At 55.9% G+C, this 139,972-nt stretch overlaps 1 protein-coding gene across 1 annotated transcript; it reads left to right on the forward strand.

The window, feature by feature from the left end:
* Nucleotides 1-2,716: 2,716 nt before the first annotated feature.
* PLXNA1 (plexin A1) lies at nucleotides 2,717-52,963 on the forward strand. The gene is made up of 32 exons (XM_045812333.2): nucleotides 2,717-2,961; nucleotides 8,433-9,693; nucleotides 11,569-11,751; nucleotides 23,402-23,542; nucleotides 24,496-24,596; nucleotides 24,966-25,089; nucleotides 25,189-25,342; nucleotides 25,652-25,751; nucleotides 27,193-27,307; nucleotides 29,696-29,896; nucleotides 31,780-31,876; nucleotides 31,947-32,140; nucleotides 32,242-32,393; nucleotides 32,480-32,600; nucleotides 32,890-33,026; nucleotides 33,967-34,134; nucleotides 34,598-34,691; nucleotides 34,866-35,105; nucleotides 35,189-35,332; nucleotides 35,667-35,901; nucleotides 38,464-38,606; nucleotides 40,129-40,385; nucleotides 40,681-40,747; nucleotides 43,346-43,492; nucleotides 43,601-43,760; nucleotides 44,533-44,636; nucleotides 44,908-45,004; nucleotides 45,355-45,545; nucleotides 45,711-45,880; nucleotides 47,333-47,545; nucleotides 47,619-47,769; nucleotides 49,491-52,963. Exons 1-32 carry the CDS (start codon nucleotides 2,717-2,719, stop codon nucleotides 49,584-49,586), a joined length of 6,003 nt encoding a protein of 2,000 aa, XP_045668289.2. The 3' UTR covers nucleotides 49,587-52,963.
* Nucleotides 52,964-139,972: the final 87,009 nt, after the last annotated feature.

Below are 139,972 nucleotides of genomic sequence, written 5' to 3' on the forward strand. Positions count from 1 at the left end.
CCACTGCACTGGGCTCATCGCAGCAAGTTACTCACCCTTGTCTCTCCAACAAACTGCCCCTTGGGTTCGTCTCCCCGTGTTCCTGCCGGACTGTTGCCTTTTGCTTTATTGACTCTTGGGGGTTCCTTCTATATCCTGGGCCCACAGCTTTTGTCAAGTATATATCTTTTCCTAAGTCCTGGCTCGCCTTGCCGTTTACTCTTTTGTGACTTTTAATGAACAAAAATGACCAATTTTAAGACAGTCAAATTGATCCATATTTTCCTTTATTTCTTTCTTTTTGACATCTTGTTGAGGAAATCTTTCTTTGCCCTATCTGTTGTCTTCTGAAAATGTTGCAGTTTTCTTCATGGCTCTGGGGCCTAGGGTCCACCTGGAATTGACGGTCCAGCATGAATCATGAGCATTACATAATCCGATTTCCATCTTGAACAGATCTTGCTGCCACTGTTTGGGGAGTAGACAGAAAGGTGACATGAGCAGGAACGGGGTGGAGTGGGATGGAAGGAAGTGGTGTGATCTGGAATAACATTTTGGAGAGAATCCACAGGGCTGTGGGAAGCAGGGGACATGGGGGAGGGGATGGAGTGTCCAGGAGAATACTGGGGCTCCTGGTTGGGCAACTGTGGGATGTGGGGTGGGAGTGCCAGGTTAAGCATGAGCTTGGCTGCCACCCAGAGCCCAGTGGCCCTCTTGAGCTTCCCTGGAAGCAGTTGGAGATAGGAAGTGCTCCCCAAGGGAGAAGCCATGGATCTTGGGGACTATGAGGCAGAGTGAGAAGGGCCTTGAACAGGGCCTGCCCCAGTGGCCCTGGGGAGGACAGGTTGGCAAAAGAGCAGGCAGAGAGGTGGAAGCCAGCTGACAGAGACAACACAAAGCAGGGATAGACATTTTCTCAGGACCGGTATTGTGTGCACACTCATGCCTCACTGTAACTCTGCGGGGTGGAGTGGGGAGGTCTCCTACATCGAATTAATGCAGGAAGCAAGCGACGCTCTGAGAGCAGACAGGACTTGTTGTGTGTTAACTAGCCATGCCAGGATCCACACCCAGGGCTGCATGGCTCAGAAGTCCATAAGGAAGGAAGGCTCTTGGGTCTTGTTTGCCAGGCTGGGGAACCTGGGCAAGTCACTTCTCCTCTCTGGCCTCAGTTTAGCCATCTGTAAAATGTAGCAGAGCCCGGTGTTCAGTCAGCACTACATTAGTGCTTCCTAAATAAAACAGTGAATAGGACCTTTGAAGAAGATGCTCTCTCCCATTTGGGCACACGCCAATTAAAGCCACAATGGAAAACCAGTGCGTACCACCAGTTAAGCAAATCTCAACAGTGACAGTAGCTAGTGTGGGTGAGGATGGGGGGCTGCTGGTATCCACTCACACTACTGCTGGGTGTGCAAACTGGGACCATCACTTGGGAAAATTGTTTTGGTCGATCCCAAACTAAACATACACCTACCGGGTGACCCATCAACCCAGCCCTGGGTCTCAGTGTGCCGCCACGAGCCCGCACGAGATGTCCATCATAGCTTGATGTACAGTGACCCACCAATGAGGGCCCCCGTCCATCAGCAGTGGGGGGAAGGCACTACAAAGCAGAGTGAACAAACTGCCTATAGCAGCAGGGGCTGGCCTGGGCCCTCACAGCGGGAGGATAGCTTTTCTAAAATGTCCCAAGACAAGCACAGCAAAAGCAGCATGCCATCTGGGACACACGCATAAAGGGTCGAGCCCAAAGGAAAAGGAAGAAAAGATGAACTCAGAAACTAGGATAGGGGCTGTGTGAGGGGAGGGAGGGGAGGGACGAGATGGGAGGGCCCCTTGGCCGGGTTTGAGCTCCTTGCTGCGTTCTCTTTCTCAGCCGTGTGCGCTGGGGAGATGTCCTCTCCTGCAGGGATGACGCAGGGTTCACACACGGCAAACGCCCCTCGATGGCTCTCCCGCTTTCGGGCCAAATCCCCCGCCGCTCCCCCTGCCACCGCCAGGCTTTGCCGTCCTCTCGGCTCTGCGCTCCGCCGCCGTGCTTCCCCTCGGCCGGGGCCTTCTGCGGGGCGCCCTTTCCCGAGCCCCCACCTCCGGGGGCCCTCGGAGCGCGCCGCCGCCGAGCGCTGTGCGAGCACGGTCACGGGCGATTGCCCGCCGCCTCGCCAACTCTGGCCCGCGCCCTGCCTCCACGCTCGGCGGCGTTCGGGGGACAGCGGGTGGGCGCCCCGCCATGTCCCCACCATGGGACCTGGGGCGGCAGTTCCCCCTGCAGCGAACGCGCGGCAGGCGGCTTGTCGTGGGGCCCCGCCAGCAGGGAGCGCCGTTTTGCTCACCGCGAGGGTGCGCATCCCACCTAACAGATGCGGTGGCGGGAGGCCAGGGGCCAGACCCACAACCCTGCATGAGCCAGGGCAACGCGCTTTTCCCACTTAGGCCTCAGTTTACTCTTGTGTGAAGGGAAGCTCTACTCCTAGGCCGGGCATAAAGAAGGCGGGCCCATCCCTGGGGGCACGGGCTCAGGACAGCCCCGGAGTTTGGGGTTCCCCGGGGATGCTCCGCCGCGGCCCCCGCGCAGAGCCATTAAGGCAGACAAGTGAATCGCCCTTTGAAGGCGCGCGGTGGGCCCCGGCCGGCGCGGGGCGCGGAGCAGAGCGCCCTCTGGAGGCTGCTGGCAGCCCCGCCCCCTGCGCCCGCCCCGCCCCCGCAGGCCCCGCCCCCCGGCCTCGGGCAGCGCATGCGCGCGGCGCGGCGCTCCGCGGGCGGCGAGAGCGAGGCCGGTCCGCAGCCGCGCGGCGCTCGGCGCCCCATTCATGCTGGGCAGCGGCGGCGCGGCCACGCAGCGGAGCCCGGGCGCGGCGGCGGCCTCGGCCTGGGCGGCCTGCGCGGCTTCGGCGGCCCTGCGGCGGGGCGGGAGGCGGCGGCGGCGCGGACGACGGGGCGCGACGATGGCCGGCGGCGGGGCGCGCCCCGGGGCAGCCTGTGAGTAGGGGCGCAACTTTCCCCCGCGGCGCGGAGCGTGGCCGGGCGGGGGTCCCGGGCGGGGGGCGCGCCGGGGTGGGAGGTGCCCTCCGGGTGGAACGGGGCGGTCTCCGGCCGGGGCGCGGGGCGTGCGGCCGAGCGAGCAGGGGGTGTGCGCGGGGGACTGCGGCGCGCGTGTCCGCGGGTCCGCGTGTCCCTGCGGCTCCGGCCAGGCGCCCGCGTGTGTCCGGGCGCGGCCGTGGCGCCGGCGCTGAGCTCGTCGTGTCCCCGCCCGGCCGGGATCGGACCTCGGCCCCAGGCCCCGCGCCGCCGGCCTCTCCTCGCCCGCCCGGCCCGGCCCGGCCCGCCGAGGTCCGCGGGGTAGCGCTCGGGGCGGCTCGGCTGGGGGCGGGGGCCGGCGCTGCCCCCACCTCAAAAGCAGGAGAGAAAGTTTGCGGCGGCCCCAGAGGGAGGGCCCCGGGGGTGCCCAGGCCGAACCCGGGGCTGGACCGCGGACTCCGACCTCCGGCCGCCGGCAGGGCCGGGCTGGGCTGGGCAGGCCCGGGCCGGGCTGCGCGGCTGCCTGGGCAGGGCCGCGGGAGCCGAAGGAGGTCGTGCGGGGCTGCATCCTCCGCTGGACCTCAGGGCGCTGGGGTGGAAGTTGGAGCCGCTTCCTCGGGACCGACGCCCGCCCCCGCCCCCTCTGGCCCGGGGTGCCGGGAGATGGGCGCTGTGTCCGCCCCTGGCCCGCAGGGCCGCTCACCCGGGCTGGGAGGGGGCGGTGCGGGTGCCGCCCGGGAGGCCGCCCCGCTGGATCGGGCCTCTTCAGCCTCCCCCTCTCAGGGCCTCTCCAGGGTCAGTCCGCTTCCCTCGGAGGCTTCCGATTGCTTCCTGGACCGTCCCGGGCCTGGTGGGCGGCGTAGCCAGGGGTGGCGGGGCTGATTCGGGACTGCCTTGGGGAAGGGGAAGCGGGGCTCCAGGGAGGCCTCTGCCCTCTGTGAGAGCCCAGGTGGAGCCCGGGAAAGGGGGTGAAAGGGGCTCCAGTGGCTGCTTAGAGCTGAGAACTGTCCCTGGCTCATCTTTGGGGTGCTGGGGCCACGCCCCTTGAAAGAAAGGGGTGTGTGTATTGAGGGGGCTGTGGACCGGGCCTCTGCTCCCGGAGCCGCGGGGCTTCAGCAGCTTACTGCTGCTCCACCTCTTTCCATGCCTAGACTGGTTCTTTGGGGCTGTGGGGGGTGGGGGGGTGGGGCTCAGTCTTTGCTCTTCTGGCCCTTGGGGACAAGTCCCAGGTTTCCCCCGCTCCCTGCTGGTTTGGGGTGCACTGGAGAGACTGGGTGCTGCGCCAGGCACTGAAGACACTGCCTGGCCCTTGAGGAGCACCCAGTCCCACGCCAGAGGCAGATGAGAAAACCAGTGATTCCCTTTCCGAGCCAGGCTGCAAATAAGCCCGGGAGGGTGGCACAGGGATGCCCAAGAAGGGCTTTTCAGGCAGAGGGGACAGTAGAGGCGGAGGTCTGGCAAGTGTCTTTGCACCTGAGGTGTGTGTTTAGGGTGGGGGACAAATGAGGTGCTGTGGACAAAACAGGCAGCCCTTTGCTGGGCTTCTGCACCCCTGGATTGTTGCCTGTATGTTCTGATCCCTCAGGAAGGTCCCCATATCTAGAGCAGCTGGCCAGGAGGGGAGGGCACCTCAGGGAAGGCCTGAGTGGTGGGCACTTTTCCTGAGTAGGACTCCAGTGCTTCCAGATCCTGGTCTCATAGGACTTCTGTGGTGGGAGAGCAGGACGGCTTGGGACCTCTTCCTAGGGCCTGTGTTGGGGGAAGGTGGGTGACAGTGCAGCTCTCTGCCTGGTTGCTAATGGGGTACCTCTGAGCAGGATGATTGTATCTCCCCCTGTTCCCCCAAGCCCCAACCTGCCCAAGTCCCAGAATGATCCAGAGTGGGAAGGCATGGGGATTGGGCTGTCCCTCTGTGAAGAGGGCTCTGAGGGCCTTTGTTTCTCAGGATAAGGAGTGGTGGTGGCTGCCGGGCCCTGGAGAAGGAAAGGGGATGTTGCTCTCTCTACGCTCTGCTGGGCAGCCAAGCCCATCCCGTCCAGGAGTGGAGTCGGCTGTGCTGTGGCCCCATTTGCCTCTGTTCGGCCTCTGTCTCCCTGGCTAACCCCTAGTTGGCACACCCAGCACCAGTTCAGCTTCTCCCTTCCCAGTCCGGTTCAGATCAGGGCCCCCCGGCACAGCCCACTGCCCATGCCAGGAAGCTGCAGTCATTCCCACTGCCCCCTGTGCGTGGTCTAGCAGGTTCCAGTCCCTGGCTTGGACTCTCGCTGCCCTGCTCCCCGCCCCCCATCAGCCCCCAGTGTGCCTGGTTCTCTTAGAACAGGTGGAAAGGCCCCCTGAAGGAGCCTCCCCGGACCACAGTGGCCAGTTCTGCTCCTCTCCCAGATGCCCTCCCAGCATTTGTCAGTGCCCCTGTCCCCCAGCCCAGCGTGGTCCTCCCTAGCACCCAGGCCCGGCTTTGGCACAAATGCATTTTTTCCTGGACAGACCAGAGATCTGTGGGACATGAGCCACGGCCGGTCAGCTGGCCCTCCATGTTTCTGTAGGAGCATGGGATTTCATCTTGTCCTGCTGGGTGACCTTGGGTCTATCTGAGCCCTGGGCTCTGTAACTCTAAGATAGGGGAAGTGACCGAAACGTCTTCACTGGCCTTTGTGAGATGGTGGGCACGAGGCATCCAGCCCTGGACGTGGGATCCCCCTTCCCTGTCCGGCAGTTCCCCCTGCTGTGGCCAGTCCCTTCCCAGCAGCCCCTGTTGGGGGAGAGAGGGAGTGGGCCCAGGGCCAGCCTGGAGTTTGGATAGTGGCTTCTTCAGCCGGGTCTCTCCTGTTTAATATAAAAAGTAGGGCCCGTAATTGCATTAAGACGTGTATAATTATCCCGGAGGAGGGGAGAGCCCAGCCCCTGGTAATTGCAGGCCTGCTTTGGACTGATAAACGGTGAGTGATTCATGTTTTCTTTGGAGTTCACATGCACTCAGCTTTCAGCCCAGGCCCTGCTGACACTGTGAGGAGCCTGTTCTCTGGCTCCTGAGCTGGGGACAGGGATGGGGGGGAGGGGCTGGGGACTCCTCTCCTGGCTGCCAGCATAGGTGGCTGTAGTGCTTGGGGTGATGTCTGGGCGGAGATCCTCAAGGAGAGGCAGATGACAGCCAGCTGGGAGGGTCCTGCAAGGCAGCACAACTGGGTCCTCTTGCTGGGATCCTGCCTAAAGCTTCTTGCTTCCCTGAGCCTCAGTTTCCCCACCTGAGCAGTGGGTGTGGGCCTTCACTCGGCCAAGTGTGAGTGGAGAGTGAGGACAAGGTGAAGGAGCAGGCCTTGCTCTGCCCAGGATCTATTCATTTACTCATTTATTCACAAGTATTGGTCCCTGAAGTCATCTTTGGGAGAATGCCGAGAGGCAGGCCCTGCTCTCAGGGAACTGCCATTCTTGTGGGGAGAGCACATGTTTGGGGACAATAAGTAACAAAACCACTTGTAAGTTCTGTGCTGAAAATTAAAATGGAGTAACTAGCTGAGAGGAAGAAGCTGCCACCTTCAGCTGGCAGGTCAGGGCAGACAGCCGAGACCTGAGCAGGGGTGTGGGCAGGGGAGGGAAGAGCACCCCAGTAGAGGGAGCAGCAAGTCCAAAGGCCTGGCCGAGGGCAGAGGAGCCCTGTGCTACAGGGGCAGACATGGGAGCCCAGAGACCAGTGGGCCTTGTCTGGCAGCCTGTTGCCCTGTGGCCAGCTCCCAGCCTGGACTTGGCAGAAGGCGCCTATCTTCTGGGCCTCAGCTTCCCCCACTTGTAGAATGGGGCTGCCGGTCTATGTGAGGGACACTGTCTGGGAGCACAGAGCATGTGTAGCCCCGGCTGGCGCTGGCCTGCGTCAGGTCAAACATTGCTGTGATCGGGCTTCAGCCGGGGTGGCGTGAGGCCCCAGCATCTGGCAGCGCCAGGGCAGGGCCATTGCTGACACCAAGAGGGTACTCCTGCCGACGGCAGCTTGTGGACATGCCCTCACCTTGCCCCTTTTGTCCACGAGAGAGGAGCTCTTGTCATTCTTGTTTCACAGACACAGAAACCAGGGCTGGGAAAGAGTAGTGACTCCCGTCAGGGCCACCTGGCTACAGAGCCTCAATATAACGGAGCATCTGACTGCCAGCTGCTGGCTGGGAGGAGACAAAACTTTTCCAGAGGAAGGGGGGGGGTCCTCCGTGGCAGAATTTGGGGGCCGGTGACCTCACGTGCAGTGCAGGAAAGTGGCGCAGGCTACTGCATGGGGCCTGGGCCGTGGGTGGGCATGGTGGATGAGGCCAGGTGCCGTGGTTGTCCGGGTGGGAGAGGTGGAGGCGGTTTCGGGGAGACTTAGCGGGGGAAGCTGGTCTTAGTAGAGAGTGTAACCCAGGAAGTATAAGTGGGGATGCCTGGAGCCTGGTGTGGAGGTGAAAGATGCTGGAAACCTGATCTGATGGGAGGGGAGGAGCCACTGGCAGGTAGAGCACAGCCTCCGGGCTTTTCAGACTGGGAAGAGAGGACCACTGCTGAGGGGCGGGGTTCAGGAAGCCACCCCCCTTCTTCTTGGGAGGGCTTCCTGTTTCCTTGGAGTCGGGATGAGGAAGGGGAGCTGAGAGGCAGGCAGGAGGAGCCTGGGAGGGGGCGGTGCTGTGCTGACAGCATGGTGAGGGGTGTACTGGTTGGCTGGGGGTGGGGATAGTGGCTGGGAGGTGTACAAGGCTTGGCTTCTGGATCATTCTTTGGAATACAGGGCTCAAGGTCCAGAAAGGGGCTGGGCCAGGGTCAGCCAGCAAGTGGCCCCAGGGCCAAAGTGACCCAGACTGCCTCCGTCCTCTCTCAGCATTGCTGCCTGTGTGGTGATGGGTCTGGATATCTTCTTCTGCTGGTGTGTGTGTGGGGGGGTTGCCTATGAGTAGGGCTCTCCAGGGCCTGCAAGGGAGCAGTGTCCCCAGAGCTTCAGGCAGAGAGGTGGTCACTTACCCTAGGAGCTTGGAGCTGGAGCGGGGAGGGGGTGGCAGTTGTTCCCTAGGGCATGGGGAGGCTCTGAGTCAGGAGGTTATGGCCTCAAGGTTGGGATATCAGCCGGGCTCCCAGTCTGGACCCTGGATCTTCATCACCTGCCTCCCTGTTCTTGGGTCCATTTCTCTCCTCTGCCTAGGAATGGCAGGCTGAGTCATGGATGGTCGTCCGGTGCTACTCGTCATGTGCACGGGCTTGGTGACCCCTGTCGTACCTCTCCCTGCTTGCAGGGCCTTGGTCTGGGGAGGCGGCCCTCTGCCCACCTCTGGGCTTCTCCTGGCGGTTGTCATCTGCCTGGAGGTGGAGCAGGGGATGTCCCAGCACGGGCTGGGCGCACAGAGAGCTCATGGGATGGTGCCTGTGTACTTGGGTGCTGTACCCACACGCACGCACCCTCTCCTGCCCGTTCTCCTTCGCAGGGCTGAGGCTCCCGGCCCCGTGATGCACGCCTCTGCAGGACCTGAGCGCCTCGGCCCGAGGCCCCGGCCCACCATGCCACTGCCACGTCTGAGCCTGCCGGTGTTCCCGCTGCTGCTGCTGCTGCTGCTAGGGGGTGCGCGGGGGGCCGCAGGGGCACCCAGGGTGGGCGGGGGCCTGCAGCCCGCCTTCCGCACCTTCTCAGCCAGCGACTGGGGCCTGACGCACCTGGTGGTCCACGAGCAGACCGGCGAGGTGTACGTGGGCGCGGTGAACCGCATCTACAAGCTGTCAGGGAACCTGACGCTGCTGCGGGCCCACGTGACGGGGCCCGTGGAGGACAACGAGAAGTGCTACCCGCCCCCCAGCGTGCAGTCGTGCCCGCACGGCCTGGGCAGCACCGACAACGTCAACAAGCTGCTGCTCCTGGACTACGCCGCCAACCGCCTGCTGGCCTGCGGCAGCGCCTCCCAAGGCATCTGCCAGTTCCTGCGGCTGGACGACCTCTTCAAGCTGGGCGAGCCGCACCACCGCAAGGAGCACTACCTGTCCAGCGTGCGCGAGGCGGGCAGCATGGCCGGCGTGCTGATCGCCGGGCCGCCGGGCCAGGGCCAGGCCAAGCTCTTTGTGGGCACGCCCATCGACGGCAAGTCCGAGTACTTCCCCACGCTGTCCAGCCGCCGGCTCATGGCCAACGAGGAGGACGCCGACATGTTCGGCTTCGTGTACCAGGACGAGTTCGTGTCGTCGCAGCTCAAGATCCCCTCGGACACGCTGTCCAAGTTCCCGGCCTTCGACATCTACTATGTGTACAGCTTCCGCAGCGAGCAGTTTGTCTACTACCTCACCCTGCAGCTGGACACGCAGCTGACCTCGCCGGACGCCGCCGGTGAGCACTTCTTCACTTCCAAGATCGTGCGGCTGTGCGTGGATGACCCCAAGTTCTACTCCTACGTCGAGTTCCCCATCGGCTGCGAGCAGGCGGGCGTGGAGTACCGCCTGGTGCAGGACGCCTACCTGAGCCGGCCCGGCCGCGCCCTGGCCCGCCAGCTGGGCCTGGCCGAGGACGAGGACGTGCTGTTCACCGTGTTCGCACAGGGCCAGAAGAACCGCGTGAAGCCCCCCAAGGAGTCTGTGCTGTGCCTGTTCACGCTCAGGGCCATCAAGGAGAAGATCAAGGAGCGCATCCAGTCCTGCTACCGCGGCGAGGGCAAGCTCTCGCTACCCTGGCTGCTCAACAAGGAGCTGGGCTGCATCAACTCGGTGAGTAGGCGCCGTGGCGGGAGCTGCCCCGGCCCCTGGTCCTCGTCCACGGCGGCAGCGGCATCCCCAGTGCGCGCCCTGCGGCGCTCACCCTGTGCCTCCCAGAGGGTCAGGGCTGCTCCTGGAGTGTCAGCCCGTGAGCCTGTTCCCACGCCTGCAGCCGTCCCGCTGCTTTGAAGACAGGGTGGTCGGACCAGCGGTCCGTGAGCCCCTGTGGGCAGTGGGCAGAGGCTTGACCGCAGGCCTGGCACCGTACCGGGCGCTCGCTACCCTGTCTTGTCTCCACCTTACAGAGAGGTCATGGAGGCTCAGTGAGGTGAGGTGACTTGCTCAGGGTCACAAAGCCAGTAAGAGGCAGGGCTGAGCCGGACCGGGGTAGCATGGGTCCCAGACCCACCTCCCCACTTAGTCCCTTGTTGAAAAGCCCTGCTCACCCTGGCCCTGGGCGCCTGGCCTTGGCCTCACTTGCTCTCTGGGCCTCTGGCCTCACCTAGGACCAGATGATGCCACCAGCCCTGACACTGGGGCGGCCTGAGGGCATGAGTGCTGGGTGCTTGGTGACCGGCAGCCACAGCTCTCGTCTCTAGGCCCCAGAGGAGTCAGCCTGGGCTTAGCCGCTTTGGGGGAGCATCTTAGGTATGCCCCTAGGCAGTAGGATCCGCTGTTTTTCTGAGGAAGACTATACAGGCTCAGAGAGGGTAAGGGACTTGTTCAGGGGCACCTTGAGGTGACCTGCCCAGGTAGGAGCCAGGCTTCAGCCCCTCTGCTCTTGCTGCCCAGGACTCCGTGGGTGGCCCAGGGAAAGTTTGGCCTGTCCGGCCTCAGTTGTCCCATCTCTGTACTGGGAGTGACACTGGTTTGTTTTCAGGGCAGGGGGCCCTTCATCCCTTCCCTGTCACATCTACCAGTGGGTGGGGTGGGGCATCTGTGGGGATGGGGGCCGTCCTTCGCCGTGAGGCCCCGGGTGTGCCAGGCTGATGCATTGTCCATCCTCCCCTGGCCTTTCAGGAAAGGCATATGATCTCTGCTGTATAGCTGGAGAAACTGAGGCTGGGAAGGGCAGCTCCTCTGAGGTCACACTGTATGCTCTGCGTGCTCTGTGCCCAGTGGCTGCGTTCACCCCCTTCTCTGGCCGGTCTCAGTCCCTGGGGCCACTCAGGGGACTCTCAGCCCTACTCCAACTCAGCGTCCTTTCTTGCGTCTGCATTAGTGATCTCTGCCCTGCAAACCTCAGGCCATGAGCCTACTGCAGAGGGGCCAGCTGTCCCCTTTTCCCCCAGCCCCTTTCCCCCTTCTCTGGAGCCTCACGCATCGATCACTTCTTGTCCCTCCAGTTACCACTTCATAGCTGGCCTCAGCCTTTGCCTTTCAAGTGTGACCCCTGTTTCCTGTCTCGAATGAGCCCTCCCTGTACCCCACAGCCCTCCCATGGCTGGCCCTCTCCCCGTGTGGCCACATCAGAGCCATGGGCCTGGTCCCCAAGGTGGCTGCTCTCCTTCCTTGGTCTCCCCTAGGCTGCTTCCTTTCTGGCTCTCCCCCTCCCACCCACAGGTTGGGTGGGTGACCTGTGCCCAATGGCTGTGTGGGGGATGCCCCCCCCACCCCGGGCATGGGCACCAGGCCTCAGGGGCTTCGCAAGCCTTGGCTTCTCTGTCAGATGGGTCCAGGAGTCCGCCATCCCCCACATCTGTACAGGCTATGCTCGAGCCCTGGCCCTCTGAGGACCCTCGGTGAGCCCCTGCCCCCTCCATCTCCACCCCTGCAGTTAGCCCCGGGCCGCTGGCCAGTCCTGGCTGCAAGGCCTCCTGCCCGCAGGCAGAAGACACTCAGGGCCGGCTGCACGGGCCCAGAGTCTTACCCTCTCCCTTCCCACAGCCACTGCAGATCGACGACGATTTCTGTGGGCAAGACTTCAACCAGCCTCTGGGGGGCACGGTCACGATTGAGGGCACTCCCCTGTTCGTGGACAAGGACGATGGCCTGACTGCCGTGGCTGCCTACGACTACCGGGGCCGCACCGTGGTGTTCGCTGGCACGCGCAGCGGCCGCATTCGCAAGGTCAGGCCCGGGGGCTGGGCTGATGGGGCGGGTAGAACTCTGGGGAGCGCGGACAACATTGCCCGGAGACTGGGGGGCCCAGATCTATGCCTGGCCACCGCGAGGGGCTTCAGCAGGCCCCCACTTCCCTGTGCCTCCCTCTCCATGCCCCTCCTCTGGGGCTGCTTCAGTGTTTGGAAGGTGTAAAGGCCCAGGCAGGTGTTGGGGGCTCTGGGAGTGGGTCAGGTGTGTAAGGGGCCTGGCCACCCTACCATTCCCGGGGGGCCTGGAGATGCTGGCCCCGCTCTCTGAGGGCACACAGTGACCTCCTGGGAAGGCTGCGTGGGGGGTGGGGGCAGGGCACGGCTGCATGGCCCCCCGTCCCCTCCGGGGGATCCAGTGTCTGCTGAGGCAGCATTCTGCCCTGGCGAGAGGCCCCCGCCCTGCACAGAAACTGCAAGGCCAAGGGCAGGGCAAGGGTAGCGCCCCCCACCCCCACCTACCTCTGGCGGGTGCAAGGGGAGCACTGTGGCTCCAGAGGGACGAGGGCTCCTCAGGGTGAGGTGGGGTGCTGTGGGGGCAGGGCCTGTGTGGTGGCTTCGTTCCCTCCCTCACTGGCAGGGTTGAGCCGCACAGGGCTGCCAGGGAGCAGCGATGGGAGGGCTTTCTGGAGGGAGCCCTGAGGACAGCTGCCTGTGGGTCAGTCCCAACGTGGTGGGTAGGTGCGACCAGACCAGGGTAGGGCTGGCCTGCTGGGGAGGAGGTTCCTGGGATGACCATAGGGTGGAGGTGCCTGGGAGCCCCAGAGCCAGTCCAGGGGCGGGGCCTGGTAGATGAAATAACAGCTGTCCCCAGGCCCGGTGCTGACACAGCTCCCCGCCCAGCGTGTACCCGTGGGTGGGGGTTGGGCCTGGGGCCAAGAAGGGACTTGCCTGCTCTCAGCTTCTGTGCTGCGTTGTGCAGGAGGGGGTCTCCCTGTCTTTGCAGTGGTGGGTGCCGTGGCAATCACGTCCCACTGTTCCCTGGCTCTGTGACTTCTGGGAAGGGATACCCGCCTCCGCTGACCACCTTAGCTTTCCCATGTGAAATGAACCCAGATGTGTGGGCTATAGGCTGGGGTGGTCCTGGGGCAGTGGGGGCCCACATGCTGACTGAAGGCCATCCCAGGATGGGGTACCCGGGGGTGCTGTGGGGTTCTGTCCAACTCAGGCACTCTGCTGGCCAGTGGAGGTGGGTAAGCAGGTCAGCTCAGATCCCGCTGCCTTTTGGGGAAGCCCCAGTGCCCAGAGCTGGTCCTCTGGTGTGGCCCACCTTTCCTTACCCTAGTGGGAGGGGTACTGTCGGCAGCCTGGGCATAGGCTCTTTCCCTTCCCAGGGGTGGGTCCCCACCCCAGGGAGCGTACTTGGGGCTGGGGGAGCTGGGGAGAAGAACCAGCAGAACTCCCCCCGGGAGGGGGATGTGTCAGATGGGGTGGGCCTGCCAGGGACTGGTGCTGCTTTGGTGAGAGCCTCCCCTGCGACAGGGCTGCAGAGTGAGGTCTGCTCAGAGACACTCCCGCAGGGCAGGGCGCCCCAAGGCCTGTCACCCAGCAGGAGCCTGGGCTCCTGGGGCTGGGAGGGGCCCCTCTGACGGCTGGTGGGCTCGCAGGCAACTGCTAAGGCGTTGTCTGTGCCCACAGGCCACCCTGTGAGGTTGGGAGAACGGGTTAGTCCAGCCCTGCCTCCCTGCTGCCTCCCTGGCTCCAGCCTCACTCCCCTGCCCCAGGGCCACTGTCTGGGTGGGAGCTTTGTGAGTCTAGCTGGCCTGCTCTCCGCCCTCTCTGCCCTAGTCCCAGAGAGGGGAATCCGAGACCCATTGTGTGGAGCTGGGCTTAGGCCCATCCATAAGGAAACCTCTGCTTGTCCCTCCCCCACCCACCCCTGCACCTACCTCCCAGAACCCCGTCCTGGGCACTGGCTCCTTCCACCCCTGGACCCATCTGGGCTGGGCACTGTACTGCAAGTGGGTGGATTGTGCCTTTCTGGGGTATGTGAGTGTCAGCCATGCCCAGGAACTCCTGGCCTGGTGGTGGGAGAGCCCCCTTGTTGGGGAGTTAGATCCATATTAGTTTTGAGGTGTTTCCATAGAGGTGTGTCTCAGCCTCGTCCCCTGGACTGGTCACCTGCACCCACCTGCCCAGGTAGAGGGGGGGTTTCATGAAGGTGTCACGTGGCTGTTCATGTTCCATGGCCAATTGTTCGCCTAATCCCGTACAAATGGCTGAGATCAGGTGTGGTCTCAGCTGTCCCCGTTGCCGTCTCTGTGACCCCGGAGCTGGCTGTCTAGCTCCTCTGAGCCTATTTCCCCAAGCGCAGTATGAAGAAGGGTGAGAGGATGTGCCATCAGGGCCCAGAGTCTGACATGCACTTGGTCCCATTCAGGAGTGCAGTTAGCTCTCCCTTGTCGTGGTGCCTTTCCAAGTCCTCACAACAACTCTGCCATCCATTTGACAGATGGGGAAACTGAGGCACATAGTGGCAGCAGCATGTGCCCAGGGTTACTGGCCCCAGGGTTACTGGCCCCAGGGTCTTCACTTATAACTGCAGGCTCCCTCCTTGTCCTGTGGGTCCCTGGAGGGAAAGAAATGGGGACCTCTATTTCAGTGTCCTTTCACCAAAGAAGCCTGGAGTCCAGGACAGCCCCTGCTCCAGGAGCTTCTCACTGCCCATGCCTGCCCTGAGCTGCCAACTTTCAGGGGTCTTTCTTCCCACTGTCCAGCACATCAGCCAGGGGCTGCCTGCTCCTCAGACCAGGCCCAGCTCCTCCAGCTCCTATGGGCAGCACAGCTGTCCTGTTCTCTCTGCCTGTCCATTTTCTAAGACCCGTGGTGCCCTTGAACCCCATGTCAAACCTGGGACATGTCTGCAGTTGGAGGCCTGAGGCAGCATAGGGGCTGGGGAAGGGAGTTCCAGTCCCACCTCCATAACCTCCCCAGGCCTCCACGCTCGGCCTCCAGCCTTGACCCACTGTGCAGGACTCCTGCTCCCTGCTGTGCATGGGGCCCAGCCTTTGGCAGAATGTCCCCTCCTGCCTCCTCCTCACCCTCCCCACTGTGTCATCCTGACCCAGGCTGAGGGTGGGAGCAGCTCTGGTCTAGCCCAGTCCAGCGCTGTGCTCCCTCCCTGCCTCTCGTCCTCTATCCTGATCACATGCTGGGGCCTGGTCCCTGGGGACTCCTGCCCACTGCTGACCCGGGGGCAGGCCTGCTGTGCTGACATGCCCCCATCTTCCCCAGGCCTGGTGTTTCTTGAGCTTTAAGAAGTAACTGGTGAGCTCTAGGGACCCGGCTGGCCCTCTGCCAGGCCCCACCGAGAACGAGAACGTTGTTGTGTAAAATTGTAGCCGATTAATTTAAGACCTGCCAACTTCAGCTGTTCAGGGCTGGCTGGGGGTGCTCCCCGACTCCCCTGGCCTTCCCGAGAGGCCCTGCCTGCCAGCTGCTGCCCTTCCCGCCAACAGAGGCAGCCTGTCCTCCTGGGCTGACCCCCCCCCCCAGAGCCCCAGTCCTGCATGTACCACTTTCCCCCCCACCCCAAGTAGCCACCAGGGACCAGTTGACCCTGGCAGGAGTTCCCATGGGTGGCCTCTGGTTTGAGTTCTTTTGAGTCAGCTCAGGTACTCAGAGTGGGTGTGTAGAGGCCCTGCCCTTTACTTCTGCCAGTGGGTGCCCTCCCTGCCCCACCCCAGCCTGGAGGCCTTCTTGGACTCTCCGTTTCTGCAAAGCAGATGTGTGGGCTATAGGCTGGGATGGTCCTGGGTCACTCCCAGGCCAGCCTGGCTCTGGTACTGTGCTTGCTACAGGGCTCAGGGCTAGGCTGAGGGACACAGCCCTGTCTCTCTGGTGGCTGTGCCAGGGGGAAAGCAGGCCCCGTCTGCCTCAGCATCGGTTTTTCAAGAGAATCTGGAAATCCATATTTTGTGTGAGATCTCTTGTTGTTAAGCATTGGCAGCTAATGACATGTTTTTAGAAAGCATTATGGGCCAACCCAAGGTTGCTGTGGGCTGCCAGTTTATGACCATGGGGATCTGGGCTGTGGCATCACTGGCTTGCAGGGTGCTGGGCCTTGGGGTAGGACCCCAAGGGGCTGGGCTGTTTGGGAGTGTGGCTCGCAGGGAGGCCTGCCGTGGTGAAGCTCCTTCCTGAGGGGGCCTTGGTTTTCATCCCTAGACATTGGGGAGGCTGTGCCTCCTGGGGGCTGTTGGGAGGCCCAAGGGAGGTTGACATTCTTTCCTGCGTGGTGATCCTTGTATAGAAGAGAAACAGGGCTGTGGCCGCAGCATCTGTACCTGGCGCGGGGGCCTGGCCAGGCCACTGTCCCCGTGTACTCAGGCCTGGGCTGTGTCTGGCCCCTGGAGCTACCTGCTCTGACCTGACTCTTTGGCATCCCAGCTGTGCTGGCGGTTGCTGAGCACCTGCTGGGTGCTGCTCTGGGCCTAGGCTGCCAGTGATGGGGAGACCTCTTACCCTCCAGTGGCCCTCATGGCTCTAGAGGCTTCCCTTGGGACGCTTCTTCCATTCCCCCAGCACTCCCACTCCTCATAGGACGCCGAAATTCAGAGTCCGGTAGTGTTTTCAAGACCCGTTGAGAGTGGCTGGTGGCCTCTTCTCGGGGTCCCTGCACCAGGACCTCTCTGTCTTGGGTGAAAGCCTGAGCCATGCATCCACCAGGGGTCCCTGCTCCGTGAGCCCAAGTCTGTGTAGGAGGTGGACTGGGGAGCCCCTGTGGGACTGGGGCAGAAGGTTGGCCCTGAGAGAGATGCTGGGCAGGACCAGGCCCCTAGCTCCCCAACCCCCCAGCCGCAAGGAGTGTCACCACCTCCTGTTCTACTGCCTGTGGCCTCATGGATTGCATCTCTTGTGTGTGGGGGGTGGATGCCCTTGACTCCTAGTGACCTGCTGTCTACAGACCCACAGAGGCTCCAAGGGGTGGCCTGCACCATCGGTGGCTGTGCGCCTGCAGACATTCTTGTGCTGAACCGTGGGCCCTGAGCACATGCAGGCAGCTCCCTGTAGCACGGCGGGGGTGGGGAGCAGGGAGGTCCCCAGCGTCCTGCATGCGGCTAGTGTATGGCCGACGTCCACACTGAAATGGGATGTGCCCACAGGAAAGTACACAGCTGTGGCCACGCAGCCTGGAGCATGTCACGCAAACTGCAGCAGGCCCTCTGTCCCCTGGGAGGTCCCCCGTTCCCTAAGATCACTTCAGTGGGTGACGTCCACCCCGAGGGCTGTTTCGCCGGTATGAGGGCTTTTCGTGGGTCACGCAGCCTGCCATCTGCGTCTTTCTTTCTCATTGCTGTCTGTGCGGGGCAGCCCGGCCGCGGTGGGCAGCTGGCTGGTGTGCCAACGGTGTGTGTTGCAGACACGCACTCGCGGGGTCCTTCCTCTCTGGGCAGGTGCAGTGTTGTATCCCGTGGGTCCGTGGTGGGCGGGGCTGCCGCACACGTGCTGTGGTGCAGGGCTGTGTTCTGTCGGCTTTCTCCCTGGGCGCGGGTCTGCTGGGCCCCTCTGATCTCTGTGTCCCGGATCTCAAGGGCTGTCTGTGCTGCCGTCGCAGGGTCCAGTGTGGTCGCGCCGGCAGAGTGGTTGATCTGCATCCGGCCGTGTTTATTGCAGGCTGCTGCGTGCTGCTGGGGTTCCCACCCCCAGAGAGTTGGTGGTGGAGAGTGGAGGGGTCCCAGCCGCCTGCTTCCTGTGCGTCTTAGTTGCCGTGCCTGAGGGGCCACGTGGGTGCCCTACCCCTGCCTGCCAAGGACGTGGTCCCTGGAACCCGTGGGTGGCATTGCGTGGTGTCCTAGGGATGTCTGTGTGTCACAGAGGACTTGCTACTCTTTTTCTGGTTCCCCTGGGCATGGCTGGGCATGGCTGGCCGTGGTGGGCAGCGCCAGAAGGGCACAGGGACCTCTCATTCCCCCACGGGTCTGTCTGTTGACATCCCAGCCCTTTGTCCCAGAGCCATGCCACACAAGCATTGTTTCTTTGCATCCGATGGCCAGCGGTTCCCTGGAGGCAGGCATGGAGGGTCCCGCCTCCATGTGGGGTCTGGCTCATCAGGCCCTAGCTCTAGCAGGGGCACCCAGGCAACTGGAACAAGAATGATGCTCTTGGGGGCAGGCTGGCAGTGGCCGCCCTGTGCCCAGTTCTGTGTGTGTCTGGGTTTGGGGGTGGCCTCATGAGGGCCCCAGATTATTGTCTGTAATGCGTAGTTCCCCTCCCCATGGGCAGACAGGACCCCGACCCAGGACCCGCCCTCTCAGGCGTCAGGGTGTGAGAACTCCTGGCCTCACAGCAAGATGGGTACAGAGCCTGGAACAGCCCAGCTGGGGAGTTTGCCAGGAGGGGCGTTCTGGAGGGAGGGAACAGCAGGGCCAAAGCTCGGAGGTGCTCCTGTGCTTGCGGACGCAGGAGAAGCAGTCTGTACTGCACTGAGGCGGATGTGTCTGCGGTGGGCAGCTCACTGGTGACCCTGTGCTGCTCGGCGTCGTGGGGCAGGAGTCCGGGAGAAGCTTCCGAGGTCTGCCTGCGTAGGGGACAGGGAGCCAGAGGACTGGTGGCTTCAAGAAAGTCAAAGGGGCTTACGTCTGTCTGCTCATGTTGGGGACCCAGTGGCTGTGGGAGTAGCGTGGGTGACACGGGTCATGGATGGGAAGGGCAGTGGGTGGTTCTTGGGTTTGAGACAAGGGCATCAGCTGGACAGTCGCTGCTGCCTGCCACAGCAGCCCTGTCTGACTACAGTCCCAGTCAGAGGTGCGTGAGGGAAGGCTGTGTGTTCTGTGTCGCCTTGTGGCCCAGCTTTATGAGGCCTTCACGGCAGTGGGGCACATACCCCAGGGCGGCTGTGCACCTCGGGCACAGCTCCCCAGGGCAGCAGCTAGCCTTGGGGGCCCAGTTTCCAGGCAGTTTCCAAACAGCCTTCCCTCCCCTACTCTTGGCACTGTGAACCTCTGCACTCACACAGCCCCATGAGATGGATTTCTGTCCGCAGAGGAGGAGACCGAAGGTCAAGGAGGACCATTGTTTATGTTGGTTGGTGTCTGGTTTTCTCTGTGTTGAGGGCTAGGCTTGGAAAAGACAAGATTCCTCGGACCCTCCCCCCAGTCTCACCAGGTGTGTTTGGCCCAATTACAGCCATCGGGCCTCCTGCAAATCGTGTTTTAATTACCCAAGTATCGCCAAAAGGAAATTCTTAATTGCTTTTCCAGTATCAAATTTCTCCTGGCCTTTCTGAGAACGGTCCCAGGAAGGGGCCTGGAACCTGCCCCCAGCCAGAGGAGGGGGAAATCCTGTAGCAGCAGTGAGAGGGTGAGGAAGGGCCCGGGAGCTGGTTCACTGGGCCCTCAGCCTCAGGCCCCTGACCAGGAAGGAGGGGAGGGGATGGGCTCCTTCAAGGAGAGAGTGAAAGAGGCTCCTGCCCCTCACGCGGCCCCTCCCAGTACCGCTTTACTGCCTAGGCGGCTGGGAACCGGCTTGGCAGCTGTTTGTACTGGAGGAGGGAGACGCCCGTGGGGTCCCAGCCCCGTAGGTGGCTCACTGGTTGCTGTCCCCCATCTTCTCCCTGTTGTATCACTTGGGGTCCTGTCCTACTGCTGCCTGGTTCGGTCAGTGAACCCCCATTGCACAGAGAGGGACACGAGGGCTGTTATATTGGGGTACGCAGGGAAGGGAACTCTCTCCCCACCCTGGTTGGGCCAAGCCGGGCAGCCCCCTGCCTCCGGGCGGCTAGGGCGCGTGCCGGCCTTGGCAAGCAGCCTGCATGGCCCAGACATCCTCCCGGTGCCCCTGCCCGCCCTCAGCCCAGAGAATGGGCTCTTTGTTGGCTCTGGGCTGGACAGACAGCTGACCTGGCCGGGCCGCAGCAGTTGGCGAGAGCCACGCGGTGATGGGTGCGGGGGCAGCCAGCTGGGCCAGCCTGGGGCTTGGGCCTCCAGAGCCAGGGGCTGCCCACCTGCCACCGGCTGCCCCCCCTTCGCCCTGCACGGGCTCTCTTTGCAGGACTCCCCCCGCCCCCACCCCCATGTGTCCTGGGCCCCCGGGACCCGCTGGCCTCTCTGTAGGAAGGGGCAGGTGATGCCTCGTGGTGGTGGTAGGTGTGTGGCCCACAATGTTTGGGCCCTGGCACCAAGAGTCTGTTGGGGCGCTGACAGCTCAGAATGCAGGGGACTCTCTCATGTACAGAGGGGCAGGGGAAAACCCCGGGTTGGAGAAGTGGGTGGAGCCGGAGGGCTGGAGCAGAGACTGGTTGGGGGTGGCTGTTTCCCCCTGGGTCAGAGCCAGGGCTGGGTGGGTGCTTGGGCCTGATGCTGCCCAGCAGGCATGTCCTGGGAGACTGGACATCTCCCCTCCAGCCGTGGGCAGGGGGAGGAGGGGTCCTTTCTCGGCAGCTGTTGGGAAGGGCACCACAGCAGAGGGACAGAGCTGGGTTTGGGTCCTGAGGTTTTTCTGTGGTGGGATGTGGGAAGAAAGGTGGTCATGGCTAGTTGTGGAAGGTGCTAGTGGTCTTTGGGGCAAGGTTTGCTGAGCACAGAGGTGACACCTGGAGATGGGAGGGCAGATACCAGGGGATTCTGGAAGTCTCCTGTGTGCTCTGCAAGCCCAGCTGCCCCAGGGTGGGCCATCCCCAGGTGGGTGGCCCTCGACTGGACAGCTGTGCGCCAGGGAGTGGCATCGGTGCGTGCGCTGCCGGCGGCATGTGTCCTGCTGTCCTGCCAGCCGCCTGGCCCTGTGCCCGCCCTGCACGCCCCTTCTCCCTGGAATGTCTTCCTGGCGGCGTGCTGCATCCCTCCCACTTTTGGAGCAGACGCTGTGTCCCCAGGTGCAGGTGGTGGCCCAGGGCCCTGGGTTCCTCTGTCAGGCCCTCACAAGTGTCAGTTTACCTGCCTGCGCGACACAGGCCCTGCAGCCCAAAAACCAGCTGGGAACTAGCAGGCATATCCTGAGTGCTAGTCATTCATGGGTTGGACACCTTCCCCCGCATCCGACTGTCACATGTGTGCATGCAGGGGCCCTGCTGAGCCTGGCCTGTGGCTACTCAGTGCACAGGATGGGGCCTGTCACCCACATCATATCCACCCCCTGGCCTGCTGGCCCTGCCTCCCTGACACCCCCACTCACTCTGTGTCCTCCAGAAATGTCATGTCTCCTTGGGGCCTGCCTATGCATGTGTAAGGGCTGGGGCTGCCCAGTGCTGGGCAGGTGGGTGGACAGATGGATGCATGGTGGACGGACAGCTGGACGTGCCTGCTTCCCACCACAGCTGTTGGGGGCCACCTGTCGGAGTCGGCACGCTGCCGGCCCAGGGGCGGGGCATTTCAGAGTCTGCATCTGGCCTGCCTCCCCTCCTGCTTTCCCCAGGACTTTGGGGAGAAGGTGTGCTCTCTGTCTGCCCCCTTCCGTGCCTTAGAGCTGGTATGCCCCCTGGGTGCGCCCTTCCCTAGAATGTTTCCCTGGTGCCCTCCTGGGTTGTGGGTGCCCCTTGATGTGATATCCAGGCCCAGCCCATGCCCTCAGCCCTCAGCAGGGAGGGGGAAGGCAGGCCTGGCTGAGGGGGGTGGTCAGATTGAATACCATGTGGCCCCTGGTGGTCAGGGTGGGAGACACTGGGACCCCCCCAAGTGTCCCTGTTCAGCAGATACTTCTTGAGCACCTCCTGCATGCAAGGGGCTGAGCTCTGGTCAGGTGTGGCTGTCAAGGCCTCTGAGGCAGAAGTCCCAGGTATCTGGTTGTGAGGGGCCACACTGGGGCACTGGGGGAGGGGGCCTGGATGGAGGGTGCTGGGAGGCCTGGGCTTGGGCCTGGGCTTCTGGGCGGCTGCAAGAGGCGCCGCAGGGATGGGGCACAGGCTCTGGAGAAATTCAGAATCCTGATTTGAATCAGTTGAGTTGAGACTAGGTCTGGAGATTTGGGTCCTGCTGGTACCCTGGCCTGCACCCCAGCCCTTCCCTGCCCTCCTGACCTTCTTGTCCCCTGCTTCCTGGCCATTGTCCAGGCTGACCTTGCCAGGCCTGGGTGGGTGGCTGCTGGGGTTTGGGGATTGCCTTGGCGCCCAGCCACCCTGTGTCCCCTCTTGGCTCACTGGCTAGGTCCTTATTTCATTCTCAGAATAGCTCTGACGTGGGGAGTGGTGTCTGTCATCACTATTCCACAGGTAGGGAAACTGAGGCAGAGAGAGGGTCAGCACCCCACCTCAGTTGCACAGTTGGGGTTGTCTGAGCTGAAGCTTGGGCCCAGGCAGTATGGGTCCAGAGGCTGTACTCCTGGCCCCCCTGACCTCTCCCGTGGCTGATGTTGGCCTGGGCCTGCCACCTTGCGGAGCTGACTGTGGGCTCCCTGCGAGCAACAACTGCCCACTGGCTGCCCACCCCAGCAGGGCAGGAGTTCTGTGAGACCGGCTGGGTATAGGTTGGGGTCCTGTGCACGCTCACCCGCCAGGGCGCTGAGGCTGGGCTGCCGTGGCCCCTCACCTGGCACCCCTTCTTCTGTAGGCCCCAAGCCACTTGGGCAGCTCCAGGCCCAGCCCATGGCTGCCTCCCCCTGCCCAGCTCAGGGCTCAGCTCTTCCGGGTCTGGTTTGACTTAAGCCTGCCTGCCTGGCCGGGAGGCAGCTGAGCGGATGTGGGGGGTGGCCTCGGGCTCTCAGGAATGCGGCCCTCCCCCTCTCCTGCAGCCGGCAGCCTCTGGCCCAGAGACACAGCGCCCCACCCTGGCTGGCCGCCCCGGGCCAGCACGGAGCCGGGGTGTTCGCTGCCTCCGCGGCCCACCCCAGCTGGTGAGACCTGCCCTGTCCTGTCAGTGTGGGGGCACAAAGAAGGGGTGCTGGGCTGAGCCCCAGCCTGAGCCCTGGCCCCAGGCGGAGGCGGAGGCGGAGGGGTTGGCTGGCCACTTGATTACAGCTGGAGAGGGTGGGCCTGGCTGAGCAGGGCCGGCTACTCTGTGCCCTGGGAGCTTGCCCAGGACCGGCTGGGCTGGGCAGACACTGGTCCCATGAGGCCCATCTCTGGAAAGCCCCCTGGGTCTCTCTGTTAATTAAATACATTTGTTTGGTAAAAGCAACTAAAAATACTTGCAGCATTGCAAGCTGCAGAGAAGAGCTGGCTAATTAACGCCCCGTTTGTTTGGGATCTGGAATATATTTCCATGCCGATGAGACGCCTGCCCTCCTGCCTCCTTGCGGGGGTGTACCCCACTCCGGGACCGTGACTTGGCCCCTCACTCCTATGCTGCTTCCCTGCCCCGGAGTCTCCCGGTTTCACTTCTCAGCCACACTGGACATCTCCTTTCATCGAAGGCCCCTGCTGCCCCGTCATTCCTTCCCACCCCCTGCACAAACCTCCCTTCCTCCAGGGCACCCAGCCTGGCCCCAGGGGCTCCTGCCGCCTTTGTGCTGAGCTTGGCTCTACAGCTGGTGATGGGTGGTGGTGGGTCACGGTTGTCCCTGGGCCCTCTGTTGATTGGCGAAGGGGCTAGGGTCAGGACCCGCCTACCGGGCAGGTGGAGGCCTCGGCCTGGCTCTTGCAGGGCTGGGGGGGAGGGGGGTCAGCCGGGGCAGGGGCTCCAGACCCTTGCCCTTAAGCAGGCGCGGGGCTGGGGTGGAAAGGCATTGGCACGGCCCCACTTAGGCCCTCGCTGCCACAGATCCTGGTGGACCTGGCGAACCCCGGTGGCCGGCCAGCCCTGGCGTATGAGAGTGTGGTGGCCCAAGAAAGCAGCCCCATCCTGCGTGACCTGGTCCTCAGCCCCGACCGCCAGTACCTCTATGCTATGACAGAAAAGCAGGTAAGTGACCCACTGCCGGACACGTCAGGTGGGTTTGGGGGTGGGGGGCTACCCTCAAGGAGCTGGGCATGGCTGTCATTGGCCCTCTCTGTCCACACTGGCTCCAGATTTTGCCCAGTCAGGCTTGGAATTCCCACCCCCTCCCCGAACAGTTGCATGTTCGCAGGAACAGATATTTGAATAAGCTTTATCAGAGTATTGATGTCATTCGAGGGCTGAGAATACACACTGGGGCTCCGAGTTCTTGGGCTAAGGCCCTGCCCAGCCCAGCCCCGGCCCCGTCTGCCCAATGAGGGCTTCAGGCAGCTGTCTCCATGGGGTTGGTGCCTGGCCTGGCCCCCCCTCGTCAAGGCCATCCATTTGTGTGCCTGGCCTAGCCTGCTTGGAGCCAGCCTCTGCCCTTCTCAACCTGGTGACCCCGTGATAGCCAAGAGGGTGAGCAGGTGGGACAGGCGAGGATGGGTTTGGTGAGGCCAGGCCTCCCTTCTTGGCCAGCTCTTGTTTCTCCTCTGCCCCTTTCCCAGCCGTCAGGTTATTCCACCTCTCGGAGGATCTCAGGGCCAAGCAGGCGAGGTCAGGGTAAGCAGGGCCCAGCCTGCGTCTGCACTTAGGATTCTGGCTCACGAGCCCACGTTCCCATGGGGAACTCAGAGTCCAGACAGATGGGAGAGTAACTCTGGCTGGAGCTGTCGGTTCTCTGGGTAGCTCACCTGCACCGGCTTATTGCCTCCTGGCCACTGCCTCCCAGGGGAGAGACCCGGCCTGTTTGGCCTAATTTGGCCAAGTCAGGGTCATGGGACCAGCCTTGAATAGACCATGCTGGAGAAAGGCCAGAGATGGGGGCTCCCCTCATGCATGGGAACCGGGCTGGCTTCAGGGAACACACAGTGGTGGTGAGGAGGTGAGGCTGGCAGGGGTCTCTGGACCTGATGCTGAGGTCCCCATCCTGCCAGGTGACTCGGGTGCCTGTGGAGAGCTGTGTGCAGTATGCGTCCTGCGAGCTGTGCCTGGGCTCACGGGATCCCCATTGCGGCTGGTGTGTCCTGCATAGCATGTGAGTCTGGATGGGGTGCAGGGGCGGACCGGAGGGCCCTGACACCCCTGCCTGGCAGACACCCCTGCCTAGCAGTCTCTGACCTGGGACAGCCCCACGTGACCGCACCGTGCGCGTTGGGCACTCACAGCTCCCCTTTGAGCGCCTCTGGGTCTCCCCTGGGTGAGGTGCTCTGCGTTTGGCAGTTTCCCTGGACTGGCTAAGTGATGGCCAGCCCACTTTCACCCCAGTAAAGATGGGGTAGAGAGTAAAGCTGCTGGGCTCCCCCAAGCGTGGGTGACGATGAGCCCACTGAGCAGTGGCTGGCGGGCTCGGGGAAGCCCTCTGGCTGCCTCCCCCGTGCCCAGCCGCGGCGCCCTCTGCCCACAGCTGCTCCCGGCAGGACGCCTGCGAGCGGGCTGACGAGCCCCAGCGCTTCGCCTCGGACCTGCTGCAGTGCGTGCAGCTGACCGTGCAGCCTCGCAACGTGTCGGTCACCATGTCTCAGGTTCCGGTGAGTACACCTGCCCGGGTACGGGGGCGGGTGGGGGTGACTGGCGGAGGGGGGCCGCGGGTGCCTGCTCACCGAGGCCTCCTGTTGTGGGGGCCCCAGCTTGTGCTGCAGGCCTGGAATGTGCCTGACCTCTCGGCTGGCGTCAACTGCTCCTTCGAGGATTTCACCGAGTCCGAAAGCATCCTGGAGGACGGTCGGATCCACTGCCGCTCGCCCTCCGCGAGGGAGGTGGCACCCATCACGCGAGGCCAGGGTGAATGCCGCTGCGGGCTGGGGCCAGGGCAGCTCCTGGAGCTGTCCTATGGGTCAGGGAATGGGTGTCACACATTCCCGTAGGGTGGCAGGGGAAGGAGCAGATGGCTGCTCTGGGGACAGGGACCCCAGGTGCCTGCCCAGCGTGCTGGGAGGCCCGCGGGGTCTGAGGGGCGTGGGTATGGCGAGGGGCTGCGCACGTGCTGGCGGGGAAGGTCCCTGGGGAGGCCTGTCCCTGTTCTGGGCCTGCCGTGCCAGGTTCCGTGGCCCCGGGTGAGCCTGGTGACGCGGGCCCGTGCTGCTTCTGCAGGAGACCAGCGGGTGGTCAAGCTCTACCTGAAGTCCAAGGAGACGGGCAAGAAGTTCGCGTCCGTGGACTTCGTCTTCTACAACTGCAGCGTCCACCAGTCGTGAGTGTCCGGGTCCTCCTGCAGGACGGGGCACGGCGCCGTGCGGCCGAGCGCTTAGGGTGGGGGCCGCTCCCCCAGCACACAGGCCTGACGGAGAGAAGCCCGGGGCTGGGGCTTCAGAGCGGACAGGCTACGGGAGTGAGGGGCACGAGTCAGATGAGGAGAGCCTGCCCAGCCTCCTGCAAGCCGCTGAGGTGTGGGCAGCGGCCTGCAGGCCCCAGAGTGAGGCGGGGAGTGCTGAGGGAAGCTGCTTTGTCACCGCGAGGGAGACGGCCAAGCCGTGGGCGGGGCCGGCCGCTCAGGACAGGTACCTGCCGCTTAGGAACACGGGGGTCCGTGTTCAGGAACAGGTAGGGGTCCAGGTCATCTCTGGTGGTGGTGGATAGCAGCCCCTGGAGGTGGGGCTGGTGGCACAGAGAGCTGGGAGTGGGAGCTCTCCCTGCTGCTGCCCTGGTGTGCTTGTCTTGGGGCGTCAGAGGAAGAACGGGGGAAGCACGTGACCTGCTGTGCGTCCCGCCATGAGCCTGACCTGGAGGGGAGCCAGCCCGGAAGGCCAGCAAGGGGGGTGAGGGGTGGTGGGAGGCCCACACAGGTATGGTTCAGCCGTGGAGCTGGAGGCAGCTGGTTTTCACCGGGCCTTCATTTGTTGACTTGCAGACTGACTGGGTGCCCACGGAGGGCCTGGGGGGTCGGTCGGTATTATCCAGCTTCACGTCTCTGCCTAGCTGGGCTGGCATTTTTGGAGCAGAGGGTAGAACTTCAGAGCCGGAGGGGATGGAGGGCCTCTGGAGAAGCGGGGTGGCCGGCAGGTTGGAAAGTCCCTGGGAGAAGGCAGAGGTGGTTTTCTCCAGGGGAAGCGGTGCCACGGGAGCTGTGGAGATGACAGCGTGCCAGCCGTGGGAGGTTGCGCAGGCCGGAGCACAGCAAGGGCCCTGTCCAGGCCCTGGGGACACGCAGGAGTGAAGCGGCCAAGCTTCTGCCATGCGGGGTGCACATTCTGGTCGGGAAGGCAGCTGTCTACGATGACTCTGCGGGGACCTGCAGCGATGGCTTACCTCCTAAGTTCATTGAAATTGGAATTTAAAACGCAGTTCCATGTCTGCAGCGACACTTTTCGCAGCACTGATTGTCACGTGTGGCTTGGTGTGGCCAGTGGTCACCCCAGTGGACACCACAGGTTGTAGACGTTTGTTATTGGGAAGGTTCCATCAGAAGACACTGGGGCGGACTGTCAGGTGTTCAGTCTGGAAGGAAAGCAGCGAAGAGGGCGGGAAGCACTGGGCGGGCCTCTCTGAGCAGGCGAGGAGCAGCCAGTGCAAAGGCCCTGAGGTGCACTGTCATCTGCTGTTGAAGAAATAGTAGGGAGCTAGTGTGGCCCCATGTGGCCACTGGGTGGAGGTGCAGGCCACCCCAGTTTCACCGCCCTGCCCTCTCCCTGCAGTTGCCTGTCCTGTGTCAATGGCTCCTTCCCCTGCCACTGGTGCAAATACCGCCACGTGTGCACACACAACGCCGCCGACTGCGCCTTTCTAGAGGGCCGTGTCAATGTGTCTGAGGTAAGGCCATCCCGGAGAGCTCGTGGTTTCGCAGCTCGAGAGCTCCCATGGGTGGCGGGGATGCTGACCTAATGGCCTGTGCCGTTAGGAACATTCTTCGAGGCCGTGTTGACCTGAGGCCAGCCAGTCGTGTTTGTGGGTGGTCACTGGATCTGCTCTGTAGCCCTCAGGGAAGGCCTCAGACCAGAGCCTCTAGTTGGGGGCTGCAGACCAAAGGGATGCCCGAGGGACGACGCAGGGAGGGGACGGTCCACCCAGTGCGATGGGAGCCTGGAGCGTGAGGTGTCTGGCTGGCTGGTGAAAGTCCCGGTGCCCAGCATCGTGTGGATGCCCAGCATCGTGTGGATGCCCGGCATTGTGTGGATGAGGGACCCCCAGACTGACTGGCAGGGCGGCTGGTTGGTTCTTGGAGTCATTTGAGTTACTGCGTAGTAATTGACAGTAATTAGGTAGTAATTATTGTGGGGCCTGGGCAAGGCTCTGACTTTATTGATGAACAGCCAGGCTACTTTTCCTAGAACCCGAGGCTCTCAGAACCAGGACCGGCCGACCCGGGCACCTGCCAGGCAGGGAGTGGGGATGCAGGGCCCCCAGGTGCAGCCTGAGGGCACAGAGCCGGGCCTGGCAGCCAGGGCCCTTGCTTTTGCAGTAGACAGCAGGCCTGTCGGCTGAACAGGGCAGGAGGGTGTAGGTCCTGCTGGCTGTGGGGCGTGGGGGAGCAGAGGACATACCATTCCTCACAGAGCCTCCCCTGGCCAGCTTCCACTGTCACCCTCTGGACCTTTGTCCACTCCCTGGTGTAACACTGCACAGCATGGGACAGGGCGGCAGTCGGGGGCAGGCGAAGGATAGGCAGGGACCTTGGGCATTTGGGTGGGGGCGGTGTCTGTGTGAGCAGGTGGTGTCCCAGGTGGGGGCCCAGGGTGTGGGAATGGATAGCGGGCTTCCCCGGGAGTGTGGCTCATGTGAGGATCTCGGCAAAGGCGTCATGAGGGTGGGCAGGAGCCGTGGGGCAGCAGGAAGCTGCTTAGTGACCCCAGGGTCTGGGGACTTCAGGGAGGGCTACTGTGGGCCTCAGTGAAACAGCATGCAAGGACCCTCCTGTGGGATTTGCAAGTTCAGTGTTGGGCTGTGGGTGGTCCTGGGGTCCAGGGAGGTTGGGCAAGGGACTCATCCCACAGATATGCCCTCTTCAGCTGTAGTCCCAGGTTTTATGGGGACTTTACTAAGGAGTGGGACACAGGCCCAAACTTGACCAGTCTCATTGCTCAGAAGGCCTTGAACTCCTCACCCTCAGGCTCTCTTCTTCCCATCTCTGGTTTTGGTTTGGATCTTGTGGGATGGCCCCTCAGGAGCTTAGTGCCAAGGCAGAGCCTCAGCCAGACTCCAGCCTGACGGGGGCACAGAGGCCACACCCCGAGAGAGAGCGACTGGGGCCTCCTGGGGAGCAGAGATGCTGTCTGTAGAGGGAGGTGTGGGGCTGAGGGGCGACAGGAGCCAAGTCCCGGTGGCCAGAAAGAGCCAGCGCTGCTGGGGGTCCGGGAGCGGCAGTGGGGGGCTGGAGAGGCAGCAGGAGGGTCCCTGGGCGTGGGGGCTGGCCGGGGTACCTCTTCGAGGGCCAGGGAAGCGCTGGCAGAGGTGTGCGCAGCTGAGCGTGCGGACGGTGGCTCTACGTACAAGTCCTCATCACCCGCTTCTCCCCGGGGGGAGCACCCCTGCACACCCGGCAGCTAGCAGTCAGCCTGCCTGGCCGTGCCCTGCCACGGCCCAGGTGCCCTCCTCAGGCCCCCACAACCTTGGTAGAGTCGGCCCCGGGCCTGGGCCCTCCTGGGGAGCTGGCGCAGGGCTTGGGGATTGCGGCCTGTTTTCAGCATCTCTATTTAAAGCCCAGCTCGGTGTAGTTCCCGCGGGGCCTTCTCCTCCGACGGCTGCTGCGGGCCGTGCTGCAAGGGAGCTGGGCCATTGCATCAGTCATTGTTGCCGAGATGCTGGCCCTGGGGGCCCGGGCTGTTTTCCTGCCCAGCTCTGGCTATTTTTACATGCTCCCTGGGCCCCCAGCTGAGAGCTCCCAGCCCCAAGCGCCCCAAGTGCCCCAAGCGCCCAGCTGCTTCTACCACAAGGGCCTTTTCAGCTGTGGGCCAGATGGGACCCCCTCGGTGGCTGAACAGCAGGGTCCTAGAGCTCCGCAAGGGCACTTGGGGGCACAGGGGAGAGGCCACAGCCCAGTGGGCACAGAACCCAGGCCTCCTGCCTCCAGCCCAGCTGGCTCTTTCTGAGGTCCTCAGTCGACCAGTGTGTGCTCTGTGCACAGACAGGCGTTGGGGCCGCGGGTAGGGCGCGCTTTACTCCCGGCGCCCAGCCCTTCAGCCGAAGCCTTGTTGCCCTCAGGACTGCCCGCAGATCCTGCCCTCCGCCCAGATCTACGTGCCGGTGGGTGTGGTGAAGCCCATCGCGCTGGCCGCTCGCAACCTGCCGCAGCCACAGTCGGGCCAGCGCGGGTACGAGTGCCTCTTCCATCTCCCGGGGGGCCCGGCGCGCGTCACCGCCCTGCGCTTCAACAGCTCCAGCCTGCAGTGCCAGAACTCCTCGGTGAGGCGGGGGCTGCTGGGGCTCCGCATGCTCCACAGAGCTGGGCACCCTTGCACCCTTAGGACCTGGTTTCTGCGCCTAGCACAGAGACAGGGCACAGGCAGGTGTGCCGGACACAGCTCAGAAGGCACCCTCCGGCGTGCTGGGGTGTGTAGGTGACAGGGCCGCAGGGGGTGACGTGCCGGGAGCCACCCAGACATCTGGTGGGAGCACGTCGTAGACATGGGAGAGGGTGAGTTAGACGGTGTGGGATATGGCGAGGAGGCCAGGCTAGTGGGTGGGACGCATGCGTTCCAGCCTCACCCGTGCTTCCAGGAGGGCCAAAGTCAGGGCTGCGGGCCCAGGCGCTCAGCCTTTCCGGTGGCTAGACCCAGAAACTGTTCACCGTGGCTGGCGTGGTACATGGTAGTTGGCGGTGTTGCCCGAGGTCCAGGGAGCAGCCATGTTTGGAGTCTAGAATCTGATAGGGTAACAGTTCAAAAGCCTTGAGTCAAGTCCAGTGAGTTTAGTGACGGTGATTGTTGCAGACACCCATTCTTCCCTGGTGGATGGAGGGAGCGCTGTCAAGCTGGTGGTCCTAAGACCGGAGTCGAGCTCTCACCTGGCGGGCTCTGTGACGGCTGGCAGGCCTTGGTTTCCCCATTGTTCAAGAAGGGAGTCATCAGGAGAGAATCCCAGGGGAGGCCTCTCAGAGGTTTGGCCTCCTGCCTATGGCGGTGGGTCCTTGGCCAGCGCCTTGTGTGTCCAACGGACTGGGCTGGGGGTCCCAGCAGCCTCCCGGGGCAGGTCAGCCACTTGGCCAGGCCCTTGTGGCCTGTACCAGGCTGGAGAGGTCCCTACACCTTCCCACCTGTCCTGTCCTTCCCGTCCTGTCACCTCACTCTGTCGTGCCCTCTAAGTGCTTCTCTCTGGCTTCCGTGGCCCAGCTACTCCCACCCTGTCCTTGCTCTCAGGCTGTCTGTGCCTCTACTGCCCTGTTTCTCTGCCGTCCCCGAGCCTCTGTCTCTCTATCCTGCACTCCCCCCACCCCCCGGCCCACATTTGTCTTTCCTGTGACTGTTGAAAGGGAAAAGGGAGTACCAGGGAATTTGATAGGATCCAATTAAATTCCTGCAGATAAAATAGTGAATTGCTCTGGGATGGAGTGGAGGTCCTCAGCTGCAGAAAGTGGGACACAGCTGGGAGTGCTGGGCCCTGGGCTCCCTGGGGGAGGGGTACTGTCCCCAAGCCCAGCCCAGCCTGGAGGGTAGAAGGGCAGAGACTTCCCTGATGCTGCTTCCTTCCAGTCTATGCCCAGGACTCAGGGGCACACATCTTACACCTTAGGGCAGTCCTAGTGTCAGGATCACTGAATCCATTCAGCAGACAAAGAAACAGGTTCCTAGAGAATCCCTGAGAAATTGCCAAGAGGGCCGGCTGGGACGTTCTGGTGCCCTGGTTGGGCAGACCACAGGAGGAAGCAGGGGGTCACCCTGGAGGGTGTGCCTCACGGGACTGCTGGGGATGGGCTTGCCTGGAGAGTGGGGATTCCGGCCACCAGGAAGGAAGCCCTTTGTGTGTGTGTGTGTGTGTGTGTGTGTGTGTGTGTGTGTGTGTGTTTGGGGGGGGTTGGTAGGCCGAGGCAGAACTGGGTGTGACAGCTTAGCCATCTCACTGGCTGGAGGGTGGGCGGCTCTGTGCGGTTCTGGCGGTTCCAGGTTGGAAATGCCATTTTGGACAGGCAGAGCCTCCCGACTCTCCTGCCAAGCCCACTCCCGGGGGCCAGTCCCAGAGGTAGCCAGGAGGAGCTGCAGGCCCTGACCCACTGCCCTGGGCAGTGGCCTGCAACCCCAGAGTCTCGGCGGTGCGTGGGACCTGACCACCCTGCCGCCCACTGCCCACAGTACTCCTATGAGGGCAATGATGTCAGTGACCTGCCCGTGAACCTGTCGGTGGTGTGGAATGGCAACTTCGTCATCGACAACCCTCAGAACATCCAGGGTGAGCTGGGCAGGGTGCCTGGGGTTGGGGGGCCGAGGGCGAGCCGAGCTGACTGCGTCCCTCCCCGCAGCCCACCTGTACAAGTGCCCAGCCCTGCGGGAGAGCTGTGGCCTGTGCCTCAAGGCCGACCCGCGCTTCGAGTGCGGCTGGTGTGTGGCCGAGCGCCGCTGCTCCCTGCGCCCCCACTGCCCCGCCGACTCGCCGGCCGCCTGGATGCACGCCCGCCACGGCAGCAGCCGCTGCACCGACCCCAAGATCCTTAAGGTAGACTGCCCCCCGGCACCCGCCCTCCGGCCACCTCCCCTCCCTGCCCTGCTCAGCCCACTGCGGACTGCATCGGTGTCCCAGCCCCGGCCTCTCCGCAGCTGTTCCCCGAGACAGGCCCGCGGCAGGGAGGCACACGGCTCACCATCACGGGCGAGAACCTGGGCCTGCGCTTTGAGGACGTGCGGCTGGGCGTGCGTGTGGGCAAGGTGCTGTGCAGCCCCGTGGAGAGCGAGTACATCAGTGCCGAGCAGTGAGTGCAGCCCTGGCGGGCGGGCGAGGCACCCCGACACCCGGGCTGGGCCCCGCAGCCCACTGAGGCCCCTTGGCGCCCTGCAGGATCGTCTGTGAGATTGGGGACGCCAGCACAGTGCGAGCTCATGACGCCCTGGTGGAGGTGTGCGTGCGAGACTGTTCCCCCCACTACCGGGCCTTGTCACCCAAGCGTTTCACCTTCGTGGTAAGCCCCCCCCCCCCGGTGGCTTAGGGGGAGCTGTACAGGGCTGGATTGAGCTCCTGGTCCTCTGTGGGTCCCCTCATCCAGCAACACCTCTGTTCTGGTCTCCCCTCTCCTCCTTGTCTCCAGACCCAACTCCAGGTCCCTCCTGCACACTTTGGGCCCTGCCTGTGGGCTTCGTGTGAGAGCCCATGTGCACACAGGGCCTGGGGCACGGCTGGAGGTGCAAGCAGGCCTCTGGCCTGAAGGGCAGGCTTTCCCTGCTGCTCAAGCAAGTCCCTTCTTCCCCTAGACTCCAACCTTCTACCGGGTGAGCCCTGCGCGAGGGCCTCTTTCGGGCGGCACCTGGATTGGCATCGAGGGCAGCCACCTGAATGCGGGCAGTGACGTGGCTGTGTCTGTTGGAGGCAGGCCCTGCTCCTTCTCCTGGTATGGGGTGCACACGGGGAGTGGGGGACCAGGGCTTCCCTGGGTGCTGGTTGGTTCAGATGGCTGCATGCCCTCTCCTGTTGCCCAGGAAACAAGGGGGGTGTGGAGAGCCCGGCTGGGGTGATCACTATGGAAACCAGAGGCGGAGAGTGTTACCATGGAGACAGGCTACCTCCTAGAATGGGAAGGGCAGGGTGGGCAGGGTTGGTGGGTGGGCGGGGCCTAGACCTGAGGGGCGGGCACAACTGCCCTGTTTTAGGGTGAGGGGGATCCCTTGGGAACACAAGTATTTTAAAAAAATTCTTAAGAGAGTAAAAAGAAATCTTGACAAAAGCCTTGAGCTTGAAGTGGATAATTTTAGATTAGAGATGATAATGGAACGGCCCTTTAAATATTTTCCTGCGGTAATTATCCGCTATCAGACTAATTATTGGTGTTTGCAGCCTTGCTGCGGGAGCGGGCCTGGCGGCTGTGGGGCCTCCGCTGTGCTGAAGGAGCTGAGGGGACAGGGACCCAGGTGCAAGCGGTGACTGGCTGCTGCTCGCTGGGGGTGACCAAGTACCCCCTCCACCCTGGCCAGTTCATTCTGCCTCCTCACGGCCCAGGCTTGGGTTGGCTCTGTTTTCAGATCAGGAGACAGAATGGGGCGAGGGGCAGAGAGCACGTGCCTCCCGCGCCTCCGTGAGAGTTCGCGCTGAGCATGGCCCTCTGGGAGAGGCGTACTCACCTCCTCGGAAGGGCTGATGAGAAAGTGGCTGTAATGGTCATTGGCTCTGTGGAGCGGGTTCCGTTGGGGCTCCGTCTTACAGGTGGGCAGGTGAGGCCTGGGGAGGTCCAGTAACTTGCCCACACACCTGTCTGTGATGGAGCCTAGACACTTAGCCTACCTCGTGAGCGAGTCCCAGCACCTGTGTCCTCACTGTGCCACCGGCCTCTCTAGGAGGAATTCCAGAGAGATCCGGTGTCTGACGCCCCCTGGGCAGAGCCCTGGCAGCGCCCCCATCGTCATCAACATCAACCGTGCTCAGCTCACCAACCCAGAGGTGAAGTACAACTACACGGAGGACCCTACCATCCTGAAGATTGACCCCGAGTGGAGCATCAACAGGTGGGTGCCCCCCAGCCCGCCCTGAGCCCCAGCGACCCCGTCTGTCCTGTGTGGCGCCTGCCGAGGGTAGGGCTCCTGCACCCGCCTCTCTTTCTGCTTCTCGAGACTGGCCAGGGGGTGGGAGCAGAATCAGAACGGGTGTGTGGAGACCCACAGCGCTACCGTGACCTGGACGCAGCAACCCGGTTTCGTGCCAGTCACGGAAACAGATTGCACTCAAAACTCTGGGATGCTGAGCTCTTCAGAAAGATCAAATGAACACAATAAGGTGCCCAGAGTCACGGCTCTCAGGACGATGGACCGTGTCCACCTTGAGACGTGGTTGGTGCCATCGGAGGTCCGGTGCACGGGGGTTTTAACCTGCCAGCTGTCTTCGGGGGGGCCGACTGGCGTGTCTGGCCCTACCTGTGTGTGCTGGGCCTGGGCAGAGCTTCCCCGCATGACCCCTTACCTCATCTTGCAGCGGAGGGACCCTCCTAACGGTCACGGGCACCAACCTGGCCACTGTCCGTGAACCCCGCATCAGGGCCAAGTATGGAGGCGTTGAGAGGGAGAACGTGAGTCCTTGCGGGATCCCTAGCAGGTTGTGCCACTGCGGGGAGGCAGGGACCCCAGGGAAGGAAGGCGGGGACCCCCACGTGCAGGCAAGGATGCATGCAACCCCTCAGCCTTGCTGGGGCCTGACTCCATGTGGGGAGCAGCCGGCCCAGCGTCCACACCTGCGTCCCCAGAGCTGCCTGGTGTACAACGACACCACCATGGTGTGCCGGGCCCCGTCGGTGGACAACCCTACGCGCAGCCCGCCGGAGCTGGGGGAGCGGCCAGACGAGCTGGGCTTTGTCATGGACGACGTGCGTGCCCTGCTGGTCCTCAACACCTCCTCTTTCGTCTATTACCCGGACCCTGTGCTGGAGCCGCTGAGCCCCACGGGCCTCCTGGAGCTGAAACCCAGCTCCCCGCTCATCCTCAAGGTGGGCCGCCGGGAGCCGGGCGGGGGCACAGGGCGGGGGCTTGTGGGGCAGTGGGGCTCTCTGGCTCACCCCCACCCCCGCAGGGACGGAACCTCCTGCCACCCGCGCCCGGCAGCTCGCGGCTCAACTACACGGTGCTCATCGGCTCCACACCATGTGCCCTCACTGTGTCGGAGACCCAGCTGCTCTGCGAGTCACCCAACCTCACAGGGCAGCACAAGGTCACGGTACGTCCATGGCCCGCCCATCCGTGTTCTGGTCCCAACTCTGGTCTCCTGGGCCCCACCTGCCTTTGACCCACTGACCCTGCCCCACCCAGGGCAACCCCAACTCTCTGGCTGAGTCCCAGACTTCCTTCTGGCCCAGAGGCAGCCCAGCTCAGCCCTCACCCAGCCCTGGTGCCCCCTGTTGGCCCAGCACCTGCCCTGAGTCCCCACGTCCCCTCCCTCTGACCACTCTGGGCAGGGACCGTGGGGTTCTCAAGGGACATGGTACCCGGGGCCTCTGGAGCTCCCAGTGGGCAAGGGGGGCCTCCTGAGTGGCCTGCACCCCCACCCACAGGTCCGGGCTGGTGGCTTCGAATTCTCGCCAGGGATGCTGCAGGTGTACTCGGACAGCCTACTGACCCTGCCCGCCATCGTCGGCATCGGCGGGGGCGGAGGCCTCCTGCTGCTGGTCATTGTAGCCGTGCTCATTGCCTACAAGCGCAAGTCTCGGGACGCTGACCGCACACTCAAGCGGCTGCAGCTGCAGATGGACAACCTGGAGTCCCGCGTGGCCCTGGAGTGCAAGGAAGGTGTGACATCAGAGCTGCGGCGCACAGTGGGGAGGGGGCCCGGGGAGCGGGGCTTGCTGTGGCTGCTGCCACATGTGAGCCAGGCCCTGTCCTTCCCACGATTCTGCTCGGTGTTCAGCCTTCCCAACGCCTTTGCTGCGCCGTACTCAGGCTCGGGCAGACTGCTGAGGCTCTGACCTGGGCCGCAGCCGGACCCTGGGGCGAGTACAGCCTCTGTGGGTACTTCTTGAGGCATAGACGGTGGAGTCAGAGAGCTTGCGTTTGTGACCCGGTTTGGCTGCAGGACCTTGGATGGGCCCATGACCTTCTTAGGCCTCAGATTCCTCATCTGTAGGATGGGCGCAGTGATTCCGTGTTGGGGGCCAGGCGCGGCACCGAGGAGTGGGGGCCCTTTCTTTAGGCCCTGAGTATGTACGGACCTTGGCTGGCAGTGGACAGAGTGCATCTTCGAGGGGCTGTCTCAGGAAGGAGGCCGCAGCCCAGCCTCCTAAGAGGGGCATGTGTCCCTTAGGACCCTGCTATGTGAGCAGTGGAAAGCAGCTCAGGGAAAGCAGCTCCCTTCAGCAGGGAGAGGTCATGTGGGCTTTTGTGCAGGGAAAGCCTGGGGCTTAGCTGGCTTCCAGCACGGCCGGGCCAGACCCGCAGCTGCCTCTTCAGTGATCTCTCCGTGTGGTGTCAGGACCAGCACAAGGGGCAAGCTCAGCTTTTCCACTGGGCCCAGCTCTGCCCAATCCCTGATGCCACGCCTGGTTATGTGCCCCCTTCCCTGAAGTCTGCTCTCCTGGAAGCCCCCAAGTGAGAGTGGGCAGACCCCACGGGCAGGAGGGGGTACCAAAGAGAATGGGATGCGTTCTGGCAGGCAGGGGCCGCAGACGTCAGAAAAATGTGAGCGGTGGGCTCGGCTCAGGTGTCTGCAGGAAGGGTGAGGGGGGACGGGCCCCAAGCTGGAATAGGGGCTGCCCCATTTCTGTGCCACGTGCCCCAGAGAGGCCAGCATGCCCAAAGCCCGGGCTCAGCCCCAGCAGAGCAGATGCTGCCCTACCTGCCCTTGCACGAAGGGCACCGCTGCCAGGTGGGCGGCAGAGAGGTGGGCACACAGCTCAGGGCCCGCAGGGAGCCCCGGTGGCCTGGGATAGAGGCCCCGGGCTGCACGCTGGCCAGTTGAGGGAGGGGGTTCAGCTGCCATGTATGCTGTGGGCTCTAGGCAGCAGGTCGCAGCCTTGGCCTGTGGTGGCCATCCTCAGACCACCTGGTGAGCTTCTCTGGCTGCTGTGAGGTCACAGCTGGGTGACCTGGGCACTGGGCCAGACCGGGATGGCCCCCGTCTCCTCGTGGCCCCTGCCTTGCTGCCTCATTGGGGAAATTGGGGTGGTTACAAGGGGCGGACGCAGCCCTGCTAACGGTAACTGACAGGTGAGGGGCTTGTCTTAGGTGCCAGGAGCAGCCTCAGACTTTTTGCGGATGCTGGCCCTTGCTCTGGGAGGCAGGCGGTGGGGGCGCTCCTGCACGTGGCATGAGAAGAGGGAGCCGAGTGGGAGGCGGGCTGTGAGGCCCTGTGGGTGACTGCACGGGGGCCTCATGCCTGCACAGGCCTGGCAGTGGGCTGTCGGTAGCTCCACTGGGACCTAGAGGGCCCCGTTTGGTCAGGACCCTTGTCTGTCTGAGAATTGAAAGGTCCCATGGGACACAGGCAGGTGTGTGAAGCTTGTGGGAGTTGGTGGCCTGGGTGGGGAGCTCTGAGGCCGGGAGCACCTCAGGATGAGGACAGCCGTGCGCCGGGGTCAGCACGCAGGATGCCTTTATTTGGCCGCACAGCGTGGGTGCAGGGCTGGCGGGCACTCCAGGGCTGGCCAGGCGGCGATAACCAGACGCCTGGCAGTGGTGCCCAGGAGACGAAGGTCCCTGCTCTTAATTAAACCTGCCAGCCATCCCCCAGAGCCCGCCTAGCATTCCTCTGGCTCCCGATCAGATAGTGCCTCCCTCGGGCTGCTGTGGGGCGGACACCTCCCAGCTCTGGAATGTTCCGTGGAGGCCTCCCCCTGCCCTGCCTGCCTTTGTTTCTGAAAGAAGCAGAGCCGCCTCGAGCAGGGTGGGCAGTGTAGAGGGCCCGCTGGTCTGAGCTCTGCGTGTGCTGGTTGTCAGAGTGGAGGGTTCAGGGGCTTGGGGAGAGCCTCCTGCCTCCTACGCCTGGCCACATCCCTTCTTCGCGGCAGCTGTGGCAGGGGAGCCAGGGCGGGCATGTGCACCCCAGGGTGGTGGAGGGAGCCGGCACCCATAGTTCCCTTGCGCCCCCGGTGCCAGTGTTGGATTCAGGAAGCCCCTCTCAGCCCGGCCCCAGGCGCAGCACCTTCTGTGCTGTCGTCTGGTGAGTCCTGTGACACGTCAAAGGGACAGAGTTTTTGTCCGTGTGTTAGCACCGGGAGAGCTGAGGGGTTTCCTGAAGGTTACCCAGCCAGCGAGCTGCAGAGCCAGAGTCGGAGCCTGGCCGGAGGGTGGGAGGGCTGGGGGGACTGGGGCTGGGGGCTGGGGCAGCACCCGCCCTGACGCCTCATCTGGCGGCAGCCTTCGCGGAGCTGCAGACGGACATCCACGAGCTGACCAATGACCTGGATGGTGCCGGCATCCCGTTCCTCGACTACCGGACGTACGCCATGCGGGTGCTCTTCCCCGGGATTGAGGACCATCCAGTGCTCAAGGAGATGGAGGTGGGCTGTCCACTGGGGCTCACTGGGACTTCTGCCCGCTCCTGGGGCTCCTGGCTACTGTTGGGCAGCCTGGGGCCCCTGGGGGATGGCTCAGACGTGTTGGGAGGGGCACTGGGAGTCAGGGCTCTCGGCTCCCCATAGTGCCTCCACTGTGGTGGGGGGCTGGGCCTAGTGGGGTCCTGAGGTTGGGGCTGGGCTTCATCCCAACCAGCCACCTTGCCTGGAGCCGGGGCTCATCGGGGGCTGCCTCTGTTTTATGGAGACCTTGAGTGCGCCGTGTGCCACCTGTGTGCGCTCACCTGGCCTGTCCCCTGGCTGGCTCTGGGTGCTGAGCCTCACTGGGCAGGGGCTACTGCCGTGCGGCTGGGAGGTGTAGGGACCCAGCCGGAGTTTGCGTGGCTGTTTGGGGTGAGTGTGTGACTGATGCGGTGTGGTGGTCCTCGCAGAGCTGGGCTTTTGCTTTGTGCAGGCGTTGGCGGCACTCAGGCTATTGGCATGAGCTTGCTGAGCAGAAGAGGGCTGGCCCTGAAGTCCTCTAGGAGCCCCCCAATGGCAGGCCAGGAGCCCAGGGCCCAGCTAGGACCAGGCAGGGGCTCAGCAAGTCAGCTTGGTCATGCCGTCCAGCCAAGGGCATCCCATCTCTGCACACTTCTGATGTGGGAGAGCCCACTCCCTGTTGCGGCTCTGTCGGTGGGACAGTCCCTTTGAGCTCTGCTGGAATGGGCCTTCCTGTCACTCTGGCTCAGGCCCAGGGCTGCCTTGGGCTGCCCACCCGCTCATCTCTGGGTTTGCTGCCATGTCAAGGGCTCCACATGCTTCATCACGTCTTTTTACGGGTGGGGCCATCTGCTGTGTCCGTCTTACTGCTCTCGCAGTGTGACTGTGTTCTACTTGGGTCTTGTCACCTGTCTGCTTGGGCTGGGAGCAGTGGCACCGGCAGCCTCTGGCACAGCCTGGTGGGGAATCTACTGTTTTGACAAGCCGTGGTGTACATAAGAGAGAGAGTAGGGGCCCTGGAGCCAGCCATGTCTCCATTCCACCCCTTTTCCCCACGTCCATGTCACGTGGCCCTGAACAAGCCTCTTTCTCTTCTGGACTTCGTTGTGTCTGTGGAATGGGGAAGGTGATTTCTGTTGTGAGTGCACCGTGAGCCCATGGCCGTGTTTTGCTGGCCCCCAGCAGTTGGGGCATTGAGTTCAGCCTCCTCCTGGCTACCAGAGCAAGGCTGCAGCAGGTGTTAGTCCCAGGGACCAGCTGCACAGCCGGTGACCCTCATTCTGTACCTCCCACTGACACTGGTCTGCCCCGGTCCCCGCCTGCGGTGGGCTGCTTGAGTAGCTGCCTGGACCCACCCGTTCTGCTGAGGACAGTGGAGGCCCAGGGACCTGGGAAGGCAACGTGTCACCCGCCTTCGCATTCTCCTCTCTGGCCCCGCCCCCCCTCCCCCCCCCCCCCCCGCCTCCCGTGTGGCGCCCGGGTGCCCCTCCGGGTCTGAGCGCGCCTGCGGGCTGCCCTCCCGCAGGTGCAGGCCAACGTGGAGAAGTCGCTGACGCTGTTCGGGCAGCTGCTTGCCAAGAAGCACTTCCTGCTGACCTTCATCCGCACGCTGGAGGCCCAGCGCAGCTTCTCCATGCGTGACCGCGGCAACGTGGCCTCGCTCATCATGACAGCCCTGCAGGGCGAGATGGAGTACGCCACGGGGGTGCTCAAGCAGCTGCTGTCCGACCTCATCGAGAAGAACCTAGAGAGCAAGAACCACCCCAAGCTGCTGCTGCGGCGGTGAGCCTCACTTCCTGCCTGCAGACCGGGGGCCTGGCTGGCGTGTCGGGCACGGGGACCCCACACTGGGGCACGCCGGACCTGGCGTCCATCGGTGCCAAGCCACCGTTGTCCCGCTCAGAGGCCTGGCTCTGGGGCTAAGGGCTGGGATCTCCATGGCAGCCCCCAGCTGCCTGACGCCTGCGGGGCCTTTCAGGGCCTGACCACCTTCAGCACCCTGGGCGGGGGTGGGGTGGGCACAGCGGGCGGGCATGGCGGCGGAGTCAAGCCACCCCTTTCCGTGTCGTGCCCCCAGGACCGAGTCAGTGGCGGAGAAGATGCTGACCAACTGGTTCACCTTCCTTTTGTATAAATTCCTGAAGGTAGGCGGCTGAGGGGGAGGGAGCGTCCGAGGTGGGGTGTCAGGCGCGTGGATGAGCTCTAGGGAAGTAGAAGAGACAAAGGCGAGGAGGCCGGGGGCGTCTCAGCCCAGAGGGGCTCGGCTGGGAACCGGGCCTCAGCAGGAACTCCCCCAGGACGTGTGTCCGCTAGCTCTTTTCTCCTCCTCCTCCTGGAGGCTGACCACGCCTCACCCAACCCCGAGGCAGGCGTGGACACCCCAGCGCTGTGGTGAGCGTCTGGCTGAGCTGGAGTTTGGACCCCGGGCCCACGTCTCAGGAGCTGAGCCCATGGCCTCGAGGCAGGGCTGGAGGGGGCGCCTGGCAGGGGCCTGTGTGTGTCCAGCACCCTGTGCCGGCCAGCCTGGGGAGGCTCTTCAGGGCCTCCGCTGGCACCTGTTGGGAGAAGGCGGCTAGCTGGGCCTCTTCTGTTGCCTGAACAGGCCCCCACCCTCAGAAGACGAGCCCTGGAGACCTGGGGCCAGCCTCAGAATGGGGTGGAGGCTAGATATGGGTCCAGGTGGGCTTTTTGGGGCTATAAGTGGTGGGACTTGTTACTTGCCCTTTAGAAATGAGATGTTTCAGACCCACATGTCTGCCTTCCCTTAAAATCGGACAAGGCCGCAGTCTTGAGAGGCAGGGGGTGGCAGGGCCCCAGTGTAGTCCAGTGGGCATGCTTCGCGTGTGCTCCCCACCTGGTCTCTGGGACCTGGTTGATGCCCTGCCCAAGGCCAGGGTCACAGGCAGTGGAGACCAGTGGCTGCGGGTGGGGGCTGGCGCAGGTGGCCTGGGGCTCAGTTTTACTGTGGTTGCTTCTTGGCCAGGGACCTCAGCTGCTGGGGTCTTCACTGAGTTGGGGACAGCGGCGGCCTCTCAGAGGGGCCTAGGGCAGAGTCTCGCCCAGACTGAGGAGAGGGGTGTGGAAGGGATGCAAGGGCAAGTGATAGGGGCAGGGAATCAAGGGGATGAGGGCTCGAGCAAAGGTGTGAAGGAAGGGAAGGAGTTAGCCACACCGAGGGAGAAAGACCCCCAAGGTGCGTGCAAGCTCCAGCAAGGGGGCCCTGGCGGGAGGGGACAGCGGCACTCTCAGAATCCTGGGCACATGGCAAGTGTCCTATAAGCAATGTTACCATTGCACAAAACTGGTGGCCAGAGACAGACTCATGCCTTTTTTGTAGAAACGCAATTCTGTGCAGATCGCGGAGGGTAGCTTATGTGCTTGCAAAACGGTATTCTATAAACCAAGAGAAGCAAGGACTAGAGAGCGCAAACAGTGGTGCCAAGCCCCGTCTCAGTTCCTCCCTGTCTGGCCCTGGTTCTGCACACCCAGAGGAAGGGGACTCATTTTGACGTCAGTCTGAGAACCTGGGTTAGGTGTGTGTGCTGTGTGAGCACAATGCGGGCCCAGGACGCGGCAGGCAGATGGGCTGTGTGGGTGTGCTGCCGTCTGAGGGCTGTGCTTTGGGCTCGTGGGCGGGGCCTGCTTCCTGGAGGGGTGGTGACACGGCGGGTAGTGAGCAGAGGGAGAGGGAAGCCACATTTACTCAGAGCACTCCTCCTCCCGATTTTTGTTTGCCCCCGCACGGTGCACTTGAGGACACATGCTGGGCAGGAGGAGATGGCCCAGGGCCACAAGGGGGGGGGTGGCCATAATGGGACTGCCTGTCCATACCTGCTGTGACGAGGGGCACCTGAGATTGGCCTGGGCTGCTTCTGTCCACAGCCAGGACCTGAGGGAGAAATTTGTCGTTGTAGGGACAAGCAGGTGCAAAGGCCCTGAGGTGCAGACACGCCTGGTTGTTGGAGTAGGAGATGGCCTTGGGGGCTGCAGTGTGGGAGGGAGCCAGAGGGCGAGTGGGCAGAGGCAGGGGTAAAGCAGAGTTTTGCCGAGTGCCGGGGGCCCACCTCAGGTTGTCTTGGCCACCGACTCCTGTGTCCCACGGTGCTGGAGAGTCGCCGCTCCAGGCCAGTGTGTCTGCGCCCATGCTAGCGTTGGCTTTGTGCTCTCAGGTGATGGAAGGAGGGGCGGTCCTCTGCCTTCAGGGCCGGGTCCCAGCTGGGTGGGCCTCTGATATCCAGCCCATCACCATCGGACACAGTGCTGTGCGGCACGAGGTCCACCATGCCTCGGGCCGTGAGGTGGGCCTGGGAGCCTCGGCTTTGTCCGTGTGCCGTGGGCCTCTCCAGTCAGGCTCTGGCGAGTGGGGTGCTGGAGCACAGGCAGGGGGCTGGGGGCCCACTGAGGCCTGAACTGGGGGAGGCTTCAGGGAGGAGTCCACTGGCCTTGGTCTTATTTGGCATAAACCTGGCGCGGCCACATGGCGTTTTTCTCCGTGTGCTCCCGGCCCTCCCGGTTGAGGCCACACTAGGATTTTCACTTCGAAGTTCACAGGGGCAGCCGGTGTGTTGTTAACCTCTTTATCGTCTTGCACCGTCTCCATGGGGCTCTGAAACCAAGGTTCTGCTTGCCTCTCTCGTTGTGGGAAGCGTGCACAGAGCTGCACCAGAAGCGGGGGGCAGAGGGTGGAGCGGAGGTGAAGCGGGTGTCCTGGACACAGCCTGACGCCCACCTGCCTGCTGCAGGAGTGCGCGGGGGAGCCCCTGTTCATGCTCTACTGCGCCATCAAGCAGCAGATGGAGAAGGGCCCCATCGACGCCATCACGGGCGAGGCCCGCTACTCCCTGAGCGAGGACAAGCTCATCCGGCAGCAGATCGACTATAAGACACTGGTGAGCGCGAGCCCAGCCGTCCCGTGCAGCCCCCGCCCTCTCCCTGCTACCCTGCACAGCGTGCACCGGGAGAGGTGGGGTCTGACGCCGCACCCCCCCTTCCCGCAGACTCTGAACTGTGTGAACCCCGAGAACGAGAATGCACCCGAGGTGCCAGTGAAGGGGCTGAACTGTGACACGGTGACGCAGGTTAAGGAAAAGCTGCTGGATGCCGTGTACAAGGGCGTGCCCTACTCCCAGCGGCCGAAGGCTGGGGACATGGACCTGGGTGAGCCTGGCTGCTGCTTGGTGGCGTGGCCGCCGTGGGGGCTCCGGGCAGTGGGCTGCGTGTGCCAGAGGCCTAAGGCAGAGGGGCAGCACCGGGGTAGTGTCTGAGGCCACGGGCCGCAAGCCGGCCCCTGCGTGCTGGCCTGGGGGTGCTGGAGGCGATGGGGGCGTCTGCGGGAAGGGATATGGTTGGGACCGGACCAGGGTGGAGGGTAGAAGCAGGAAGTACACGTCAGAAGCTGCCCCCCTACTCGGGAGAGGCGGGTGGTGGGCTGTCGGAGCTGGGGCAGGGGGCCACCCTGGCTCATGAGCCAGACAGGTAGGGGCCCCTGCAGAGCTAGAATGGCCAGAGCAGGTGGGGGAGGCGTAGGGCCCGGGACTCCCGTATTTGCTATGGCTGGAGAAGCCAGGGGTGGGGCACCGTGTTGACCTTAAATGCCAGGCGGGGGAAGTGGGCCTAGAGCTCTGGAAGGCAGGGCATACCGCAGGGGAGTCGGGCTGCCCACGGTGGAGGGCGGCCAGAGGGGGCGCGGGCTTACCTGCAGGGGTGCGTGGGTCCTGCTCAGAGCCAGGATGGGAGCCTCCAGGAGGGGAGGAGCCTTGTCTCGCCCTTATTCTGTTCGGCCGCTCACTAAGTGTCTGCAGGATGCCCTGCCCCCTCGGGGCCTGTCCTTTCCCTCCTGCTGTGAGAGGCCAGGGTCAGGGGGAGGGAGTGGTGGGTGGGCGGCCCCTGCCCAGGTGGCCCGCCCCTCCAGCGCTCCCCTTCCCTCCAGAGTGGCGCCAGGGCCGCATGGCGCGCATCATTCTGCAGGATGAGGACGTTACCACCAAGATCGACAACGACTGGAAGAGGCTGAACACACTGGCTCACTATCAGGTGAGCCCCATACTTCCTGATCCTCCGGCCACAGGTTGGGCCTCTCCTCTCAGGGCCCTGGGGCAATGTGGGAGCCAGTGTCCAGGCTCTGGGCAGCAGGTCTCAAGGAGAAGAGGATACAGGGGCCCCACACAGCCCTGCAGGTGCACTGGTGGGGAAACTGAGGCTCAGAGTGGTGAGATGACTGGCCTCCAGGCTCAGAACCGGGAAGGAGTGTCTGTCCTCTGGGCCCCTGATGATGGGTCACACGTATCTGGCCCTCTGCCCACAGGTGACGGACGGGTCCTCAGTGGCCCTGGTGCCCAAGCAGACGTCCGCCTACAACATCTCCAACTCGTCCACCTTCACCAAGTCTCTCAGCAGATACGGTGAGGGGCTGGATGGGGACGGCAGGGCCCACAGGCCTGGATGGGACGCCTCCCCGATGCTCCCTGCTGCAGGTCGGGAGGGGGCTTGTTCGTGGCTTGTCACTTGGCAATGGCTTTTCCCTCAAGCGCGGAGGCTGCCTTTCCCCAGATGATACATAGTGGTTCTTTTTGCCATCTCTCTGCTGTCATTGTCTGTCCCCAACAGCCTGGGGGTGGGGGGAACTGCTGATTCCAGTTTTCAGATGAGGAAATAGGCTCAGACGGGAGCTGCTGAGGCCGCCTGGCCAGCACCAGGGTGGGCACGGGCACAGACGCGGAGAGCCCCACACTGACGGGCAGGGTGCCCGCAGAGAGCATGCTGCGTACCGCCAGTAGCCCCGACAGCCTGCGCTCGCGCACCCCCATGATCACGCCCGACCTGGAGAGTGGCACCAAGCTGTGGCACCTGGTGAAGAATCACGACCACCTGGACCAGCGGGAGGGAGACCGAGGCAGCAAGATGGTCTCAGAGATCTACCTGACACGGCTGCTGGCCACCAAAGTAGGCCCTGGTGGACGGGTGGTGGGGGTGCGGGGGATGGCCAGGCCCGGGTCTCAGCGGAGCTCGGAGCAAATCCCTCAGCCTCGCCCTTACCGTGGAGCCACACGGGCCCGGGCAGGGCAGCCTGGCGGCCCCCCAGAGCTCTGTGCCCTCCCCCGCCTGCAGGGCACGCTGCAGAAGTTTGTGGACGATCTGTTCGAGACCATCTTCAGCACGGCGCACCGGGGCTCCGCCCTGCCGCTGGCCATCAAGTACATGTTCGACTTCCTGGACGAGCAAGCTGACCAGCACCAGATACACGACTCAGACGTGCGCCACACCTGGAAGAGCAACTGGTGGGTTCAGGAGGGTGGGGCGTGGTGCGGGCACTAGGGGTCCAGCTGGGGAAGGCGGGGTCTGCGGGGCCGAGGGGGGCTGGGCCCAGGGACACGTTTGCCCAGGTGAGGAGAGGGGCCCCCTGGGTTCACTGCGTCTGCGCCGAGGCCAGCCCCTCTGCGGGTGGGCCTTCCTGACTCACCCGTCTTGGGGGTGTCTGTTGCCTCCCCTGCTCACACCTGGGCATGTCCTCTGCTCCAACTTGCAGGACCTGCCTTAGGTGTGGGAGGTGGGTACGTGTGTGTTCGTGCCTGTGGATTCACGAGTGTCTTTGGGTGTGCGTGGCTCTGTGCAAATGTGAGTGCGGGCTTGCGTATGAGAAGGCGGCTCAGCGGAGCGGGCCCATGCTGGCCGGCTGCAGTGGGGAGGACAGTGAGAGCCGGCGCTCTTGAAGCTCTCACCTCTCCCCCCACGGGGCCAGCGGCCACCCGCCCGGTCTGGCTTTTGTCTCTCGGAGCCCGACCCTGGGCCTCAGCACCATTCGCCCTATCCTCACAGAAGCTCCTGTGCCTTTGGCCTTTGGCATCTTCCTCCCTTGTCCCCTGGTGACCTTAGCTCTCCTAGGACTTTGACCTCTACACCCTGCCGCGTCCCAACCCTGGGATGCGGCCCTGGCCCTTTCCGGGGCCCACCCGGGGCCTCCAGCTCCACCTGTGCTCCTTGAGAGGGTTCCATGGGACACTAGAGAGGGGGCAGCGCCATACAGGTTTGCCTTGTCCAGGGGAATTTTCTGTGATGATAGAATGATCTAGATCTGTGCTGTTCAGAGCAGTGGCTGGCAGTCACATATGACTACTGAGCATTTGACATAGGACTAGTGCAACCCAAAACTTGGATTTTTAACTTCATTTAATTCTGTTTAATTTAAACTTACACAGCCACACATGGCTAGTGGCTAGTGCATACCCTAGCTGATGACTGTCCTAGAGGTGGCATTTTGGATGAAGAAGTCAGCTGTCTGTGGGGCTGTGTCTCCTGGATCCCTTCCTGGTCTTGCTTCCAGGGCCCATCCTGGTAGGAGAAGGGGTGAGCCAGGCCAGGTGTGCCCTGCCTTGCGGGTGAGCCTTCCCCTGGAGGGGAGCCTGTCTAGGTGTGAGCCAGACCCCTGACGTGAGCAGGCACGCAGGCCTGGGGCGGCGGTGGCCGTGTGCAGTGGGCGCCCAAAGGTGAAGGAGCACTTCCGGGTCTGTAGGTCTCGTGCACGTGTGCCTGTGTTGCGGGGGGCCCTCCAGGAGGCACCAAAAGTCCTGGCTCTCTCTGGGCCTCAGTTTCCCCGCCCCCATGGTTATCTGTGACCAGTGCGAAGGTCAGAGCCAGGAGAGCTGCAGGCCCTCTGGCCAGCCCCTTCCCGCCAGCGTCCGGAAGGAGCGCTGCGGCCCCGTGTGACCGCGCGTTGGGCCCACCCCCCGCAGCCTGCCCCTGCGCTTCTGGGTGAACGTGATCAAGAACCCGCAGTTCGTGTTCGACATCCACAAGAGCAGCATCACGGACGCCTGCCTGTCCGTGGTGGCCCAGACCTTCATGGACTCCTGCTCCACGTCTGAGCACAAGCTGGGCAAGGACTCGCCCTCCAACAAGCTGCTCTACGCCAAGGACATCCCCAACTACAAGAGCTGGGTGGAGAGGTAGGCGGCCCCGGGGTGGGCAGGCGGGCGAGGGGCCGGGACCCCGCTCACGGCCCACCTGCCGCCCCTGCAGGTACTATGCTGACATCGCCAAGATGCCCGCCATCAGCGACCAGGACATGAGCGCCTACCTGGCCGAGCAGTCGCGGCTGCACCTGAGCCAGTTCAACAGCATGAGCGCCCTGCACGAGATCTACTCCTACATCACCAAGTACAAGGATGAGGTGAGCGTGCGCGCTGGCCCTCGCCTGCAGCCGCCTCTCCCACGCCCGCCCGGCTCAGACCCCTGCCACGTGCTGCCAAGCAAGCTCCCTCCATTAAAGCCCCTTCGGCTTCCCCTGCCCCCCCCCAGCCCCTCCCCACGTCTCAGGGCTGGCTGGATGCCTGCCTTTTCCACTCTGCACCCCAACTGGCTGCCTGGCTCACTGGGGGGGGGGGGTGCTGTTGCAACTCCCTACCAGGCCTGGCAGGGTCGGGCTGGGCTGCACGAGGTCAGGGATTACGCTTCTGGTCATTGTGGGGCGTGGGGGAGTGGACGGCAGTGTCTTTCCCGGGTGGAGACTGTGGGTCAGTGAGTGACCATGCCCTGAAGGCCCTTTACTGGGTTTAGCAGCCTGGGTGGTTGTGTCCAGGGCAGGGCACCAGGCTTTTCCTCGGCATTTAGCACCTTCCCCGGCTGACTTGGAGTGAGGCTTTAGGATGCCTCTTAGGTGTCTGTGCTTGGGGCTCCTGGAGCTGTCTGGGGAGGGAGGATGGACTTACAGGCTGGATTAGACAGGGCACAAAGGGCTGGAGCAGCATGATGGGCCTGGCCAGCGCCCTGAGGCCAGAGTGGGCCCTGCTGCAGGACCACAAAGGCCGGGAGGCTGAATCAGCCGGCCCTGGGGGAGGAGTAGGGAAGGCTGAGGCAGGGTTCATCCCTTGGTGTGCAGGCCTCAGGGAACTTGGGCTGTTCACCATATGAGATGAGCCATCCAGGTTTAGAGCCCTGATTGGACTGTCAGATACCAGGGGACGAGAGGGAGGCAGGGGCAGCAGGGGCTGCGGCCATGCTGCTGGGCCGTGGGGTTCAGGGACTGGGTCTTGCCCGTCTGACTGGCTGCAGGCCTGTCTCCTGACCTGTGGCTGAGTGACAGAGAGTGGGGCAGGCTGCAGGAGGCACAGGCCTGAGGGGCAAGGGGTCCCGCTATTCAAGTGTGAGGGGCAGGATCTGAGACCAGGAGAGTCTCAGGCTCTAGGCCCGAGTGTGGGGTCGGCAGCTGAGAGACGGAGGCACCTGTGCATGGAGGAGGTGGCCCCAGAGGTGAGTCCTGAGCCAGGAGGGGACCGGCAGAACCTTGGGACTGACAGCCGGGGACAGGCCACGGCAGATGGCCGAGCCTCAAGGAGGACGAGTGACCTGCAGGGTGGGGACTGAAGCCCACCTTCTTTTGGCCCTCGAGGGGAAGCAGAGGGGAGCCAGCAGTCCTTTGTGAGGAGCTCTGCTGTCACGGGGTGCAGAGAAACGAGCGGTGGTTGGGGGGACTTGGGTGCAGGAAGGTGGTGGCGGGGCTGTGTAGCTGGTGGGCTGACCGCCAGCAGGACACAGGAACGTGAGCACGGAGAGGGCCCAGCGAGCGCGCTGTGCCTCAGGCTGTGAGGGGTGGCGTCTGCGCCCCGGGAGGCCAGGCCCTGCTCTGACAGACCTGCACTGAGAGAGCTCCAGGGGCTGGCTGTGACGGAAGCCCGGTTTGGGGGACAAGGGTAGGCACGGTGACCTGGGGGACTCCTCCTTCACGCTGGGATCCTGGGGATCCAGGCTCAAGCCACGCCCCTCCGCTGAGAATGGAAGGGGCGGAGCCTGCTGCTCATGGCAGGGAGCCCCGCCCCCAGCTCCCCCGGCCCCGCCCCACGGACGCCCCGCCCCACGGACGCCCCGCCCCACGGACGCCCCGCCTCCCCGCAGATCCTGACGGCGCTGGAGAAGGATGAGCAAGCGCGGCGGCAGCGGCTCCGAGGCAAGCTGGAGCAGGTGGTGGACACGATGGCGCTGAGCAGCTGAGACACCCGCCGCCACCGCCCAGCGGGAGTTGAGCGAGAGGGCCCGCAGGGGCGGCCTCCGTCCGGCAGCCCGAGCTGGGAGGCCCCGGAGGCAGCCTCGCCCCAACTGTGCCTGGTGTCAGGGCGCTCGGGGCCGGGTGTGCGGTCCAGCGTCCTCCCGGCCCTCCCCCTCGTCTTCCCGCCTGGCGGGGGTCCCAGTTCTTCTCGGTGCGGGTGACGGTGCCTGCAGCACCTCCCATGCCCGGAGCTGCTCACCACAGGGCGGGGGGGGGAGCCCGGGTGTGACCAGCGGCTTCTCGGGAGGAGAGGGTGACCGCCGAGTACCTGGGGGGTAAGGCTGGAGCCCTCCGGGAAAGGGCAGCCTGATCCGTCTGCTTGAGGCTGTGCCGCCGAGGTCAGAAGGCCAGGACGAGGGGCTGGGGGGCGCCAGCCGTTCCCGGCGTCCTGGGCAGAGTAAGGCCCGGGCCCCAGATGGCAGCCCTGTGGGAGGCCGAATGCCCAGGGCCCAGCCAAGGAGAGCTGAAGTCGGTCCACCTGCCACTGCCCGCCTGCCGCGTCTGGCACCCCCACGCTCGCTGCTGCCCCTCCGCCACCATCCTCCGATTCACCGCGTGCTCTCCGCGGCCGCGGCCGAGGCTGGAGCGCCACGTCAACCTCGCCCAGACAGGCCCCAGCTCCCTCCTATGGAGGGGCTGCAGAACGTGCTCAACGCCCCCACGGGACTTCCAGAAGGACTCGGTGACTCCTTTCTTGTCCTCAGGGCTGTGCCTCTGGGAGCCACTGGGGCCTGGGGCTCCAGGCCATGAGCGCACATCCCCGTTATTTATTCCCCACAGCGCCGCTCCTGGCACCAGCCCCTGGGTGGGCTGTGCTCTCTGGCCGCGCGGGGCTTGGGAGCAGCCCCCTGGCCACCCTCCTCCCTCGTCCCCCCTCTGTGTCCCCTGCTCTCCACGTCCACCTGCAGCGGCTTCCGGTCCGGCATCTCTGCAGCGTGCCCACCCCTCACGAGGGGTGGGACATCTGGGGGACTTGTTTTGGTTTTTTTAGGAGAACACTCTGGGTGAGCAGCCGAGGCTGTGGCAGGACCCCTGGGAGTAGGACGCAGTGACCAGAGGGCCTGGAGGTCGGCTCTGCCCATCCTGCCCTCAGTGAGCAAGAAAGAACACATTTTTAATTAAAAGAACTCTGTACATATATATATATATATATATATATGTGTGTGTGTGGCTCTAGCCTCAGTCTCCAGCCCCAGTGGGGTCCTGTACGGCTAACTGGAGAAGGAGAAATTTTACAGTGTAGAATAAGGAAATGAAGGCGGTGGGAAAGCAATACCAAATGGTCGTGGAGGAAGTGGCCAGGGCTTCCCCGAGTGGAGCACCCCCAAGGCCTCTGCCCCTCGACCTGCGGGTCATCCTGTTTCGTTTTGACGTACAAAGGAGAGAACTTCTCGCTGGCCCCTCGAGAGCGTCCAGGGCGCGGGGCCGTGGATTCCTGCATGACCGTGCTAGCGTTTAGTCTGACTTGATCTTTTTAAAACTGCAAGTGTTGAATACTAGAGGTTGTTAGACCCCTTTTTTTATGTTTTTTAATTAATCAGTCACTTGTGAGAGCGAACAAGCGGCCCGGCCCCTTTTCAAGTTCACTTTTTCGACGGTACTCAAGATTCCCACGGACTTTAAGGGACAGCTAACTGTGGCCGGCCCCGCGCCCATGGGCTGCCCGTCTTGGGGTCCCCCCTCTTAAGCAGCGTGAGCAACACCCTGGAGATCAGGTCAGGGGCCGCTTCCTCCTGGGGGGGGCGCTCTATGAAGTCTGAGTGCTCCTGGCACAGGAAGCTCCTGGAACAGGCCAGACGGGGGTTCCACGGGCGGGCACCTGGCAGGGCCCGGGCCTCCCGCTGCTATGGGTGCCCCGCTGGAGCTCAGGCCGGCCCCCATCCCCCGTACAGCCCTTGTGGACTCGTCCCTGGGAGCCAAGCTGAGCCTGGTCCGGCTACAGATCTGGCTGCCTTGGCCTGGATTCTCATCCCTGGGTGCACCCCTGCCTCCCCTCTGATGTTGCCTGGCCGTGCTTGGGGGAAGCCTCCGTTCCCCCCCAAAAGTCTTCCCGGGGTGCCAGCTTCTATGTGAAGCCCCTGTTCTTCCAGTTCCGTGAGGGTCAGGTTGGGGCTCCTTGGCCCCTGTGTCCCTCCTCTTCAGAATCCAGTTCTGGCCCCTTTCTCTACCCTCCCTGGTACCCACAGAGCCCAGCCCCCTGTGCCTGCCTCGGCAAGGCGACAGGTTCCAGGTCGTGGCCCTCCCGGTGCCCTTGTCACCTGGACGGTGGGTGGGCAGGGCAGTGGTGGCAGAGGGAGACCAAGCACTTTAGCAGTACCTGTTTACATGCGAGCCCGTGGAGCTGGTCCTCAGCCTGCCTCACCCCTGCAAGTCCTGTACCTTCCTTCCAGCTGGGTCGTGCATTTAGGCCCCGCCTCCTCCTTGTCACTACTTCCCACGGCCCTCCCAACTCTGTAGCACCCCACTGGCACCTCTGTGCACCCTCCTGTCAGGGGCTCCCACCCCAAGCTCCGGCACTGGCACGGGGGCCTGGCAGGAGCCTGCAATTGTAGCCCTGCTCTGCGCAGCGAGAGTGGGCGCCATTGTCCCGAAGGCCCCTCTGCCGCCCCAGGGCTTGGGGGAATCCAGGCTTCAGTGTGGGATGCAAGGGCTCCCAGCCTGTCCCAGACACTGCTGCTATTGCCTGCCCTGCTACAGGCCACTCCTCCCCACCCCCCTGCCCGGCCTTCCCCAGGCCTTCCCCAGCCTTCCCCAGCCTTCCCTGCCCTTCCCTGATCTGCACGGTCTCAGGAGTGCCCCCGACAGCTCACACCTCGGTCTGGGAGCCTGGTCTCTCCACATACCTCGAGCTTCCCTGTACTCCCTGACCCAGAGCCCAAGGAGCCGGGGCTGGGGGCTGAGGAAGAGGGACCTGGGGTGCCCCAGATGGAGGGCCCCAAACATCCCTCCCACCCTCCCTGGTTTGGCCTTGCTGAGCGTACCCCCACCCCGGTTCCCCAGTTCTAGATCTGATGGCTCACGTCGTTGGTGCTACACAAGCTAGAATAGATGTATTTAGAGAGAGAGAAAGATATTTTTAAGACGAAGCCCACAATTAGCTGTCCTTTAACGCCACAGAGCCCCCACCCAAAAGAAGAGTGATCACTCGGCTGGCCTGAGCCGCCTGCCCGGCCACCTCTGTCCGGCAGGAGCAGTGTGGCTGACGGGGCGCTCAGCTCGCGGATCGTGTAAATATACGGCTACTTCCTATTTTACTGTTCCTCAGATTTAGTACTTGTAAATACACACACACATTAAGGAGAGATTAAACATTTTTGCTAAAGCTCTTGGCTCTGAGTGTTCGTTGCTGGGAGGGGCTTGGGGCAGGGCCCGCGGCACAGCAGGCACATCCCACCCTCGAGCCACGTCTCCTGTTGACGCCGGGCCCCTTGCCTGCCAAGCTGGGTGCTGACGGCTCCCCGCGGGGTGCACGCCGGCACAGCAGCATCACCCCAGATCTGACTGCAAGAGCCGGCTCTTGGCTACCGCCGCTTTGCCAGGCCCTGGCGGTTTGCTGCCCTGGGGCGGGATCACTGTGCTTGGGTGTCTGGGGACCTCCGAAACACTCTGGAACCAGCAGCAAGACTGAACCACCAAGACCTGAGCCCCTGGGGGGCCAGCTGTCCCTGGGCTCCACACGCTACTTCTCAGAGGTTCTCCCGGTGCTTCTGCTGGGCAGCAGGGTGATGAACACCTGGCTTAGAGCAGTGGTTCCCAGGGGGCCTCGTCAAAATGGGGACTCTGCTCCAGAGAGCCAGGGGGGGCCTGGCTGCTCCAGGGACTTCAGGCCGCCTTGGGCAGCGAGGGCCTGGAGCTGTGTTTACCAGACTCTCAGCCTGGAGCACTCTTTTTGTGGGAGCCCTGCAGCTGAGGAACCCGGTGGGGAATGTTGGCCTTTGCAGCACAGACACGCTGTTCCATCCCATGACGATTTGGGCCGGTGCTTTGCTGCTGAGAACGGTGTTGGTGCAGCCGGTGCTGGCGTGCGGCTCTGCACACCGACCCTGTCTCGAGGCCCGTTTCCTCCAGGGCCCAATAGAGATGGCTCTTGCTGACCCGGAGGGTAGACATGGGGATCAGCGGTGGTGATTTCGGTTGTGACGGGCCTGTCTCTGGGTGGGACAGGTGGGGCACGTCCCCAAAGGACATACCGGCCGATGGACCACTTGTAGCTCAGCGGCTGTCCAGGCATGGCCGGTGGATGGACTGGTTTGGGTCTCTACAAAGTAGGGGCTCTTATCCCCAACAGATGGGGAGAGGGGGGCACACAGGTGCTGCCCAAGGCCACACAGTGGGAAGTGACGGAGCCGGATTGAAATCGGCCATGGCTTATCAGGAGAGAGTTTTCCAGAGAGCCCCGGCAGCTCTCTCCGCCTGCCTTCCTGCACTGTCTTTCCTTTCTCAGCTCTGACAGTGGTCCATAAATCATAATCAATACCTCCTGCTCCAGAATGGGCCCGTCCTGACAGCCGGGCTGCTGGCATTGAGCTCAGCGCCAGGCTCAATTACTAAAGAGAAATCAGTGTAATCACCATGAAATTGCATCGGAAACAAATTTAGCAAATGCGTCCCGTTTGGGGTGTGACGTGGCCTGTTCTCATGGCTCAGTCCCCTCCAGCTTTCCAGCACAATCAGCCCTGCCTCAATTACCCTCGTTAGGCCAGCCCCACCAGCCCGAAAGTAGGCGATGGCCTCTGAGTCGCAATCAGCGCTCGCTGCGCCGTGATCACGCGTAATTACACAGAGAGCGCGGTGCGGGAGGGAGGCAGGCGCCTTCTGATTGCCGCACACACTGGCTCATCCAGGGTATTAAAACCGTCAGCTATTAATACCAGGGCTCGCTGGCTGCACCGAGCAGGGCGTGTCAATGGGGCTGTCCGTAGCCGGCAGAGGGGCGAAGCTCAGGTTTGCACTTGGGCAGCCACCGGCCTAGAGAATCAGAGCTGGAGGAGGCCAGAGGCCACTTGGGAGGCTCCTGCAGAGGTCGCCGAGGGGCCTTGGCCCCATCGTGCCCCTTTGGGGCCTTCCTGGACACCCGGGAGCATCTCAGATGGTGTTGCTTCGTGGACGTGTGTGGCCTTTCTGAAAACGGGCTGGGTGGGGCCATGTGGCTTGTGGTGATCATCGGACGGTCAGTGAAGTGGCTTGGGGCACTTCTAGTTTGGGCATCTAGTTGTCCTGCAGTGCGGATTCTGGAGAGCAGAACCTCTAGCCAGCCTATGCTGGGCACAGGGCTTGAGCACAAAACCGTCTCAGTGGTGCTGGAGCCAGGCATTTGGGGAGCTGCTGTTTCTGCAGGACAGCCCAGACTATACTGACTGATAGAAGCTGGTAGCATTGCAGCCCCATCTGAGGGGGGAGGAGCTGGGGCCAAAGAGAGGTGAGATCAACCACTCGCCTGCAGACATGGAGCTGTCAATGCCACAGCCAGGGTTCAAACTCAGACTATCAACTCACTTGGGGCCTTATTATTTAGCTTGAGAAATCAACTTTCCAGCCATCATTGCTGCTTCCAGCTGAAAACCACTTGGACAAATAACGCAGCATATTTTTCTTCTGGGTGGCCCTCTCCATTATAAATAACTTAACCTAAACTTAACCTAACCTAAACTGGCTTGAGTAATGAAAGGGAACTGGTTGGCTCATGTAATAGAAAACTCCAAGGGTGTGCCTGGCGGCAGGCACGGCTGGATCCAGGAGCTCCATGAGGTCTTGAGTAATCTGTCTTTTTTCTTCTCTGTCATCTGTATGGGTTCATTCTCAGGCAGGCTCTTCCCAGGTGGGAGGCTCCAATGGCTGCCGACAGCTGTAGACTGACCAACTTAGCAACACAGTGGAAAGAGAACACCTTCGGTTAGCACATGTCCAGGTAGGGATTCCGTTAGCCAACTTTAGTGCACGTGTCTCTATTTGAGCCAATCATTCTGGCCTAAAGGACAAGGTGCTCTGATGGGCCAGACTCAGGTCCCATGCCCAGTGGGAAGAGGAGTCAGTCCCTTTGCACTTCAGGGGTTTGCAAACTGTAGAGAACCATGCATTTGAGGAGGAGGGAGTCTCGTGTAGTTTGTAAGTTCCAGCTGTGTCTGTGTGCAGGACACCCGAGGGGATGGATTGCCAAAGTGCCTGGGGCATCTCTATGATTATCCAGTCTCTTCCCAGGGGGCCCGTAATTACTGCTGACTGCCCACTTGAAATGCACTTAGAATGCCTGAGTCCTGCTTGCCCCCCAGCTTCTGCTGCCCATGTGACCTTGGTTGAGGAGGACATCTGGCCCGAGCCTGCCCATGATACCGGGAACCCTGCCAGGTGATAGATGGGGTCAGGCCTGGGGGGCGGATGGGGTAACAGAGAGGCAGTTACACATCTCTGGCCACGAGGGGTGATCGACCCCAAGCACACATTGGATGATATTTGATTTTAGTCCTTAACTCAGAAGTATTTTCACAAGAGGGCTGGAATGGGGACCCCAAGGCTAGGGATGGGGGTGACCAGTGCTTCCTGGGCTACTCCGGCCCAAGGGATGTCAACTCTCCTCCACCCCACCGACCCCCTCCCACGCAGTCTTTCCCCCCACTCACCCATACACACACCCCCTACAGGTGTGTCACTGCTCCCCCATCCTACGCACCCGCCAGTCTACCCCATTGACACCATCCGTCTCCATGCACCCCCTTCCACAGGCAGTCCACCCCTCCTTTCTCTACAGCTGTCAATCATCTGTCCACAGGTCCATCGCGTGAAGGTGAAGCAGGAGCTAGAAGAGTCTGAGCCTCCAAGCGTTGGCGAGGGTGTGGAGGAAAGGGAACTCGAGTGCTATGCTGCCGGGAGTGGAAAGTGGTGCGTGATGGAGAAGGTTCTGGAGAGTCCTTATCAGGTTAAATATAAGCTGCCGTAGAATCCAGCAGTTCCACTTCTGGGTAGACAGGCAGATGAACAGAAAGCAGGGACTTGAATTTGCACACACATTCACAGCCGCATTGTTCACGACAGCCAAAAGGGGAAGCAACACAGGAGGCCTTCAACATACTGTGTCATTCCCTTTATAGGAGGCGTTAGAGCGGTCAAGTGCGCAGACGCAGGAGGCAGCATGGTGGCTGCCGGGGGTGCGGCGGGAGGGGGGTGCTGAGCTGTTCAAGGGGGGCAGAGTTCCTGTCTGGGGAGATGAAAATGTCCTGGAGACAGACGGTGGGGATGGTCGCACAGCAGTGCGAATGTACTTCGTGCCGCTGAACTGTGCACTTAAAACGGTTATGGTAAATTTTACGTGTATTTGGGCACATTTAAAAATAAAGAAAACAAATTTATTTATTTATAAAATTTTATGTATTTTTCAGACAGAGAACACAAGCAGGGGGAGTGGCAGGCTCCCCACTGAGCAAGGAGCCTGATGCGGAACTCGATCCCAGGACTCTGGGGTCATGACCTGAGCCGAAAGCAGACTCTTAACTGACTGAGCCACCCAGGCGGCACCCCCCCCGCCTTTTTTTTTTTTTTTTAAGATTTTATTTATAGAAAACAATTTTAAAAAAGAGTCTGAGGTTTACTGGGTGTATAGGAGGGCCGCAGAATGTTCTGGATCTGGAGAACTCTGCCTTTGGGGCTTGGTGGTCCCATCTGCTCTCTCAGCAGCAGTGCTGGTGGCTTCACAGCTCCGTCCTCATCTGACTGCCCTCTGGACACCTCTCCCTGGGGCTGCTTGCAGCCCGCGTGGCAGAACCTCTTGCCTCCCTGCAGATGTCCCACAGCCTCTTACCCCCGCCTGCAGAGGCCCCTGGATCCTGCCCAGCAGCGCACTGTGGGCGAGTCTGCCCTGCCGGGCCGGCAGACCGGGGCTCCGAGGCAGGCAGGCTGTGCCGCCCCGCTCCCAGCCCTGTGGGCCGGGGCACAGCGCAGGACTCGGGAGGTTGGGTCCCCTGTCTCTGGGCCCGCAGGCCAGCGCTGGGGTGCCACCAGTTCCTCCAGCCCCGCTTCCGCCTCCTTGCTGGCGGCTGAAGCCTCTCCCAGGCCAGCTTTCAAAACCTCTCTCTCCTTTGTTCATGAGCCTTTCTTTGTTTTTTTAATAGATGACGATGGGGCGCGGCCGGTGGGGAAGGGGGGGGCAGCAAAGTCGGCTAAGCGTCCGCCTGTTGGTTTTGGCTGGGGTCTTGGTCCCGGGGTTAGGAGATGGAGCCCCGGAGCCCTGCGTTGGGCTCTGCGCTCAGTGGGGAGCCTGCTTGGGACTCTCTCTCCCTCTGCCCCTCCTGTTCCTGCTCTCTCTCTCTCTCAAATAAATAAATGTTAAAAAAATACACATTTTTTTCTTTATATAACCGTCGTGTCATTATCACACTAACAAAATTAGTATTTGCATATTCAAATTTCCTCAATTGTCTCAAAGCTGTATCTTCACAGCTGGCTTGTTGGAATGAGGACCCCCAGGAACCCGCTTGAATTCACATCCCCTTCGGTTCCATCGACAGGCGCTCCGTCTGTCTAAAGCCATTTCTTGGGGAGAAGCAGGGCCTTTGAGGCAGTGTGGGCATGGGGCAGGTGTGCCATGCTCCCTTGCCCCTTGTGGCCATACACCGGTTCTTGGTTTGGAAGCTTGAGGGGTCAGGGTGGGGTTCCAGGCCAGCAGGGCCCCTTGCTTCCCAGAGCACCTGCCAGGAGGGACAATGGCCTTGATCGGGAGCCCAGCCTCACCCCCTTCGTGGCCCCCAGGCGTCCCGCTGCCTCAGGAGCTCCCTTCACCTTGTCTGTGTACTCAGTCCTTCCATGTACCTGGAATTTTTTTTTTAAGATTTTATTTATTTATTTGAGAAAGAGAGCAAGCGAGCACGAGGTGGGGGTGGGGCAGGCAGAGGGAGAAGCAGACTCCCCGCTGAGCAGGGAGCCCTACGCGGGGCTCGATCCCAGGACCCTGGGATCATGACCTGAGCCGAAGGCAGATGCTTCACCGACTGAGCCACCCAGGTGTCCCTGGAAATTTTCTTTAAATACACTCTTCCTGTTTTAACTTGAAGAAGTTATTGAAAGCGAAACCTGTCGGCACTCTCCTAAGTGGGTAACCAGGGTCGTTTGCCGTAAGTAGAAGATGACTGACTGTAAAAGTAGTTCAATGAAAGTAAAAATAATACGAACGTCTAGAGCAGTAGCTGCCCTCAGAAAGTCCTGTCTGAGAAGCTAGTAAGTGCAAGCCAGGGCTCCGGCAGGCACCGTCGGGGCTCTCAGACCCTCCGGGACCCCGCCCCACCCCAGCTCCTTGAGGAGCCTGAGAATTCTGCTTCCCAGGTCCCTGGCCGGCTGCCCTGGCCGCAGCTGGGGTAGGAGCAGGGAAGAGCATGCTTCTCCCCAGGGCGGGCATCCCCCAGCCGGGCACCACCCGCAGCCCAGCCCCCAGCCCGCTACCCCTCCAGCCAGGTGATTCTGCCTCCTGCGCCCTCAGCCTCGCCCTTGTATGAAGTTCCCTCTCGGGCCCTGCTCCTTGTCCCAGCTGAACATTGCCTGGGAGGACGCCTCAGGCTCATGTAATGTCAGGTCTGCCCTGCCCAAAACTGTCACATAGCACCTAGGGTGCCGGTCCCACACAGTTTAGATGTCCAGCCTTAGCAGCCCTGCAGCAGCCCCGCTCACTGGCCCTGCTCAGCGGCCGGAGAGAGCTTTTCCTCCTTCCGACCTCCAGATTCCATGCTACGCCCCCCCCCCAGGCTCTCCCCAGGACATGGAGCATGCCCCCATCTGCTCCCGAGTAGGACCATAGCTCCCAGGGGACCTGGTCTCTCTGACATTACACAGGCAGGCAGGTGCGTGGCATTCCTGTCATTCTTTGCATATTCTTGGGGCCTGAAACAACAGATGGGAGAACACAGAAGCCTGTGGCGTCCGAGGAAGAGAGTCAGAAAAGCCACTCTACTCTTGCTGGAACAAATTACCCAAAAACAGGTTTCAAGGCACAAATTCCTCTTTAAATGATCAGTCTGTGAGGGGGAAGAGGCCTTCCTGGCCTGGAATCCTGGGTCTGGCCCTTGGTGCCATGTGGTCAGGACAGACTCAGATTCCCTATCCGTACAGTGGGAGAATGACTCCAGCGGCCCCCGCCAGGGTCGGCAGCAGGCTTGTAGAGCCAGACTTGTGTAAGAGTCACAGGGAGTGTGTTGGAGATACATGCAGGCGTGTTTTCATATCCTGTAAACCTGCTTACCCTGGAACAAGGAACCTCACATTACGTGGGGCTGCAGTACCCACTTACCGTATAAGGCCATCGTGAGGCAATGGGCATCAGAGAAAGGTCATTTCAAAGCCCCTTCAGCTGCCTCATGGGCCACCGGCAAAGTGGTAATGCAGAGAGGACTCAGTGACTCCTGCCACCATGGGCAGTGTGCAAGTCAGGAATCAGGAAGAGAAAGCTGCTGGGGTGGGGTGGGGAGGAGAGCAGCATCCAGAGTCTCTGCAAAGAAGCAGCTCGTGTCCAAAACCTGAGGGATTCATTGAGGACTAAGGCTGAGAAGCAGAGGTGAGTGGGATCAGGGCTGCTGCCTACACAACTCCAGAAAGAATTGCATACACTGTAGTCTATGTTAATGGTGCTCATGAAGTTGTGCAGTGCACAACCTGCACAACTGCCCAAGGTGGCCCTGCATGGGCGAAGCACTTCCATTGGAGGCCGGCAGAAGAACTGACTTCCCTTCCCTAGTGTCAGGAAGCCCCATAAGCTTTGCCTTAGACCCCAGTGCCATCTTGGGGAGAAGGAAGAAAAGGGACAAAGAGCCCTGTTAGGAAGGTGAACCGTGACCTGGATTTAACATTTTTCCAAAAGAGACTGTATTAAAACAAAGGAGATTGTTTAAATATCACTAAATTTAGGTGTTTTTTTTTTTTTTTTTTTTTTTTTTAAGTTTGAGTTTTGTTCCTGCTTCCCAGTAGGGTGGAAGCTTGGGAGCAAGATTAGATAACCTACAGACAATTAAGAAGCTACATTAACAAAAATACCTGAGCAGAGCTGCGTGCATTTTCAACCCTGGAGACCATGCTGGCTGGCACGCAGAGTGGAGATGTGAGGGCTTTGCCTGTCGCCTCCAGTCCTTAGTCTCGGGAGCTGCTCCATCCCCACTGCAGAAATATCAGTAGGGCTGGCCACACCCCTGATTGACCCATGACACCTATCAGCCAATCAGGGCATCTCCTTCCTCCTGTCAGGCTAGGGGTGGGTGGAGAGGACACTTCAGGAGCCTAAATGTGACGCCAACTCAGAGGAGTGTAGAGCCAAGAGATGAGAGACATAGGAGAGAGAGGTGGAGGTGAAAGAGACAGAGATAGAGAGAGAGGGAGAGGGGGTGAGGGCAGAGCAGAGGGCAGGGAAGAGTGGAGACAGAGAGATTAAATTCCTGGATCCAGCTATGCCTGAATCTACTCTGGCCTTTGGTGACATTAGCCAACACATTCTTCTTTTTTCCCGGTTTTGCTCAAATCCATCTGCCATTGCAATTTTGCATATGCAAACCTGTGCTGTTTGATGCGACAGCCCCTGGTCACATGCAGCTACTGAGATGTGGCTATAGTCCGAGCTGAGACGTGCTGTGAGTAGAGTTCACACTTGCTGTGAAATATCTCATTAAAATTGCTTACATGGATTATATGTTGAAGTGATATATTGGATAGACAGTCTTAAGTAAAATATGTTATTAAATTTAATTTTATTTTGTCTTTTAACTTTTTAAAATATGGCCACTAGAGAATTTTAAATTGCATTTCTGGCTCATATCATATTTCTATTGGACAGAGTGGGATTAGACCAACTTTCTAGGGATAAAAGAATATGCTTTTTTAGTGTGTGTGTGTGTGTGTGTGTGTGTGTGTGTGTGTGTGTTATCTGTCTTAATGCCAAATGCTTCTTAAGAGTTCTCTAAGGAGAATGATTTCTGCTAACCAGAGGGGTTCTTGATTTTCTGAGTGTGTGACAGATGGCTTGAGTCTATATATACAGTCTATGCTAATGGCACCCCATGGAGTTGTGCAGTGCACAACCTGCACAACTGTACAAGGTGGCCCTGTGCGGGTGAAGCACATGTGAATTTGGGGTGAGAACTGGGGAAGTAAGGAAGCACGTTACTTTTTGTTTTTTAAATGGCTTCAGTGAGCTGTAAGTCACATACTGTACAATTCACTCATTTCAATTCAGTGATTTTTAGTATATTCACCCATTGTATGGCCGTCACTGTAGTCAATTTTAGAACATTGTTATCAGCTCAGAGGAAACCTTACACCCCTTCACGTCTACCTCCCACTCCCTGTCTTGCCCCTGGCTTCTGGCACTACTCATGTACTCTCTGTCTCCAGCAATGTCTATTCTACACATTTCATAGAAGTGGACTCGTGCACTATGTGGCTTTTTGTGCCTGGCTACTTTCCCTCCACGTTATGTTTCCAAGGCTCACCCGTCTTGTGGCGTGTGTCAGCCCCTCATTCCTTTTCATGGCTGAATCATACTGCATTGCACGGACTGACCACAGACTACCCGCTGAGGGACACTTGGCTTGTTTCCAGTCTTTGGTGTCTGTGGCCCTCTGTGTACCAGTTTTCGTGCAGACAGGTGTTTCACTTCTCTTGACTATACACCTAGGAGTATAGGGTCACGACTGCTGAGTCAGTGATAACTCCATATTTAACTATTTGAGGAACTGCCCGAAAGTTCTCGACTGTGGCCGCACCATTTTCCCTCCCCACCAGCAAATCGTGAGGATTCCAATTCCTCCATCCCCTTGCTCACACTTAGTTTTCTAGGTTGTTGTTTTTTCCTTCTGACCGTAGCCTCCCAATGAGGTGATCGCTCCCTGGGGTTTGGATCTGCATTTCCCTGATGATGAGTGATGCCGAGCGTCTCTCATGGGCTTATTGGTTACTCGCGCATCCGTTTTAGAGAAATGTCTGTTCAGGTCCTTTGTGCATTTTTGATGTGGGTTGTTCGGTTTTGCTCTTGTTTTTAGCGGTTCTCCGTACGTTCTGAATATCAGTCAATACCTTATCAGATACGTGATTTGCAAATATTTTCTCCTGTTCTGTGGACTGCCTGTTAGTCTGTTGATGGTGGCCTTTGGTGCACAAAAGTTTTTAATTTTCATGAGGCACAGTTTGTCTTTTTGTTCTTTTGCTGCCCGTGCGATGACGCTAAAAATTCTCTTTTTTCTTCTGAAATTATCTTTATTTCATTCCACCCTCTTTCTTGAAAGGTGGTTTTGCCAAGTACACGATTCTGCTGAGTTGTTGTCTCTCGGCACTTTGGAGATTTAATTCATTGTTTTACAGCCTCCGTCGTTACTTGTAGAGGGTTGACCATCACTTCAGTCGTCTTTCCTTGAAGGGGGTGTTCTTTCTTTCTGGCTATTTTTAGGATCTGCTTTTTATCTTTGGTGTTCTGGCTTTTAGATCCAATGTCTTTCCTGATCCTTGCGTCAGTTACAGCAGAATGTTCTGGATAACGACACTTCTGGCGAGGGCCTCATCTCAGCCTTTCTGGGGATGGCACAAGGACTTCATTCCCCTTGCTTAACACCTTCCCCTGCAAATCCCTGGTGTGGTCCCTGCTTTGCACAGCAAGCCAGCACAGGGACAGGGCCCTCAGCCGCCCGACCGCCACAGTGTGAACTGCGTTTTTGCCCTGAGTCCCAGAAGCTCTGACCCCAACACCTCCGATGAAGGTGTTGGGGATGGGGCTCATGCTTCCACGGGGTGAGGGGTCTGCACCCCACCCAGGTGTTTCCAGTTTACTCTTCCTTCGCCTACTCTTTTTTTTTTTTTTAAGATTTTATTTATTTATTCGACAGAGATAGAGATAGCCAGCGAGAGAGGGAACACAAGCAGGGGGAGTAGGAGAGGAAGAAGCAGGCTCATAGCGGAGGAGCCTGACGTGGGGCTTGATCCCGGAATTCCAGGATCACGCCCTGAGCCGAAGGCAGACGCCCAACGACTGCACCACCCAGGCGCCCCCCTTTGCCTACTCTTGCTAACCTCCCATCCACTCATGGGGCATGGTGGGGGAGGCGAGAGGGCTTCCCGGTGGTCCCCCTTGCAGCCCGGCCATCTGGCAGACCATGGTTCCTTCTGTGGGTGATCTGAACCAGTGTGGAGAACGTGGTCAATTGGTGTTACTGCCTCCGTCCCTGACTCAGCCTCTGACAGTACCTTCCAAACCATCAGGGCTCCTTGCTGGCTTTCTGAAAATCTTGGGGCATTTCCAACAGTCCCGTGACTCTGGTCCACCTGTAGGAGCCCCAATTTTTGCTGCAGCTCAGGACCCTATAGCTGTGACAGGGGCCTCTGCCCAGACCTGCTGTGGCCACGAGCGGGTGAGAGGTCAGAATGTTCCTCCCTTAACTGCCCACTAGTTGAGACCGTCCCTTTCCGCCTCCATTCACCCAGATCCGTGGACAGCTGGGGGGTCCTGCTCAGACACCAGGGCAAAGGGCACGAAGGTAGGTGAGCCTGGATTAGGAAGCTGCCACATAGCTGCAGAGCCACTTCGTTCCAGGGGCGCGTTCCCGGCAGGCCCCAGAAGGGCCCATTAAACGTCCCAGGTGGGGGTCCTTGAAGGCTGATAGGCGTCGCTCTTGACTTTTGAATTCCTGCCAGTTAAAATACTTCCCATAGCAATTGACTCTCGAAGTGCCTCCCACCGTGGGCTGGATTGGAGTCAGCAGAAGAAATGGCCCCAAGCTCTTGGCAGGTGGGGCTCAAAGATCGTTTGGGATGGGCGCGGCGTGAGGAAGCGATGGTGTGTCACCTTAGGGGGGTCCCCTGCTCACGACCCCTGAATTCTAGAAACAACAGCATGGACTAGTAATTCTAAAGCTGGCTAGTCTGCATTCCCCATCCATGCTGTCGGGTGCCCCTGCTCAGCGAGCCCTCCCAACCACGTCACGCACAGGGCCCCTTCCCCAAAGCTGTCTCTATCTCTGCTCTGGCTCCTTTCCGTCCAATCCCTGTGTCACCACCATTTATATACTGTTCTCGCTGCCTTGTAAGGGCAGGGATTTTGTCGTCTCGGTCCCTGCTGTATCTTCTGCACCCGGAACAGTGCCTGGCACACAGTGGGGCCGCGGCGAACAGCTGTTGAACGCATGAGTGAGCTGGTCTCCGGGCACGCACGGCCCCCACTGTCAGGGGGGACGCCCTCACCTGTCTTCAGCCAGGCGCTTCGGCACCACCTGTCCTGCAGGTGTGCACCACGGACAGCCTGAGGCGGGATGAGTTGTTCCCACAGTCTGTTCCCAGGGCCCTGCGGGACCCCATCGTTAGTTATGGTGGATAACTTCTCCCATCCTCACACAGAATCTCTCTGCCTCGGGGAAATCCTGTGCTTCCCTACCCGGAGGCCATTCCTCCCCCACCCCGTGACTGTGGCTCTCCCTGTTGACTTGCGCCCAGAGCTCTGGGTCTAAAGTCCACCACGTCTGTGCAGAAGTCACCATGGGCCCAGGGGCAGGGGCTCAGGGCTGCCGAGGTAGACTGACAGCGACACTGTCCCCATCTCAGCTCCCTGCCATCCCTGTGCCGCCCCTCCCGTGAGGACGCGGTGTCCGCTTCCCTGCCCCGTAAATCTGGCCTCCTGGCGACTCAGTCTGACCGTCAGGATGTGGCTGTTGGGGTGTCCGTGTGCCCTTTGAAGGCTGGGCCTCAAGATGCCTTTCGGGGTTTCCTTTCTCATAGATCGAGAGGAAAACCGTGGCCAGGCCGCCAGGGCACGAGAGACCATGTGGGAAGGAGGCCAGCTGCCCCCGCCAGGGCCCCCCCGAGACCTGCCTGCAGCCGGCCGTCCCACACGGCTGACCTCTGGGCCCGTGGGCAGCCATCAACCTCGCGATTCTCAGCCACGGAGTTTTGGAGTGGTTTGTTCAGCACGGGGTTACCAGATAAAATATAAGGTACCCAGTTATGTTTGAACTTCAGATAAACCACAGGATATTTTTTGTTGCTTATCTGAAATTCAGATGTCATGGGCTATCCCGTGTTTTTACTCGCTACATCTAGCAATCCTGGTTGGGCAGCAGTGTTACGGGCTGAATGGTCCCCCAAATTCACCTGTTAAAGTCCTAACACCTTGTACTTCAGAATGGTTGTAGGTAGGATTTTAAAGAGGTCATTAAATTAAAATGAGGTCATATGGGCCGGACCTGGTGCAACCTGACTGGTGTCCTTATAAGGAGAGGAGACCAGAACACGGGCACAGAAGGATGACCACGTGAGATCACAGGGAGAAGACCACCATCTGCAGGCCCAGGAGAGGGGCCAGCCCTCCGCCAACGCCTGATCGCAGACTTCCGCCTCCAGAGCGGAGAGGAAATAGGTGTCTGCTGTTCATGTTGCCCCGTCTGTGGTGCTGGTTACGTGCCCGGGCTGCCACGTCGGCAGGGACAGTGGCTGTGTCACGTGTGGGGGCAGGGGACGTTCAGCATGCCTGTCCCCGACCGCCCCGAGGATGAGCCCCCCCCTCCCCCGCCGCGCTGGGCCTGCAGAGCCGAGGCGTCCACACTGCGCTCCATCCTTCCCAGCCTGCGGGGCCGTTGGCCGATTCCGCGCATGTAGCACCAGGAGGCTGATTTCTGCTCATGTTTGGGAGACTATCCCCAGCATGTAGTCTGTACTAAAAGCTTGCTTTCCCGGGGAGCACAGGGCCCTCTGTCAGGTGCGACCAGGACGCCCCAGATCAGGGCAGCCCGACATTCCAAGCTGGATCGTGGGCTGTGGAAGACAGCCGGCGTCTGAAGGCGCCCTCCCCCCTTCTAGTGTTTCTGAGTCCCTGCCCCGAGCTGTCCTCCCGGGCCTGTGTGGTGGCCGTTGGCGGGGGGGGGGGGGGGGGGGGCAGCTAGGGGTGCTCATTGCTCTCCTTTCCCAGCCGCCTGGGACGTGCCGCTGGCTGGCCAGCTCCCCCTCCTCGTCTGCGGGGCTTCCTGTCAGAGCTGGAAGGTTGAGGTTCCCTCTCCCAGCCGCCTTCACCGCCAGGACTTGGCCCAGGCCCCTGCTAGGAACCGCGTGGGCCCAGGCCACCTGCTGGCAGGGTGGGGGCAGTGCAGGGCTGGTGCTTGGGCCCGCCTGTGGCCTCCTTGCGATCGCGGCCTGTGGTGTAATGTGGGTCTTCCTGCCTGGCTCCCCTTCTCGCCTGGCTCTCCTGTTCTCCAGGCTTCCTGCAGAGCCTGTGAGCTGGCGTGACTGTCGACTCAGGGAGTTTCTGTTGCTTGCAGTCAAGAGCTCCGATGGCGTCTGTCGAACGCTGGAGTCAAACTGACCAGATGCTCGGCTGGCTGGATGGGACGTCTCTCTCGGCCACTTAGGATGCCTGTTCTCTGCCGTGGGGTCCACCAAGGGCAGGAAGTGGGGGAGCATCTTTGTGCACTCCCAGGTGGAGAAATGATGCCCCCTCCTACTGCCCCATGCCCAGCAAAGCTGGCCCGCTGTACAGACTTGCCCCCCTTCCTATTTAAGGCGACCTAGCTCCCGGGCCCGCCTTTTCCTGCCCTTCCAGGCCCCTGATGACAATTGCTTGGTGATGTGTTAACAAAACACATACAATGAAATTGATATCAGGATTGTGGGGGTATTGAGTTCAATTATTTTCATTACACCTTGTTTATTAATATAAATATTTAAGGCTATGAATTTTCCTTTGAGGAACACTAGCTCCCATGTAGTGTTCTTAGTGCCTGGATATTCCAAATTTGGATTTTGATTTCATCTTTGATCCAAATGTTGCTTAGGAGAGAGATTTAAAATTTCCAGGCAAAGGGCCTCAATATTGGTTATATCTAGTTTTATTACATTGGGAATAAAGACTTTTTCTGTACTTAGTTTTTCTTTGTGAAGATTTTATTTATTTATTTGAGAGAGAGCAAGCTAGAGAGAGAGAGAGAGAGAGCACACAAGCAGGGGGAGGGGCAGAGGGAGAGGGAGAAGCAGACTCCCCTCTGAGCAAGGACCCCGACGCGGGTCTCGATCCCAGGACCCCGAGATCATGACCTGAGCCGAAGGCAGACGCTTAACCGACTGAGCCACTGAAGCGCCCCTCGCACTTAGTTTTTAACACCATAAAATGTGTATAGCTTAAAAATTCAGGCTGCGACACTCTCCAGCTCGAAACAGAAGTTTTGTCCCCTGTCCTGCCCAAGTCCACAGCGCTGAGGTAACAGTTTCAACCCTTTTGATGCCTTTTCTGTCCCGCAGCGTCATCTGCCTCAATAGCAGAACTTTCTACGAATTCTGCGCGTGTAGAACATTAGACGTCACCCACCGAACTTCATCTTCATATGAGATCAGTCTGCACGTCCCCCTCCCTCCCGTCTCCACGGCGCACTTCGTGGGGATACCATGAGTTTGGGTTAGACCAATGTCCAGCGTTTCTATTGCTCTGGTTGTGTGAATATCGTTCGTAGCTGAGTCACATTTTTTTCTTGTGCAATTTCTTCCCTGGAATTGTCCCTATTTTTATTTTTTTTTTGGTTTAGTCATTATTATTATTATTCAAACATAGTAGTAACCCACCGATGTAATTTTTTTTTTTGATGACATGCCGCTGGAGCCTGGTTGGCTAGACCGGCTGTAGCTGCGGTCTCTCCCCTTCCTCATGGCCTGGAAGTCCCCCTCGCCTCAGTCCTGGGTCCCATCCTTAGGACGGGGGTCCCCATGTCTCCTTCCCTGGTGGGTGCCCACGTGTAGACTGAACGTGTTCTCTGGCAGGTTCCTTCCTACCTATATATGGAGGAGACAAAATTGTCGAGACCCCAAATACCGTATTTTACATTTCTGCTTTAAAGTGTGCATTTACACTTACCCGTGACAGTCACTCGGCTGGGTATCGAGTTCTGAGTAGGATTACCTTCTTCTACAGCGTTCGAGGCCATCCGATCCTTGTCTTCCAGCCTCCAGGCTCGCTGTGGAGTAGGTGGACGCCACGGGGGCCCTGCCCCTCGGCGCTGTGCAAGGAGACTTCACAGTGGAGCCAGCAAGCCTAGGGAAGAGGCTCTCTTTTAAAATAGGGCTGGGAGGGGCGCCTGGGTGGCATAGCGGTTAAGCGTCTGCCTTTGGCTCAGGGCGTGATCCCGGCATTATGGGATCGAGCCCCACATCAGGCTTCTCCACTATGAGCCTGCTTCTTCCTCTCCCACTCCCCCTGCCTGTGTTCCCTCTCTCTCTGGCTGTCTCTATCTCTGTCAAATAAATAAATAAAAATCTTTAAAAAATAAATAAATAAAATAAAATAAAATAAAATAAAATAGGGCTGGGAGACCATGAGGAAGAAGACATTTACTCGTATCCTCGTTGAATAAACTATGAACGTTTGCCAGCCACAGACCCTCAGCCTGGGCTTAACTCCCTCCTGTCCATGACACCTGAAACTTTTGCATTCTTCACTTTACAGGAGCCAATGCGATTTGACACGTTTCAACGCTTCATTTGCATGTTAACCCAGTGGATCCCCGTTCACCTGGCTTCAATCCCTATTTTGCATAGAGGACCTGAATGCGAGCTGCGCTCATGACCTTTGTCTTTATGACCCCGCCTCCCGTGTGTCTTCCTCTGAACCCCAGTCAGGTTGCTTCCTGAACCTGTGTCTCCCAGTTTATAATTCTACTTGCCCAAATAAATGCCCGTTTGTTCAAATTTGCAGGGACTTCTTTCTTGGCCAGCAGCGCGGGACGTCTTAATGGTCTCCTGGCTACAGTGTCGAGACTTGGTGGTGCTGGACCTCAGTGTGGGGCTTTCGTTCCTTGGGTCCTTCGTGAGGGCTCTCAGTGTGGGAACTGACGCTATTCCACTCCGGTACGCTCTCTTTGACTGTTTTCTTGGATCATTTTCTCTCCTTCACTTCCCTGAATTCCTATTATACAGACATTGGACATCCTGGATTAACTCTCTGATTTTATGATTTCTTCCCTTTTATCATTTCTCTTACTCTCTGGAAGATTCCCTCAACTTCATCTTCCAATCATCCTTTTGAATTTTTAAATTTATGTTCCCACGTGTTTAATTTCTAAGGTCTACTTAGAAATTGTTCTCTGAGTTGTCTTTGTGAGGGCATCTGTGTGTCCCTTATGGATTTTCCCTTATCTCCCTGAAGATACTCGTTTTAATTTTTCTTTGAAGTTTTGCTCTGCTGCCTGCATCAGAGACCTTCCGAGACCCTCTGTTTTAGTCTCTATTTTCCATGTTAGAGGCTTTCTCTGGGTGATCCTTGCCTGTCTATTCATATTTAAAAGGGAGGCACTAAAAGCTGATTAAACACATAATGAATATTTGTAAGAGGGGAGATGGGAAATTACCCAAATGCTCATCAGTAGTACAATAGAATGACCCGTGTGTTCTCCCAACGGGATACTCGGCAGCAGTGAGACGAGCAGCCTATACGCACGTTTGCATGGGCGACTCTTGAGAACGTGACATTCAGTGGAAGCAGCCAGACATGAGGCAGCACACACGCATGATTTCGTTGGTACGACGTGTGAAAACAGGCAGAGTGAGTCCCTGCTGCCAGAAGTCAGGGCGTGGTTCTCTCTGAAATGGGACGGAGGTTGGGGGGCGGCGAGGGGGCCTCTGAGATGTCGATGTGTTCCACTTCTTGAGCTCGTACTGGTCACACGTGTGCTCAGTTAGTGGAAACTTATCTAGCTGGGGGTGCTTATGAGGGTGTGTATCACCGAGCATGGAGTACACTTCAACACGTTCAACAGCATAAACATGAAACTGTGTGGGGCTGGGGTTGTGGGTGCGTGGCCTCCTGGTGGTGACCCCACAGGGCCAAGCTCCTCCTCTGGAGAGGAACCTTCCACTGTCCTCTTGGTGACCCCGTTCTGTATGGGGAAGGGGGCTGGGGGTCTCATGACCCCATGTGCAGACTTACTTATGTTCCCTACTTTTTCAGTAAAGAGACTCACTTCTGCCCCCAGAAGGGCTGAGCTCTCTCACCCCAGTGAGCCCCTGCTTCACTTTCTGCAGAGAGACAATCTCCTGTCTTCTTTGGATGGGGCAGAGACATTCGCCTAGCTGCACAGGTGGGGTGGGGAGCAATGGGATCCAAGTGGCCAGACCCCACCTCCGAGGTATCCAGTGTCCCCAATTCTGCACACTTTCTGGAACTCTGCAAATGAATTGGCTTGACTCTGCCTGGCTTCCCCAATTCTGGCATCCAAGCAATCTTTATTTCCCTGCATATTCTGTTTTGTCTTTCTGGGCCTCCTATTAGTAAGTGAGGGACCATCTGGACTAATTTACTAAGACTTATTTTTTTCTCTCATATTTTCCATCTCCTTTTTCCTTTGTTCTGCTTTCTAGTATATTTCTTCAACTTTATTTTCCAATCCTTATGTAGATTTTTTTAAAAACCCCAGCTATTATATTTTTGTGTTTTTAATTAAACTTTTAATTTTGAGATAATTATATTCACACGCAATTGTAAGAAAGAATGGAGAGAGATCCTGTGTATAACCTCCCCAGTTTCCCCCAGTGGTAACATCTCACAAAACTAGAGCACAGATATCACCATCAGGATATTGACATTAATACAGTCACAATGCAGAACATTCCATCACAAGGATCCCTTGTACTACCCTTTTATAGCCACACCCACCTGTCCTCCCCCCTCCCCCGTTATCCTTGATCACTGGCAATTACTAATCTGTTCTCTGTTTCTATATTTTTGTCATTTCAAGAATGTATATGCCATTGCATATGAATGTACATTCCATTCCATTCCGTACTGTACATGGAATCATACAGTATGTAACCTTTTGTGACTGGCTTCTTTCCTCAGCATACTTCCCCAGAGACTAACTCAAGTTGTTGCCTGCGGCAATACTTTGTTTCTTTATTGCCAAGTAGGATTCCATGGTGTGGATGCACTATTACCTGTTGAAGGACATCTGAGTTGTTTCAGTTTTTGGCTATAACAAATAAAGTTGCCATGATTATTCTATATTGATTGTTGCAAGAACAGAAATTTTGATTTCTCTCTGATAAATGCCCCAAAGTGCAATTGTGGGGTTGTGTGGTAGTTGCATGTTAAGTTTTATAAGAAACTGATAAACAGTTTTCCAGAGTGGCTATATAATTTTGCATCCCAACAAGTAATGCATGAGCAATACAATTTCCCAGCATCCTCACCAGCATTTGGTGTTAACACTATTTTGAATTTTAGCCATTTTAATAGGCATATGGCATATTTTACTATGGTTTGAACTTGTGTTTCCTTAATGGCTAATGACATTGGATATCTTTTTATGCTCTCATTTTTCATCTGCATATCTTCCTTGGTGAACTGTCTGTTCATGTCTTTTTCCCATTTTCTAATTGGATTCTATTTTTTTCTCTGATAGGTTTTGAGAGTTCTTTATAAGTTCTAGATATTAGTCCTTTGTTGGGTATGTGATTTGAAAATATCTCTCCCAGACCGTATCTTGTCTTTTCATCTTCTTAATATGGACTTTTGCAAGCAAAAGTTTTTACTTTGAATGAATTCTAACTTACCAAAATTTCCTTTTATGGGTCATGCTTTTGGTGTCAAGTCTAAGAACTCTTTGCAAAGTCCCAGATCCTGAAGATTTTCTCCTGCTTTTTCCTAAAAGTTTTATAGTTTTGTATTTAAGTCCATGATCTATTTTGAGTTCATATTTACATAATGTGTGAGGTTGAGGTTTTTCACAGCTATCATTTAAAAAGTTATTAGACTTTATTTTTAGAACAGTTTTAGATTTAGAGAAAAATTGAGTAGATTGCATAGGGAGTTGCCATATACTCTTCCTCTCCCTCACACAGTTCCTCCTATTATTAAACATCTTGCATTAGTGTGGTTACAATGAAAGAATCCATATTAATACATTATTATTAACTAAAGTTGATACTTCATGCTTAGTGTTGTACCTTCTATGGGTTTTGGCAATGCATAATATCATGGATCCCCATTACAGCATCATACAAAATAGTTTCATTGACCTAAGAAGGTGCTGTGGCAGTCATTGGTCTTTCCACTGTCTCTATAGTTTTACTGTCTCTATAGTGTTACTGTCTCTATGGTTTTGCCTTTTCCAGAATGTCACAAAGTCAGGATCATATGGTGGGTAGCCTTTTCATACTGGCATCTTTCACTTAGCAATATGCGTACAGGAGTCCTCCATTTATTTTTGTGACTTGACAGCTCATCTCTTTATCACTGGATAATATTCTACTGTGTGGACGTACCACATTTGTTTATCCATGCCCCTATTGACAGACATCATGGATGCTTCCAGTCTTTGGAGATTACCAATAAAGCTGCTATAAGCCTGGCAGTAGTTTTTGTGTGGATGCATGTTTTCAGCTCAGCTGAGCAGACACCTAGGAGCATGATTGCGAGATCATGTGGTAAGACTATGGCTTTAGTTAGTACAGAACTGCCGGTCTTCCATAGCAAGTCTACCATTTTACATTCCCACCGGCAATGAATGAGAGTTTCTGTTACTCCGCATCCTCACCAGCATTTGTATTGTTTTCTTTTTTTAAAGATTTATTTATTTATTTGAGAGAGAGAGTGAGTGCAGGGTGAGGGGAGGGGCAGAGGGAGAGAGAGTGTTAACCGGACTCTGCGCTGAGAGAGGAGCCCAATGTAGGGCTCAGTGTCACCATCCTGAGATCACTACCTGAGCCGAAACCAAGAGTTGGATGCTCAGATGACTGCGCCACCCAGGCGCCCCTGTATTGTTTTGAAAATGAGGGTTCTCGTTTTATGGCTGCAGAATTTCTCTTGTCTCTATAAGAATATCAATTAGCATTTTTTTAAGTTTCCATTTGTTTCCTACTTTATCTTTGTTTTCTTCAATTTCTTTTTCTTTTCTTTCTTTCTTTCTTTCTTTCTTTCTTTCTTTCTTTCTTTCTTTCTTTTTTTTTTGTTCTCCATCTTTCACATTGGGGCTTTCTGCATACACCTGGTCATCCTTGGTTTTCCATTCATAGTCAAGAGATAATTGGATGTTCTGTACTCAGGGGCTGGGCTTTTTGGTTGGTGAGCTTACTTTTTGGTTACCTGTAAGCAAGAGCAGCTATTTTTTTGGAAGACTGCCAAATGTCTGGAGAAGAACTCTCTGCTTTTCTACTGATGGGAAGAGGAAGTGAGTAGTTTTTTCCTGCTGTTGTTGTATATGGGCAGACGAGAAGATTTGGGGGGACTGTCAACCATTAAGTATCCAGACTTTCAAGTACTCATTCTGTATGCAGCCTCTGGTCTTTCTTATCTCTTCCATTCAGTACACAACGGAAGAAGCCTGCAGTCTCATGCTCGAGGGTTGGCGTCTTCCAGGGTGTTGGGGCATGGTGGGGGGTGAGGGGTTGGCTGTAACGAAGAAAGACTTTCAACCATTCTTCTGTTGTTTTCTTGGCTCCTCGTCCTTTTCCTTGTTGGTGCTCTCTGCTCTCTCAGGGTCTGTGCAGGGAAATGGGCCATTTGCCGTCGTGTCTTTCTTAGCTTGGCCTTGAGGTTGAGACCTGTCCGACCTGTTAAGTCAGGTGTTCTTTTTCACATTTCTCAAAAAGTGAGAAAAATCTCTATCCACTGACATTCCCTCTTATTGTCCTATGCCTTCGCGGTTTAAGTTTTTAAAACATTTCACATTCCTTTAGTATGATCGTGGATGAAAGCAGAAAGAAACTCGTGGTCAATGAGGCATCACCTTTACCAGAATCCATCAAGTATTTGATAAATATAAGATTAGTAGATAGAGAAATATTTTAAACATTACAGGAGCATATAAAGTAAAAGGAAAAAAGTGACATTTTCTCACCATCTTCTGCCACTTTTCCATCTCCCAGATGTCCCCATTATTAACTGTTGGGCATGTATCCTTTCAGATATTGTCTATGCACACGAATAATTATACCCCAGGATTGCACACCTGTGTGAACTTATTCTCCCACATAAAATGTGACATGCTACTTGGGTAGACATGGAGTTGTGCCCCTCAGACTCTTCTGCCTGAAATAGCTCCCTGCCCCACTAGGAGGAGGAGTGTGGTGGGTGGCTGACAGTGAGGGGCTATGACCTCCATCGGGACTTGCCTCAGGTTCTTTTTATTTTTTAGAGGGGGGGAGGGGCCGAGGGAGAAGGAGAGAATCTTAAGCGGGCTCCTTACATAACACAGAGCCTGACGTGGGGCTTGATCTCACAACCCTGAGATCATGACCTGAGCCAGAATCAAGAACTGGATGCTTTACCGACTGAACCACCCAGGCGCCCTTGGACGTGCCTCCGATCTAAGGAAAGATCATGGTCTTCCTGGGGCAGCCCTAGCCAGTAACCATCAAGACCTGCTTATGCCCCATGTGGGGCTCCTCCAGTGGCCAGCTTGGCTCTGGAGCTCTCATTGAATGGCGAGACCATCAGGTCTGCATGGAGACTGAGGTCTCCTCCACTCAATCCTGCCTCCCCACTTCCTTTTGCAGGCAGTGTCCCCAACAGACCTTCGGTACCATCCTGTCACAGCATTTGCTCCCTGCAGGATCCAACCAATGCTCTCAGTCTGAACCCTGTTTTTTTTCAGTTAGTGTTTACTAGGGATTCCTTTCTATGTCCATGCCCATAGATCTGCCCCATCCTTTTTTCTTTTTTTAAGATTTTATTTATTTATTTGAGAGTGAGCGAGCATGAGAGAGAACATGAGTGGCAGGAGGGACAGAGGGAGAGGGAGAAGCAGGCCTCCCGCTGAGCAGGGAGCCCGATGCGGGGCTCCATCCCAGGACACTGGGATCATGACCTGAGCCGAAGGCAGACGTTTAACTTACTGAGCCACCCAGGTGCCCCTGATCCATCCTTTTTGATAGCTGTATAGTGTTTTGGGGGAAGGATGTATCATAATTATTTAACCATTCTCTTTCTGACGGACGCTTAAAGTGCTCTAATTTTTCTTTACAAATCCTGTGATATTTTAAGTATGTTTATTTCAGCACAACAGATTCGCCCCAAACAATGTATGCATTTTATTTTCCCTTTACCACCTTTCACTCAGGAGTATGTGCAGAGCAATCCCCCAACAGACCATTTTCCTCAGAGAAGGAGATGAGCAGGAGACAGTGGAGAAGTGTTGGAGGTTCTTTGGCTCCCTTGGCTTCCTCCCGCGTTCCTTCGGAAGGGCTGTTTACACACCAAGGAACGACAAGATAATGACACGCCATTCCTGCCCATTCATTAAGGCTGGCCCCCAAGGAAGCCTCTGGTAGACACTGCTCTTTTAGCTCTGTTTGAATTGCTACACAATCCAGAGAATTTAAAAAATAGGAATTTTATTCTCCTCAAATGTCACTGTAGGATTTTGACAGGTCTTTCTTATATTTTGATTCTTAAAAATATTTTCCTATTCTCCTTCTGGCCATGCCACACTCAAAGAGATCATCCGGTCTCTCCTTCACCTCCCAGAAACTCGCACTCTGAGCTCCCCTCTGTGGCTCTGCCTCTTTCTTCCTGACGTCCTGTGGGCGTTCCCCTTTCTCAACTTGCCCCCTCTGGGGTGGGTGGTTTTTTCACGGACTCTCTTCTGCCTCCCCAGCACACTCCCGAGGGGACGATGGACACTTTCTTTAGCCATCTGGCACCCTGCCCAGCCCCTCTCCACTCTTCATTTCGTAGGCATTGTGCAGAAGTTGGCAGAATGGGCGCACATCCCCAAAGGTCACCAACGGAGGCCTGTGGGCCACGTGAGATGCTCAAGCATGTGGCTTGTGAAATAAACAAAAATCCCAGAGTGAGAAGCAAGAGGATAGAACTGGGGCAGTGACACACTTGAGGTCGGTGAGGGGGTGGAGGCAGGTGCTGCCTACGTCCTGGTGGGCCGTGTCCCTAGCCCCGGCCTCCGTCCAGCGGATGGTGCGTTACAAGGACCAGAGTTGAAGACCGTCAGGGATCCCACAGACAGAAGTTGTCTGGGGCCAAGGACACACACTTGCTCTGCCAGCAGCCAGGATGCCTGGCCAAGGGCTGCCACACGCCAGCTAGGCACTTAGCAGCTTGCCAACCGGCAGCTGTGGATTTTATCTGGAAGAGGACAAGAGGGTCCTGAATGCGTGTCACCAGGGAGTGGCTAATTTAAGACCTCACAAAAATGAAATGACTCATGCATTTAATGTATCATGAAAATTCAGTGTTGCAGAGAGTGTGTCATGAACACTCAGTGCCTCTTCATCCCTTTGCCCCTTTTCAGCGGGTTCTCGTGTCCTCTGACAGTTCTTATGGGTCTTAATTATCGGTACTTCACTCTTGAACGTCACCCTTCCCATGTGTGTTTTCTTCTGAAAGCAGAGTAAAATGCTCTCAACAGTATAGCAAGTGCACGTAACAAGAATCTTCTTTCTTGGGGCGCCTGGGGGGGCGCAGTCGTTAAGCGTCTGCCTTCGGCTCAGGGCGTGATCCTAGCATTATGGGATCAAGCCCCACGTCAGGCTCCTCCGCTGTGAGCCTGCTTCTTCCTCTCCCACTCCCCCTGCTTGTGTTCCCTCTCTGGCTGGCTGTCTCTATCTCTGTCGAATAAATAATAAAAAATCTTTAAAAAAAATCTTCTTTCTTCTAAACTGTTTTACAAAATTATGTAACTTCTCGTACACATCGGTGTGTATAAATTGTATGCATACATGTACATTTAGAACAAAACCAACCCCATGTACCCCATCTCAGGTGAAAAAAGGTCACAGATAGTCCCTAGAAGCCCCTGTGAGCCCCACCCCCCAAAAGTAATTTCCTGTCCCATAATTTATGCTGAATATTTATTGGCTTTTATGGATAGTTTCATCTCGAAGCAATATATCGTTGGGTCTGTCCATTTTTGAATTTATAGAAATAGAGTCGTACTTTGTGCTTTTGCTGAGATTTGCCTCTCTTGCTTCACAACAGGTTTTTGAGATTAAGTGGTGCTGACGTGTAGCGGGAGCTCCTTTAGGGCCATCCATGGTTCCCACGGGGCCAGTCCTGGGAGAGGCACTGCTCATTGTCGCTGCTGCATTGCGCTGTGTGGCACGAATGGACCACGGCCCACATGTCTACGGACACGTGGCTGCTTTCGCTCTGAGGCTATTTGAACAGGGCCACTGTAAAACTCCTGAACAGCTCCTGGTGCTTGTGGGTTTATTCCCAGGAAAGCAATGGCTGGTGGTCAGTGTTGTGGGTTCGACTGTTCTGGACAATAGCAGCCTGTTTGCCCAATCCTATTCCTCCATTCCCACCAGCTCTTGGTTTTGTCCAACTTCTACTTTTGCCCATTTGGTGGGTATGAAATGGATCTCACTGTACTTTCTGCTCAAATTTCCAAGGTAACTAGTAAGATTTATTAGCCACTTAGATTTCCTTTGCGTGAAATGTCTATTCATGTCTTTCGCCCATTTTTATTTTTTTAATTTTTTTAATTTTTTTTAAAAGATTTTATTTATTTATTCAACAGAGATAGAGAGAGCCAGCGAGAGAGGGAACACAGGCAGGGGGAGTGGGAGAGGAAGAAGCAGGCTCCCAGTAGAGGAGCCCCATGTGGGGCTCGATCCCGTAACGCCGGGATCACGCCCTGAGCCGAAGGCAGACGCTTAACCGCTGTGCCACCCAGGCGCCCCTCGCCCATTTTTATATTACACTGTTTTTTTATTGACTGCCAGCGTCCTTTAAATATTTTGGATATTAATCCTTTGCAGGTACATGTTACATACATCATCTATTAGTTTGTGAGTGATCATTTCCCTCTTTTAAAAAAATTTATTTATTTATTTTTAGGGAGAGAGAGAGAGAGCAAGAGAGGGAGAGAGAGAGCATACAAGTCGGGGGAGGGAAAGAGGAAGAGGGAGAGAGATAATCTCAAGCAGACTCCCTGCTGAGCATGGAGCCCCACATGGGGCTCCATCCCACCATCCGAGATTGTGATCCGAGCCAAAATCAAGAGTTGACTGCTTAACCGGCTGAGCCACCCAGGCGCCCTGATTATTTCACTTTTTTTAATGGGATTTTGCTGAACAGAAATTCTTCCTTTTAATATAATTGACTTTGTTGTTACCTTTTTCTGTTCATTGAAAGGACCACCTTAACCCCAAAGTCATGAAGACATTATCCCATACAGTCTCCCAGAAGTTTCACATTTAAGCCTTTGATTCCCCGGGAGTGGGTTTTGTGTAGGGTGTGAGGCCTGATCTAACGTCGTTTGTGGCTTTCTTGTGGATCACCAAAGGTCACATTCTGGTTTTTGACTGGTTCTCCTTTCCCACGGATCTGCAAGGGCACCTTGGTTATCAATCAAGTTTTCATAGACATGTAGCTCTGTTTCTGGGCTCTATTCTATTCTCCGAACGACTTTCCTCCTACACCCGTTGTCTCTTTGGCAGGATCCCCTGTGGGGTTGCCGTGGTGGGAGGGGGTGCCTCCTCTCTCACTGTCAGACACAGATAGGAGTGTCCAGGTTCCCCTTGGCCCCAGTGCAGCCGGGGCTGAGGAGGAGGCCATGCTGAGGGTCTGGACTTTAGCCAGAGGGCCTGGGGAAGCCACAGACAAATTTTCACCTGGAATGTAGCAGGGCGGGTGTCATGTGAGTCTCGAGAGTTCGCGGGACTGTTTCGTGGCCACGGCTTGCAGAGGGCTGGTGTGGCAACAGGGACCAGTTGGGAGCTGCTTCACAAGCAGGATGCGGTCTAGGCCAGCAGGCTGGCTCCTCCTCACGTGTTTTTTTCTCTCCCTAAGGGGTTTCCTGGGGCTCCTTCTGCAGACGCCCTTGCTGCACTGCATTGTGGGCACATCTGCCTCTCCAGCCTCCCTCTGGCTCCTTCAGCCTCGGCACAGGTTGTACCGCAGGGCCTTTGCACTTGCTGCTCCCTCTGCCTGTGACACTCTCCCAGATGCTTATACTGCTCCCTCACCTCCTTCTGGTCTTTACTCAAAGATCTCTCCTTCAGTGACAGCTTCCCTGACCGCTCTTTAGAATTACTGTCCTCTGCCCCCCTGAGAAACCCCTCTTCTCCTTCCCATCTTTACTTAACCTTCACTGCATGTTCACCATGTTAATTTTGATCACTGACTTCACCTCCCCAAAGGTAATTGGACCCTGATGCTTGACACACGTGAGCGCTCAGTAGCAATCCATGGATGAGTGAGAGAGAAGGGTCACTTGGCCCCAGGACCCAGCACAGGGGCAGGCACAAAGCAGGTCCTGAGCAAGTGCTGAGTGGAAGAATATTCAGGGGAGCACCAAGCCACTCTCCTGATGCATTAGGGGAAACCCTCCCAGAGCTCCCCGTGACAGAGCCGTAGTGTTTTAGGTCTCCGGCGGTGTTGCTTGTCCTTGAGCCAAGCGTCTTGGCTGCCCCGCACCCTTTTAGGGGTGAGAGCTCAGATGTAATCCCAGCTTGACTGACGAGAACCCAACACTCGGAGGGGGCGATGTGGCTTTCCCAGGTCACACAGCTGGTGCGGGCACCAACCAGGCTCCCCCACACCCAGACTGGCCTGGCTGGGGGGCGACCCACGTGCAGGCCTGGGCCAAGTACCCACTGACCCACATTCCCTCATCCCTCACGAAGCAACTGCCACATTCCGTGACTATGTCCTTCTGAAGAGTTGTTGCTTGGCAATAGTTGCTAGGCGAAATTCATAATTCATGAAGAGTCAGGGCTCTTGAGTGGAAACCCTCAGGAATGCTGAAGCATCTGCAGGCCGGGGTGGGCAGAAGTCTGACACGGCCTGAAGATTCCTGTCCCTGGGGGCGCACGCCCTGGATAAACTCCTGCCCTCGAGATGGACAGGAGCTGCGAGTAAGATGGGAGAGCCACCCCTTGATTAGGTGACCGTATACGGCTAAGGGGGCAGAGAGGAGTCACTCCTGCCATCACAAGGCATTCTCGTAGACTGGGTCACAGCAGCCCAGAGACAGGTGCTCCTGCCGACTGTGAGGGCAACAGCTGCTGTGCTGCCGCGGGGCTGCCTGGTTAGGACCTGAGGGTGGCCTCCAGAATCGGAGAGGGGTCCCCCACAGACAGCCAGAGAGAAAATGGGGACCTCAATCCTGTGACTTCAAGGAACGGAATCCTGCCAACAACTGGGGAGCTCGCTGAGGAACCTGACCTCCAATGAGAGGAGATTGCAGCCCCGGCTGACACCTTGATTTCAACCTGGGAAACCGCGAGCAGAGGACCAGCTAGCCTGTGCCCAGACGCCTGACCCACAGAAGCTGTGAGATAGCAGAAGGGTGTTGTCTTAAGTCATTACATTTCTGGTAATTTATCATGTGGCATAGAAAACTCACACATAGGCTTTGCGGAGAGGGGATGGGGAATCAGCTTTTAAGAATAGCCGTGGGGCTGCAACTGCCTGCTGGCACCGAGAGGAGGAAGGAAGGGAGCCAGACTGGGGCACCGATGCTGTGCCCAGTGTCTCACAAACGAGCTCCCAGGAGGTTCCTGCAAGGTGGGGATCCCGATCCCCATTTGCAGATGAGGCAATGAGGCTCAGATGGGCTCCTGCTTGCCCGAGGTCACACAGCCAGGAGGAGGAGGCCTGTCCAGGGGGCTGTCCGTGGGTGAAGTGTTCACAGTGGGTGGGCAAGGTGATGGGACCCACACAGAGGTCTAGCAGGGCTGTTGGAAGGCTGGCAAATCAAAGCTTCCAGACCATTCCGGTGTTCTCAGTGGTGCTCCCAGCTTTTCACGTCAGGTAAAGGGTTAGGGAAGAAGATGTCCAGCTCTTCTATTGGTCTGTGTGGTGTTTAGGGCATCCCACTGGGCTCTGGCTTTCTAGGCATAGGCTTTTCTTGGCAGAGTAAGCCCTGGGCAGGGCAGCGTGGGGGCCATCTGATGGCATCTAGTCCTTCCTCTGAAGATTTCCATTTGAGGACTCCCCTTCCCTATTTGCATATAGTTGGATAGGGCCCTCAATCAATGTCTCACCAGCGCAGATTTGCCACCAAGCTAGGCTAATCAGATCCTCTGGAAGTGGAATCTTCAAAGGGGCACAAGTACTAAGTAGGAACATTTGTGCTCCACTCTTGTGGTTTCCACAGGGAGGTCCTTCTCTAGGGGTACACCTGGGCCTTCCTGCCCCGCCCCTTCTTTTCCCCACCCTGGGAGGACTCAAGGACCCTGGTGGGTGGGTGTGGGCTGATGGACCTGGTTTTGGGTAGGGCAGAACTAACTGCTTCCAGGCTGCCCTGGTGGGCCCCCTGCCTTTGCGTTCCCGCACTGTCCCAGGTGGTCAGGTCCACTTCGCAGGCCATGGCTGCCTCAAGGTTGAGACTGGGAAGAAGGTCTTGAGACCAAGAATGTTCAAAAGCATGCCCTCCGTCCCAGCTTGTGTCTGTCTCAAGCTGACATTCCCACCATTGTCCTGCTGCCCCCCTCAGGTGGGGAAAGAGGACGTTGTTCATAGGACCCTCAGCCTCGGGGTGGCCAGGAGGGTTGGAGTGGATTCATCCTGACACCTTCACCCTGAATTGTCCCACTTACAGACCTCCAGAGCCGACCTGAGCCTGGTCCTTCCTAAGGTCTGTACTTCCTGCTTGCCTTTGGTTCTGTGAACACCCCATTATCCTTCTGTAGGTTACCATTTCCCTCCAAATTTGCAACCAAGGAACCTTGCCAGGATAGACGGTGTCTTCACTCCAGATCATTGGACACCCCCCCGCCCCCAGCAGGATGGAGTGGCGGCTGTCTGTCCTGCTGAGGGAAGCAGACTGGGAGCCAGGACCCCTGAGTTCATTCCTGATAGACTGCTGCCTCCAAGTGCGATCTCGGACACATCCCGTCCCTCTGGCGGGACTGCAGCAGCTGGGAGGATGTCCTGCGCCAGCCCTGCGGACCCGCCCACTCACAGCTCCCTTAGAAGGACAGCAAGCTTGATGCCAGATAACTGAATGGCCCTTGCTGCGTGCCACAGTGCTCCGACTCGGGTCTGTCACTGTCCTGGTTTCCAGAAGAGGAAGCTGAGGCACAGGGCAGTTAAACAAGTTGCCTGACACCCAGGGAATGGTGGAGCCAAGATCCGGACCCAGCAGCCCTGCTGCCCAGACGTCCGCCTGTGCACTGTGTTGGGCCTCTGCCCCGTCTGTGCTCCTTGCTCTCGCGGCCCCATATCCCTGTCCCCTCCCTCTCCACACACAGCCTTGGCCCGGGGCCCACTCGGGGGTGCATTTCACACCCCGGCTCTGCCACAGATGGGCTCTGATTGGTCCAGGCCCATCCACTATGGAGCCCCTCCCTGGCCCCTGCTCACCTTACAGCCTGCCTGGGTGCCTGTCCTTCGCCCAAACATTGTGGCTCAAAGAGAGGGGTCGAGTGATCAGGGAAGGTGGCCACTTGGGAGGAAGGCACACACATGAGGAATGAGGAAGGAACGTGGCTGTTTTGCTCAGAGAGGAGCTGTGGGTGTCGTAGACGCTCTGGGCTTCGAGATGCCTCTCCTGGGCGTGATCATGGGAATTGATAGAAGAATGAGCTTACTTTTCAAACGTCCCATTGTTTTCCAGGGGGCAAAGTGCTTTTATTCCCAAACCACAGGGTGGTTTATAAACTGTGAAGTGCTTTGTAAACTGTGAAGTGCTTTGTAAACTGTGAGGAATTGTAGTCAGTCGATGTCGCCAGTGGCAACAATCCGCCAGCGGTTTCCTTCTTTCTTTGCCAACGGAAGAACCTCAGTGTCATTTGGGTGAGTATGTGGCTGGTTCAGGGCCAGAGTGGCAGGTGGCAGAAGCCAGTCTTGACCAGCCTGGGAGTGGGTGCAGACCCCATTTCTGGAGCTGGGTTGGGGGTAGGGTTTGGCTGTTGGGTGTCCTGGTGCCGCGACAGGGTGGGTGGGAGCCCACTTTGACGAAGTTTTCTCCTTGCTTTTCTGAGGGGGTTTTACTCACACCTGTCTGTCAGGACCTGTTAGACTGAGTTAGATTTTCAGTCACTTCTGCTTAAAAATTGCAACCAGTTCAAGAGACGGCTGGGCACCCCCTGGCCCCCGGAGCCTCATGTCCTAGGTGAGCTGGGGTTTGCCCACGAAGGGCCTTGACATGTTTGAGCTTTTCAGCAGAGGTTCTTTGAAAACGGTTTCGGATGACCTTGAGTCTAGACATTTTCTTTGATATGCTACTAAAAAAAAAAAAAATTTAATTACAAAATAATAAATGTATACATATTCTTGAATATTTAAACAATAAAGATGTACATAGAACCCAACATAAAAATGCGCCCTTCTCAACAGGACTCTAGATACCCAGCGATCATGGCTCGGTATAGCTCTCTCCTGTCTTCCCTCGATGCACGGGTGTACACGCATGAGTATGTGCGCACTTTCTTTTTTACACATGACGGACCACACAGATATTACCATGCAACTTGCTTTAGCGATGTATCTCAGGCATTCCCCCGATTAGAGCAAATGGGCTCGTTGTCCTCTCCTGGAAGTTGTTTTTAGCAATGGTATCTAGGCCCTTCCCCTTTTCTAGTTTATTGTTTCGAATAGGTTGAAAATGAAGCCCAGGATGTTCCATTTTGAGAAAATCTCGCTCTGACTTCTTGATGGAAGATCCACCCAGAGGGCAGGGTGTGGGCAGAGGCTGGACCAGCATCCCTCCTGGGCTCAGGCCCCTATCCACAGCGGTGTCAGGAGCTCAGCACTCCAGGCTCCCCACTCTACGGCCACGTCTGACCTGCAGGACGAAGGGCTGGCAGGCTTGGGCCTGAGAGCGGCTGCTCCTGTGCGCAGTCGGGGTGATGTGGGAAGCTTTTCCTTCTTGGAAAAGCATGGGACCTCTCCCTAGAGAGAGGGGTCATGGGCCTCGCATCGCACAGAGGATCCTGCAGCCAGACCTGGGTGAGGTGAAGAGGCTGCTCCCCCACAGCACTGGCTCCTCCCACCGCCGCAGACCCCGTGACCTGCACTTCCTGTCTGCACAATAGTGTGCAGGAGAGGGGGCATGCAAATTAAGGGAAGTCAGCAGGGCAGCTGGTGGAGATTGCAGAAAAGAAGTAAGCATACCAGTGAAAGAATGGAGATCGCTATCACTGATGACATAAGATTTTGAAACAAAAGACTTCAAAGACGAGAACTTTAGAATGTAAAAAATAATAAAATAAAAGCTATGAAAATGAGATTTAGGACAAAGAGATGAGAGGCAAGAAACCAAGGAGACGCCAAGCAGAGGCTGGGGCACAAAGGAGCAAAGATGCAGAACAAGGAGAAAGTTAATATCCAGGAAACAGTGTTTGAAGTAGACGAAACCGTAGATTGGAAATGAGAAGTCTGGGCGAAGTCGTTCTGAGGGAAAAGGAATATGAGACCTGCAGAGAAAAAGCATACCTTGAAACTCTTCCCTCCCCTCCGAATAATGCAAAAGCAACCCCGTCTTCAAAGCAAATATGCCAGGAAGGAGAGACGAAAAACAGTCCGCTCAAGTAAGAAGGCAGGAGAAGTGAGTTCGAACACCGTTCGTCAGTGTAGTGACATAAAGGTAAGGAGCTGCAAAGTTGTGGTAAATCCCACGTTCTTCCTTCCGAAGCCCACACCACAAAGGGGGAGATCTCCGGAAACAAAGCCCGCCACTCTTTCCCACCTGCTGCGAGGGCCCCGGCGTGGGGTCTGGTCTGGACGCGCCAGGTTTCAGCCCTGGCAGCACGGCCCTGCGTACACGGGTGAGGGGCGCGCGCACCCCGGACGTGTCGTCATCCCTGTGACCCCCCGTCCCTTCCCTCGAGTGTGGACCCCGCGGACTGCCCTGAACCATGGCTGTCCCGCTTCTGTGACAGGCAGACGGGCTGGGAAGGCGGCGCAGGAGGCAGAGAGGCTTGCGGGTGCGGCCGTGGTGACCCGCGGGGCCGCGACTCTGCCGGCAGTGCCGTGCTTGGAGCGTGCTGGGGCTCTACTCCGCAGAGGGATCCTCACAGCCGTTCCGACGCTCCGCTCACCCTGCTGCGGGGTCCCCCCAGCCCAGCGCGACTGCCACTTGCCCAGCACCCAGAGGCCGCCAATCACTGAGGACGGTCCCTGCCCCACGCGGAGGCCAGATGTCCCCTGAGACGCGGCTCGGCTCCTGCCCTCCTGAAGCGGCCCTGGGTTGACCTTCACTGACCCAAAAGACCCCACAAACGGTTTCCTCAAAGAGAAGAACAGCCTTTCCCAGAGAGGTGTTCTGCTGCTGCCGCGGGAAGGAAGGGCCTGCCCTCCGGCTGGCAGTCGCGCGGGAGGAGCCTGAGGGGCCTGTCTGCCTTCGACGGGTCTGCTTCGGCCTTTGATCCCACTCACAGGTTCGGTGGGGTAGGATCTGGAAGGGGCCCAGCAGGCAATGGCTTGTGGGAGCCCCAGACCCCATCTGGGGGGACCGGGGCTGGGGTGGCCCAATGGGGTGGCTCAGCAGGTCTCCAGCAAGAGGGCTGAGGCGGGAGGGCCCGGGAGGCAGCCAGGAGCAGAAGGCTGATGGATGGCCGGAGTGTCCTGAGCGGCACAGCGACCTAACGCTGTAGGAAGAGGGTGACCCAGGTGATGTCAGAGCCCCACCCTGTCAGCTCAGCCCTCGTCTCTCAAAGGCCACCGGCGCCTGTCCAGTTCTCCTCCTCAGCAGGCTGGCAGGGCCAGGAGATGGCCTCTGTGTATGTCCACACATCTCCAGTGTCCCCAGCAGGACCGAGCCCAGCTGCCCACAGTGGACACGTCCTCGGTCATGCCCCCTTCTGCACAAGCCTCCCCCTCCCCGTCTTAGTTCTCCACTGCCCTTCTGAGGCATCCTGGCTCAGCCCCGTGCAAACAACTCGTCAATCCTCGTCTAATCTTAGGGAAGCCAGACAGAGACAGCAGGTCTGAGTGAGGGAGAGGAGGTTGGTGCCTGCCCGTGAGGTGGCCCGCCTGTAGCCAGGGGAAGTGTCCGGCCCTTGCAGGCCTGTGCTGGGGCCCCTGGGTGCTGGAGAGCAGAGGGACCCGGAGTGGCCCACCCAGGGCCGCACGCCAAGCCAAGAGGGTGGAAGGAAAGGGTGAACACAGAGAGAAGACACGCAGATGTGCAGAGGGAGGGCGGCTACACGTCCTGGGCCTGCCCGCTTGGCCAGCTGCTGGAGGTGTGTGTTCTGCCCCGTCCCAGACAGACGCGTGGGAGCTCAGCCAGGCCCACACCGTTGGAAAGGGTCAGGGACCAACTCCTTTGGCCTCCCGGGACACGGGTAACCAGGCCCTGGCCCCTCTGCCTGCCCACCGCCCACCGTGTGGGCCAGTGCACAGGGCAGGGGGAAGAGGCCTTGCCCTTGAACCCTACTGGGTAAAGGCCAGTGGACTGGGTGTGAGTGGTGGGGCTTGTTGCTTTGCTTTGGCTGATGCGGCTCCCGCCCCCAGCCCTGCCTCTGGGCCCAGACCTTGCATGGAAGCCTCCGGGGAGCTTCCCTCTCTAATATGCCTCCTTCTCCTCCCCAGCCTCCTCCTGAAAGATGCATGGAGTTTGAAAATTTCATCAAAGCTGCTTGCTTCCTCAGTTATCCAGCGAGGGGGCGGTGCTGGGAGCCCCGCGGGCCCGCAGCCGGGGGTGCTGCTCGGTCAGCGCTGGACACAAGGCTCTGAGTTGTCCCAGGCCTTGGGATGAGGAGCTGCCCAGGCGGGAGGGAGCCGGGGTGCCCCTGGGGTGAGTGCACAGAAGGGACCAGGAGGTGCTGACCCCCCACAGGAGGGGCGGTGTGGGGCCAGGCAGGAATGGAGATACAGTGGGCAGGGGGTTGTTCCCAGCGTCCCAGTGACCACGATTCCCACCTTGCTCGACCAGCTCACACTTACTTGCTCATTCTCTGCAGCTTTCATCATCGTGTTATTTTTTAAAAAACAGATCATACAGCGACGTGGCTGAAAAAGAAGGATGGACACGTTGGGCTGCTCCTGTCCCTTTGCTGTCAGAGCAGTGCAGTGTGGGTCCCTGGCCCAGACGACGCAGTGTGTGTGGGCAGGTAGGCCGGTCGGGTAAAATCCAGCAATGGGATGGCTGGGTCGCGGGGCAGAAGCACGGGCCATTCTGACGGCACTGGCACGCCCCCCTCGGCAGGGGATGCTCCGGTGGGCTCTCCCGGCAGCTCGGCTCCGTAGGTAGTGCTTGCTTCCCGTGTAGTCGCCAACAGAGCGTGTTGCAAACACTTGGCGACTTGCCAATCCGATAGGAAAAACACCCTTGAAACAATATAAACAGACAACTACAGGATGAGTTGTCCCGTGACCGGAGTACATGGTGGTTTGAATCGCGTGTGCATGGATGCGTGGTGCTATGAATGTACGCATGCACGACACGTCGGGGTGTGTGTGCCCACGTGTGTGTGGCCCATTCAAAGCATCCCCACCTCTGGATCTTTGGGGCAGTCATGGGGGAGAAGGGGGCCCCAGTGCCTTCTGGAGGGAGGGAAGACTTGAAGATAGGGTGACCTGGCTGGGGGTAGGTCTGCGTGCCAAGGGCCAGCTCCAGAGCAGGCGGTGAGGGAAAGGATGCCTGTAAGTTGAGAGCAGGGGCAGGGACATGGGCAGCCCTAAGGCTGGGGCTGGCCTGGCTCTGGCAGAGGGCATGCCGAGCTGGGGCGCCTCTAAACACATGCCGCCTTGGAGGCCAAAGGCAGTCCCCCCAAGCTGCGCAGAGAGCCGGGCTAGTCAGGGAGTTGTGCCAGTGCGCGGCTGCTGTGGGGCCCGCCGCCTCTGATCGCAGTGGTCTCAACAATAGCATGTACTATTTCCGCAAAGTCCAGCAAGCTGAGCTGGCTGGGTGGGGCTGGCATGGACTGGGGTGGGCTGGGCTGAGCTGGGGTGGGCTAGCCTGGGCTGAGCTTGCTCAAGCACCAGTGGTCAGTTGCTGGGTCAGCTGGGGCTGGCTGGTGTAGGATGGCCTCCACTGGGTGACTAAGCCCTGTTCCACGGGGTCTCCAGTTCTCTGGCGGGCTGGCCCAGGCTGGTTCTTGGATAAAGATAAGCTCTGAGAGACAGAAGGCTTGGGCTTGACACTTGCACAACGTCGTGCCCAAAACATGCTACCGGCCACAGCAAGTCATAGGCCAGGCCAGATTCACAGGGTGGGCACATGGATCCCACCCCTTGCCAGAGTCCCTGCACATCACACTGCCCAGGGTGTGGGCATGGGGTGAGGGGTAGGGGGCCTGTGGCTGGCTGTGCAATCCATGTCCCACAGCAGGACAGGAGTGCATGGCCATCTGTGCAGAGCTGACCACCGGCACTCAGCACACAGCCCCTAACCTGGGGCTGGGGCACAGTGATGGGCGGGCAGTCTGGGAGGGGAGTGGAGGACACCACTGTAGACCCGACAGTGGGAGGGCTGCGGGCTCTGATGGAGAAGGTGGGAGAAGGGTTCCGTAGGAGAGGGTGGGGCTGGAGTCTGAAGAGTGAGTAGGAGCTCACCTGCAGGCAGCGGGCCGAGCGGGGTCCTCCTGACTCCTGGGCCTCCTCTGTGGGCCTGGCGGTAGAAGGCGGAGCCAGCCCAGCCCAGAGTTGAGCTAGGAAGGAGCCGGCGCTCAGGCAACAGGCACTGTGGCCCACTGTCAGGCACGGGCTGCCCCTGCCCAGGCAGCCCAAGGATTAAACAGACTTTGTTGGGATTACCACTGCCAATCAAGTTCAAGTGCATCTTTAAGAGCTTAATTTGCGGCCCTAGGTTTCGAATAAAATCATCAAGTCCAGTCGATTAAACTCATTAAGGCGGGTGGACTGGCTGGTGTTCGTGCTGCCATCAGATTCGGAGAATTAATTAGGGGCCTGTTATCCTTGTCGGGATTAGCGGAGCCAGCCCAGAGGCCTGGGGTTTCTGCTAAAAGACAGGCCCATAATCTCTTTAGTGGGGCCCGGGAGACAGATCTGGGCGGCTTCTGTGGAACGGGAGGCACCACGCTGGGCGACTTTGATCCTACTGTGTGCAGACCCGAGCCCTGGTGGCTGGGGGGTGGCAGGCTTGTGGTGGCAAGGGTTGGCTGGCCAGGAGGCCACTTTGGGTCACATGGCCCCACAGGCCATCCCGACTTCCTCCATAGTCCCATGATAACTACGGAGGGGGAGGGGCCTATGTAGACGTTGTCTCTTTGCCCCTTTGCCTTTCAAAAGTGCCCCCACCCCAAGTGATGGGGTGGCAAGCTCTCATCTCCTTGTCAACCAGACCACGTGACCAAGCTGGCCACCAAGAGCATCTTAATTCCTTGGAGGGGTGTTGGTTGGTCTCCGAGTGGACATAGGAGCCATGAAGCACCAGCCAAAGCCATCTGGGGGGCCCAGGCCCTAAACAGTAAGCCTAAAACTTCCAGGCCCTGCAGACCCTGCCTGAAAGACCAGCCATCCCTGAGGACGATGGAGACAGAGAGAAGGATGAGTTTCTATTGACATTGAGCAAGTGTCTGGATCTAGCCACACCTGAAACTTCTCTTTGGACTTTTCAGTTGTGTAAGCAGGTCCAATCCTCCTTTTCTGCTTAGGCCCTGTGGAACCAGGTCTCTGCCCACTGCAGCCACAAAGGTCCTGATAGGCGCAGCTCAGATCTCAGGCCTCCTGCCTCTGGAAGCATTGGAGCTGAGAAGGATCTTAGAAGGTCTTTTCTTCTACCCCTTTCCCGTTTTATATATGGGGAAACTGGGGCCTAGAGACGGGAGGCAATGAGCCTGAGGTTGGTGAGGATGTCAGTGGTGCTCTCTGGTTGCTTAAGTCTTACTTCCTGGGAGAGAACCTTCTGTGGGATCTGGTGGCCAGGGTAGTGGTGGGATGTCGCAGGGACCCTCACCGGAAGCGGAGGGCAGCCAGAGGGAAGATGAGGTAAGACCTTCTGGAGGGTAGGAGGGAGACAGAGCACCCCTCGATGCCACCCCACTGGCCCCTTGGTTCCCAATGGTGCTCATCCCGCCTGGGACTGTGGCTGACCTCCCGCAGCTGGTGCTGGCATTTGAGCCCTGACCCCGGTCTGTTTGCAGTGCTCTGTCTCCATCCTGGGGGTTGGCACAGCACAGTGGCTAATGGAGTGGACTCTGAAGTCAGATCGCCTGGGTTCCCATCCCTCCCCTCCAGTCACCAGCCATGTGATCTTGGGCTAGTCATTGAGCTTCCCTGTGCTTCCCATTCTCTGTCTTCGTAGTGGGCGGAGCCAAAGCACATCGCCCTGGAAAATACAAGGCTGTGCAGCCACCTGGTCTGGCCCCGCCCGGCAGGGTTAAAGGAAGTGACGCTGGCGGAGCGCAGAGCTCCTGAGTGCTGCCTTCTTCTGGCCGTACCCGGGCCCACACCTCCTATCTGACCTCTCTGCCTCTGGGCTTACCCACCCTGCCATTCTCAGCACAGCAGCCCGAGTAGCCTTTTCCACGTTGGAAGTCCGGTCATGTTTCTCGTATGCTTAAAAGCTTCCCAAGAAGCTTACCATGCCGCTGAAATATCTCGCTGTTTCCTATGTTCTGGAGAACCCAGATGGGCAGCACACCACCAGAACCCAATGGAGGAACACGACCACCATTTTGTTGTAATCCTGGATTCTGCATGTCAGGACTCTGGGCAGGTCCTGGGGGACACAGTTCATTTCCGCTCAGTCGGGTCTGGGCTCCGCTGGGACTGGCGGCAGGAGGGCCTACACGTGGCTTCTCTGTGGGGCTTGGCCTTCCTCACAGCATGGCGGCTGGGTGCGGAGAACCAGGCGTGGGACCAGCTGGAAGCTCCAGGACCTTCCCTGACCTGGCCCCGGGAGGTACAGGATGGAGGACTTCCAGTGTCCTCTGTTGGTTGAAGAAGGCACAGGCACACTCAGTGTGGAGGGGAGGAGACCTATGGAGGAGTGGCAGTGCCACACTGCAGAAGAGCATATGCCATGGGACAGTGGGGTGGCTGCCTTTGGAAAATACGAGTCTGGCCCCGACCCATGCATCTGAGGGAGCTACCCTCAGAACCCAAGTCCCCCTCTATCTCTAGGATCTCCCTCTCCCTCACTTGTTTCCAGGCAACAATCCCTCAAACGAGCTGAGTGCATGCTGCCTCAGGGCCTTTGTACTTGCTGTTTTTGCTGTCTACACATGGCTGGCTCCTTCCACTCCCACAGTGCTCAGCTCAGTTGTCACCTCCTTAGAGAGGCCTTCTGTGACCATCAATCTAACCAGTTCCTCTGTCTAAGAATGCTCTAGGAAAGCACCATCAAGAGAAAGCTCATGCAAGCCACGTATTATTTGAACATTTTACCATAGCTACATTAAAAAAATTAAGTTTATTGGGGCGCCTGGGTAGCGCAGTCGTTAAAGCGTCTGCCTTCGGCTCAGGGCGTGATCCCGGCGTGCCGGGATCGAGTCCCACATCAGGCTCCTCCGCTGTGAGCCTGCTTCTTCCTCTTCCACTCACCCTGCTGTGTTCCCTCTCTCACTGGCTGTCTCTCTGTCACATAAATAAATAAAATCTTAAAAAAAAAAATTAAGTTTATTTATATATTTACCTATATATTTTATTTATATTTATCTTTGATGTATTTTATTTAATCCGATATGTCCAAAATATTACCATTCAATATGTAATCAATATAGAAATATTAATGAGATATTCTTACATTCTTTTTATTGTACTAAGCCTTAGAAATCTGGTGTGTGATTTATGCTTTTTGCGCGTGTCACTTCAGAAGCTACATTTTCTTTGGAAGTACTTGATCTGCACTTAGATTTGACAAAATGTGCTGTTGAAAAGGTAGATTTACATACCCAAGGTTTTCCAAAATATTTTAACTGGTTAAAGCATCTCTTTACAGATTTAAATTACTTAAAATTCAGTAGGATGAAAAACGCAGTTCCCCGGTCTCACTGGCCACATCACCAGCGGTCAATAGTCACGTTTAGCAGGCAGAACATTTCCATCTTCACGGAAGGTTCTACGGGACTCCGCGGCTCTGGAACATTCCCCGCGCTCTTGTCTGAGCAGCACTGTCTGCATCCATCTTCGTCTGTGTGCGCACTTGCTTGTTTTCTCTGGCCTCCTCCAAACTGTGTGCTCCACGAAGGGAGGACCTGTGAGGTTTTGCTCTCCCCCAGAGAGCCGCGCCTGTCACACACAGGGTGCCAGGCTGTAGCTTGTTAAACGTACACGTGAAACTAAATCCAGCCCCAGGCTGCGTGTTCTCCATAAACGCTCAGCACAGCCTTACTATGACTCTTGCAGAGGAGGAGGCTCAGAGAGGCACAGCCACTTCCCAAGGTGGCACAGCTGGGGGGCGCCAGGGCAGAATGAGGCCGGTGTGTGCCACTCGGAGCGTAGCTCCGCCTCCCCCAGGCCGGGTGGCTTCACAGATGACGAGGGCATGGCCCCTGCCCCAGAAGCCTATGACCCATCGGGGCAGGTGGACATAAACAAGAGAGGGAAAACGCTGCAGGGGGCACGAGGGACGCCTTGAGCGGTGGAGGCTTCATCGAAGAGAGGACAATTGTTTCAGGGACAGGAGGGACAGCGAGCTAACTCACGCCGGCCCAAGAACACAGCGTCTATGGGCTCCCACGGCAGAAGCGGAGTAGGTAGGCTTGGGTGTGGCTGGGGGGTGGGGTCTGCAGGCCTCCTCTCCATCCCTCTGTTCTGCTTGCCTGTGTGTTGTTGGGTCTCCTCCTGAGCAGCTCTCTCCAGGCCATGACACGTGACGCTCCAAAGAGAGAGAGGGCAGCTGCCACAAGCCCCAGAATCGTGCCTCGTTCGGCATTTGGCTTTGGCAGGGTCGCGTGCCCAATGACTAACTCTGGTCAAGGAAACGCAATGCCCTGCCCGGCTAGGCTGAATCACACCTGGGAACTGGGGCTGAAGGCAGCTCCGAGACAGCTCCATGGCCTGGGAGCTGGGGGGTCATCATGAACACGGGGCCGTTACTCTGCATGCCAGGCAGGCAGAGACTGTGGGAGCATGGGCAGGAAGCTGGAGCCATGAGCAGGAAGAAGAACCACACCGGAGCGGGGGGTGGGGGGGCCCTTTGCAGCTGAGAGAGAAGTGGGAGGCAAAGGCGGGGTGCCCTGGGGGCTGGCGGGCAGCAGGTACTGAGTCTGAGGACCCGCTGATCATGGGGGCGACAGCACTCTGCAAACTGTAAAGTCCTCTGCAAACCGCAGTTAGGATACCCCCTGGGGGAAGGGTAAGTGCCCAGGGGTTGTCCCTGTCTGCCAGGTACAGCCTTGCCTGCTTCCCCAAATTTGAGTTGGTTAGGAGGTGGGCAGTCAGAGGTGGGGAAGACTCTTTCCAGGTGTGTTAGCGGATACCAAGGGTCTGGGGGCTGTTGGTGGCATTTCCTCGGCCATTAGACATCGTGAAGGATGTGGCTGCCCCGCAACAGGGGAGGTCGAGACAGGCAGAGGGTGCAGCTGCTGAGGACACTGCTGGAATTCATGCCCCCTAGGGCCCCCAGACACATGCACCAATAACAGAGGAGCCGGGACCCCCTGCCCTAGCCTCCCGGGCCAGAGTGCACACATGGCCGGGAGGAGGCCCGGTGTCAAGTGCTCAGTAATGCGTATCTCCTTGCCGTCCTTCCACAGGCCCTGCCCGTGATTCAGTCCCCAAGACAGCCTTCTAGCTCCCTCCTGTAGGGCGGGTACGGTAACGCCCCTGCACGGTTGTTATGCGTGTGCACGTGTGTGCGTGTGCGTGCACTGTTCACTTAGACCGTACGTCTCCCTCATGTGGGGGTCTGTGGCGCAGTCTTCAAACACGCTCAGCACTGAGCCTGGCTTAGCGATGACCATGACCAATGCCCAAGTTAGGGCCCCACTCTAAGCCCGTGCCTTCCCCTGGCTCCTGCTGTCCCCCCTGCAGCCCAGGGAGCCGTCCCCAGAAGATGCCAGGCTCACAGAGGGGCAGCCTCCCAGCCAGCTTCCCCCAGGAAGAACTGCTCTGGCCTGAAGCTCGGCCAGACCCCTACTCGCTCTGGAGCAGCCTTTCCTTGTGCCCCTCCCTGCTCCCCTCACTCCAGACAGGGCTCTCCTGGGGCCTTTCCTCTCCACTGATCAATACGCCTAGAAATTCTCCTCTGATGGTTTCCCTAGCAACCAGCCCACAGGCAGCTGCCCTCGGTCAGCCTGCTTTCTGATCTGAAAGCCAGTTTATCAAAGGCACTGCGGCATCTCCCATGCCAGGATCCCCTGGTCAAGTGGGTGATGCCGACGCGGCTTCTTGGGGCCCCCAGAACTGTGGGTCATGTCTACCTGCAGAGGCTGCGGACCCGAGTGGACCATCTGTTGTGGGCCAGGGCAGTGAGCTGGCCCCTGTATGTGACCACCGGTGACCCGGGCACCGGGCCAGCAGAACAGTGCCAGAGTTGGCAGACAGTACTGGGCCAACTGGTACAGCCCTGGGGAGCCAACGCTGTCTTATCCTGCCGTAGGGGAGGGACCGGACTCAGAGTGGGGAGGAGGCACTAGCCCTGCTGGGGTGCGAACTTTGCTTTGTGTGAGTACAAAGTCCCTGTCTGCCCAGAAAGGCCGGGCCAGAGAGAGGTGGGCCCTGGGGGCTCCCTGGAGGTGGGGGCATCGACAGGCCCTCTGGTTTCTGGGAGCCTATGGGCTGCGGGGTACACGGGCAGAAGGAACGCAGGGCTGGTGCAGATGTCTTGGGGGTGCTGGAAATTTCCTGAAAGCTTCACAGCAGCACTTCCGTGTCCAGGATGCCATACAGGCACCTTGACCCTAAGGAGTGGGGCAAAGCTACAAGTCAGGCACTCAAAGTGAAGACAGGCTCCCTCCTTGAAGGGTGTGCTGTCCCAGCTGCTGGGGCTGTCGGTGGGTGTCCTCCGTGTCACCCCAGCTGCAGATGGCTCCAAACTCCCCTGCTCTCCCAGAGCCAGGGCTGGCCCTCCATGGGGGCTCCGCAGAGAATCCAGCTCTGCATCTCTTGGGCCCATGGGCCTCCTGCCTCAGTGGCAGAGAATTCTCTCCTGGTTGGCGACTCCAGTCGCCATCACTTTGCAGGGGAGGGGTCAGGACGGGCATGGGCCCAGTTCTGAGGCCTAGGGAAGTTTGCCAGGGGCTGTGGGGAAGGTCTCCAGAACACAGAGCCTCCTGCAGACACAGCCCCCCCTCCTACCTGGGTGGGAGCCTGCTGATGTGGCCTCTTACAGCCCCCAGCCCGAGTGCGGTGGAGAGGCCCCCCAACGGCAAAAGGGGATGGTCCCGGACACCCCGCACTGGGGCCTGGCCTTCCTCCAGACTGAAGCCGACTTTACTCTGGAACAGCATCTCCCCATGCCGGTGCTCAGAGCCGGGACGCCGTCCTTCCCCCGCCAGTGCCGGGGCTCAGGCAGGATGATGCTGAGTGCGGCTCTGTGGTTCAGGGCTGGAGTCAGCACATCCATCCGTCTGGCTACCGTCGTTAGTTTTGGGGTGATATCAGGACCCAGGCCAGGCCCACGACACTGCATCTACATTTCTGTGGAACTATTGGGACAGAAAGGCTGTCTTTCACTGGCTCATTCCTGGAGCTCTGACCCGTCTTACCCCTGAGGGAGGAGAGCCCTTCCTTCGCCCAGAGTGAAGACAAACCGCCGAGAAAAGGAGAGCAGCCCGTTCCTGGTGTTATTTTGGCTCCGGGTCTACGAGCCGGGCTGTTCTCTCATTGGATGAAGGAGGCTCGAGCTGGCATCCTGCCACTGGCAACCAGGAAGGCCGACTGAGGCACCGGTGAGGAGACATTCTGGAGACCTCGTGCCCCCTGACTTCTCTTGTCACTCAGGGCTCCGCCTGGGTGCTGGGGCCCCCGCCGCTCCTCCGGCCTGGCGCCCTTCCCCCGTCCTCCCGTGTTCATCGGAGACCCCAGCGGGGGGCTCGACTGTCCTGTTTATGGCTCAAGCGCAGGCCCACCTGTCAGTCATTTGAACCTGGCTCCCCAGTCTCTGCAGAGACCGTCCCGCTGCCCCTTCCAGGGCGGGCTGCAGGGCTGAGGGCCACCCTGTACACAGGCCTTCTTGCCACCACCAGCAAAACGAAGGCACAGTGGACGCTGCTACCGCACATCCACTTAGCAAGGATGAAAGCCGGAGATGAGCTGGGGGCGCAGGTGCCCGCAAGCGGACGTGTGCCACGATGGCTGGGAGGCAGGAAAATGGGCTCACTGTTCTGGGGGTTACTTTGGCACCGTAAGAACCTTGACTCCTCTGGACCCGGAAATTCCACATCTGGGGATCGATCATAAGGCAATACTTTCCCAATACCGAAAAAATGGCTGGATGTTCGTGGCGTGAGCCTATTTTGGCTCTTGAGAGGCAGTGGTTAGGTATTTGGGAAAATTTGCCAGCCACCTGTTAAACTGTGGGTCGCCTGACATGGTTGCAGGAGGGGTGTTTACACCCCCGGAATCGGCAGATGCTGCCAGTCAGAGCCTTCTGTCTTTTCTGGAGAGCTGGTGTAGCGGCTTGCCCCTGGCTCCTGGACGGCCCGCAGCCCTGTGACAAATGGGGCTCCTCTTTGCGCCAGTAAGGAACGGTCTGTGGTGTGTGTTGTTGAGCAGACAAAGCCAGCGGCGTGCTGCCATTTGTGGGGAAAACAGAGGGGGTGTTGTCGTGTCTGTGTTTACCGGTGTGTAGGATAGCCTGGCAGAAGCAGAACACTTGGGTGCCAGCGGTTGCCTTGGAGGCTAAGGAGGTGGGGATCAAGGACGGGACGGCATTTACCGTCTTCTGTATACTCTAGTACAGTCTTGGAAGTATTTACCATATTCAGGGGTTTTTTATTTGAAAGACAATAAAAAAATTTTAAAAAACCGCCATCTTTTGAAAATTGTGTTCATCTCAGTGCTGTTCATGAGTGAAAAAATAAGAAGCAACGTAACTGTCCAATTAAAGGGGATTGTTGAGATAAAGCACGGTACCCATCTGGTGGAGTAGTACACCATCCTTCCAAATGGAGGCCTACAAATTACTTAGTATGACAGGGAGACTACTAACGAGAGTTTACCTGAAAAAAAGCTGATTATATAATTATATATCCAGTCTTATCTTGACTGTAAAAATTAGCAAAACAGAAAACTGGTGGGAAATATGCCAAACCCTGGACACTGTGTTTTGGTTGATGTTATTTTGGGCAATTACCATTTTCTTTATTTTTCTCCCTATGCTTTTCAAATTTGCCATGTTGAATATGAGTTCTTTTTATAATCCACCCCCCAGATCTTGATTTTATTAGAAGAGCTGAAGCCAGGCAAATCGGTCGGCCCAGAATCTGGGTGGGTCCTACCCCTCTTGCCGCTGGCCTGGGATCTGCCAGAGCCCTGCCAGCGTCCGTCTGTGGCTTCTGCAGCCTCTGAGCACCCTGCCCCACACTGGCCTGCTGGGGGTCCTGGCCCCCTCTCCCCTCCGAACTGGAGGAGGTGCGGGCTCCTTCTCCAGCTGCCGCTCAGCCCCCTGCTGCGCCCTGAGCCCTGGGGCAGCCGAGTGGGGGCGACGACAGACCTTCCTGCCCCGTCACCTTGTCTGGACTGTTAAACACAGTGACGCATGTGTGCTGCCACAGGACTAAAGAAACAAATGTTAATTTTTAAAAAGTCAAATTGAATCAGACTTGGGCCAAGGAGGATGGGAGATCCTATTTCAGTCATTCCGGGGGCGGGCTCCCCCTTCTCTGTGTCGTAGGAATCCCGGGAGAAGCTGGGAGGGTCTCATGAGTAGCCCAAGGGGGTGCGGTGGGTTCTCTGTTGCTTCTCTGTGCCCACGCCCGGGCCCTCCTTTCAGACCAGGCATCTCTGACGGGGACTCAGAAAGCAGTCGTTCCCGAAGCGCGTGCGCGTGCTGACACACACACCCACACGCAGGCAAAAGGCGGCCTCTCTGCGCGCCTGAGGTTCTCATTCCGATTCCCGAGAGTCGCTTGCTAAATATTCAGGAGAAGTTGCCTGTCCTCGGGGGCTGGAACTCTGAGCAATTGACTTTGCTTTCTCATCTGTGAAATGGGGCCACTCCCAACACTTACCCCATTGAGGCAACGCAGGGGCCGAGCTCAGGACTGTGCCAGCACTGATGGTCGTTATAGATGTGGCCAGGCCCGTTCTCTGACCTGGGACAGGCCCTCTGAATCCAGGAGTCTCCTACCCCCATTGGGATCACTGTCCTTGGTTTAGCCCCGGAGCCTCCCACACCTGGACGGTCATCCTCCCCGAGCTCCAGGCTGTTAACTGGCAGCTGGACACCATTCTCCCCTCTTTACCCACAGCCCTGGTGTTTTGTTTGTCTGTAATTTGAGGCTAACATTTAGACATCTGTGTATTCCACACAAGTCTTAATTTCTGGCTTCATTTGAACCACGGGAGCCAAGGGGCTGGGCTGGGCTTGGCCCCGGGATGCAGTTAGGGTCTGGGGGGCCAGCCCTGTGGGCGTGGGACCTGCAGACCTTAACCTGACTGGCCTTCTGAGAACAGAGGCCTCTCGATGCTTCTGTGGCTGCGGGGCATCCAGAACTGAGGAGGGGAGGCACAGACAGCTCACAGGTCCCCATTTCTCCTAAGCCCTGGGTCCCTGGGGAGGCCGTCCTGCAGCACACCAGGTGCTGGCCAGCCGGGCTCAGGAAAGGGCCAGTTCCTGTCCTCCCACCTTCCCCGAGGGCGGCAAGGCGCTGGAGAAAGGGTGGCCTCGAAACTCACTCTCTATCACCCCGTCGGTGTCTTGTTTTTCCTCCCAAGTCCCAGGTGTGTAGACCTGTGTGCTGAGCTGGAGCAGTGACGGGGCTGCCGCTGGGAGTGGCCCTAGTGCGTGTCAGAGCACCCACCTCCAGGTCATGTGGCAGGCGACGGAGGTCCGCGTGACCTCCAGGCCCAGGGGACACAATCCCTTGCTCGGTAGCCCTCAGGCTGGCAGGTGGCGGGCTGGAAGCTGGAGCTCAGCATGCCCCGCAGATGCCCCAAGTGGCTGCCCCTTCCTGCTGGCCTTAATCCTGGCCCAGAGGTGACAGGCTAAGCCCCACCTCCTTGAGCCCATGTCCCCTACCCGCTGGCTGCCAGCACCCTCCCCCGACAGCTCCCATGGCCTCTCGCAGCCGACACCCTCCCTCCTTGTTTCTATGTGGTCCTTCTGCACGTCCACCTATTGTCACCACTCTGGGCATCTGGGTGGCATCATTTACATTGATCAATGACACCCCAGAAGCCCCCGAGTTTCTGTCTCACTTGGATATCTTCACTGTGCCTCGGGAGGTCCTGCAAACTACATCTGTGATGGGCATTAGCTTCTGCTAAGTCCTGTAGGCAGTGTCTGACCCCAGTGTCTGGCCAGTGGTCCACTGGGGCCTCTGGCTCATTCTCCCTATTGCCTGCTCTGTGCAAAGCTCCAGGACACAACGTTCCACCCCTGCCTTTGAGGAATGCCTGGCCTAGGGGGGTGGGTTGGGGGACACAATGTACACAAACTATTAGAACCCAGACTGGGAGGTGGTCCCTGCTATGGCCTGACCCAGCCTGCAGGCCAAGAAGGCTCCCTGGACAGTCTTGGAAGATGTGCTCTGCAGGTGAGGGGGAGAGCTCCGGGCAGCAGGAGTAGCAGCTGTGAAGGTGATGAGTTTAGGGCAGCAGGGAAGAAGGAAGGGAGGGAGGGGCTGCGGATGGGCAGGAAGTGAAGGGGCCATGGCTGGGCAGGGCCACACGCACAGGCAGCTCTTCTTCTGAGGGCGCCAATGGTGCCACCACAGGCCGAGGCCAGTAGGGGTGGGACCAGGGCTCTTATCTCAGCCCCACCATGTCCAGCCAGGTGGCCTTGGGCATGTCACATCCCTCTCTGAGCCTCAGCCTCCTCATCTGTGAAATGGGGCCAGTGAGAGCTTGTGTCAGGGACTGTCCATGCAGGGGCCACCACAGGAGCTCCCAGAAGACTCTGATGGAGTGCCACAGCAGGCTGAGTTTGGTCCCGTCCGCTGGGGACGTAGCTCAGGGTGCTGCCTGGGGAGATCCCTGGCAGGTCTGCTCCCCTTGGTGCCCCCAGGAGGAAGAAGGAAGATGTTAATAGCTTCCTTCTCTGTCCCCAGACGCAGGTCAGCCCACTCTGTCCCCCTCCCCAGGGACGGTCAGTACCATAGGAAGAGGTCAGAGGGGTAGGGGGGGACTGGGGCTCGAGTTGTCTCTTCTGAAGCAGTTCTAGTATCTGATTGAGGACAGTAACTGCTCCTTTTGGGGTTGCTGTTACCGCGTAACGAACCACCCCAAGCTTGAAGGTGTAAATCCATCTTATCCTGCTCCGAGTCAGCATCTGAACGCAGGAAAGCATACGGGCTACGTGCTCCATGGTGTCTGGCCTCAGCTGAAGAGTTTGAACCCGGGGGGACTCATCTGGAGGCTTCTTCACACGCATGTCTTGACAGGGGGACGCTTTCAGACCAGGGCTGCCTGTGGGGCTGCTTTATAGGCCCGGAGTCCCCCACTGCATGGTGGCCGCAGGGACTCAGACTCTTACATAGAGCCTCGGGGCTCCGAAAGCAAGCCCTCCAAGCCTCTCCTGACCCGGACTCAGAAGCCGTGCAACACCACCCTTCCTATGCTCTATTAGTTGAGCCGGTCCCAAGCCCATCCAGAGTGGGGACACAGGGCCCCATGTGCAATCTGCAGACATGTTTGAGGGGCACATGGTGTGAATCAGAACATGATGTGCTTGCTAGGATTCTTGGCAGAACTCCCTGCCCGGAACCTCCTCAACTGGATGCTTGACATTCTACAATTAGTGCTTCATTTCTTTGACTTGATGGTTTGATCCCTGTTAAAAATATTACAGCCCAATAAAAGTCTCACCTTCAGCCTTCTTCATCACGATGGGCTCAGATCTTCCTGGTGAAAGATCTTGCATCAACGCCCGACAGATTCCAACATCCTCAGGATAAAAGTCGGGCAGTCAAGCCCATTCATCTCTCCCGCACTTTCTTCCTCCTTCTCCTCTCCTCACACAGACTGTACCCTCTCCACTGCCAGGACTTGGACCCTGTCCCTTTCTGTACCTGGAAAACCTCTCTTGAGACCCAGCATCCCTCGGGCAGGTGCAGCCCCTCCCTGTTCTAGGCACCCTTTTGCCATTTTGCTCATTCCCCCAGCTTGGTCCCTGTCAACCACTGGCTCCCAAAGTGTGTGCGCTCTGGGGGCACAGTGCCCGCTATCTGAGCCAAAATAATTTGTAGAACCCAGTGGGTGCTTGGTGCCGGCCTAGCAGGGGCTTTCAGCCAGAATGCCTACCTGCCACTTCTCCTCCTCCATATGGCGTGGGCTTCCTGGTGACAAGGTGGCCGGATTCCAAGGGTGAGAGTCTGAGGGAGGAAGAGAGTGCCAGGTGGAAGCCACACAAGCCACACTGCCGCTCAGGACCCAGCTTTGGAAGACGCACAGAGTCACTTCTGTTGCATTCTACCGCTTGACCGTGAGGGCGGTTGCATATCGATGTCACGTTGTCATATGGGCTATGTTGGCGTGACTGCCTTTGGAAGACACAATCTGCTACCGTAATGTCCATTGTGAGGAGTTAATTAGTTAGATGATCCTTGTAAGGAACTTAAACCAGTGCCTGAGAAGCTGTCAGTGCCTAAAAAATGTTCACTCTTATTATTAAGTGCTGGAAGGATTGCCGCCTGGCGCTGCTGGAGCTTATTAAGGGACACCTTTCCTTGTCTTGGGCAAGGATGGTCATGGAAGATTTTCTAAAGGAGGTAACATTTCGGCAGAGATCTGAGGCAAAGTGTGAGGGTAAGGAGCTCCAGGCAGAGGGAATGGCATATGCAAAGGCCCTGAGGCCAGTGTGTGTGTTTTGTGTGTGTATGTGTGTGTGTGTAATGAACTGAAAAGAAATGTGTGCTCAGGGACTGTTTTTTTTAGGACTAAATGAAGAAGTGAAGTCTTGTCTCATTTCAGAGTGAGGAGGACCCGACCATGTTTTCAGCCGCAGCAGGGGCGTGAGGCTGGCCAGGGAGTCAGTGTGGGGGGCAGCGAGTGAAGCCTCAGTGCACCTGCTCACACAAGGTTAAGGGGGCAGCGGGTAGGGGCAGGTGCCCCAAGCACGGCCTCTGACCCAAGGACCCTGCCCAGCACTATGGTCCCCACCCACCCTGAATACCCGAGCCTGAGGCCGAGGAGAGTGGATTCCCCCCCCCCCCCTCTCAACTGAGCAGACCCTAGTCTTCACTCCAGGACAGGCGCTCACCACCCCAGCTCTGAGAGTGAGCTCTTGGCTTGGGCTTCGGGTTAAGGCAGTCTGAACTCCTGCCGGACCCCAAGACCTTAGCACCCCCGAGTGGGGTTGGCCCTACCGTTCCCCTGGGGGCTGGGGCACAACAGTTCGGCCCTGCCATGGGTGGGAGTGGGTGACACTGAGCTGCCCCCTCCCTGTCCCTCATGTCCCTGCCCAATTCAGTGAGAGGGAAGGTCACCTCCTAGTGCTGCTGCGTGGCTCTGCTTGACTCAAAGAGCCTTGAGAGACAGCAGGAGAGAGATTTAATTGCAGCCTGCCTGGGAACCTCAGAGGCACTGACCTCCCTGGCCACACCCCAAGCTTGGCACGCTTTAATTAAAAGCAAAGCACTGCTCCGAGGAGCCCCGTCAGCCTGGTGAGCAGGGCTAGGTTGGCATGGCCACCACGGGATGGCCAGCGGACCCTCCGCAGGTGGGTGTGGGGTCTGTGCCTGCACAGAGGGTGGGTTTGCACTCTGGTGGCTGCGTTGTTATTTTCTGATCCTTTGGCTGTGAAGAGAACAACATGAGTCCCAGAGTTGCCCTTTCTTGAGACCCACCTCCTTGCGGGCACTCCAGGTCTCTTTCTGGTTGGCACGCCTGTGAGCCGAGCTGGTCGGTGCTGGGGTAGCTCCGGGGCTGTGCCACGAGGCTGTAGGCAAAACAACGCGAGACCCAGGCTGGAGGGGCATCCCTGGTCCTTCTTCCTGAAACCAGAGCCTTTATCTATTGGGGCAGCACAGCATGGAGGCTGAGCTCAGACCCCGAGCCTATGACTTCCTGACTGTGTGACCCGGGGAAAGTCATTCGACCTCCCCGAGCAGCCGGGAGAGGTGCTGAAGCTTCTAGAGAATGCCTGAGAGAGCACCGTGCCGGGTGTGGACCCAGCTCCTGTCCTCGCCCCACCGGCTGTGTGGACCTAGGGCTGGGGTGCCCGGTCCTGCACCTGTGCCCACTGACTGCTCACCCCCTCCGGGGCCTGCGTCTCTCTGCTGCTCTGCCTGAGGCCCTCTCCTGTGCCAGAGGAGCCTGGCGGCCTGGAGGTTCACCGATTCTGCGTCCCGGAGTAGCCTTCCATCACCAAAGACCGGAGACGATCGATGAATACTCCAGCTTTGCCAGCCTGCAGCCCCACGGCGGGCAATTTTTTTTCCGTAAATTTGTTCAAATTATTTTTGTCTTATCTTGTGTAGTTCTTTTCTTTTTATCTTTAGGTTTATCTCAAAAAAGATATATTGTCTAATTATTGTTTTTTCAGAATTTTTAATTGTGGTAAAATGTACATAAACATAAAATTACCATCTTAACCATTTTTAAGTATATAGTTAAGTACGTTCACACTGTTGTGTAACCAATTCCAGAACTTTATTCTTCTTGCAAAACTGAAACTCGGTCCCCATAAACATCAACTCCCCAACCCCCCTCCTCCAGCCCAAGGCAACCACCACTCTACTTTCCGTCTGACTGGGGGGACCAGAGCTGCAGGATCATACACTATTTCTATGTTCACCACCATTCTACATAGTTTTATTTGCATTTACCTACTGATCGGTTTCTGGAATAAAACCTGTATTTTTTTCAGGGCTGTTTGGATTGTGACAGAACGTTTAAACTAGCTCTAACAAAAATGAAACCTTATCGGTTCATGTAACTAAAAGTCCAGGATGATTTTGGCTTCAGGCTTGGCTGGATCCAGGTGTTCAAATGATGTCTCTCCACCTCTTGGCTCTGCTTTCTTCTGTGTCGAATTCATTCTCAGGCAGGCTCCCCACGTAGTAGCCAAGGGAATGATGGGTACCTTCAGGGTGATACTCTTCCAAAAGGGAAAAGGTGTCTCACTCCCAATAGCTACCATAAGCGTCCTAAAGAGGGTGTCCAGTGGGCTAAGTGTGAAAACCCTCAACTGGTCACCAGATCAGGGGTATGGAACAGTCTGACTGAACAGGCATGGCCAGGACCTGGCTGGGTCAGTTCCACTTGGGCCATGAGCACCGAGACTGGGCCCCAGAGCAGGTGTCTACTGCGGGCCTCAAGCTGGCGCTGCCCTCTCTTTGGCTGCTTTGCTGGGGTTCCTGCCTTGCCATGCAGCCTTCACCTCGTGCTGGTTCCCTGTTCCTGAGCGCATAGTCACCTGTCCTCCTGACCCCATCCTCCTGTCCCGGCAGCTCGGCAGCTGCTGTCCGGATTCTGGGAACTGAGAGGAGGCCATTGGTGGCAGAGGACATGGGTTTGGCAGGTGACTAAGCAGGTGTGGGGAGTTAGCATCTGCCCACAGGAGGGGCTGAGTGCAGGGCCACCCATGTGCAAAGCAGGGGGCAGATGGCCATTTAAGCCAGGACCCTAGCTGGCAGCTGGGGGTAATGGGAGGTGGGTGGAGTCTGGAAGAGGCCTGTGGAGACCCTGAAGAGCTTCCAGGACCGGCTCTCAAGGCTGGGCTGCGGGGCCTTCAAGAGAATCCGTGTTGGACTCAGGTTGCAGAGATACCCAGAGACACCCAGACACCCCGAGGGGCTGCACTGTGCTGAGGAAGACAGATAAGCAGGCAGGGAACTCGAGTGATTCTCTCTGCAGAGACAGTGATCCCTAAAAGAGTACTGAAAGCACTCTGGGGACAGGGGCCGGCTGAGCAGATGACTTTGACTCTACATGAGCCAAGAATCCCTAAGATGTGGGGTGGGGCTGCAGCACTTGAGGAAGACTCTAGCATCCCAGGGTCAGACCCGTGCCAGTCCGAGACGAGAAGGCAGGGTTGCCCCCGTGCCCCTGACTCCCATCCCCACTCGGCGCCCGATGCCTGGGTGGGCCTGACGGGGGCAGGCCACCTCAGCTGAGACCCCAAAGCACCCGCAGAGGATGGGCAGACGCGTGTGTTTTATGATCAGAGTGAATTAGAGGTCATATTGCACAGGAATTCTCCTCTTCCGATTTTGCAAACTCTCTCGAGATAATTGGAGGCCCCCTGGTGCGTCAGAGCCCGGGGCTGGGAATCCTGGGGCGGGGGCAGAGAATTGTTGAGAGGGGAGCCATCTGCTCCTGCTCCCGGCTCTCCGGAGCCACAGGCTTTAAATGTGCTGGTTAAGTCTTTTCTCCCCAAAGTCTTCCCATGCCCGCGGATGTTTTCCAGATGGATGGCTCACCCAGGAACCAGCCAGTCACTCCTCTCATGCTATAGATGGGAAACTGAGGCCCGAGAAGGGGTGCTCAGAGCTCTGGCGCTGGGGGAGGCGAATGGAGGAAACAGATACAGTAATTGCAGAGCAAAGGATGGCCCTGCAGGAGATGAGATCAGGGGCCTCGGCCACTTGGGAGAGCACCACGCCTGCACGGGAAGGTGGGGGCGGGGAGCAGTCGAGAGTGAAGATGTCATGCCCTCTTGCAAGGTCATGGAAACAAGCCCCTGGTTCATGCCGGCCCCTCCGGCTCCTGGCTTTTTTTCTCACCCACCAGCACATCCCCCCTTCTCAGATGAGAGCTAAGTTGCAAAATGAAATCACAAGCTCAGTACACTGGGCTCAGTGGGGTAACAGCTTGACGTGTGAATGCTTCACCTACCCACCGACGTGCGTGCACGCACACGCACACACACACACACACACACACACACAGGCACACAGGCCCTGGGTTTAATAGTGGATGACGCCTGAATTCAGAACTTACAAACTCAATTGCCTACAGGGGCCCGTAGGTGACACAGATGAAGGACGTGGGTGGGGGAGACTATAGGAAATAGTGGAGACTGTGGTAAATACCTGACTAAATGGGGAAACCCATGCTGTTTCCAGGCAACTGTTGCCACGCCAGAATGCTACCCCAGGGGGATAAATGCTTGGATATTTCAAAAGAATTGATGATTCTGATTTTAAACAAAGACCTCACATTTCTGAATGTCGGCAACTTGTTCACCTTTCTGTAAGACCTTAAGTGGGTTTGCAGGCTGGACTTGTGCTGGGGTGCCCTTCCCCTGAGAAAGGGACTATGTTGGTGATAAAAATACTGAGTGGAGGAGGAGGGGGGCAGAAACATTTTAGCGCCTGGCAGTTCCTTAGTAAGCTCCTGGAGGCAGTGGGGTACAGAGACAAGCTGCACAAACCCAGGGCTTGTGTTCTAGTGGGGAGCTTGCTGTGGTGGCACAAATAAGCACGCCGGTCGTTATTTAACTACAGGGTACAGGTCCAAAGGAGCCAGACGTGGTGCTGGGGGATGTCTCACCCTGGTTTCATGAGCCCCAGAGGCCCTGCAGTCCCCCCCCAACCCTCGGGAAAGGTGAGCTGACACCTGCTGGTAGACTTTCTTTGCAACTCTAGAGACAGAGAACAGGAAGGGAGAGCGTGGACTGTGCCGTGACATCTGTGCCCGCCGTGGCACCAGCACTCCACACATGACCCTCAGCTCGGGGTGGGCTTCCCACGGCCAGGTGAGGATGAGCAGACCCTCAGCTCCAGCCTCATTGAACAGATACTCCTATGTCCTTCACGCTGAACACCTAGTTCGACGTGTGCCGGGAGCAAGACTGAAAGAAACGCAGATCCTCTGTACTCGCTGTGCACCTGTTCCCATGAGCCCCGACTGGTCTTGTCACTGCACCCTCTGCTGTAAAGGGGCAGCCATGCTTTTATATGAGCCCACTGCACTGGCCATGTGGGTGCCGCTATGGGTTGTCGGCCTGAGCCTGACCAATCAGAGAGCTGCCCTGGGAAGTTTTTCAACCGGAACTCAACAGGAACAGCACAAATGGCCAGGGGCTGGCGTGCTTCTCACATTGCAGAAGAAGCCAGCTTGCAGCGAGGGAGCGAGGGAGCGGGGGCCCACCCATCAGAGAGGCACCCACATGGGAATAGAGGGGGTGTCCCGGTAGCAGGGAGCCACAGTTCGTGATGTGTCCCCATCCCCCTTTTTATGAGATACCTAGATCTTTCTAATAACCATCTTTCAAATTAAAGAAAAAATTTTAAATTATTTTAAAATTTAATTTTAAAAATTGCGATAAAAAGATACATGAGATAAAATTGAACATTTTAACCATTTTTGAGTGTCCAGTTCAGTGACGTCACATTTATGCTGTGCAGCCATCCCCAGCATCCACCTCCAGACTCTTCATCCTCCCCAAACTGAAACTCTGTGCGCACGAAACACAAACTCCCCGTTCCCCTCCCCCTGCCCCTGGCACCCACCCCCCCCTTCTACTTTCCGTCTCCAGGAATCTTACTCCAGGGACCTCACGTAAGTGGAATCACGCAGCGCGTGTCCTTAGTGACTGGCTGACTTTGCTTACGACAGAGCCCTCAATTTCAAAACCACAGTTTGCCCCAGCAAGTTCAAGTGGGGATTTTGTTGCTTGTGACCAAAAGGACACTGATGACTAATTCAGTCATTACGACTTCTTTCTAGCTACTGAATTCAAACGGTAATATAGAACATTGTTGAGAGAAACACCTCCGTATAAGGTCAGTACCTTTTTTCCACAAAATCCAACTGGTTCGGTCACTGCCTGACAGAAATGTTGACTTTTCTTCCATTTTTTTCTTCTTCCGGTTGTCACCAGTCTCATCTTGCACACGGCCTCGCCTGCTACGGTGCCGAGCGTCCCTCTGCTCTGGCCCACAGACGCTGGCCAGCTGTGACGTCCCCCCAGAGGTGTGGTGGGGACCCCGAGTGTGCGACACGGTCTCGAGTCTGACACTGCTTGTAATGCGTTCCTCCGGTGCAGGTCAGACAACGCTGGGACCATCCTCAGGCAGGTTGTAGCTTTTCCTCCCTGCCCTTGGCTCTTCTCCACACCAACATCTCTGCTACATCTCTGTCGCCTCCACGGTTTGCGCCACCTGGCTTTCTGCCGACTCACGGACTCAGGAGCCAGCGGGGTCCAATGCTTCACCGTGTGCTTGGCGATCCCAGTGACTGCTGCCTGTCCCGGGCCGGCCTGCCCCCTGCGTTATCCTGTCCCGAGTCCTCTTGTCCGTCCGAGCCTTGTCCCCAGCCTGTCCTTACTCGGTCGAAAACAGAAGTCAGTGTTCAATGGACCACACATCAGGCCCAGCGTCCAGGTTGTGTTTGGAGGACACCTGAGGCCAAGGTCACATTTGGATTCTGTGTGGGTGGGGGAGTCAAGGCCGGGGCTCCATGGGGCCCGCCGGTGCAGGGGACCAGGTAGGGGTAGTTGATGAGGTGGCATAGGGTGTTGCCCCTCGTTCATAGCAGCTCCCCCACTTCAGGAGAATGGCCTTGAGGCTAGTGGCAGCTGCTTGTTGAGGGGTTATGTCACATTCCCCCCACTCAGCAGTCCCCTGGCCAACGATTTGGACCACTGCGGGGGAGCAGAAGGCCGGCCCTAAGTGTAGGAAGAGCTTTGCGCTGCGTTCTTCCCCGGATCTCCGCGGGGAGGGTGCTCCGGATGATCACTGCCTGTCCCGTGTGTCTCCCTTCCTTTCTTGTAAGAGCCCTTCCTCAAGTCATGTCCCTTGGTCCCCCCTAAGCCTTGCTTCTAGGACACCCTGGATGGGTTGGATTGGGATGGGGGAAGGCAGTAAACAGGCCAGCAGTTAGCAGCTGTGAGTCTGAGAGGGGCCAGGACGGACGGGAAAGGGGCTGGGGCATGGGTGAGGTCAGAGCAGGGCAGGAAATGCTGGCAAGGCTCTCTGCAGAGGGGCGGCCCAGGACTGCGTGCCCGGCTGCCCCAGGAGCCCCTTCTCCTGGTCCCCGGGCCCAGTCTTGACACTCAGGGAAGTTTGGGGTACCAAACATCTTTCAACAGCAGTGCCTTCCTGCTCCTAGATTTTAGCAATCCAGGACCCACACGCAGAGTAGGATTTCAGGGCTCTTATTCCTTGGAGTATTGAGGTCATGTTAGAGCAGAAATATTGAGTGCTGCTTGTGAAAGACGGTAAGCCAGAGTTCACTCAGGAGCACGGAGATAGGTGTGGGGGCTGCTGCAGGGAGCTTTTGCAGCAGGGAGAGAGCGCAGGCCGGTGGGGTTTTGCTGCCAAGGAGCGGGGCGGGTCCTCGGATGGGAAATGAAGAAGAGGAAGCATCAGGAGAAGTGGGGATTCTTGCTGAAGTCAGGGCCCGGGGTGGCAGACAGAGCCTGGTGGGGCGGTGGGGAGGGGGGCGGTCTGGAAGAGGAACCGGATCATCTCTGGGGGCTGGGGGAGTGAGGGAGGGTTCTGATGAGGCTGACTCAGCAGGGTTTTTCTAAAATGGAATTTTACAAGGAAGTGCATGGACAGGCCTAGTGAAGGTTCAGGAGCCTGGCTCTTCGGTGGGGCAGAGTTGTGGTCAGTACACAAGAATGAGAACAAGAACAAAGGAACTGACAGAGGCGTAGGGCCCCTGCGTGCCTCCAGTCTTGTGCCTAGTGGCTTGGGGACAGAAGTTTGGGGAGCCCTGGTGAGGGGGATGGTGTGGGGTGAGGAGGTGGGATTCAAAGCCTGGGACTGCAACTTCCCTGCTACACAAGCAGGCGACCTTGCCTCCAGTCTCTGGTCTGCACAGATAAAGGGGCTGGCCTGGCCCTGTGAGGCCTGGCTGCTTATGGGGCTCTGTTGGCCCATTGGAAATGTGTTCTGCGGGTCCTGCGCTTCAGGCAGGGGCTGGGGCTGAGCACCGCAATAGGGTGGGGGGAGGGCCCCTCCTCCTGCAAAGCTGGCTCCAGCCCTGAGGTCCGAGCTGGTCTGAGCTTGCCTGCCCAGCCCTGGTTCCCACCCCAGGCGTGACCCCAGGTAGGCAGGGTTGATGAGGTTGTGGAATACAGGTGAGGTTCAGTGGGGTGGAGTCCGGAGCCCACGACCAAGAAAGAATTCTTGAGACGTCTTTGGTGCAAAATGGTGGTTTATTCAAGCACGGGGACAGGACCCGTGGGCAGAAAGAGCTGCTGCCCCGGGGTTGTGAGGGGTGGCTGATTATATACTATGGGGTTGGGGGAGGTAAGGAAAAAGAGGTTTCAAGAGAGTACTTCCATATGCTAAAGACTCACAGGATACCGGGGGCCTTGCTCTTGTCAAGTTAAGGTTGTTGACCCCTCTGGTAAGGCATTAACATGAAGATAGTTGGGAACGTCCTGGAGGCTGCAGATTCTAAGGACTTTTAATTGTATCTGCATTTCCTTCTGGAAGCTCGGTCATTGATAGAAATGCTTCGTTCTTGTAGATTGCTAAGACATTTGTACACTGAGGGAGACTCAAGCCTTACACGATTGTGGTGTCTATAAGTTAACTATTTCTTTGTCCTTTAGGGCAGCCAGGAGTGTCTGAGGAATGTCACACACATCCCATGGGGGCGGTTGGGGGGATTGCAGGGTGTCAGTTTCTGCTTTGTCCTCAGCCAGCCTTCAGTTTCCTCATCAGGGTCCCTCACTTTCTTGATGGGGCAGTTTAGAAACAAAAGACCAGGAGTGGCCCAGATTCTTGGTCACTTTCATAGCTGCTCCATGCCCCGGAGGAAATTACCCTGCCCTTCTGCAAACAAAAGCACCAAAAGGCATCCAGATAATTCAGAAGAAAGAAATCTGTATTGCTCCTTTAAGAAAAAGCAATAGCTCCCGCCAGCAGAGCACTGGTGGTGGAAGCCTGAGCCCAGGTAGTAAAGCAGCTCAATTGTATGCAAATGTATGTACCTGTTGGGAGGGGGAAGGGCGCTGCCTGAGGAAACCCAGAGAAAACGTGGTGCTGGATCCCAGCCTCTCAGAACCCAGAATCCTCCAGCCTCAGAATAATTCGTGCTTACCATCACAGAGCCCTAGGAGAGTGGCAGAAAGGGAAGGCAGAACGGGAGAACCTTGTAGTCATGGAGCGAGCGCTCACTTTGTCCGGCGGGGGGCCAGGCTGCAGGGAATGAATGCGAGTCGTCGTGTCCCCCCCCCCCCCCCCGCCCCGCCATGCGCCCTGCAGCGCGGGCCCGCTGAGCACCTGCTGGGTCAGCCACCAGCGCTGGAGACGCAGCCAGTCCGAAGTGAGAGGTGCCGTAAGCATCCATACGTGCCAGGATTCAAAGACTTAGTACCACGAAAAGAATGTAAAATATCTTAGTCATTTTGGTAGGGATTGCATATTGAAGTGATGGTATTTTAGATATACTCAGTAAAATCAAAAATTAGTTTCACCTGTCTATTTTTTAAAACCGTGGCTACTAAAAATTTGAAATCATGCGCGCGGCTCTCACATTTCCGATGCTCGACCGAATGGCTGCCTTCAAGGGGAGATGAGCTAGCTTCTCCAAGGGGGCAGGGCCCAGTGGGACTGGGGTCTCTCTTGGGCCTGTGGAGCAACCCTGCCTAACGGTCCGGAAAAAGGCCACAGCCCTGCACCTTCTCAGCTCTGTGCTCTGGATCCGTAGCTCCTCTCAGGCTGTTTTCACACCCGCTCACGGGGCAGTGGTAGCGCCTGCCCTCTGGGATGCCGTCACCGACAAGGCTGGAAAGAAGAGATAGAAAGAACAGAGGTTCTCCTGGTGGCCGCATGCCTGGTGGTTGTGACGCTGAAAGCCATGGGACAGGTGACAGTTCTTGAGTGTAAGGAACAGGGACGGCTGTCAGCAGGTCCAGTGAAGGGGCTTTGGTTGCAGGCGGCCTTTGGCACGCTTTCCTGACAGAAAAGTCCCCGTTGCATATGTGGCAACTGACCCCCGTCAGGGAGGGGAGGGGTCCTGTGCCTCCACGGCCCTGGGTCTTGGGTGAGCAAGCAGGTGCCCCTTCGTGGGAGAAAATGGGCTTGGCTTCATGGGAGGATTGGTGAGGGGCATTTGATGAAATGACAGCTGGCCGATCATGGTCCTTTCTGCAAGGAGTGGGCTAGCTGGTGAGAGCCCCATTTTGTCCAACACCCTCCCCATCTCCCGGTATTGCTCTGTGAGAAGCAGAGAATCAGTGTTTCTGAGCAGTGAAGGGACTGGACATGTGGGCATGCATGTGAGGATGACCTTGGCCTTGCATCGTTGATGGAGTAAGGGCATTCCTGAGGCCCATCTGGGCACGGGCAAGTGGAATCTAGGGCCCTGGGCTTGCCCTGGACCCTAGCCTTTCCTGGGGCCTTGGCCTGGAATCTGGGCTCACATTGCTCTGTAAGGTACACTTTTGCTTTTGTCTCTTATGTTATATCTGCACTGGTCTATACATCACAGTGGGAAAGGCCAAAGTGGAGTGACCAGGACATCTTCTGATTTCAACAGAAAACACCCTCTCACAGGCCCACGGGGGGCAGGGATCCAGAGAAAGTCTGACATTCTGAGACAGCTGGGAGCAGTGAAATGGAGAGTGGGGCCCATTTGATGAAGTCGTAGAATATAGGTGAGGTTCAGTCCGGAGCCGACGACCAAGAAAGAATTCTTGAGGCGTCTTTGGTGCAGAATGGTTTATTAAAGCACGGGGACAGGACCCGTGGGCAGAAAGAGCTGCAGTGCAGTCGTGAGGGGTGGCTGGTTATATACTGTGGGGTTGGGGGAGGTGAGGGAAAAGGGAGGCCGAGAAAGCACTTGCATATGTCCAAGAAGACTCGCAGGACACTGGAGGCCCCACCATCTTCAAGCCAATACTGTCCACACTCTCACTGTGTCCTTATCAATGAGCTGCAGGTACCTTCATATGTCCAAGAAGACTCGCAGGACACTGGAGGCCCCACCATCTTCAAGCCAATACTGTCCACACTCTCACTGTGTCCTTATCAATGAGCTGCAGGTACCTTCATATGTCCAAGAAGACTCGCAGGACACTGGAGGCCCCACCATCTTCAAGCCAATACTGTCCACACTCTCACTGTGTCCTTATCAATGAGCTGCAGGTACCTTCATATGTCCAAGAAGACTCGCAGGACATTGGAGGCCCCACCATCTTCAAGCCAATACTGTCCACACTCTCACTGTGTCCCTATCAAGGAGCTGCAGGTCCTTTCCTTAGTGTTAGGGCAGCCAGGAGTGCCGAGGAATGTTACATACATTGGGGGGGGGGGGGAGGTTTGCAGGGTTTCAGCTTCTGCTTTGTCTTCAGCCAGCCTTCTATTCCCTCATCACATTCAAGGGGCAGCTAAGGCCCCTGCTTGTCAAAGGGCAATGTGGGCTCAGTTCTGCCAGGCCTTCCTTTTTATTGAGAAGTTGGAAATCTAGGTAATTCTGGGTAATTTCTAATTTCTCAATATTAGCAGTAGTTCAATGATGATGATGAGGACAACAGACTTATGTGGGCCAAATAAAAAAAAAAAAACCAAATAAAAAAAAAAAAAACCTATGAGTTGGATTCCTCTATGACCTTTGGACTACCTCTGACCTCTTGAGTATGTTTTCAGGGTCCAATCTGGTCCTGGGATCCTGCATCCTAGCACAGGCCCTAAGGGCTGAGTGGAGGGAGTTCTAGTCTGATCTGGTCTGGTCTAGTCTGGTCTGGTCTAATCTGGTCTGGTCTATTCCAGTCTGGTCTGGTCTGATCTGGTCTAGTCTGGTCTATCGACTCTGGTCAGGTCTATTCTAGTTTGGTCTGGTCGGGTCTGGTTTGATCTGATCTGGTCTGGTCTAGTCTAGTCTGGTCTATCGACTCCGGTCTGGTCTATTCTAGTCTGGTCTGTCCTAGTCTAGTCTGGTCTGATCCAGTCTGATCTGCTCTGGTCTGGTTTAGTCTGATTCCCATCCACTGATTATTTCCTCTGAGAAGAAACTGTTAGGCAATGAGTGACACAGAAGTGTCAAGCATTCTCTGCCCTAAGCAAGTTCCCAGTCTGGCAGGCAGTAAAGACAGGATACAATTAAGGTCTTGATGATTAAACAAAATACAGTGTGTCGTATGAGAGGAATGACCCCCATGTTGGATTGTGTTCTCTTGTTTTTTCCTGTTTTGGACTGATTTTCCTTCTTCTTGGGCACAGCATCTTTTTTTTTTTAATTTAAAGATTTTATTTATTTATTTGACAGAGATAGAGACAGCCAGCAAGAGAGGGAACACAAGCAGGGGGAGTGGGAGAGGAAGAAGCAGGCCCCTAGTGGAGAAGCCTGATGTGGGGCTCGATCCCAGAACGCTGGGATCATGGCCTGAGCTGAAAGCAGACGCTTAACGACTGAGCCACCCAGGCGCCCCTGGGCACAGCATCTTGATTTTCCTGTAGAGAATCACAAGCTCTCTACTCTCAGTTTTTGTGGTACAGGTAGGGTTGTCTCCACCCTCCAAGTGTCCAGATGGGAGCACATCACATGGGCGTAGACAATCAGAACCTTCTATTCCCCTCCATTCCCATGGTGATGGGTTGTGGACGTGTGACTTAAGCTAGGCTGATGAGATGCAATTTGGGAATATTTATTGTCAAGAAAGAGAAGTTCTCTCTTTGTTGGTAAGAATGTAGGATTGGGAAATGTCACATTTGCCACCACAAATGCAGGGCTCACCTGAGAATGCAGCCAACTCAGAAAAGAGATTGTGAGACCCCTGATGATGTTGTTCAAACACTTAGATCAAGCTATGGCTGAAGTTTTCAACGTCTTGAGCCAATAAATTCCTTGTTTTGCTGAAGCCACTTTGAGCTGAGATTCTCACTTACATCCTACAGAATCCTGTCCAAAACAAATACCATGGGGGGAATTTGGGAGTAGGCTCCCCAGGTGTGAGGATCCAGAAAAGATTTCATGGAAAAGATAGCATGGAGCAAGCACACAAGCCATATTTTGATGGCCAATGGGAGGGAGGAGAGAATTTCAAGGAGAACAGAGCTCATAGCATGAGCCAAAGCTTGGAGGCAGGAAAAATGGGCACATTTGGATAACGGAGAGAAGCTTAATTCGGGTCAAGCATAGCGTACCTGTGGGGTCTGCATGAGAAAGCAGTAGTGAATATAGTTGGAGAGATTGGTTGGAACCGGAGTATGGGGAGGGGCTAGCTAGGGCTTATCTTACATGCTAAGAAGTGGTATCTAGTGTATGAGGCAGTGTGACCCTCTGGGAGGGTGGATGGAACTGTGCTTCCCTGAGGAAAGCTACAGTCCCTTTTAAGAAGAGACAGTGGAAGACGGAAGGTGTGATTTTAACCTGGTGGTTGTTCCTAGCATGTGGGAAGATTCCAGAGTGGAAGCTTACTTCCCTGGGCCCATATTCTTTTGATCCTATCCATAGAAATTGGTGAGGGAAGATGAGGGGTGAATTACATCCGTCCCCCTTGTTGAACCAGTATGCAACTAACGCCTTTATCCGTCTAGAATTTATGTTGCTGTATAGCCAGAGGTGAACGGGTCATTTATTTTTTTTCCTTCAAATTATTAGCCAGTTGTTCGGTGCCATTTGCTCAATAATTTGTTCTTTCCCTGCTGAATTCGAGTGTCATATTTAGCATATAGTAAATTTTTATCATTAACAAGTTCCCCCCCCTTTTTTAAGACTTTTATTATGTTCTTCTGTGTTCTTTCATTGTTCCTCATATTCTTTCTATGTGTCACACTCTTGTTATTTCATAATAGGAATCCCCTCATTGCAGTTTTTTTAAAAATCTAAAATATTTTGGCTCTCCTAATTTACTTATTCCAAAAAATATAGTTGCAGATTACTTTGTTAAAAATTTGGTTTTAATAGAAATGGAATTTATTCTAGAAATTAATTTGTGGTGGTACTGACAACTATAGAATATTTGCCCTTCCCCTTGCGGAATGTTGGATGACTTCTTGTATATGGGCCTTATAGCTCTGTGATTTTATTGTTATAGCTCTTGTGCGTTTTTAAGAAATTTTATTTATTTGAGAGAGAGAGAGACAGAAAGCATACATGAGTGGGGGAAGGGGCAGAGGGAGAAGCAGACTCCCTGCTGAGCAGGGAGCCTGATGCAGGATTTGATCCTAGGACCCTGAGACCATGACCTGAGCTGAAGGCAGATGCTTAACCAACTGAGCCACCCAGGCACCCCTAGCTCATGTACATTTTGTGAAAAAGTTATTCCTAGATAATTTATGGTTTTAGAATTTTTTCTATTGTGTTTTGTAACTTTATTATATGTTTATTTTGTATGACTATGCCACTGAAACTTTGTGATATTTCCAGTAGTTATCCAGTTGATACTATCAGAAGATAACTTCGTTACCTCTTTTCTAATTGTTAAAATTTATTTTTCTTGTTTTATTTAACTGGCTAGACCTTCCAGATCAGTTTAAAATAATACTAGTAATAGCATGTACAGTGGACATGTAGTGTGTTTGAACATTAAGAATGACATTTGCTTTTAATTTAAAATAGGTCTATTTTCTCATGAAAAACAAAACTAAAACATAATATGCAATAATGGTCATATGGGCTTATAAAGCCTAAGATATTTATTATCTGGGCCTTTACAAAATGAGTTTGCCAACTCTTGATCTGGATGATTGTACAGATTTTTATGTTTTTTGAATTATTGATGTGATGCTATTAATATTGGACCATCCCTGAATTTCTAGGCCAAACTTGGATTTGACCAAAATTCTACTGAACTTGCCAACCTTAGGAGAACAAAAGCAGGGTCCACATTTCAGAAAGTGAGGATCATGGGTGTCTGGCCGCAAGGGCAGACCTCATGGGCACCAGTGTCCTGAGAAGGATGCAGAAATCTTGGCAGAAGGGAGATATTGCATTTTATGGGGGTGTTTTGATGCTGTATTTTGTGGGTGACTTCTTGGTGGCTTTAGCCCTTGGGCAAATGGCATTGATGACTATTTCCAGAATGTATTGTCAGTGGGGTTGTGGACATTGGTTTCACTCCCCAAGGAGTCTCTCTTTGGTTTCCTGGGAAGGATAAAGCAGCCAGCAGAGTTAGCTGGTCTGGCTAACGGGGGTGAGTCTGGATCTTCCCTCTAATGAACAACCTATGTGGTCAGCTCTTGTGGCCTTTGTCCTTGGATTTGAGTCAGAAAGTTGTCACAACTCTTGCTGCTATGAATGGTCAGAAAGAGAGCTCCTTTCAGGTCATGAGGCAGTGTAGGTGTGGTCAAAGCCTGAGATAGATACCAGGATGTATACAGTCAGAGTCGATCAGGGTAGAGACAGTGACCGTCCTCCACCCTCCACGTCTCTGTTTCAGAATAGGCATTTAACTTGGAGTTGAATTCTCACTAGAATTCAGTAAAACACACGATAGTGAGCAGCATGTGTATTTGTATGTTTGTGTGTACATGTGAGTGTGCAAACTGAAGAAAGGGCTGGGTCCTTCCTCTGCTCCATGAAACACAACATAGCGACAATATACACGGGTAGAGACAATTCACAAATAGAACTAATTCAGTGGGAACAAGAAGTTGGGCCCAGAGGTGAGCACAAGAACATAAGCTCCTCAGTAATTACAGACATCTTGGCAGTAATGTTGATGGAGCTGTGGGTTTCCACAGAACACAGAATAGGTGTTCAGGTCAGTCTTATCTATATTTACAAAGCCAGCAGAGATCATCTGTTATCCAAGTTACTTTTAGAAAAGACAGAGAGCACAAAAAGATAAAATTCAATGCCTAGAAATAAGCCCTGTGGACGTTTTGGTGGCTAGTCTTCTAGATTTTCACTTATGCTTGCAGACAGACACTCTAAATTGGCTGAGAGCATAGCAAAAAATAGATATTGGTTTCTGTCCCTGGATCCTGGCACAGGTCTCCTAAAACCCTTGTAATTTTCTATGTGAAAAAAACATTAGGAGTATATCTTGTTCTAGTATTGGTCTTTTTTTTTTTTTTTAAAAGATTTTATTTATTTATTTGACAGAGATAGAGACAGCCAGCGAGAGAGGGAACACAAGCAGGGGGAGTGGGAGAGGAAGAAGCAGTCTCATAGCAGAGGAGCCCGATGCGGGGCTCGATCCCACAACGCCGGGATCACGCCCTGAGCCGAAGGCAGACGCTTAACCACTGGGCCATCCAGGTGCCCCTAGTATTTGGTCTTTGACCCCATCCTGGACACAGGAATCCTAAAGCTCTTGTGAATTCCTAAGTGATAACAGCACCAGAAGCATCTTTTGTTCTACTGAAGTGATTCTGGGTGGGTTCCTGAATGGCTTTTCAGTTGGGGCTGGTCATCAGAAAGACCAAGCCATGATTAGAAGCTTGGCATTTTCAGCCCCATTTTCTACCCTTCAGAGAGGGGAGAAGGGCTAGAAATAGAGTTAATATTTGATAATGCCTATGTGAGAAAACCCCTATAAAAAACCCTAATAGTATGGGATTCAGAGAAACTCCTGTGCTAGGACCCTCCCAGACCTCACCTTATGTATCTCTTTATCTGGCTGTTTATCTGTATACTTTATTATATCTTTTAATAAACTAATAAATGTAAGTACATGTCTCCCTGAGTTTTGTGAACCACACTAGCATATTACTCAAACCCAGGTAGGGGGTGGTTGGAACCTCCAATCTCTGTTTTTTGGTCGGAAGCACAGGTGATAGTCTCGGTTTGTGACTGGCATCTGAAGTGGGGGTTGCAGTCTTGTAGGACTGAACCCTTAACCTGAGAGATGTGATGCTATCTCCAGGCAGATAGTGTCAGAATTGAGTTAAATTGTCAGACACCCAGCTGGTGTCACAGAGAACTGCTTAGTGTGGGGAAAATCCCCTACACTTTTGGTGAGTAGAAGTGAAGTGTTCTTTATGAGTAGTAAGGAAGACACATAGGTGGAAAACTAGGTAGGTTTTCCCTTAGACATGGGTCCACTCAATGCCCATTCCCAATCACCTTCTTAGTGGTCTACAGTAGGGGCTACAAAGAGGAGCTGTTTATTTCCCAGTCTTCTTTGCACCTGGGTAGCTTGTGGCCCACACACCTGAGTGCCATGAGACCTAAGGAGAAACCTGCCGGGTGTATATCTTCTTTGAAGAAATTTCTATTCAAATCCTTTGCCCACTTTAAATTGAGCTATTTGTCTCTTTATTGTTAAATTGTAATAGTTCTTTATATATTCTGGATACTAGAACCTATCAGATATATGGTTTGCAAATATTTTTTCCAATTTTATGGGTTGTCTTTTCACTTTTTTCCTCTGAAGCAAAAACTTTTAAATTTTGATGAAGTCCAATTCATCTATTTTTCTTTGATTGCTTGTGTCGTAGCTATAATATCTAAGAAAGCATTGGCTAATCCAAGGTCACAAAAATTTATCCCTATGTTCTCTTCTAGTAGTTTTATAGTTTTGGCTCTTACATTTAGGTCTTTTCTGTTTTGAATTAATCTTTTGTATATGGTGTGAGGTAGGGGTTGTCATTTTTTTAAAAGATTTTATTTGTTTATTTGACAGAGAGAGAGAGAGCAAGAGCACAAGCAGTGGGAGCATCAGGTAGAGGGAGAGAGAGAAGCAGGGTCTCCGCTGAGCAAGGAGCCCTGTTAAGTCAGACACTTAACCTACTGAGCCACCATGGTGCTCTGTCATTCTTTCAACCTATTTGTGTCTTTGAATCTAAAGTGTGTTTCTTGTAGATAGCATATAGTTGAATCATGTTTTTTAAAAAATTCATTCTGTCAACCTCTGCCCCTTAATTGGAGTGTTTAATCCCTTTACATTTAATGTAATTCATGATAAGGTGGGATTTATGTCTACCATTTTGCTCTTTGTATTATATATACATATTTATGGCAGCTATATATATGAATATATATTGAGTGTGTATATATATATTCATATATATATATATTCATATATATAGCAACTTTGGAAATCATATTCTCCCTTCACAGTTTTCTTTTTTTTTCTTTCTTTCTGGTGGCTTTTAAAAACTGTTGTCTCTGACTTTTCTGGACTAATTCTGTAATGTTTGTATTCTTTGTCATGTGTGGTCACTGATTTGTCTGTTGTGTTAGCTTAAAGGTCAGCTAATGTTTGGACAGAGATTCTCTAAATTCCTGGAAGCAACATATCCTCCACTTTTTGCTGAGGGGTTGTGTGTGTGTGCGTGTGTGTGTGTGTGTGTGTGTGTGTGTTGGGGCATGCCTTTATTTCAATGCTTACCCAGGCAGTTTACAACTCCATCTTAGCCTTCACTGCCTGCTTGTGCAGTTCTCAAAGTTAGCCAGAGGTAAGAGTTTAAGGCCTCCTCAGAGTTTTTTCTGAGCAATTTTTTTTTTTTAAAGATTTGATTTTATTTATTCGACAGAGATAGAGACAGCCAGCGAGAGAGGGAAACAAGCAGGGGGAGTGGAAGAGGAAGCAGCAGGCTCATAGCGGAGGAGCCTGATGTGGGGCTCGATCCCAGATCAAGGGGATCACGCCCTGAGCCAAAGGCAGACGCCCAACCGCTGTGCCACCCAGGCGCCCCTTCTGAGCAATTTTTTAGCCCTGAATATCCACACAGTCCTACACCCCTTCGTGGCCTCCTAGAATCCCAGTACTCTGTAGGTTCGGTGTTCATACGGATATTTCATTCCTCAGCTTATATTTTTTTTTAAGATTTATTTGTTCATTTTAGAGTAAGAGTGTGAGTGGGGGGAGGGGCAGAGGGAGAGGGAGAGAGAGATTCTCAAGCAGACTCCCCACTGAGTATGGAGCCAAACTCAGAGATCGATCTCATGACCCTGAGCCCTGACCTGAGCTGAAATCAAGAGTCTGACACTCAATTAACTAAGCCACCCAGGCACCCCTCAGCTTTTTCTTTTAAGCTCTTTGGTGAATATATCATTCCCCCTAATTGTTATCCAGGCATCCACAATGCTTGACAATCGCCATTGATAGTTTTTGACAAATAACTCCAGGAGACAGCCTATTTGCACTGGGTGAGTTCCAAGTCAGTTCAAATAAAGACTGTTTTGCAAGTGGGGTCTTTCAGGGAATGGCCAGAATGTCAGTTCTCTGGCATTGGGGCTTTAAATGAGCCCCCATCTTATCCTGTTGCCTCTGTGGCTGCCAGGCTGCTGGTTTTAACCATGATCGTGGGTTCTCGGCTTTTAAGGTATCATGGAGCTATGGGGAGGGAAAGATGGGCTAGGATAAGCTAAAATAGCACAAAGCTCATCGTTTTTACTGAGAGTCAGCCTTTTTTCTTGATTAAACCTCTTCAGATTGCTGCATGTCTTTGGTTAATTTCAAGTTCCAAAGTGTTGATTCTGACCATTTTTGCCAGATTTCTCATTGTTTTTATGCAGGAGAGAAATGTTGGATGTCCTTACTTAGCCATTTTCACTGCTGTCACCTCTCCGAGTGATTTTTGACTCTTACTTTACATACAATTGTAAACAGTTTGGTTTCCCACCCAAAGTGGTTAGACAGCAGCAATTGGAAGGACAGAAAGTGGGTGCTATAGTTATGCATTCTTTACCACAGTGGGTATTCCTTCCCCCCATTTCTTTTCAAGCCACAGAGACCTGCATGGATATCAGAACAGGAATCTAGCTGTATTGAGCAGGGAAAGTTGGGAAAGACCTGCTTCCCGGCTCCTCATTGTCTGTCCCTGTTCCATTTAATGAGTCCTGTGCTCTGCAGGCCCCCTTCTGTAGGCCTGGGCCCCATCCCATTTGGAGGTTTGAAGAGTATGTGGCTCTGGCAATTAGCCGACTCGGTTTTCTGTCCCCGCTCTGGAGACCTCTCAGAGTAAGCCCCCACTTCTCCCTGTCATCTTCCTATCCTGCACAGCTGGATGGCAGAATAATGACTTTATTAAGCGCATCCTGCACTTAATTCCCCAAGGATGTCAGTCCATTAGGAAAGACTAAATCTGCCACCAGCAGCCACACAGCTGGTTTAGTCTCATCTGTCCAAACCTGGATGGGGGTCCAGGGAAGATGCACATGGGTTGCTCTTCAGGACCACCTGATTCTGTGGGCCTGAGGCTAACCCTGGATGGAGGCCATCATCCTCCGCATACAGCTGAGTGAGCTATGTAGGTTCTGCCTACCTGTGTGGGGTAGGCCCCACCTCTGAGACTGGCGGGGTCTGGGGTCTGGGCATCAGTCAGCATTCATGGTCTGGGAGGGGTCTAGGATAGGAACTCATGTAGGGACCACACTCCTGAGTGCTGTCAGGTAGGGCAGAGGGGAATTTACAGAGTCAAGGAAGAAAGAGGTTCTTAGAGGGGTACAGGAGGCTGAACCCTTAGGAAATGAATCAGCAGATCAAGTCATGGAAGACATTTCCTGGAGGGTACATGCTGCCTTGAATGGGAGCAAGATAGAGAAATCAGAACACCTGTTGTTTCTCTGGGCCTTAACTTTCTCGTCTCTGAAATGGGACTGTGATTCTTTACTTTGATGAAGCCCAGAGTTGGAGAGGGGTTGGACTCTGCACACAGGAAGCAAGTGCAGGTGAGATGCTGTGGGGAATGACCTTGCTCTCCAAGGTGACTTGACTATACCACACTGCCTGTTCTGGCTAGGGGTCCTGTGTCAGACAGGACTCCTCTGGCTTCAAGGGGAAGAAATCTGACTTGGCTTAAGCAAAGGGCAGATGTGATTAGCACATATAGCTGGAAAGTGTCTAGAGATCTGGTCAGGTGTGTTTGGCCCAGGTTGGGACCTACAGAAATGAGTGTCTCCATATTCTTTCTTTGTCCTTCCCTCGGTGTAGCTTCATTCTCAAATAGGCTCACCTCGCTTTGGGTCCTGATGGCCACAGCTTCCATTCTACCAACTTACCAAACCCAAAGAAAAGCAGGCCCCCCAGTCCCAGCCTAACTTTCATGGTCAACACTGTGTCCTATGTTCATCACTGAACCAGCTGTGTGAGTGTGAAAGTTCAGGCCTAGACCACGTCCCTGTCCTTGGAGAGGGAGTGGGACAGGGCTGGGCAAGGAAGGCTCTGCTTCCTTCATACTACATGAAATGAAACCAGGGGGATGCTTTCCCCCAGGGGCTCAGGGTGCTGTTATCAGCAGGATGCTGGGTAGGCAAAACCATCAGGTGCTGTATCCATCTGCTTGGGCTGTCATAACAAATTTCATAGGGTGGGGGCTTCAACAACAGACATGGATTCCTCACCATTCTGGAGGCTGGGAGTCCAAGATCAAGGTGCTGGCAGATTTGTTTCCTGGCGAGGACTCTCTTCCTGGCTTATAGAAGTCCACCTTCTAGTTCTGTCCTCACGTGGTGGAGAGAGTGAGCAAGCTCTGTGCTGTCACTTCTTATAAGGACACTAATCCCTTCGTGGGGCCCTGACTCTCATGCCTCATCAATCCTAATTACCTCCAAAAGGCTCCGTCTCCAAATACCACCAAATTGGAGGTTGGGGCTTCACATACGAATTTAGGGGGCACAAACAGTCCCTAACAGGTCCCCACAGAGTGGCACAACCAGGTCCTACCATTTGGGCTACATCTGGGACAGCTTTGCATCCTTCTTGTCTGTAGCCCTGCTCTTGGCTTTGCTTGGGGGTCTGTGCTTATCCTCTTCACCCACGGCTCCCTGCCAGCCAGACCTCCCTCTACCCTGAACCACGGCTCTCCAGGGCAGGTCTCAGCAGCAGAATTCTTGCACCCCACCCTCACCCCTGTCCCATCTAGGCCCAAAGCAGGCCCTCAACTGACAGTCAGTCTGCTGTTTCTTGTTCAGATCTTGGCCAATCCATTGATTTATTCATTCCTTTATCCTCCTGCTTATGCATTCATCCATCCAACATCTATTCACTGAGTAACTAAGAGGAGTAACGCGCCGTCCCAGGAAATGCAGAAGTGCAGACGAATCCGTTTCCCATGGCCCGAATCAAAGGGACTCCCTTCTCCGTGCCAGGCCCTAAATGAATCCATTTAAAAACAGCTTTATTGAAGTATAATTGCCATATAAGAACTGTGCATAATTAAAGTGTACAATTTGATTAGTTTTGACACAATATATATCTGCGAAACTATCACCCCTATCAGGATAATAAGCATATCTGTCACCCTCAAAGTTTCCGTATGCCCCTTTGTTATTTTGTCATTCTTCCCTCTGCCCCTGCCCCCACCCACAGGCAAACGTTGATCTGCTTTGGACCACTATAGATTTGCTTGAATTTCCTAACATTTTATAGATGTATAACAAGACAGCATGAACCCCGTTTTGTCTGGTGTTTTCACTTAGCACGGTTATCTTAAGATTCACCCATGTTGCCACTCACACTGGCAGCTCAGCCTTTGGTTGCTGAGTGGCGTTCCATTGTACCACAGTTTGTTTACCCATTCGCCTCTGGAGGGTTTGAATTTGCTGGGAATACTCATATGCAGGTCAGGATTGTGAAGGGATAGGATGGAAACCTGACGGCTTTGTGATTGGTGACTGCAGAGTTCTGGATCCCAGCACACAGAAGGCCCTAGGGCTGGGTGTTTGGAAAACGTGAGAATGTGCTCATCCATTGACCAGCATTTTCCACACTGTGTTCTGTAAGAAATAGGTTTGATGTTGAAAGGTTTGGAAAATCCTCCCCATTCTTAGAGATTCATCATCTTTATTAGCTTGGTAAAGGCTCTGAGAAGTCCTGCAGTAAGGAAAATCCAGTGTCTGATGAGCTAGTTTGGACATACAACTTCTGCCCTCTTTTGTCCTAGTGATGACTGCAGATCTCGCGTAGAAGCAGTTGGAGGAGCCTGGCTCTGGGCCACAGTGCTGCCAGCACACAAGGGACACGTGTCCACTCTCAGATATGTCACCCCAGTGTGTGGACACTTCACCTATTGGGTCTCATATGCATTCACAATTGACTTATGATGTTTTAATTTATAGGTACTGCTTGCACATAGAAAAGCATTGAGAATAATACAACAAACACTGGTAAACAACATACAGTTTGTCAGCCTTCTGTTTCAGTTTGTGTGTCTGTGTCCGTGTGTGTGATTTAAAGGAGTAAAACCTCATCAATATGGATTAAGCTTCCTGAGTGTCTCTTCCCCATCCTACTGCCTCTTTCTCCTTAGCAGAAACCACTATTCGGAATTTGGTGTTTCTCCTTTCCAGGCACATCTTTATTCTTTTACTGCATACATTCTTATAGCTCTAAATAATATATAGTATTGTCTTGCATGTTTTAAAATTTCATAAATGATAATATACTCTATGTAAAATTCTGCATCTTTCTTTCTTTTGCTAAACATATGTTTTAGATTTAACTGTGGTTCCTTAATTTTAAGTATTGCATTGTCCCATTGGGTGAATAGACTACAGTCCATGCTCCATTATCTGGTTGATGGATAAACATCGCCAGGATGCTCCTCATTTTTCTCATAATAAACAAAGCTGCGGTGACAATCTTTGTGCTTGTCTTCTTGTTCCATGTATGAGAATTAGGGATGAATTGCTGGATCTTGGGGTAAGGGTATCAGTAACTCTACCTGGGTAGTGCCAAAAAGTAGGCACCAATTTATGCTCCTATCTGCACTGTAGGAGAGTTCCATTTTCTCTCCATCACCAACGATTGATGCCTCCAGACATATGTCTGTCTGTCTGTCTGTCTGTCTGTCTGTCTGTCTACACGTATCTTAATGGGGGTAGGACCTTCAGGCCTAGACCCACAGGGACCTTTATCCCAACTATAGTCCCACTAAGTGAATGATTTGGTAGAGTCTGCCACACTGCCCAGCTAAGTACAGGGACAGCCTTCCCACTTCCAGGGAGGGAGGTCCTTGAACATTAAGGAGGTCACTCTCCATGTTACTCAGGGAGAGCAGCAGTCTCGGCAGGGTCACCTGCTAAACCCCTGCAGGACTTGGCTGAGCTCAGTACTGTGGCCCCAACTCCAGAAGTCTAAGCTCCTACCTGACCTCAACAGTCCCAGTTACTGAAGTCTGTGTGCTGGACTCATAATGCAAAGATTTGTTAAGGTCCCAGCACCACCTGTCTTATCCCTTCACGCAAAGAAGCCCCAATCTCACACTCAAAGATTTGGGGTGTGGTATTTGCCCCTGATCTTACTTGCGTGCCTCAGATTTTTGACCTTGAAGCTTACACATGCAGCGGATCTATTCTAACATCTGGTCTAGGCTTGCGTAGAAGACAGTCCTGTCTGGGAATTCCAGACTTTTAAATGGAAGAATAATGTCTGGTCTGTAATAGGTGCTCAATAAATAGGCACGGAATGAAAGGAAATTCTGTTTGGTTTCCAAGTCCTTGCTGCTGACATGGGGCAGCTTTCCATATGTTAACTGGCCACCCCACTTCCTCCTCCTGTGAATTCTTCGTTTCTGCCTTTCGCCCATTCTTTTGCTGGGGTGTTTGGCATTTTCTTTCTGATTTGTAGCAGCTCTTTACATACCCCGAAAAATAATCTTTTGTCAGTTCTGTGCGTAGCAAATATCTTTCCCAGTTGGTAGCTTGTTTTTTTTTTTTAATTTTGTTTATTGTGTCTTTTGTCTTACAGCAGGCTTTAAATTTTAATGTATGCAAAGTTCTCAATCTTTCCCTTTGTAGTTTGTGATTTTGTGTCTTATTCAATAAATCTTTCCCCACCAGAAGTCATAAAGATTTTTTTCTATTTTTTAATAAGCCTTATAGTTTTAGTCACTATTTAATTCTGTAATGTATCTGTCTCTTTTTTATATATCGTATGATTTGAATTAAGGATTAACTTTTTTTTTTTTTTTTTTTTTGGTAGGGACAACGGTTTTTGTTTTCTGTCACCTTCCTCACTGCTCTGCAGGGCTAGGTCTTTCCTTCTGTGTCTGAGTCTGTGTCTGGGCTCCCTACCTTCCCCTTTGGTGTATTTCTCTTCCTGTGCCAGCGTCACACTGTTTGAGTTACTAAAGCCTTGTGGTCGATCTTAATAACTATCTTGATGGGTTCCCCCACCTTTTTGCTCAGGAGTGTCTTAGCTATTCTTAGTCCTTTCCTCATCCACATAAATTTTCAGATTAGTTTGTCATGTTCTATAAAATTTTCTATTGGGATTTGAGATGAAATTTATAGATCAATTTGGGAGAGTTGTCATTTTTATGACACTGAGTCTTCTCGCCCATGCACACAGCATATCTCTCTAATTTACTTTGGTGTTCTTTTATGTTTTTCAATAAAGTCTTATAATTTTCTCCACAAAGATTATGCACACCTTCTTTTTAGGTTTCTTTTGAATTCTATAAATGTATTGTTAGAGTCATTGGTGTCTTTTTAAAATTAAAATTTCTGATTGTTAGTTGCTGTGGTCTAGAGATGCAATCTGTTTTTGTATTTTAACTTGTATCCAGCAGTTTTGCTCAACTCTTTGTTAGTTGTATTAGGCTGTTTGTGGGTTCTGTAGGACTTTTGGCGTAGATAATCTTATAATTTGTGCATGATAAAATTTTTGCTTCTTCCTTTTCAATCCTTATACGCTGCATTTCTTTTTCTTGTCTTACTGCACAAGCTAGGACTTTTAGTGCATGTTGAATAGATGTGGTGATAGTGGGGTCCTTGTCATGTTCCTGACTTTTATTGGATGCTTCTAACATTTTATCATTAATCATGAGTTTATAGTGGGCTTTCCACACACACTTGCATCATGCTAAGGATTTCCATTTTATTCTTGTTTTGTTAAGTGTCTTTGCTGTGAGTGGACATTGATTCCACATATATTCAGATGATCTTATGGTCTTTCATTTCATCTATTGAGAATAAATATGTTAATAGCTGTTTTGAATATAAACATCTTACATTGCTGAAGAGAGTTACTTGGGTCACATATTTGGAAAAAGTATCTGTAAGTTGTTTCGCCTTTATGAAGGTTTTATTTTTTCTTCCATGGAAATAAATGAAGTCCAACCAAATGAGAAATAGCAAGAGTTACTTATTCAGAGCTTCCTCGATCAGGGGAGTCAGCCACCATCACTTGTGTTTTGGTGGAGACGCAAGGGCAGGCAGAGGAGTGGGAAAGCTTTCTCGTGGAAGAAGGGAGGGCTTCAGGCATGCCCTGCTGGAGGCTGCGGGCCTAAGAAAACTGTAGGCAAGCTCACTGGACGGAGGCATCCTTGTGATTGTTTAGGGGAGTGTTTGGCTTTCTGTGGTTGGTCCTAAGTTGGAAGTGGGGACAAAATTAGGGAAATTGTCAGTTATTAGTCAAGTGCTGCCTGTTTGGGGCTGATTATTACAGGACTTATTGTTTAGCTTCCCGGACTGTTTGTGAGAGATTCTGGTCTGACTTCCCACGAATCTGACTTGTAGAGATTTATAGAGAGGAGTCCAGCCACCTGGGCTGGTGTCTAGATGATGGGTCAGCTTTCTGGGCTGGCAGCTGCTGATTGTGGGCCTGAGTTCCATATATACTGCTGGCTATTGTCTGCTTTTATATTCAGCGCTTTACTTTGAGGGGTCCCGGTGTCAACCCCACAGGTCAAGACTCTTACTCTTGCTGCAGGAGAATCAGAATTTGGGGCCCCTTCTCCTCCGACACCAAATCGCCCCTCACACACCTGAGCCTCCCCACTGACATAATTTCTGTGTCTGCTTTTTCTCCTCCTTTGCTTGGAGTGCTGGCTTTCAGTTTCCTAGATCTTGTCCCCTTTTCTACCAGTTTCCTTTGCCTTTAAAGAAATATTTGTTATATTTTATCTACTATTTCTGTGTGTTCGCAGCAGGGGGATTTCAGGTTTTACTGTCTGCCAAGTTGCTGGTACCAGAAGTCTCCAAGCCGCCCTTAAAGTGGGAAGTGCTTTCATTCATTTTTTTTTTTTTTTGCTCAAAAACATTCATTAACTGTGTCTTGCAGAGGGCTCAAGCTGGCAGCCCCGAGCAGGATCTGGCTGTCAGTTGTGTTTTTGTTCAAAATGAAATGGAAAATGGTTTGTTAAAGTCCTGATGTAAACGCTTTATAGAGAGCATGTCCTTGATGTTCACCAAATATTTAGAATTTGTGGTAGATTGCTTACAAAAATATCCACAATTATTCCCTTCTCTAGACCCTTGCACCTTTGTGATGTGATGCAGGTAGAATGAGTTCATTTCTCCACCCTGGACTCTGGGCTGGCCTGGGACCTGCTTTGGCCAGTAGAATGTGGAGGAAATGACGGTGCTCTTGTTCCCAGTCTGGGTCTCAGGAGGCTCTGTACATTTCCACTGGGGCTCTTGGAGCAGCCCAGCTGCCATGTGACCAAGCCCAGGCTTCCCTGCCGGAGGATGAGGCACAGGTGAAGCAGAAGCCATCGTTGGCCAGTTGCTCTGGGCCAGTATCCTATTACTGCAGGTGAATGAGCAAGCCCAGCCACGGCCCACCAAACCCAGCCTAGACCAAAGACCCATTGGCCAAGCCTGGCCCAAATTGCTGACCCATAAATCATGAGCTAAATAAATGGTGGTTGTTTTAAGCCACTCAGTTTTCGGTGGCTTATTGTGTGACAAAAGCTAGCTGACCCAGGACACTTGTCTACCTACTGTGTCTGAGTTTGCAATCTGTGGCCTCTTGTGTCCCACTCAGACCTTGTGCTATATGATGTAAGAAGTCCTAGCTCCTCTCTGAGCCTAACTTTTCTCACCTGACAACAAAAGGAGGTAGGATGCTCCCGTGAGGCCCAGAAAGTGCAACGGCCAGAGGGGCACCTTCTGAGGTGGGTATCCTGCATTCTAAGGCTACCCAGCTCAGGCCTGGTGTGATCTTTGGTCGAGAACCCAGGCACACTTGTCCTTTTTCTTCCCTTCTTCTCTGCTGGACTTTTTCCTTCTCCACTATGACCTGGTTCTGAGAAACTTGCTTCCAGGTGGCTGATAGCCAATCCTTATGTGCAGCCCCTGCATTGCATAGAGATCCCCAACCAAAGCTTTGGTTGGTGGTGACCTAGGCATCTCTACTCTCTTATAAGTGATCTGGGAAGACCAAAGCACCCTCAGGACCCCGTAGACACATTTGGACAGTCTGGAACTTCAAGCTTCAGGAGCTTGGTGCAGAGCAACCACTTCAGAACATTATTGATCAGATGTATTTGGTGACAAGCAACTGAAACAAAACTCAAAACTACTTAAGAAGAAAGAATTATTTTATATCAGTCTGAGTTAAAGTCCAAGGGTAGATCTTGTCAGGCCTCAGGCTGCAAAGATGCTCTGATCTACAAAAGGTGTTGGTCTTCTGTCTCCGTCCACAGCTCAGCCCTGTTCATCCCCTCCTGGCTCAGGGCCAAGTTGGCTGTTGGCCATTCCAGACACATGACAGAGCAGGAGGAAGAGGTTCTCCTACACAACTAATTGAGAAACATTCCTGGAAATGAGTTTGGGTCTTGTACCCATCCTCAAACAAGCTGCTGACCAACAGGACAGAAGGAGCCAAAGTTCAGCTGCACCTGGGTCACTGGCTGGGAGTGGAAAAGGGGGTCCTCCAAGGGGAATGGAAGCTGCTGTTGGGGAAGGAGGAAGGATACTGGGCAGATGGAAATGACAAGCATCCTCTCCTAGGGCTCCCGGACATCCTGGTTTGGTCTTATGTTATGTCCATCCCTGTTGAGTAGGAAGGGAGGAAGGATAGGGTGCAGTATGTGGTTAAGCAGATAAGTTCAGAGAAGAAGAATGCTCTGTTGAATGTTGGAGAGGGTTTCCTGAATGGAGAAAAGGGCAGCCCAGGAAGTGGGGCACCAGGCTGTCCATCTGACTGCACCTCTTGCCTCCAGGGTGTCCCCTCAAATTTGCCCCCTTGAGGAATCTCTGAAAAGCGCACAGCTGATCTATTTAACTCCACTAGTGGCTGCCCATCACCACCGGTCTCAGGATAAAAGTCAAGCCCTCAGTGACCTGGCCTAGCCCCCCTTTGGCGGCCTTGCTGGATAACTCTCTCCACAACAGTTTTCATCCCACCATGCACAACTCCATACCAAGTCCTTGCTGTCCCCCCACCTGGAGAAGAGCAAAGACCTTGTAGTCAAACCCAGCGAGCTCCCACTCTCGTCCACCGCACCATGTCTACACAGAGCCAGTCTAACCATGGCACGTCCTAGGTACCAGGCGCTTAACGTACATCAACCTTTGCTGCATCAGCCCTCTGAGGTGAGTGCTGTCCCCAGCCCCATTTCACAGATGAGAAGCTGAGTGAGTTGCCAGCCAGAAGCAGAGCTGAGAAGCAGACCCAGGCAGCCTGGGCCAAGGCGCCACGCTCAGAAGAGGAACCACTGACTGCTCCATGTGCTCATGATAGCGTGGGACTCGGAACCTTGGACGCATTGCTCATCTCTCGGAGCCTCGGCTTTCTGTGCAAGGTGCAGCAAGCCAGGCACCCGATCGTGGTCAGTCAGCACGGTTGATGAGCTGCAGTGGACCGAGGTCACTCCTTAGCCCCACCAGCAGTGATGCGGCACCGACTGTGTGCTGGCCCCTGCTCTGGGTGCAGGAGCCGCGAGCAGTGAGTAAGACAGGAGGGCCCTGTCCTCGGGGAGCCGACAGCATGGACCAGCAACCGCATGAGCAAGAAGACGTCCGAGAAGTGAGTGCTGGGAGGGAAGTTGGTAGCACTGCCATAGAGCCAGAAGGAGGTGCGCCAGGTCAGCTGATCAGGGAGGCTGTTGGGGGCTGGGACCTGGAAGGCCGAGGAGCACCCAGGAAGGCATGGGGAGGGGGGTCCTGGCAGTACCTGTGTGAGAGGCCGCTGCGGCTGGAGCTGGGGGTGGGGGCATGGAGCAGGTCAGATGGAAGCCAGACCAGCAGGGGAGGCTGCAGAACGTGCAGGGTCTAGGGAGGCTTTAAAAAGATCGCACAAGGGCTTTGTTTGCACCCGGCCTGTGACTGGGGCAAGTCTCTTCCCTCCCCGGTCATCGGTTTCTGTGTATGTTCAGCAGGGCCAGGCCCTCATCCTGTGGTCAAGGGGGGGGGGCAGAGCTTCTAGTCTCCGCTTAGTCCCGTGTGCTGCCAGACCTTCAGAAAGGCAGCCTGGTCTCCCTCGGTGTCCCCTCCCCCGAGCGGTGGCTCCCACAGACCCTCCTCCCGTTGCGCGCAGTGGGCACCGGGGCACTGAGGCTGGACGCGCTGCGGGTCACTGCAGGGTCTCTCCTCCCCCAGGCCCAGGAAACCAGAGGTGGGGACATATGCCCCCGGGGCCACACCGGGCAAAAGCGGCAATCCTGTCTTCTTGTTGATTTTAAAAGCCAGGAAAAGGCCCAATTGTTTGCTTTCAGCAGGAAGAACAGCAAACCCAGAGCTCTCTGCAGGCAGTGCAGTGACAGGAGAAATAGGCTCTGCTCCCTTGATGTGGCCAATCTCTGCTGAGCGGTGTGGGCCATGGGGGAAGATGGGCAAGGAGAGGCGGAGACAGAGGGAAGCCGGACGCAAGGAGAGGCTCAGACGCACCACGCGTGCCTGGGAAATTCTTCTGTGGTTAAAAACAATACCTGAATCCCACTCATTGTGCCAAATCAAGCAACAGAGAAGTTTTAGAATAAAAGACGAAAGTCCTCTTATCCCTCCCTCTGCCGGTTTGTATTCCTCTCCCTAGCTTAATCGTTTTTTTAAAATGTCTGTTTTTGTCCTGACCTTTTTTTAAATGCACATATATATACATATATAATTGTAGTTTAAAAAGTAAACGGGATCCCATTATATTATTATTCTATAATTTGATTTTTTTTCAATCGACAATATGCTTCCGAGATCTTTCTAAATCTCAATGTCTCTTTCCCACATTTTTTTAAGAGTGTGCTATAATTTTCTAACAATTCCCTAACTGAGGAATAGTTAAATTATTTCTGATTCTTTCTTTTGAGTAAAAGATTATCTGTTTTTTGGTATCTGCACACGTGTGCGTGTGAGTACATGCGTGTGTGTGTGTGTGTGTGTGTGTGTTCGTATGTGCGTGCTCAGTACCCCCTCTCCTCTACTACTCAAACAGGAGCCCTTCCTTGGGAGCCACCCCCACTGCATCCCTTGAGGTTCTGTGGGACCACGGCCCTGGCCTCAGGGTGGGGGTCTGGCTCGGACATGACCCCACTTCACCGTGGGGTCCAGGCTGGGCCAATCTGAGTCCCTCTGAACCCTTACTACATGTAAAAGCAAGGGCACCACCTGTCAGGAGGGCCAGGGCACCTCAGGCCACACTGTCCTTGTGTCAGCCCCAGAGGCGAGCTAAGGGGCAGAGAGCACACGCTGTGCTTCTTGGGGTCACGATCTGGTTGTGCTCCCAGCCAGCTCCTCTGTGCTCTCCCGGATGCACGAGCCCGTGCTTCCCCTTCCTTCACAGGCGGGCTGGGCGTGGGTTTCTGCCCTGATTTAGAGTCCCCTCTGTAGCTGGTACTATTTTAGGGGAGACATGACAGAGGGTGTCTGCTTTTAGGGAACTTACCTTCTGTCGGAGGTGGAGAAAGCAATCTTGAAGTCAACAAATGGGCCATCAAGTCACCTGCAGGTAATGGATGTGGCTTCCTGGGATGAGGTCCCAAGTCAGGGCACTGCTGTGGGGACCACGTGGTGTTGGGCCTGGAGTGTGGGAGTGACAGCCACAAGAATTCTGCAACTGGCTGGCTGCCCCTGGCTGCTCAGCGAGGTTTACTGAAAGAAATCTATGAGATCAGGGCTTTAAAATCTCAGCTCAAGACAGAGTCAAAGAATTAGAGAGCTTCAACAACATCCCTGAAACAATCTCTTTTCCTTCGTAGCCAAAGGGCTGAGATAGCTGAAAATAGGACTCCAGATTTGATCATGGGGTTGCAGAATCACAGTATAAATTGAATTAACAGCCATGACAGATCTGTTACATGAATGTTGGGGCACAGATCGGAAAGGACAGGAACACAGAATTGGAACGGGCATCTTACTGAACTCAGAAGTTCCTGAAAACAGCCACTTCTTGTCTAAACAAACCCATTCTTCCCTTCTTAGAAGCCCTACCACAACCTCACCTGAGCCGGTCTCCTTGCAAGAGCGCAAGAATTACCCTGTGCCTCTTGCTGTCCTCAGAGCCCGGTAGGCTCCAGGAAACAAGTCCAAAATTTGACCCAGGAGAAGATAATTTATGTCTGCATGGGGATTCTCCTATGACGAAGATGATAGATAAAGAGAAAACTCGGTCACAGGTTACAGATACTTCTGCATGCGAGCGGGGAGGGCTTCAGCTCTGCACAGAACCCATGAGTCCATTGCGGCTGGAAGGAGGGATGGCCAGAGTTATGACTGCACACTTATTCACAGGCCGCAGCTAATGCTTTGGGGTTTGGGAAGAACAAGACTGTCGTCAGGACTGGCGACAAGAAGGTTGCAGGAAGATGTACTCGGGTTCAGTCCTGACTCCTGAGTCTGGCGTAGCAGAGCACTTGTCTCAGGCTGCAAGCTCCCTGTGGCTTAAACAATGTGGGAAATTAGTGTAGGTGGAAAGAAATCTAGGGGTTGGACTAGTTTCAGGCTGGTTAACTCAGCAGCCCAGCGAAGCCATTGAGGATTTCTCTGCTGTGCCCTCCCTCTGGGTGGGTCTGCCATGGCCCCAGGTTGATGGCCAGACCCAAGAATGACCTGAGGAGGAAGATACCATTTCACACGCAGGTACGCCTTAGGACCGGCGAAGCATTTTCCAGCAATACCTCTGTCCTTCCACAGATTTTTCAAGTCTCACTGGTCAGATTGGGGTCACATATCTCATTCTAAACCAGTCACTGGCAAGGGAATGGGACTCTGTGATTGGATTAGATTATTCATAAGGGTAGACTAGATGTGGAAGTTAACCTCCTAACCTTGGCACCTGGGAAGGACCCCCACAGATCTCTCTGGCAGCATCTTCCCCTGTGCTCTCTCCCCCTCTCCCAAAGGCTCTCCTTCTGCCTGGGGCAGCCTCCACCACATACCCCATGTTCCTGGAAAATCCTCTTATCCTTCAGGTGTCACTTCCTCCAGGAGACCTCGACCCAGCTAGAGGCCTCCTCTATTTTCTCACAGCTTGTCCTTATAGGTACTATTTACTGTGGGCCTACTATGTGTCCAGTTCTGTGTTTGGGGCTGTATTGATATCACTGAATGCTCATGACAATCCTAGAACTAATAGTACTATTGCCATTTTATAGGCAGAAATACTGAGGCTCAACGTGAGAGCATTTAATTGCTCATCTCATAATCTCATGCTCTGGTTTCTTGCAGCAGCTGTTGTTGGCTACACTAGCCACTAAGGACTTGGGGTGCTTCCGACAGAAACCCCCGACTTTTCTCTGACCCAGGGGTGCACTCCTGATTGCACTGTAGTCTGAATCAGATCTCAGGACAGTAACTGGCTTCCATAAGTCCTTGCATCCGTCTATACAATCACCCACCCATCTGCCCATCTGTTTGCTTGCTTATCTGTCCATCCATCATCCATCCATCCATCCATCCATCATCTGTCCGTTTCTCTGTCTGCCCATCCATTCATCCATTTACCCACTCACCCATTCACCTGCCTGTTCATCCACCCATCTGTCCATCGATCCATTCATTTGCCCATCCACTCCCCATCCACCCATTTGTCCCTTTGTGTCTCTATCCATTGTTCCATCTATCCACCCACCTGTATGTCCATTCATCTATCCATCCAATCAACAAATACGTATTGAATGCCTAAGTGGCTGTTGTGGTGTTAGGCACTAGGGATACAATGATGAGCAAAAAGTAGATTTGGCCATTGCTACATTCAGAAGCCACTTTCCCTCATCCCATACACAGCCTAGGGAAGGGACAAGCCATGGCCCAGAACCAAAGATGAACATCCCAGAGTTATGGTCTCAGTTCCAGGATAGCTTTGGGGTAAGAGGAAGGAATTTCTGAATGACAAAGCGGATCGAATTGATGCGTACTAGCTGTTGCTAGGTGGTAGACATTTCAGAACTACTCTGAGACTCACACTGTGATGGGGACAAGAGTTATTGTTGTTTTGTATTCTTGCCTTCTATCCTAGTCTACCCCCAAAAGAACAGAGGCCCTCCTTTCCCTGTTCCTCCATGCCAGTCACCTTCAAATAATTTGAATTGCACAACTCTCCAGACACTATTTTTTTGAGTGCAGCACGCCCAACACTGTACGTTTATGTATAATTATATACGTATTCTAAAGTCAATCCATATAATAAATATTAGCAAAGCTTAGTTTCTTTCTTATTCATTGGGTAATGGATCTCCAGATGTTTTATTTGGCAGGCACAGTTGGTGCCTCCTGCCTTCCAGTAAAAAAAAAAAAAAGTGTCACTGTGCTTCCCTGTCCTGTGTGGTGAAGGATCCAGGGCATGAAGAGAAGGGAGTAGAGCCTGAGATGCTGGGGAAAGTGGGCCGCTTTGGCAGAGAGCTGGGGAGGGCTGGGTGAGACCTGGAGCAGCGCTGGGAGGGTGTGGGGGAGCTGGCTGTGGGGGCTTTGCCCTCTGTGCAGGATGGAAAGTGTGGCGATTCGGAGAAGTGTCCCTGGGTTGTGAACCAGAGGCCTTTGAAGCTTCTTTGTGGATGGAGGCCAAGTTTGGGCAGACGTTGTAGATGCCTTTAGCTTCTGGGCTTTTCTGAATGTGACCCTCTTGAAAGATTCGAGGTGAGGTGGTGAGGAATATTTTGTCTTTTAAGTAGCAACAGTAGAAATAATGGTATAAAGCAGGTTTCTCAACCTCAGCACGATTGACACCTGGGGCCGGGTCATTCTTTGCTGTAGGGACCGTCCAGTGCATTGAAGGATGTTTAGTCGCACCCCTGGCCTCTATCCACTAAGTGCCACTAGCGTCCCCATCCCCCAGTGTGGAAACCAGAAATGCCCGAGGCACTGCCAACAATCCTGGGGGGCGCTGTCCTCCTGAGTCAGAACCGCTGGCTCGAGGAAACAGTATAAGAGGGGGCTAGTTGCTCGGGACAAAAATCTTAGAAATAGAATGATGGGATGTGAGGGTGTAAACATTTTCTTAAAAATAAGTGTAATTTCTAATAATAAAATTAATACATTGTAGCTGCAGAGAATTTAGAAAATGCAGAAATCCACAAAGCCAAAAAAAGACTCAGCCCACTGCACCCACCAGAGATTACTACTCCTAATATTTCATTTTATAATCTTCTGCCATTTTCTATGTATATAAATAGACACATATTCTATTTTTTTTTAAAGATTTTTTTTTTAATTTATTTATTTGACAGAGATAGAGACAGCCAGCGAGAGAGGGAACACAAGCAGGGGGAGTGGGAGAGGAAGAAGCAGGCTCCTAGCGGAGGAGCCTGATGCGGGGCTCGATCCCACAACGCTGGGATCACGCCCTGAGCCGAAGGCAGACGCTCAACTGCTGTGCCCCCAGGCGCCCCGGCACATATTCTATTTTTAAACGAAATGAGATTACAGTGCACACACTGTTTTGTCATGTACTATTTTCATTGAACGTTGTATGATGACCATCTTTTCATATCAACGAGTATAATTCTGCCGCACAAATATTCCTGGCTGTTGACTGTGACTGTGTGACTCTATTATAATTTACCCAATCCCCTATCGCTCCTTAAACATTTATTTTTATTTAGCAATTAATGTATGTGTATTGTAGGAAGACATTAAAATTAAAATAACCACAATGTAGCAAGTATACATCGCCTGCAATCTCACCAGCCATGGATAATCAGTGTTACTATTTTAGTGTACATCCTGTCTTACTTTCCTTACAAAAATGAGAAAATTGTTGGTACGTGCTATTTTATTACTCACTCTTTTCACTTCACGATCGTGTCCATACTTGTATGAAACCATTATTGATGGTGGCAGAGAATTCCATTGTAAGAAAATACACGATTTTATATAACCGATGATTGCCTATTAGTTGACATTTAGGCTCCTTATTTTGCCATTCAAAAAACACTGCAATCAACAGCCTTGTAGCTAATTATTTTTTCAGGACGAATTTCTCCAAGAAGAATGGGTGGGTCAAAAGGTACGCAAAATGGGCTTGGATGTGGAAAGTAAAATTGCCATCTAAAAAACTCTACCACTTTATGTTTCCACCAAGAAAGTACAAACACCCATACTTCCATACCCTTGCTAACACCGAATATAATGATAGTAATAATAAAGTGCCAATTTTATAGGTGAAAAATGATAGCTGGTTGCTTTAATTTGCATGTACTTGAATACTAATGAGGCTGAACAATTTTTTCAAATGCCTTTTGGTATTTGTATTTTTCCTATTGAGAACTGTTCATACGCTTTGCTCATTTTTCTATTTGTATGTTAATATTTCCTTGATTATTTATATGTTAAGAATATTAACCCCTTACCTGGATACATAGATCACAATTCTTTCCCCAAATTCGTCACCTCCTTTACATTTTGTTTTATTTTTCATTTTATTCATTTCATCTGCTTAAACTAGAACATACAGAAGTTAAAGATTTTTGTAGTCAAATCTGTGAATCTTTTGTGATTTTTTCCTTTTGGTGTCATACGTAGGACAGCATTTTCCATCCCAAGATTTATAGACACTCATTGATATTTTATGGTTTGTCTTTAAGTTAATTTGTCTTTTTTTTTACTGGAATTCTTTTCGTTTGCTTTCATTTGATTATTGCCTAGACCCACCATGTCTCACCGCCTAGAAAGGCCCCTTGTCACCGGGAGTATCGTGTGGGCACCCTGCAGTCTCCTCAAGCTCTGGCCGGCTCCACGGGCCTAATGGCTCCGCGTCAACGGCACACGTTTAGAGATTATGGCTTTATGGCGGGTTTTAGTATCTGGGAGAGCAAGCATCTCCTCAGTTGACTTCTTTTCAACATTTCCCTGTCCATTCATGAACTAAATCTTCCCCGTCCATGTTATAATGATTTCTTCAAAGTCAAAAAGTAAAAAATCTCATTTGGATTTCAAGTTGAATTGTATCATCTTGAGAGGTCAGTCTGGGTAGAATTTATGTAAATACCACATGAAGATTAAATCTTGCCACACAAGGATAAGGCACATGTCTCTATTTTTTCAAGTCTTCCTTAAAATTTCTGAAAGATCTTTCTGGAAACTTTTGTAGTTAAAAATGAAATCTTCAGCTGTCTTGCATCGAAGCCAGAGAATGTGGTCCCTATGGTTCCTCTGTGTTTGTTTTTGGGTTTTTTTGGTTGTTGTTGTTGCCGTTAGCAGGACTTATTTAGATATTCTGATGGTGAAATATCTGGCCAGTTTATTCCAGGGGTGTTGCAAAGGAAGCCTTGTTTTCTGTTTGTGAGGTTCAAGTTTTATAATACATACCCCTCCCTCCCCACATACACACCCACACACATTGTTAATAATATTGTTCAGAGTCTTTATTGCCCTCTTTCTTTCTGCCTTCTTCGTCTATCAAGATTGTGAGAAATGAATTATAGTCCTCAATTAGTAGAGTATATTCACCAAACTCCCTCATATTTCCACGAGTTTTTACTTTCTATATTTAAACGCGATGTAATTTGGTGCATAAATTTCCTGACAGTTTGGTGCTCCCTGTCCGTGTAACGATTTTTGTCTTATCTGCAGCTACATCTGAAATTCATATTTGACCCACGCTCT

Source organism: Ursus americanus, chromosome 14 (assembly GCF_024610735.1).
Source record: "Ursus americanus isolate L20-20 chromosome 14, mUrsAme1.1.p, whole genome shotgun sequence".
Classification (NCBI taxonomy): domain Eukaryota; kingdom Metazoa; phylum Chordata; class Mammalia; order Carnivora; family Ursidae; genus Ursus; species Ursus americanus.

Bases quoted from the DNA above. Each gene is read 5' to 3' on its own strand.
- PLXNA1 (XM_045812333.2), top strand. From the start codon at position 2,717: ATGCGCGCGGCGCGGCGCTCCGCGGGCGGCGAGAGCGAGGCCGGTCCG. The intron at 25,752-27,192 runs GTGAGTGTCCGG...CTCTCCCTGCAG, and splicing joins AACTGCAGCGTCCACCAGTC to TTGCCTGTCCTGTGTCAATG. The intron at 45,546-45,710 runs GTAGGCCCTGGT...CCCCGCCTGCAG, and splicing joins CACGGCTGCTGGCCACCAAA to GGCACGCTGCAGAAGTTTGT.